Source organism: Crinia signifera, unplaced genomic scaffold, assembly GCF_055691185.1.
Source record: "Crinia signifera unplaced genomic scaffold, ASM5569118v1 HAP2_SCAFFOLD_74, whole genome shotgun sequence".
NCBI classification, from domain to species: Eukaryota; Metazoa; Chordata; class Amphibia; order Anura; family Myobatrachidae; genus Crinia; species Crinia signifera.
Window position 1 is genome coordinate 629,231 of NW_028142643.1, and position 144,179 is coordinate 773,409.

The 144,179-nt window shown below is 43.3% G+C and overlaps 13 non-coding genes across 13 annotated transcripts; 10 read left to right on the forward strand and 3 right to left on the reverse strand.

The window, feature by feature from the left end:
* Positions 1–9,312: 9,312 nt before the first annotated feature.
* Positions 9,313–9,385, reverse strand: TRNAK-CUU (transfer RNA lysine (anticodon CUU)). The gene has a single exon. It is a non-coding gene; the product is annotated as a tRNA-Lys (tRNA).
* A 2,169-nt stretch (positions 9,386–11,554) lies between these two features.
* Positions 11,555–11,627, reverse strand: TRNAK-CUU (transfer RNA lysine (anticodon CUU)). The gene has a single exon. It is a non-coding gene; the product is annotated as a tRNA-Lys (tRNA).
* Positions 11,628–29,719: 18,092 nt separating this feature from the next.
* On the forward strand, positions 29,720–29,790 carry TRNAG-ACC (transfer RNA glycine (anticodon ACC)). Its single transcript has one exon. It is a non-coding gene; the product is annotated as a tRNA-Gly (tRNA).
* Positions 29,791–34,203: 4,413 nt separating this feature from the next.
* TRNAG-GCC (transfer RNA glycine (anticodon GCC)) lies at positions 34,204–34,274 on the forward strand. Its single transcript has one exon. It is a non-coding gene; the product is annotated as a tRNA-Gly (tRNA).
* A 1,050-nt stretch (positions 34,275–35,324) lies between these two features.
* Positions 35,325–35,395, forward strand: TRNAG-GCC (transfer RNA glycine (anticodon GCC)). The gene has a single exon. It is a non-coding gene; the product is annotated as a tRNA-Gly (tRNA).
* A 1,049-nt stretch (positions 35,396–36,444) lies between these two features.
* TRNAG-GCC (transfer RNA glycine (anticodon GCC)) lies at positions 36,445–36,515 on the forward strand. Its single transcript has one exon. It is a non-coding gene; the product is annotated as a tRNA-Gly (tRNA).
* Positions 36,516–47,590: 11,075 nt separating this feature from the next.
* Positions 47,591–47,663, reverse strand: TRNAN-AUU (transfer RNA asparagine (anticodon AUU)). Its single transcript has one exon. It is a non-coding gene; the product is annotated as a tRNA-Asn (tRNA).
* A 20,246-nt stretch (positions 47,664–67,909) lies between these two features.
* Positions 67,910–67,980, forward strand: TRNAG-GCC (transfer RNA glycine (anticodon GCC)). Its single transcript has one exon. It is a non-coding gene; the product is annotated as a tRNA-Gly (tRNA).
* Positions 67,981–69,030: 1,050 nt separating this feature from the next.
* TRNAG-GCC (transfer RNA glycine (anticodon GCC)) lies at positions 69,031–69,101 on the forward strand. Its single transcript has one exon. It is a non-coding gene; the product is annotated as a tRNA-Gly (tRNA).
* A 1,050-nt stretch (positions 69,102–70,151) lies between these two features.
* On the forward strand, positions 70,152–70,222 carry TRNAG-GCC (transfer RNA glycine (anticodon GCC)). Its single transcript has one exon. It is a non-coding gene; the product is annotated as a tRNA-Gly (tRNA).
* A 9,671-nt stretch (positions 70,223–79,893) lies between these two features.
* Positions 79,894–79,964, forward strand: TRNAG-GCC (transfer RNA glycine (anticodon GCC)). The gene has a single exon. It is a non-coding gene; the product is annotated as a tRNA-Gly (tRNA).
* Positions 79,965–91,454: 11,490 nt separating this feature from the next.
* Positions 91,455–91,525, forward strand: TRNAG-GCC (transfer RNA glycine (anticodon GCC)). The gene has a single exon. It is a non-coding gene; the product is annotated as a tRNA-Gly (tRNA).
* Positions 91,526–116,237: 24,712 nt separating this feature from the next.
* Positions 116,238–116,308, forward strand: TRNAG-GCC (transfer RNA glycine (anticodon GCC)). Its single transcript has one exon. It is a non-coding gene; the product is annotated as a tRNA-Gly (tRNA).
* Positions 116,309–144,179: the final 27,871 nt, after the last annotated feature.

Genomic DNA, 144,179 nt, shown 5'->3' on the forward strand with positions numbered 1-144,179 from the left:
GGTAGAATCTTGTGGTTTAGTGGTAGAATTCTCGCCTGCCATGAGGGAGGCATGGATCTGAAAAGGGAATAAACACCACCCAATGTTGTGCTCAAAGCAAATGACTCTTAGATTTGGAGTCTTATTCGCTATTGACTCAGATAGCTAGGCTTTTTTACAGTGTTATGGCATCATGGCAAGGCAAGGATTGCCCTTCAATTTATAAAACCAAAGCAAGGTTTCCACATTTAGTAGATCCTGAGATTCCTGCTTGGTTTCACACACTGATGTACACCTCTTTTAAGTTTCAAATAAAACATGTTTGGTTGTGTAGTGACAGAGATCTCGCCTGTAGAATTCTGGGAAAAAACACCGCCCAACGTGGGGCTCGAACCCACGACCCTGAGATTAAGAGTCTCATGCTCTACCGACTGAGCTAGCCAGGCTTGGTTACTGTTGTGTGACAAAAAGGCCACTCAAGCCAAGGAGTGCCCTACAGGCTATTAAAGTAGATCTAGGCTACCACATTCAGTACACTGAGATGCATGCTTGGTTTCACAAATTGAGGAAAATGGGTAAGTAACCGTGAAGTAAAATGTGAAACATTGGTTGTTCAGTGGTAGAATTCTCGCCTGCCACGCGGGAGGCCCGGGTTCGATTCCCGGCCAATGCAGTACTCAAGTTTTACTGAAATTATGGTATATTTTGTCAAAGAGTGTCTGGCTCTTTGCTTTTTGGTGGTGCAGGTATAGAATTCCACATACAATAAATTAATGGTAGAATCTTGTGGTTTAGTGGTAGCATTCCCACCTGCCAAGAGAGAGGTCTGGATCTGAAAAGGGAATAAACACCAAACAAATGTTGTACTAAAAGCATATGACTCTTAGCTTGGGAGTTTTATTTCTATTGACTAAGCTGGCCAGGCTTTGTTACAGTGTTGTAGCATCAAGGCAAGGCAACGCTTGCTCTTCAATCTACACTACTAAACCAAAGCAAAGTTTCCACATTCAGTAGATCCTGATATTCCTGCATGGTTTCAACCACTGATGTACACCTGAAACAGCGATATATTTTGTTAAATAGTGCATGGCTCTTTGCATTTTGGTGGTGCAGGCATAGAATTCAACATACAATGATTTAGTGGTAGAATCTTGTGGTTTAGTGGTAGAATTCTCACCTGCCATGAGGGAGGCATGGATCTGAAAAGGGAATAAACACCACCCAATGTTGTGCTCAAAGCAAATGACTCTTAGATTTGGAGTCTTATTCGCTATTGACTCAGATAGCTAGGCTTTTTTACAGTGTTATGGCATCATGGCAAGGCAAGGAATGCCCTTCAATCTATAAAACCAAAGCAAGGTTTCCACATTTAGTAGATCCTGAGATTCCTGCTTGGTTTCACACACTGATGTACACCTCAATTAAGTTTCAATTAAAACACGTTTGGTTGTGTAGTGACAGAGATCTCGCCTGTAGAATTCTGGGAAAAAACACCGCCCAATGTGGGGCTCGAACCCATGACCCTGAGATTAAGAGTCTCATGCTCTACCGACTGAGCTAGCCAGGCTTGGTTACTGTGATTTGACAAAAAGGCCACTCAAGCCAAGGAGTGCAATACAAGCTATTAAATTAGATCTAGGCTACCACATTCAGTACACTGAGATGCATGCTTGGTTTCACAAATTGAGGAAAATGGGTAAGTATCCATGAAGTAAAATGTGAAGCATTGGTTGTTCAGTGGTAGAATTCTCGCCTGCCACGCGGGAGGCCCGGGTTCGATTCCCGGCCAATGCAGTACTCACGTTTTACTGAAATTATGGTATATTTTGTTGAAGAGTGTCTGGCTCTTTGCTTTTTGGTGGTGCAGGTATAGAATTCCACATACAATAAATTAATGTTAGAATCTTGTGGTTTAGTGGTAGAATTCCCACCTGCCAAGAGAGAGGTCTGGATCTGAAAAGGGAATAAACACCAAACAAATGTTGTACTAAAAGCATATGACTCTTAGCTTGGGAGTTTTATTTCTATTGACTAAGCTGACCAGGCTTTGTTACAGTGTTGTAGCATCAAGGCAAGGCAACGCTTGCTCTTCAATCTACACTATTAAACCAAAGCAAAGTTTCCACATTCAGTAGATCCTGATATTCCTGCATGGTTTCACCCACTGATGTACACCTGAAACAGCGATATATTTTGTTAAAGAGTGCCTGGCTCTTTGCATTTTGGTGGTGCAGGTATAGAATTTAACATACAATGATTTAGTGGTAGAATCTTGTGGTTTAGTGGTAGAATTCTCGCCTGCCATGAGGGAGGCATGGATCTGAAAAGGGAATAAACACCACCCAATGTTGTGCTCAAAGCAAATGACTCTTAGATTTGGAGTCTTATTCGCTATTGACTCAGATAGCTAGGCTTTTTTACAGTGTTATGGCATCATGGCAAGGCAAGGATTGCCCTTCAATTTATAAAACCAAAGCAAGGTTTCCACATTTAGTAGATCCTGAGATTCCTGCTTGGTTTCACACACTGATGTACACCTCTTTTAAGTTTCAAATAAAACATGTTTGGTTGTGTAGTGACAGAGATCTCGCCTGTAGAATTCTGGGAAAAAACACCGCCCAACGTGGGGATCGAACCCACGACCCTGAGATGAAGAGTCTCATGCTCTACCGACTGAGCTAGCCAGGCTTGGTTACTGTTGTGTGACAAAAAGGCCACTCAAGCCAAGGAGTGCCCTACAAGCTATTAAAGTAGATCTAGGCTACCACATTCAGTACACTGAGATGCATGCTTGGTTTCACAAATTGAGGAAAATGGGTAAGTAACCATGAAGTAAAATGTGAAACATTGGTTGTTCAGTGGTAGAATTCTCGCCTGCCACGCGGGAGGCCCGGGTTCGATTCCCGGCCAATGCAGTACTCAAGTTTTACTGAAATTATGGTATATTTTGTTAAAGAGTGGCTGGCTCTTTGCATTTTGGTGGTGCAGGTATAGAATTCCACATACAATAAATTAATGGTAGAATCTTGTGGTTTAGTGGTAGAATTCCCACCTGCCAAGAGAGAGGTCTGGATCTGAAAAGGGAATAAACACCAAACAAATGTTGTACTAAAAGCATATGACTCTTAGCTTGGGAGTTTTATTTCTATTGACTAAGCTGGCCAGGCTTTGTTACAGTGTTGTAGCATCAAGGCAAGGCAACGCTTGCTCTTCAATCTACACTACTAAACCAAAGCAAAGTTTCCACATTCAGTAGATCCTGATATTCCTGCATGGTTTCACCCACTGATGTACACCTGAAACAGCGATATATTTTGTTAAAGAGTGCATGGCTCTTTGCATTTTGGTGGTGCAGGCATAGAATTCAACATACAATGATTTAGTGGTAGAATCTTGTGGTTTAGTGGTAGAATTCTCACCTGCCATGAGGGAGGCATGGATCTGAAAAGGGATAAACACCACCCAATGTTGTGCTCAAAGCAAATGACTCTTAGATTTGGAGTCTTATTCGCTATTGACTCAGATAGCTAGGCTTTTTTACAGTGTTATGGCATCATGGCAAGGCAAGGATTGCCCTTCAATTTATAAAACCAAAGCAAGGTTTCCACATTTAGTAGTTCCTGAGATTCCTGCTTGGTTTCACACACTGATGTACACCTCTTTTAAGTTTCAAATAAAACACGTTTGGTTGTGTAGTGACAGAGATCTCGCCTGTAGAATTCTGGGAAAAAACACCGCCCAACGTGGGGCTCGAACCCACGACCCTGAGATTAAGAGTCTCATGCTCTACCGACTGAGCTAGCCAGGCTTGGTTACTGTTGTGTGACAAAAAGGCCACTCAAGCCAAGGAGTGCCCTACAAGCTATTAAAGTAGATCTAGGCTACCACATTCAGTACACTGAGATGCATGCTTGGTTTCACAAATTGAGGACAATGGGTAAGTATTGGTAAGTATTGAAGCATTGGTTGTTCAGTGGTAGAATTCTCGCCTGCCACGCGGGAGGCCTGGGTTCGATTCCCGGCCAATGCAGTACTCAAGTTTTACTGAAATTATGGTATATTTTGTTAAAGAGTGTCTGGCTCTTTGCTTTTTGGTGGTGCAGGTATAGAATTCCACATACAATAAATTAATTTTAGAATCTTGTGGTTTAGTGGTAGAATTCCCACCTGCCAAGAGAGAGGTCTGGATCTGAAAAGGGAATAAACACCAAACAAATGTTGTACTAAAAGCATATGACTCTTAGCTTGGGAGTTTTATTTCTATTGACTAAGCTGACCAGGCTTTGTTACATTGTTGTAGCATCAAGGCAAGGCAACGCTTGCTCTTCAATCTACACTATTAAACCAAAGCAAAGTTTCCACATTCAGTAGATCCTGATATTCCTGCATGGTTTCACCCACTGATGTACACCTGAAACAGCGATATATTTTGTTAAAGAGTGCCTGGCTCTTTGCATTTTGGTGGTGCAGGTATAGAATTTAACATACAATGATTTAGTGGTAGAATCTTGTGGTTTAGTGGTAGAATTCTCGCCTGCCATGAGGGAGGCATGGATCTGAAAAGGGAATAAACACCACCCAATGTTGTGCTCAAAGCAAATGACTCTTAGATTTGGAGTCTTATTCGCTATTGACTCAGATAGCTAGGCTTTTTTACAGTGTTATGGCATCATGGCAAGGCAAGGATTGCCCTTCAATTTATAAAACCAAAGCAAGGTTTCCACATTTAGTAGATCCTGAGATTCCTGCTTGGTTTCACACACTGATGTACACCTCTTTTAAGTTTCAAATAAAACATGTTTGGTTGTGTAGTGACAGAGATCTCGCCTGTAGAATTCTGGGAAAAAACACCGCCCAACGTGGGGCTCGAACCCACGACCCTGAGATGAAGAGTCTCATGCTCTACCGACTGAGCTAGCCAGGCTTGGTTACTGTTGTGTGACAAAAAGGCCACTCAAGCCAAGGAGTGCCCTACAAGCTATTAAAGTAGATCTAGGCTACCACATTCAGTACACTGAGATGCATGCTTGGTTTCACAAATTGAGGAAAATGGGTAAGTAACCGTGAAGTAAAATGTGAAACATTGGTTGTTCAGTGGTAGAATTCTCGCCTGCCACGCGGGAGGCCCGGGTTCGATTCCCGGCCAATGCAGTACTCAAGTTTTACTGAAATTATGGTATATTTTGTTAAAGAGTGGCTGGCTCTTTGCATTTTGGTGGTGCAGGTATAGAATTCCACATACAATAAATTAATGGTAGAATCTTGTGGTTTAGTGGTAGAATTCCCACCTGCCAAGAGAGAGGTCTGGATCTGAAAAGGGAATAAACACCAAACAAATGTTGTACTAAAAGCATATGACTCTTAGCTTGGGAGTTTTATTTCTATTGACTAAGCTGGCCAGGCTTTGTTACAGTGTTGTAGCATCAAGGCAAGGCAACGCTTGCTCCTCAATCTACACTACTAAACCAAAGCAAAGTTTCCACATTCAGTAGATCCTGATATTCCTGCATGGTTTCACCCACTGATGTACACCTGAAACAGCGATATATTTTGTTAAAGAGTGCATGGCTCTTTGCATTTTGGTGGTGCAGGCATAGAATTCAACATACAATGATTTAGTGGTAGAATCTTGTGGTTTAGTGGTAGAATTCTCACCTGCCATGAGGGAGGCATGGATCTGAAAAGGGATAAACACCACCCAATGTTGTGCTCAAAGCAAATGACTCTTAGATTTGGAGTCTTATTCGCTATTGACTCAGATAGCTAGGCTTTTTTACAGTGTTATGGCATCATGGCAAGGCAAGGATTGCCCTTCAATTTATAAAACCAAAGCAAGGTTTCCACATTTAGTAGATCCTGAGATTCCTGCTTGGTTTCACACACTGATGTACACCTCTTTTAAGTTTAAAATAAAACACGTTTGGTTGTGTAGTGACAGAGATCTCGCCTGTAGAATTCTGGGAAAAAACACCGCCCAACGTAGGGCTCAAACCCACGACCCTGAGATTAAGAGTCTCATGCTCTACCGACTGAGCTAGCCAGGCTTGGTTACTGTGATGTGATAAAAAGGCCACTCAAGCCAAGGAGTGCCCTACAAGCTATTAAAGTAGATCTAGGCTACCACATTCAGTACACTGAGATGCATGCTTGGTTTCACACATTGAGGAAAATGGGTAAGTAACCATGAAGTAAAATGTGAAGCATTGGTTGTTCAGTGGTAGAATTCTCGCCTGCCACGCGGGAGGCCCGGGTTCGATTCCCGGCCAATGCAGTACTCAAGTTTTACTGAAATTATGGTATATTTTGTTAAAAAGTGCCTGGCTCTTTGCATTTTGGTGGTGCAGGTATAGAATTCCACATACAATAAATTAATGGTAGAATCTTGTGGTTTAGTGGTAGAATTCCCACCTGCCAAGAGAGAGGTCTGGATCTGAAAAGGGAATAAACACCAAACAAATGTTGTACTAAAAGCATATGACTCTTAGCTTGGGAGTTTTATTTCTATTGACTAAGCTGGCCAGGCTTTGTTACAGTGTTGTAGCATCAAGGCAAGGCAACGCTTGCTCTTCAATCTACACTATTAAACCAAAGCAAAGTTTCCACATTCAGTAGATCCTGATATTCCTGCATGGTTTCACCCACTGATGTACACCTGAAACTGCGATATATTTTGTTAAAGAGTGCCTGGCTCTTTGCATTTTGGTGGTGCAGGTATAGAATTTAACATACAATGATTTAGTGGTAGAAACTTGTGGTTTAGTGGTAGAATTCTCGCCTGCCATGAGGGAGGCATGGATCTGAAAAGGGAATAAACACCACCCAATGTTGTGCTCAAAGCAAATGACTCTTAGATTTGGAGTCTTATTCGCTATTGACTCAGATAGCTAGGCTTTATTACAGTGTTATGGCATCATGGCAAGGCAAGGATTGCCCTTCAATTTATAAAACCAAAGCAAGGTTTCCACATTTAGTAGATCCTGAGATTCCTGCTTGGTTTCACACACTGATGTACACCTCTTTTAAGTTTCAAATAAAACACGTTTGGTTGTGTAGTGACAGAGATCTCGCCTGTAGAATTCTGGGAAAAAACACCGCCCAACGTGGGGCTCGAACCCACGACCCTGAGATTAAGAGTCTCATGCTCTACCGACTGAGCTAGCCAGGCTTGGTTACTGTTGTGTGACAAAAAGGCCACTCAAGCCAAGGAGTGCCCTACAAGCTATTAAAGTAGATCTAGGCTACCACATTCAGTACACTGAGATGCATGCTTGGTTTCACAAATTGAGGAAAATGGGTAAGTAACCGTGAAGTAAAATGTGAAGCATTGGTTGTTCAGTGGTAGAATTCTCGCCTGCCACGCGGGAGGCCCGGGTTCGATTCCCGGCCAATGCAGTACTCACGTTTTACTGAAATTATGGTATATTTTGTTGAAGAGTGTCTGGCTCTTTGCTTTTTGGTGGTGCAGGTATAGAATTCCACATACAATAAATTAATGTTAGAATCTTGTGGTTTAGTGGTAGAATTCCCACCTGCCAAGAGAGAGGTCTGGATCTGAAAAGGGAATAAACACCAAACAAATGTTGTACTAAAAGCTTATGACTCTTAGCTTGGGAGTTTTATTTCTATTGACTAAGCTGGCCAGGCTTTGTTACAGTGTTGTAGCATCAAGGCAAGGCAACGCTTGCTCTTCAATCTACACTATTAAACCAAAGCAAAGTTTCCACATTCAGTAGATCCTGATATTCCTGCATGGTTTCACCCACTGATGTACACCTGAAACAGCGATATATTTTGTTAAAGAGTGCCTGGCTCTTTGCATTTTGGTGGTGCAGGTATAGAATTTAACATACAATGATTTAGTGGTAGAATCTTGTGGTTTAGTGGTAGAATTCTCGCCTGCCATGAGGGAGGCATGGATCTGAAAAGGGAATAAACACCACCCAATGTTGTGCTCAAAGCAAATGACTCTTAGATTTGGAGTCTTATTCGCTATTGACTCAGATAGCTAGGCTTTTTTACAGTGTTATGGCATCATGGCAAGGCAAGGATTGCCCTTCAATTTATAAAACCAAAGCAAGGTTTCCACATTTAGTAGATCCTGAGATTCCTGCTTGGTTTCACACACTGATGTACACCTCTTTTAAGTTTCAAATAAAACATGTTTGGTTGTGTAGTGACAGAGATCTCGCCTGTAGAATTCTGGGAAAAAACACAGCCCAACGTGGGGCTCGAACCCACGACCCTGAGATGAAGAGTCTCATGCTCTACCGACTGAGCTAGCCAGGCTTGGTTACTGTGATGTGACAAAAAGGCCACTCAAGCCAAGGAGTGCCCTACAAGCTATTAAAGTAGATCTAGGCTACCACATTCAGTACACTGAGATGCATGCTTGGTTTCACACATTGAGGAAAATGGGTAAGTAACCTTGAAGTAAAATGTGAAGCATTGGTTGTTCAGTGGTAGAATTCTTGCCTGCCACGCGGGAGGCCCGGGTTCGATTCCCGGCCAATGCAGTACTCAAGTTTTACTGAAATTATGGTATATTTTGTTAAAGAGTGGCTGGCTCTTTGCATTTTGGTGGTGCAGGTATAGAATTCCACATACAATAAATTAATGGTAGAATCTTGTGGTTTAGTGGTAGAATTCCCACCTGCCAAGAGAGAGGTCTGGATCTGAAAAGGGAATAAACACCAAACAAATGTTGTACTAAAAGCATATGACTCTTAGCTTGGGAGTTTTATTTCTATTGACTAAGCTGGCCAGGCTTTGTTACAGTGTTGTAGCATCAAGGCAAGGCAACGCTTGCTCTTCAATCTACACTACTAAACCAAAGCAAAGTTTCCACATTCAGTAGATCCTGATATTCCTGCATGGTTTCACCCACTGATGTACACCTGAAACAGCGATATATGTTGTTAAAGAGTGCATGGCTCTTTGCATTTTGGTGGTGCAGGCATAGAATTCAACATACAATGATTTAGTGGTAGAATCTTGTGGTTTAGTGGTAGAATTCTCGCCTGCCATGAGGGAGGCATGGATCTGAAAAGGGATAAACACCACCCAATGTTGTGCTCAAAGCAAATGACTCTTAGATTTGGAGTCTTATTCGCTATTGACTCAGATAGCTAGGCTTTTTTACAGTGTTATGGCATCATGGCAAGGCAAAGATTGCCCTTCAATTTATAAAACCAAAGCAAGGTTTCCACATTTAGTAGATCCTGAGATTCCTGCTTGGTTTCACACACTGATGTACACCTCTTTTAAGTTTAAAATAAAACACGTTTGGTTGTGTAGTGACAGAGATCTCGCCTGTAGAATTCTGGGAAAAAACACCGCCCAACGTGGGGATCGAACCCACGACCCTGAGATTAAGAGTCTCATGCTCTACCGACTGAGCTAGCCAGGCTTGGTTACTGTTGTGTGACAAAAAGGCCACTCAAGCCAAGGAGTGCCCTACAAGCTATTAAAGTAGATCTAGGCTACCACATTCAGTACACTGAGATGCATGCTTGGTTTCACAAATTGAGGAAAATGGGTAAGTAACCGTGAAGTAAAATGTGAAGCATTGGTTGTTCAGTGGTAGAATTCTCGCCTGCCACGCGGGAGGCCCGGGTTCGATTCCCGGCCAATGCAGTACTCACGTTTTACTGAAATTATGGTATATTTTGTTGAAGAGTGTCTGGCTCTTTGCTTTTTGGTGGTGCAGGTATAGAATTCCACATACAATAAATTAATGTTAGAATCTTGTGGTTTAGTGGTAGAATTCCCACCTGCCAAGAGAGAGGTCTGGATCTGAAAAGGGAATAAACACCAAACAAATGTTGTACTAAAAGCTTATGACTCTTAGCTTGGGAGTTTTATTTCTATTGACTAAGCTGGCCAGGCTTTGTTACAGTGTTGTAGCATCAAGGCAAGGCAACGCTTGCTCTTCAATCTACACTATTAAACAAAAGCAAAGTTTCCACATTCAGTAGATCCTGATATTCCTGCATGGTTTCACCCACTGATGTACACCTGAAACAGCGATATATTTTGTTAAAGAGTGCCTGGCTCTTTGCATTTTGGTGGTGCAGGTATAGAATTTAACATACAATGATTTAGTGGTAGAATCTTGTGGTTTAGTGGTAGAATTCTCGCCTGCCATGAGGGAGGCATGGATCTGAAAAGGGAATAAACACCACCCAATGTTGTACTCAAAGCAAATGACTCTTAGATTTGGAGTCTTATTCGCTATTGACTCAGATAGCTAGGCTTTTTTACAGTGTTATGGCATCATGGCAAGGCAAGGATTGCCCTTCAATTTATAAAACCAAAGCAAGGTTTCCACATTTAGTAGATCCTGAGATTCCTGCTTGGTTTCACACACTGATGTACACCTCTTTTAAGTTTCAAATAAAACATGTTTGGTTGTGTAGTGACAGAGATCTCGCCTGTAGAATTCTGGGAAAAAACACCGCCCAACGTGGGGCTCGAACCCACGACCCTGAGATTAAGAGTCTCATGCTCTACAGACTGAGCTAGCCAGGCTTGGTTACTGTTGTGTGACAAAAAGGCCACTCAAGCCAAGGAGTGCCCTACAAGCTATTAAAGTAGATCTAGGCTACCACATTCAGTACACTGAGATGCATGCTTGGTTTCACAAATTGAGGAAAATGGGTAAGTAACCGTGAAGTAAAATGTGAAACATTGGTTGTTCAGTGGTAGAATTCTCGCCTTCCACGCGGGAGGCCCGGGTTCGATTCCCGGCCAATGCAGTACTCAAGTTTTACTGAAATTATGGTATATTTTGTTAAAGAGTGTCTGGCTCTTTGCTTTTTGGTGGTGCAGGTATAGAATTCCACATACAATAAATTAATGGTAGAATCTTGTGGTTTAGTGGTAGAATTCCCATCTGCCAAGAGAGAGGTCTGGATCTGAAAAGGGAATAAACACCAAACAAATGTTGTACTAAAAGCATATGACTCTTAGCTTGGGAGTTTTATTTCTATTGACTAAGCTGGCCAGGCTTTGTTACAGTGTTGTAGCATCAAGGCAAGGCAACGCTTGCTCTTCAATCTACACTACTAAACCAAAGCAAAGTTTCCACATTCAGTAGATCCTGATATTCCTGCATGGTTTCACCCACTGATGTACACCTGAAACAGCGATATATTTTGTTAAAGAGTGCCTGGCTCTTTGCATTTTGGTGGTGCAGGTATAGAATTTAACATACAATGATTTAGTGGTAGAATCTTGTGGTTTAGTGGTAGAATTCTCGCCTGCCATGAGGTAGGCATGGATCTGAAAAGGGAATAAACACCACCCAATGTTGTGTTCAAAGCAAATGACTCTTAGATTTGGAGTCTTATTCGCTATTGACTCAGATAGCTAGGCTTTTTTACAGTGTTATGGCATCATGGCAAGGCAAGGATTGCCCTTCAATTTATAAAACCAAAGCAAGGTTTCCACATTTAGTAGATCCTGAGATTCCTGCTTGGTTTCACACACTGATGTACACCTCTTTTAAGTTTCAAATAAAACACGTTTGGTTGTGTAGTGACAGAGATCTCGCCTGTAGAATTCTGGGAAAAAACACCGCCCAACGTGGGGCTCGAACCCACGACCCTGAGATTAAGAGTCTCATGCTCTACCAACTGAGCTAGCCAGGCTTGGTTACTGTGATGTGACAAAAAGGCCACTCAAGCCAAGGAGTGCCCTACAAGCTATTAAAGTAGATCTAGGCTACCACATTCAGTACACTGAGATGCATGCTTGGTTTCACACATTGAGGAAAATGGGTAAGTAACCTTGAAGTAAAATGTGAAGCATTGGTTGTTCAGTGGTAGAATTCTCGCCTGCCACGCGGGAGGCCCGGGTTCGATTCCCGGCCAATGCAGTACTCAAGTTTTACTGAAATGATGGTATATTTTGTTAAAGAGTGGCTGGCTCTTTGCATTTTGGTGGTGCAGGTATAGAATTCCACATACAATAAATTAATGGTAGAATCTTGTGGTTTAGTGGTAGAATTCCCACCTGCCAAGAGAGAGGTCTGGATCTGAAAAGGGAATAAACACCAAACAAATGTTGTACTAAAAGCATATGACTCTTAGCTTGGGAGTTTTATTTCTATTGACTAAGCTGGCCAGGCTTTGTTACAGTGTTGTAGCATCAAGGCAAGGCAACGCTTGCTCTTCAATCTACACTACTAAACCAAAGCAAAGTTTCCACATTCAGTAGATCCTGATATTCCTGCATTGTTTCACCCACTGATGTACACCTGAAACAGCGATATATTTTGTTAAAGAGTGCCTGGCTCTTTGCATTTTGGTGGTGCAGGCATAGAATTCAACATACAATGATTTAGTGGTAGAATCTTGTGGTTTAGTGGTAGAATTCTCGCCTGCCATGAGGGAGGCATGGATCTGAAAAGGGAATAAACACCACCCAATGTTGTGCTCAAAGCAAATGACTCTTAGATTTGGAGTCTTATTCGCTATTGACTCAGATAGCTAGGCTTTTTTACAGTGTTATGGCATCATGACAAGGCAAGGATTGCCCTTCAATTTATAAAACCAAAGCAAGGTTTCCACATTTAGTAGATCCTGAGATTCCTGCTTGGTTTCACACACTGATGTACACCTCTTTTAAGTTTCAAATAAAACACGTTTGGTTGTGTAGTGACAGAGATCTCGCCTGTAGAATTCTGGGAAAAAACACCGCCCAACGTGGGGCTCGAACCCACGACCCTGAGATTAAGAGTCTCATGCTCTACCGACTGAGCTAGCCAGGCTTGGTTACTGTGATGTGACAAAAAGGCCACTCAAGCCAAGGAGTGCCCTACAAGCTATTAAAGTAGATCTAGGCTACCACATTCAGTACACTGAGATGCATGCTTGGTTTCACACATTGACGAAAATGGGTAAGTAACCTTGAAGTAAAATGTGAAGCATTGGTTGTTCAGTGGTAGAATTCTCGCCTGCCACGCGGGAGGCCCGGGTTCGATTCCCGGCCAATGCAGTACTCAAGTTTTACTGAAATTATGGTATATTTTGTTCAAGAGTGGCTGGCTCTTTGCATTTTGGTGGTGCAGGTATAGAATTCCACATACAATAAATTAATGGTAGAATCTTGTGGTTTAGTGGTAGAATTCCCACCTGCCAAGAGAGAGGTCTGGATCTGAAAAGGGAATAAACACCAAACAAATGTTGTACTAAAAGCATATGACTCTTAGCTTGGGAGTTTTATTTCTATTGACTAAGCTGGCCAGGCTTTGTTACAGTGTTGTAGCATCAAGGCAAGGCAACGCTTGCTCTTCAATCTTCACTACTAAACCAAAGCAAAGTTTCCACATTCAGTAGATCCTGATATTCCTGCATGGTTTCACCCACTGATGTACACCTGAAACAGCGATATATTTTGTTAAAGAGTGCATGGCTCTTTGCATTTTGGTGGTGCAGGCATAGAATTCAACATACAATGATTTAGTGGTAGAATCTTGTGGTTTAGTGGTAGAATTCTCGCCTGCCATGAGGGAGGCATGGATCTGAAAAGGGAATAAACACCACCCAATGTTGTGCTCAAAGCCAATGACTCTTAGATTTGGAGTCTTATTCGCTATTGACTCAGATAGCTAGGCTTTTTTACAGTGTTATGGCATCATGGCAAGGCAAGGATTGCCCTTCAATTTATAAAACCAAAGCAAGGTTTCCACATTTAGTAGATCCTGAGATTCCTGCTTGGTTTCACACACTGATGTACACCTCTTTTAAGTTTCAAATAAAACACGTTTGGTTGTGTAGTGACAGAGATCTCACCTGTAGAATTCTGGGAAAAAACACCGCCCAACGTGGGGCTCGAACCCACGACCCTGAGATTAAGAGTCTCATGCTCTACCGACTGAGCTAGCCAGGCTTGGTTACTGTGATGTGACAAAAAGGCCACTCAAGCCAAGGAGTGCCCTACAAGCTATTAAAGTAGATCTAGGCTACCACATTCAGTACACTGAGATGCATGCTTGGTTTCACACATTGAGGAAAATGGGTAAGTAACCGTGAAGTAAAATGTGAAGCATTGGTTGTTCAGTGGTAGAATTCTCGCCTGCCACGCGGGAGGCCCGGGTTCGATTCCCGGCCAATGCAGTACTCAAGTTTTACTGAAATTATGGTATATTTTGTTAAAGAGTGCCTGGCTCTTTGCATTTTGGTGGTGCAGGTATAGAATTCCACATACAATAAATTAATGGTAGAATCTTGTGGTTTAGTGGTAGAATTCCCACCTGCCAAGAGAGAGGTCTGGATCTGAAAAGGGAATAAACACCAAACAAATGTTGTACTAAAAGCATATGACTCTTAGCTTGGGAGTTTTATTTCTATTGACTAAGCTGGCCAGGCTTTGTTACAGTGTTGTAGCATCAAGGCAAGGCAACGCTTGCTCTTCAATCTACACTATTAAACCAAAGCAAAGTTTCCACATTCAGTAGATCCTGATATTCCTGCATGGTTTCACCCACTGATGTACACCTGAAACAGCGATATATTTTGTTAAAGAGTGCCTGGCTCTTTGCATTTTGGTGGTGCAGGTATAGAATTTAACATACAATGATTTAGTGGTAGAATCTTGTGGTTTAGTGGTAGAATTCTCGCCTGCCATGAGGGAGGCATGGATCTGAAAAGGGAATAAACACCACCCAATGTTGTGCTCAAAGCAAATGACTCTTAGATTTGGAGTCTTATTCGCTATTGACTCAGATAGCTAGGCTTTTTTACAGTGTTATGGCATCATGGCAAGGCAAGGATTGCCCTTCAATTTATAAAACCAAAGCAAGGTTTCCACATTTAGTAGATCCTGAGATTCCTGCTTGGTTTCACACACTGATGTACACCTCTTTTAAGTTTCAAATAAAACATGTTTGGTTGTGTAGTGACAGAGATCTCGCCTGTAGAATTCTGGGAAAAAACACCGCCCAACGTGGGGCTCGAACCGACGACCCTGAGATGAAGAGTCTCATGCTCTACCGACTGAGCTAGCCAGGCTTGGTTACTGTTGTGTGACAAAAAGGCCACTCAAGCCAAGGAGTGCCCTACAAGCTATTAAAGTAGATCTAGGCTACCACATTCAGTACACTGAGATGCATGCTTGGTTTCACACATTGAGGAAAATGGGTAAGTAACCTTGAAGTAAAATGTGAAGCATTGGTTGTTCAGTGGTAGAATTCTCGCCTGCCACGCGGGAGGCCCGTGTTCGATTCCCGGCCAATGCAGTACTCAAGTTTTACTGAAATTATGGTATATTTTGTTAAAGAGTGGCTGGCTCTTTGCATTTTGGTGGTGCAGGTATAGAATTCCACATACAATAAATTAATGGTAGAATCTTGTGGTTTAGTGGTAGAATTCCCACCTGCCAAGAGAGAGGTCTGGATCTGAAAAGGGAATAAACACCAAACAAATGTTGTACTAAAAGCATATGACTCTTAGCTTGGGAGTTTTATTTCTATTGACTAAGCTGGCCAGGCTTTGTTACAGTGTTGTAGCATCAAGGCAAGGCAACGCTTGCTCTTCAATCTAGACTACTAAACCAAAGCAAAGTTTCCACATTCAGTAGATCCTGATATTCCTGCATGGTTTCACCCACTGATGTACACCTGAAACAGCGATATATTTTGTTAAAGAGTGCCTGGCTCTTTGCATTTTGGTGGTGCAGGCATAGAATTCAACATACAATGATTTAGTGGTAGAATCTTGTGGTTTAGTGGTAGAATTCTCGCCTGCCATGAGGGAGGCATGGATCTGAAAAGGGAATAAACACCACCCAATGTTGTGCTCAAAGCAAATGACTCTTAGATTTGGAGTCTTATTCGCTATTGACTCAGATAGCTAGGCTTTTTTACAGTGTTATGGCATCATGGCAAGGCAAGGATTGCCCTTCAATTTATAAAACCAAAGCAAGGTTTCCACATTTAGTAGATCCTGAGATTCCTGCTTGGTTTCACACACTGATGTACACCTCTTTTAAGTTTCAAATAAAACACGTTTGGTTGTGTAGTGACAGAGATCTCGCCTGTAGAATTCTGGGATAAAACACCGCCCAACGTGGAGCTCGAACCCACGACCCTGAGATTAAGAGTCTCATGCTCTACCGACTGAGCTAGCCAGGCTTGGTTACTGTGATGTGACAAAAAGGCCACTCAAGCCAAGGAGTGCCCTACAAGCTATTAAAGTAGATCTAGGCTACCACATTCAGTACACTGAGATGCATGCTTGGTTTCACAAATTGAGGAAAATGGGTAAGTAACCGTGAAGTAAAATGTGAAACATTGGTTGTTCAGTGGTAGAATTCTCGCCTGCCACGCGGGAGGCCCGGGTTCGATTCCCGGCCAATGCAGTACTCAAGTTTTACTGAAATTATGGTATATTTTGTTAAAGAGTGTCTGGCTCTTTGCTTTTTGGTGGTGCAGGTATAGAATTCCACATACAATAAATTAATGGTAGAATCTTGTGGTTTAGTGGTAGAATTCCCATCTGCCAAGAGAGAGTTCTGGATCTGAAAAGGGAATAAACACCAAACAAATGTTGTACTAAAAGCATATGACTCTTAGCTTGGGAGTTTTATTTCTATTGACTAAGCTGGCCAGGCTTTGTTACAGTGTTGTAGCATCAAGGCAAGGCAACGCTTGCTCTTCAATCTACACTACTAAACCAAAGCAAAGTTTCCACATTCAGTAGATCCTGATATTCCTGCATGGTTTCACCCACTGATGTACACCTGAAACAGCGATATATTTTGTTAAAGAGTGCCTGGCTCTTTGCATTTTGGTGGTGCAGGTATAGAATTTAACATACAATGATTTAGTGGTAGAATCTTGTGGTTTAGTGGTAGAATTCTCGCCTGCCATGAGGGAGGCATGGATCTGAAAAGGGAATAAACACCACCCAATGTTGTGCTCAAAGCAAATGACTCTTAGATTTGGAGTCTTATTCGCTATTGACTCAGATAGCTAGGCTTTTTTACAGTGTTATGGCATCATGGCAAGGCAAGGATTGCCCTTCAATTTATAAAACCAAAGCAAGGTTTCCACATTTAGTAGATCCTGAGATTCCTGCTTGGTTTCACACACTGATGTACACCTCTTTTAAGTTTCAAATAAAACACGTTTGGTTGTGTAGTGACAGAGATCTCGCCTGTAGAATTCTGGGAAAAAACACCGCCCAACGTGGGGCTCGAACCCACGACCCTGAGATTAAGAGTCTCATGCTCTACCGACTGAGCTAGCCAGGCTTGGTTACTGTGATGTGACAAAAAGGCCACTCAAGCCAAGGAGTGCCCTACAAGCTATTAAAGTAGATCTAGGCTACCACATTCAGTACACTGAGATGCATGCTTGGTTTCACACATTGAGGAAAATGGGTAAGTAACCTTGAAGTAAAATGTGAAGCATTGGTTGTTCAGTGGTAGAATTCTCGCCTGCCACGCGGGAGGCCCGTGTTCGATTCCCGGCCAATGCAGTACTCAAGTTTTACTGAAATTATGGTATATTTTGTTAAAGAGTGTCTGGCTCTTTGCTTTTTGGTGGTGCAGGTATAGAATTCCACATACAATAAATTAATGGTAGAATCTTGTGGTTTAGTGGTAGAATTCCCATCTGCCAAGAGAGAGGTCTGGATCTGAAAAGGGAATAAACACCAAACAAATGTTGTACTAAAAGCATATGACTCTTAGCTTGGGAGTTTTATTTCTATTGACTAAGCTGGCCAGGCTTTGTTACAGTGTTGTAGCATCAAGGCAAGGCAACGCTTGCTCTTCAATCTACACTACTAAACCAAAGCAAAGTTTCCACATTCAGTAGATCCTGATATTCCTGCATGGTTTCACCCACTGATGTACACCTGAAACAGCGATATATTTTGTTAAAGAGTGCCTGGCTCTTTGCATTTTGGTGGTGCAGGTATAGAATTTAACATACAATGATTTAGTGGTAGAATCTTGTGGTTTAGTGGTAGAATTCTCGCCTGCCATGAGGGAGGCATGGATCTGAAAAGGGAATAAACACCACCCAATGTTGTGCTCAAAGCAAATGACTCTTAGATTTGGAGTCTTATTCGCTATTGACTCAGATAGCTAGGCTTTTTTACAGTGTTATGGCATCATGGCAAGGCAAGGATTGCCCTTCAATTTATAAAACCAAAGCAAGGTTTCCACATTTAGTAGATCCTGAGATTCCTGCTTGGTTTCACACACTGATGTACACCTCTTTTAAGTTTCAAATAAAACACGTTTGGTTGTGTAGTGACAGAGATCTCGCCTGTAGAATTCTGGGAAAAAACACCGCCCAACGTGGGGCTCGAACCCACGACCCTGAGATTAAGAGTCTCATGCTCTACCGACTGAGCTAGCCAGGCTTGGTTACTGTGATGTGACAAAAAGGCCACTCAAGCCAAGGAGTGCCCTACAAGCTATTAAAGTAGATCTAGGCTACCACATTCAGTACACTGAGATGCATGCTTGGTTTCACACATTGAGGAAAATGGGTAAGTAACCTTGAAGTAAAATGTGAAGCATTGGTTGTTCAGTGGTAGAATTCTCGCCTGCCACGCGGGAGGCCCGTGTTCGATTCCCGGCCAATGCAGTACTCAAGTTTTACTGAAATTATGGTATATTTTGTTAAAGAGTGGCTGGCTCTTTGCATTTTGGTGGTGCAGGTATAGAATTCCACATACAATAAATTAATGGTAGAATCTTGTGGTTTAGTGGTAGAATTCCCACCTGCCAAGAGAGAGGTCTGGATCTGAAAAGGGAATAAACACCAAACAAATGTTGTACTAAAAGCATATGACTCTTAGCTTGGGAGTTTTATTTCTATTGACTAAGCTGGCCAGGCTTTGTTACAGTGTTGTAGCATCAAGGCAAGGCAACGCTTGCTCTTCAATCTACACTACTAAACCAAAGCAAAGTTTCCACATTCAGTAGATCCTGATATTCCTGCATGGTTTCACCCACTGATGTACACCTGAAACAGCGATATATTTTGTTAAAGAGTGCCTGGCTCTTTGCATTTTGGTGGTGCAGGCATAGAATTCAACATACAATGATTTAGTGGTAGAATCTTGTGGTTTAGTGGTAGAATTCTCGCCTGCCATGAGGGAGGCATGGATCTGAAAAGGGAATAAACACCACCCAATGTTGTGCTCAAAGCAAATGACTCTTAGATTTGGAGTCTTATTCGCTATTGACTCAGATAGCTAGGCTTTTTTACAGTGTTATGGCATCATGGCAAGGCAAGGATTGCCCTTCAATTTATAAAACCAAAGCAAGGTTTCCACATTTAGTAGATCCTGAGATTCCTGCTTGGTTTCACACACTGATGTACACCTCTTTTAAGTTTCAAATAAAACACGTTTGGTTGTGTAGTGACAGAGATCTCGCCTGTAGAATTCTGGGAAAAAACACCGCCCAACGTGGAGCTCGAACCCACGACCCTGAGATTAAGAGTCTCATGCTCTACCGACTGAGCTAGCCAGGCTTGGTTACTGTGATGTGACAAAAAGGCCACTCAAGCCAAGGAGTGCCCTACAAGCTATTAAAGTAGATCTAGGCTACCACATTCAGTACACTGAGATGCATGCTTGGTTTCACACATTGAGGAAAATGGGTAAGTAACCTTGAAGTAAAATGTGAAGCATTGGTTGTTCAGTGGTAGAATTCTTGCCTGCCACGCGGGAGGCCCGGGTTCGATTCCCGGCCAATGCAGTACTCAAGTTTTACTGAAATGATGGTATATTTTGTTAAAGAGTGGCTGGCTCTTTGCATTTTGGTGGTGCAGGTATAGAATTCCACATACAATAAATTAATGGTAGAATCTTGTGGTTTAGTGGTAGAATTCCCACCTGCCAAGAGAGAGGTCTAGATGTGAAAAGGGAATAAACACCAAACAAATGTTGTACTAAAAGCATATGACTCTTAGCTTGGGAGTTTTATTTCTATTGACTAAGCTGGCCAGGCTTTGTTACAGTGTTGTAGCATCAAGGCAAGGCAACGCTTGCTCTTCAATCTACACTACTAAACCAAAGCAAAGTTTCCACATTCAGTAGATCCTGATATTCCTGCATGGTTTCACCCACTGATGTACACCTGAAACAGCGATATATTTTGTTAAAGAGTGCCTGGCTTTTTGCATTTTGGTGGTGCAGGCATAGAATTCAACATACAATGATTTAGTGGTAGAATCTTGTGGTTTAGTGGTAGAATTCTCGCCTGCCATGAGGGAGGCATGGATCTGAAAAGGGAATAAACACCACCCAATGTTGTGCTCAAAGCAAATGACTCTTAGATTTGGAGTCTTATTCGCTATTGACTCAGATAGCTAGGCTTTTTTACAGTGTTATGGCATCATGGCAAGGCAAGGATTGCCCTTCAATTTATAAAACCAAAGCAAGGTTTCCACATTTAGTAGATCCTGAGATTCCTGCTTGGTTTCACACACTGATGTACACCTCTTTTAAGTTTCAAATAAAACACGTTTGGTTGTGTAGTGACAGAGATCTCGCCTGTAGAATTCTGGGAAAAAACACCGCCCAACGTGGGGCTTGAACCCACGACCCTGAGATTAAGAGTCTCATGCTCTACCGACTGAGCTAGCCAGGCTTGGTTACTGTGATGTGACAAAAAGGCCACTCAAGCCAAGGAGTGCCCTACAAGCTATTAAAGTAGATCTAGGCTACCACATTCAGTACACTGAGATGCATGCTTGGTTTCACAAATTGAGGAAAATGGGTAAGTAACCGTGAAGTAAAATGTGAAACATTGGTTGTTCAGTGGTAGAATTCTCGGCTGCCACGCGGGAGGCCCGGGTTCGATTCCCGGCCAATGCAGTACTCAAGTTTTACTGAAATTATGGTATATTTTGTTAAAGAGTGTCTGGCTCTTTGCTTTTTGGTGGTGCAGGTATAGAATTCCACATACAATAAATTAATGGTAGAATCTTGTGGTTTAGTGGTAGAATTCCCATCTGCCAAGAGAGAGTTCTGGATCTGAAAAGGGAATAAACACCAAACAAATGTTGTACTAAAAGCATATGACTCTTAGCTTGGGAGTTTTATTTCTATTGACTAAGCTGGCCAGGCTTTGTTACAGTGTTGTAGCATCAAGGCAAGGCAACGCTTGCTCTTCAATCTACACTACTAAACCAAAGCAAAGTTTCCACATTCAGTAGATCCTGATATTCCTGCATGGTTTCACCCACTGATGTACACCTGAAACAGCGATATATTTTGTTAAAGAGTGCCTGGCTCTTTGCATTTTGGTGGTGCAGGTATAGAATTTAACATACAATGATTTAGTGGTAGAATCTTGTGGTTTAGTGGTAGAATTCTCGCCTGCCATGAGGGAGGCATGGATCTGAAAAGGGAATAAACACCACCCAATGTTGTGCTCAAAGCAAATGACTCTTAGATTTGGAGTCTTATTCGCTATTGACTCAGATAGCTAGGCTTTTTTACAGTGTTATGGCATCATGGCAAGGCAAGGATTGCCCTTCAATTTATAAAACCAAAGCAAGGTTTCCACATTTAGTAGATCCTGAGATTCCTGCTTGGTTTCACACACTGATGTACACCTCTTTTAAGTTTCAAATAAAACACGTTTGGTTGTGTAGTGACAGAGATCTCGCCTGTAGAATTCTGGGAAAAAACACCGCCCAACGTGGGGCTCGAACCCACGACCCTGAGATTAAGAGTCTCATGCTCTACCGACTGAGCTAGCCAGGCTTGGTTACTGTGATGTGACAAAAAGGCCACTCAAGCCAAGGAGTGCCCTACAAGCTATTAAAGTAGATCTAGGCTACCACATTCAGTACACTGAGATGCATGCTTGGTTTCACACATTGAGGAAAATGGGTAAGTAACCTTGAAGTAAAATGTGAAGCATTGGTTGTTCAGTGGTAGAATTCTCGCCTGCCACGCGGGAGGCCCGGGTTCGATTCCCGGGCAATGCAGTACTCAAGTTTTACTGAAATTATGGTATATTTTGTTAAAGAGTGTCTGGCTCTTTGCTTTTTGGTGGTGCAGGTATAGAATTCCACATACAATAAATTAATGGTAGAATCTTGTGGTTTAGTGGTAGAATTCCCATCTGCCAAGAGAGAGGTCTGGATCTGAAAAGGGAATAAACACCAAACAAATGTTGTACTAAAAGCATATGACTCTTAGCTTGGGAGTTTTATTTCTATTGACTAAGCTGGCCAGGCTTTGTTACAGTGTTGTAGCATCAAGGCAAGGCAACGCTTGCTCTTCAATCTACACTACTAAACCAAAGCAAAGTTTCCACATTCAGTAGATCCTGATATTCCTGCATGGTTTCACCCACTGATGTACACCTGAAACAGCGATATATTTTGTTAAAGAGTGCCTGGCTCTTTGCATTTTGGTGGTGCAGGTATAGAATTTAACATACAATGATTTAGTGGTAGAATCTTGTGGTTTAGTGGTAGAATTCTCGCCTGCCATGAGGGAGGCATGGATCTGAAAAGGGAATAAACACCACCCAATGTTGTGCTCAAAGCAAATGACTCTTAGATTTGGAGTCTTATTCGCTATTGACTCAGATAGCTAGGCTTTTTTACAGTGTTATGGCATCATGGCAAGGCAAGGATTGCCCTTCAATTTATAAAACCAAAGCAAGGTTTCCACATTTAGTAGATCCTGAGATTCCTGCTTGGTTTCACACACTGATGTACACCTCTTTTAAGTTTCAAATAAAACACGTTTGGTTGTGTAGTGACAGAGATCTCGCCTGTAGAATTCTGGGAAAAAACACCGCCCAACGTGGGGCTCGAACCCACGACCCTGAGATTAAGAGTCTCATGCTCTACCGACTGAGCTAGCCAGGCTTGGTTACTGTTGTGTGACAAAAAGGCCACTCAAGCCAAGGAGTGCCCTACAAGCTATTAAAGTAGATCTAGGCTACCACATTCAGTACACTGAGATGCATGCTTGGTTTCACAAATTGAGGAAAATGGGTAAGTAACCGTGAAGTAAAATGTGAAGCATTGGTTGTTCAGTGGTAGAATTCTCGCCTGCCACGCGGGAGGCCCGGGTTCGATTCCCGGCCAATGCAGTACTCAAGTTTTACTGAAATGATGGTATATTTTGTTAAAGAGTGGCTGGCTCTTTGCATTTTGGTGGTGCAGGTATAGAATTCCACATACAATAAATTAATGGTAGAATCTTGTGGTTTAGTGGTAGAATTCCCATCTGCCAAGAGAGAGGTCTGGATCTGAAAAGGGAATAAACACCAAACAAATGTTGTACTAAAAGCATATGACTCTTAGCTTGGGAGTTTTATTTCTATTGACTAAGCTGGCCAGGCTTTGTTACAGTGTTGTAGCATCAAGGCAAGGCAACGCTTGCTCTTCAATCTACACTACTAAACCAAAGCAAAGTTTCCACATTCAGTAGATCCTGATATTCCTGCATGGTTTCACCCACTGATGTACACCTGAAACAGCGATATATTTTGTTAAAGAGTGCCTGGCTCTTTGCATTTTGGTGGTGCAGGTATAGAATTTAACATACAATGATTTAGTGGTAGAATCTTGTGGTTTAGTGGTAGAATTCTCGCCTGCCATGAGGGAGGCATGGATCTGAAAAGGGAATAAACACCACCCAATGTTGTGCTCAAAGCAAATGACTCTTAGATTTGGAGTCTTATTCGCTATTGACTCAGATAGCTAGGCTTTTTTACAGTGTTATGGCATCATGGCAAGGCAAGGATTGCCCTTCAATTTATAAAACCAAAGCAAGGTTTCCACATTTAGTAGATCCTGAGATTCCTGCTTGGTTTCACACACTGATGTACACCTCTTTTAAGTTTCAAATAAAACACGTTTGGTTGTGTAGTGACAGAGATCTCGCCTGTAGAATTCTGGGAAAAAACACCGCCCAACATGGGGCTCGAACCCACGACCCTGAGATTAAGAGTCTCATGCTCTACCGACTGAGCTAGCCAGGCTTGGTTACTGTGATGTGACAAAAAGGCCACTCAAGCCAAGGAGTGCCCTACAAGCTATTAAAGTAGATCTAGGCTACCACATTCAGTACACTGAGATGCATGCTTGGTTTCACACATTGAGGAAAATGGGTAAGTAACCTTGAAGTAAAATGTGAAGCATTGGTTGTTCAGTGGTAGAATTCTCGCCTGCCACGCGGGAGGCCCGGGTTCGATTCCCGGCCAATGCAGTACTCAAGTTTTACTGAAATGATGGTATATTTTGTTAAAGAGTGGCTGGCTCTTTGCATTTTGGTGGTGCAGGTATAGAATTCCACATACAATAAATTAATGGTAGAATCTTGTGGTTTAGTGGTAGAATTCCCACCTGCCAAGAGAGAGGTCTGGATCTGAAAAGGGAATAAACACCAAACAAATGTTGTACTAAAAGCATATGACTCTTAGCTTGGGAGTTTTATTTCTATTGACTAAGCTGGCCAGGCTTTGTTACAGTGTTGTAGCATCAAGGCAAGGCAACGCTTGCTCTTCAATCTACACTACTAAACCAAAGCAAAGTTTCCACATTCAGTAGATCCTGATATTCCTGCATTGTTTCACCCACTGATGTACACCTGAAACAGCGATATATTTTGTTAAAGAGTGCCTGGCTCTTTGCATTTTGGTGGTGCAGGCATAGAATTCAACATACAATGATTTAGTGGTAGAATCTTGTGGTTTAGTGGTAGAATTCTCGCCTGCCATGAGGGAGGCATGGATCTGAAAAGGGAATAAACACCACCCAATGTTGTGCTCAAAGCAAATGACTCTTAGATTTGGAGTCTTATTCGCTATTGACTCAGATAGCTAGGCTTTTTTACAGTGTTATGGCATCATGGCAAGGCAAGGATTGCCCTTCAATTTATAAAACCAAAGCAAGGTTTCCACATTTAGTAGATCCTGAGATTCCTGCTTGGTTTCACACACTGATGTACACCTCTTTTAAGTTTCAAATAAAACACGTTTGGTTGTGTAGTGACAGAGATCTCACCTGTAGAATTCTGGGAAAAAACACCGCCCAACGTGGGGCTCGAACCCACGACCCTGAGATTAAGAGTCTCATGCTCTACCGACTGAGCTAGCCAGGCTTGGTTACTGTGATGTGACAAAAAGGCCACTCAAGCCAAGGAGTGCCCTACAAGCTATTAAAGTAGATCTAGGCTACCACATTCAGTACACTGAGATGCATGCTTGGTTTTACACATTGAGGAAAATGGGTAAGTAACCGTGAAGTAAAATGTGAAGCATTGGTTGTTCAGTGGTAGAATTCTCGCCTGCCACGCGGGAGGCCCGGGTTCGATTCCCGGCCAATGCAGTACTCAAGTTTTACTGAAATTATGGTATATTTTGTTAAAGAGTGCCTGGCTCTTTGCATTTTGGTGGTGCAGGTATAGAATTCCACATACAATAAATTAATGGTAGAATCTTGTGGTTTAGTGGTAGAATTCCCACCTGCCAAGAGAGAGGTCTGGATCTGAAAAGGGAATAAACACCAAACAAATGTTGTACTAAAAGCATATGACTCTTAGCTTGGGAGTTTTATTTCTATTGACTAAGCTGGCCAGGCTTTGTTACAGTGTTGTAGCATCAAGGCAAGGCAACGCTTGCTCTTCAATCTACACTATTAAACCAAAGCAAAGTTTCCACATTCAGTAGATCCTGATATTCCTGCATGGTTTCACCCACTGATGTACACCTGAAACAGCGATATATTTTGTTAAAGAGTGCCTGGCTCTTTGCATTTTGGTGGTGCAGGTATAGAATTTAACATACAATGATTTAGTGGTAGAATCTTGTGGTTTAGTGGTAGAATTCTCGCCTGCCATGAGGGAGGCATGGATCTGAAAAGGGAATAAACACCACCCAATGTTGTGCTCAAAGCAAATGACTCTTAGATTTGGAGTCTTATTCGCTATTGACTCAGATAGCTAGGCTTTTTTACAGTGTTATGGCATCATGGCAAGGCAAGGATTGCCCTTCAATTTATAAAACCAAAGCAAGGTTTCCACATTTAGTAGATCCTGAGATTCCTGCTTGGTTTCACACACTGATGTACACCTCTTTTAAGTTTCAAATAAAACACGTTTGGTTGTGTAGTGACAGAGATCTCGCCTGTAGAATTCTGGGAAAAAACACCGCCCAACGTGGGGCTCGAACCCACGACCCTGAGATTAAGAGTCTCATGCTCTACCGACTGAGCTAGCCAGGCTTGGTTACTGTGATGTGACAAAAAGGCCACTCAAGCCAAGGAGTGCCCTACAAGCTATTAAAGTAGATCTAGGCTACCACATTCAGTACACTGAGATGCATGCTTGGTTTCACACATTGAGGAAAATGGGTAAGTAACCTTGAAGTAAAATGTGAAGCATTGGTTGTTCAGTGGTAGAATTCTTGCCTTCCACGCGGGAGGCCCGGGTTCGATTCCCGGCCAATGCAGTACTCAAGTTTTACTGAAATGATGGTATATTTTGTTAAAGAGTGGCTGGCTCTTTGCATTTTGGTGGTGCAGGTATAGAATTCCACATACAATAAATTAATGGTAGAATCTTGTGGTTTAGTGGTAGAATTCCCACCTGCCAAGAGAGAGGTCTGGATCTGAAAAGGGAATAAACACCAAACAAATGTTGTACTAAAAGCATATGACTCTTAGCTTGGGAGTTTTATTTCTATTGACTAAGCTGGCCAGGCTTTGTTACAGTGTTGTAGCATCAAGGCAAGGCAACGCTTGCTCTTCAATCTACACTACTAAACCAAAGCAAAGTTTCCACATTCAGTAGATCCTGATATTCCTGCATGGTTTCACCCACTGATGTACACCTGAAACAGCGATATATTTTGTTAAAGAGTGCCTGGCTCTTTGCATTTTGGTGGTGCAGGCATAGAATTCAACATACAATGATTTAGTGGTAGAATCTTGTGGTTTAGTGGTAGAATTCTCGCCTGCCATGAGGGAGGCATGGATCTGAAAAGGGAATAAACACCACCCAATGTTGTGCTCAAAGCAAATGACTCTTAGATTTGGAGTCTTATTCGCTATTGACTCAGATAGCTAGGCTTTTTTACAGTGTTATGGCATCATGGCAAGGCAAGGATTGCCCTTCAATTTATAAAACCAAAGCAAGGTTTCCACATTTAGTAGATCCTGAGATTCCTGCTTGGTTTCACACACTGATGTACACCTCTTTTAAGTTTCAAATAAAACACGTTTGGTTGTGTAGTGACAGAGATCTCGCCTGTAGAATTCTGGGAAAAAACACCGCCCAACGTGGGGCTTGAACCCACGACCCTGAGATTAAGAGTCTCATGCTCTACCGACTGAGCTAGCCAGGCTTGGTTACTGTGATGTGACAAAAAGGCCACTCAAGCCAAGGAGTGCCCTACAAGCTATTAAAGTAGATCTAGGCTACCACATTCAGTACACTGAGATGCATGCTTGGTTTCACACATTGAGGAAAATGGGTAAGTAACCTTGAAGTAAAATGTGAAGCATTGGTTGTTCAGTGGTAGAATTCTCGTCTGCCACGCGGGAGGCCCGGGTTCGATTCCCGGCCAATGCACTACTCAAGTTTTACTGAAATTATGGTATATTTTGTTCAAGAGTGGCTGGCTCTTTGCATTTTGGTGGTGCAGGTATAGAATTCCACATACAATAAATTAATGGTAGAATCTTGTGGTTTAGTGGTAGAATTCCCACCTGCCAAGAGAGAGGTCTGGATCTGAAAAGGGAATAAACACCAAACAAATGTTGTACTAAAAGCATATGACTCTTAGCTTGGGAGTTTTATTTCTATTGACTAAGCTGGCCAGGCTTTGTTACAGTGTTGTAGCATCAAGGCAAGGCAACGCTTGCTCTTCAATCTACACTACTAAACCAAAGCAAAGTTTCCACATTCAGTAGATCCTGATATTCCTGCATGGTTTCACCCACTGATGTACACCTGAAACAGCGATATATTTTGTTAAAGAGTGCCTGGCTCTTTGCATTTTGGTGGTGCAGGTATAGAATTTAACATACAATGATTTAGTGGTAGAATCTTGTGGTTTAGTGGTAGAATTCTCGCCTGCCATGAGGGAGGCATGGATCTGAAAAGGGAATAAACACCACCCAATGTTGTGCTCAAAGCAAATGACTCTTAGATTTGGAGTCTTATTCGCTATTGACTCAGATAGCTAGGCTTTTTTACAGTGTTATGGCATCATGGCAAGGCAAGGATTGCCCTTCAATTTATAAAACCAAAGCAAGGTTTCCACATTTAGTAGATCCTGAGATTCCTGCTTGGTTTCACACACTGATGTACACCTCTTTTAAGTTTCAAATAAAACACGTTTGGTTGTGTAGTGACAGAGATCTCGCCTGTAGAATTCTGGGAAAAAACACCGCCCAACGTGGGGCTCGAACCCACGACCCTGAGATTAAGAGTCTCATGCTCTACCGACTGAGCTAGCCAGGCTTGGTTACTGTGATGTGACAAAAAGGCCACTCAAGCCAAGGAGTGCCCTACAAGCTATTAAAGTAGATCTAGGCTACCACATTCAGTACACTGAGATGCATGCTTGGTTTCACACATTGAGGAAAATGGGTAAGTAACCTTGAAGTAAAATGTGAAGCATTGGTTGTTCAGTGGTAGAATTCTCGCCTGCCACGCGGGAGGCCCGGGTTCGATTCCCGGCCAATGCAGTACTCAAGTTTTACTGAAATTATGGTATATTTTGTTAAAGAGTGGCTGGCTCTTTGCATTTTGGTGGTGCAGGTATAGAATTCCACATACAATAAATTAATGGTAGAATCTTGTGGTTTAGTGGTAGAATTCCCACCTGCCAAGAGAGAGGTCTGGATCTGAAAAGGGAATAAACACCAAACAAATGTTGTACTAAAAGCATATGACTCTTAGCTTGGGAGTTTTATTTCTATTGACTAAGCTGGCCAGGCTTTGTTACAGTGTTGTAGCATCAAGGCAAGGCAACGCTTGCTCTTCAATCTACACTATTAAACCAAAGCAAAGTTTCCACATTCAGAAGATCCTGATATTCCTGCATGGTTTCACCCACTGATGTACACCTGAAACAGCGATATATTTTGTTAAAGAGTGCCTGGCTCTTTGCATTTTGGTGGTGCAGGTATAGAATTTAACATACAATGATTTAGTGGTAGAATCTTGTGGTTTAGTGGTAGAATTCTCGCCTGCCATGAGGGAGGCATGGATCTGAAAAGGGAATAAACACCACCCAATGTTGTGCTCAAAGCAAATGACTCTTAGATTTGGAGTCTTATTCGCTATTGACTCAGATAGCTAGGCTTTTTTACAGTGTTATGGCATCATGGCAAGGCAAGGATTGCCCTTCAATTTATAAAACCAAAGCAAGGTTTCCACATTTAGTAGATCCTGAGATTCCTGCTTGGTTTCACACACTGATGTACACCTCTTTTAAGTTTCAAATAAAACACGTTTGGTTGTGTAGTGACAGAGATCTCGCCTGTAGAATTCTGGGAAAAAACACCGCCCAACGTGGGGCTCGAACCCACGACCCTGAGATTAAGAGTCTCATGCTCTACCGACTGAGCTAGCCAGGCTTGGTTACTGTGATGTGACAAAAAGGCCACTCAAGCCAAGGAGTGCCCTACAAGCTATTAAAGTAGATCTAGGCTACCACATTCAGTACACTGAGATGCATGCTTGGTTTCACACATTGAGGAAAATGGGTAAGTAACCTTGAAGTAAAATGTGAAGCATTGGTTGTTCAGTGGTAGAATTCTCGCCTACCACGCGGGAGGCCCGGGTTCGATTCCCGGCCAATGCAGTACTCAAGTTTTACTGAAATTATGGTATATTTTGTTAAAGAGTGGCTGGCTCTTTGCATTTTGGTGGTGCAGGTATAGAATTCCACATACAATAAATTAATGGTAGAATCTTGTGGTTTAGTGGTAGAATTCCCACCTCAAAAGAGAGAGGTCTGGATCTGAAAAGGGAATAAACACCAAACAAATGTTGTACTAAAAGCATATGACTCTTAGCTTGGGAGTTTTATTTCTATTGACTAAGCTGGCCAGGCTTTGTTACAGTGTTGTAGCATCAAGGCAAGGCAACGCTTGCTCTTCAATCTACACTACTAAACCAAAGCAAAGTTTCCACATTCAGTAGATCCTGATATTCCTGCATGGTTTCACCCACTGATGTACACCTGAAACAGCGATATATTTTGTTAAAGAGTGCATGGCTCTTTGCATTTTGGTGGTGCAGGCATAGAATTCAACATACAATGATTTAGTGGTAGAATCTTGTGGTTTAGTGGTAGAATTCTCGCCTGCCATGAGGGAGGCATGGATCTGAAAAGGGAATAAACACCACCCAATGTTGTGCTCAAAGCAAATGACTCTTAGATTTGGAGTCTTATTCGCTATTGAATCAGATAGCTAGGCTTTTTTACAGTGTTATGGCATCATGGCAGGGCAAGGATTGCCCTTCAATTTATAAAACCAAAGCAAGGTTTCCACATTTAGTAGATCCTGAGATTCCTGCTTGGTTTCACACACTGATGTACACCTCTTTTAAGTTTCAAATAAAACACGTTTGGTTGTGTAGTGACAGAGATCTCGCCTGTAGAATTCTGGGAAAAAACACCGCCCAACGTGGGGCTCGAACCCACGACCCTGAGATTAAGAGTCTCATGCTCTACCGACTGAGCTAGCCAGGCTTGGTTACTGTGATGTGACAAAAAGGCCACTCAAGCCAAGGAGTGCCCTACAAGCTATTAAAGTAGATCTAGGCTACCACATTCAGTACACTGAGATGCATGCTTGGTTTCACACATTGAGGAAAATGGGTAAGTAACGTTGAAGTAAAATGTGAAGCATTGGTTGTTCAGTGGTAGAATTCTCGCCTGCCACGCGGGAGGCCCGGGTTCGATTCCCGGCCAATGCAGTACTCAAGTTTTACTGAAATTATGGTATATTTTGTTAAAGAGTGGCTGGCTCTTTGCATTTTGGTGGTGCAGGTATAGAATTCCACATACAATAAATTAATGGTAGAATCTTGTGGTTTAGTGGTAGAATTCCCACCTGCCAAGAGAGAGGTCTGGATCTGAAAAGGGAATAAACACCAAACAAATGTTGTACTAAAAGCATATGACTCTTAGCTTGGGAGTTTTATTTCTATTGACTAAGCTGGCCAGGCTTTGTTACAGTGTTGTAGCATCAAGGCAAGGCAACGCTTGCTCTTCAATCTACACTACTAAACCAAAGCAAAGTTTCCACATTCAGTAGATCCTGATATTCCTGCATGGTTTCACCCACTGATGTACACCTGAAACAGCGATATATTTTGTTAAAGAGTGCATGGCTCTTTGCATTTTGGTGGTGCAGGCATAGAATTCAACATACAATGATTTAGTGGTAGAATCTTGTGGTTTAGTGGTAGAATTCTCACCTGCCATGAGGGAGGCATGGATCTGAAAAGGGAATAAACACCACCCAATGTTGTGCTCAAAGCAAATGACTCTTAGATTTGGAGTCTTATTCGCTATTGAATCAGATAGCTAGGCTTTTTTACAGTGTTATGGCATCATGGCAGGGCAAGGATTGCCCTTCAATTTATAAAACCAAAGCAAGGTTTCCACATTTAGTAGATCCTGAGATTCCTGCTTGGTTTCACACACTGATGTACACCTCTTTTAAGTTTCAAATAAAACACGTTTGGTTGTGTAGTGACAGAGATCTCGCCTGTAGAATTCTGGGAAAAAACACCGCCCAACGTGGGGCTCGAACCCACGACCCTGAGATTAAGAGTCTCATGCTCTACCGACTGAGCTAGCCAGGCTTGGTTACTGTGATGTGACAAAAAGGCCACTCAAGCCAAGGAGTGCCCTACAAGCTATTAAAGTAGATCTAGGCTACCACATTCAGTACACTGAGATGCATGCTTGGTTTCACACATTGAGGAAAATGGGTAAGTAACCTTGAAGTAAAATGTGAAGCATTGGTTGTTCAGTGGTAGAATTCTCGCCTGCCACGCGGGAGGCCCGGGTTCGATTCCCGGCCAATGCAGTACTCAAGTTTTACTGAAATTATGGTATATTTTGTTAAAGAGTGGCTGGCTCTTTGCATTTTGGTGGTGCAGGTATAGAATTCCACATACAATAAATTAATGGTAGAATCTTGTGGTTTAGTGGTAGAATTCCCACCTGCCAAGAGAGAGGTCTGGATCTGAAAAGGGAATAAACACCAAACAAATGTTGTACTAAAAGCATATGACTCTTAGCTTGGGAGTTTTATTTCTATTGACTAAGCTGGCCAGGCTTTGTTACAGTGTTGTAGCATCAAGGCAAGGCAACGCTTGCTCTTCAATCTACACTACTAAACCAAAGCAAAGTTTCCACATTCAGTAGATCCTGATATTCCTGCATGGTTTCACCCACTGATGTACACCTGAAACAGCGATATATTTTGTTAAAGAGTGCCTGGCTCTTTGCATTTTGGTGGTGCAGACATAGAATTCAACATACAATGATTTAGTGGTAGAATCTTGTGGTTTAGTGGTAGAATTCTCGCCTGCCATGAGGGAGGCATGGATCTGAAAAGGGAATAAACACCACCCAATGTTGTGCTCAAAGCAAATGACTCTTAGATTTGGAGTCTTATTCGCTATTGACTCAGATAGCTAGGCTTTTTTACAGTGTTATGGCATCATGGCAAGGCAAGGATTGCCCTTCAATTTATAAAACCAAAGCAAGGTTTCCACATTTAGTAGATCCTGAGATTCCTGCTTGGTTTCACACACTGATGTACACCTCTTTTAAGTTTCAAATAAAACACGTTTGGTTGTGTAGTGACAGAGATCTCGCCTGTAGAATTCTGGGAAAAAACACCGCCCAACGTGGGGCTCGAACCCACGACCCTGAGATTAAGAGTCTCATGCTCTACCGACTGAGCTAGCCAGGCTTGGTTACTGCGATGTGACAAAAAGGCCACTCAAGCCAAGGAGTGCCCTACAAGCTATTGAAGTAGATCTAGGCTACCACATTCAGTACACTGAGATGCATGCTTGGTTTCACACATTGAGGAAAATGGGTAAGTAACCGTGAAGTAAAATGTGAAGCATTGGTTGTTCAGTGGTAGAATTCTCGCCTGCCACGCGGGAGGCCCTGGCTCGATTCCCGGCCGATGCAGTACTCAAGTTTTACTGAAATTATGGTATATTTTGTTAAAGAGTGCCTGGCTCTTTGCATTTTGGTGGTGCAGGTATAGAATTCCACATACAATAAATTAATGGTAGAATCTTGTGGTTTAGTGGTAGAATTCCCACCTGCCAAGAGAGAGGTCTGGATCTGAAAAGGGAATAAACACCAAACAAATGTTGTACTAAAAGCATATGACTCTTAGCTTGGGAGTTTTATTTCTATTGACTAAGCTGGCCAGGCTTTGTTACAGTGTTGTAGCATCAAGGCAAGGCAACGCTTGCTCTTCAATCTACACTATTAAACCAAAGCAAAGTTTCCACATTCAGTAGATCCTGATATTCCTGCATGGTTTCACCCACTGATGTACACCTGAAACAGCGATATATTTTGTTAAAGAGTGCCTGGCTCTTTGCATTTTGGTGGTGCAGGTATAGAATTTAACATACAATGATTTAGTGGTAGAATCTTGTGGTTTAGTGGTAGAATTCTCGCCTGCCATGAGGGAGGCATGGATCTGAAAAGGGAATAAACACCACCCAATGTTGTGCTCAAAGCAAATGACTCTTAGATTTGGAGTCTTATTCGCTATTGACTCAGATAGCTAGGCTTTTTTACAGTGTTATGGCATCATGGCAAGGCAAGGATTGCCCTTCAATTTATAAAACCAAAGCAAGGTTTCCACATTTAGTAGATCCTGAGATTCCTGCTTGGTTTCACACACTGATGTACACCTCTTTTAAGTTTCAAATAAAACACGTTTGGTTGTGTAGTGACAGAGATCTCGCCTGTAGAATTCTGGGAAAAAACACCACCCAACGTGGGGCTCGAACCCACGACCCTGAGATTAAGAGTCTCATGCTCTACCGACTGAGCTAGCCAGGCTTGGTTACTGTGATGTGACAAAAAGGCCACTCAAGCCAAGGAGTGCCCTACAAGCTATTAAAGTAGATCTAGGCTACCACATTCAGTACACTGAGATGCATGCTTGGTTTCACACATTGAGGAAAATGGGTAAGTAACCCTGAAGTAAAATGTGAAGCATTGGTTGTTCAGTGGTAGAATTCTCGCCTGCCACGCGGGAGGCCCGGGTTCGATTCCCGGCCAATGCAGTACTCAAGTTTTACTGAAATTATGGTATATTTTGTTAAAGAGTGGCTGGCTCTTTGCATTTTGGTGGTGCAGGTATAGAATTCCACATACAATAAATTAATGGTAGAATCTTGTGGTTTAGTGGTAGAATTCCCACCTGCCAAGAGAGAGGTCTGGATCTGAAAAGGGAATAAACACCAAACAAATGTTGTACTAAAAGCATATGACTCTTAGCTTGGGTGTTTTATTTCTATTGACTAAGCTGGCCAGGCTTTGTTACAGTGTTGTAGCATCAAGGCAAGGCAACGCTTGCTCTTCAATCTACACTATTAAACCAAAGCAAAGTTTCCACATTCAGTAGATCCTGATATTCCTGCATGGTTTCACCCACTGATGTACACCTGAAACAGCGATATATTTTGTTAAAGAGTGCCTGGCTCTTTGCATTTTGGTGGTGCAGGTATAGAATTTAACATACAATGATTTAGTGGTAGAATCTTGTGGTTTAGTGGTAGAATTCTCGCCTGCCATGAGGGAGGCATGGATCTGAAAAGGGAATAAACACCACCCAATGTTGTGCTCAAAGCAAATGACTCTTAGATTTGGAGTCTTATTCGCTATTGACTCAGATAGCTAGGCTTTTTTACAGTGTTATGGCATCATGGCAAGGCAAGGATTGCCCTTCAATTTATAAAACCAAAGCAAGGTTTCCACATTTAGTAGATCCTGAGATTCCTGCTTGGTTTCACACACTGATGTACACCTCTTTTAAGTTTCAAATAAAACACGTTTGGTTGTGTAGTGACAGAGATCTCGCCTGTAGAATTCTGGGAAAAAACACCGCCCAATGTGGGGCTCGAACCCACGACCCTGAGATTAAGAGTCTCATGCTCTACCGACTGAGCTAGCCAGGCTTGGTTACTGTGATGTGACAAAAAGGCCACTCAAGCCAAGGAGTGCCCTACAAGCTATTAAAGTAGATCTAGGCTACCACATTCAGTACACTGAGATGCATGCTTGGTTTCACACATTGAGGAAAATGGGTAAGTAACCTTGAAGTAAAATGTGATGCATTGGTTGTTCAGTGGTAGAATTCTCGCCTGCCACGCGGGAGGCCCGGGTTCGATTCCCGGCCAATGCAGTACTCAAGTTTTACTGAAATTATGGTATATTTTGTTAAAGAGTGGCTGGCTCTTTGCATTTTGGTGGTGCAGGTATAGAATTCCACATACAATAAATTAATGGTAGAATCTTGTGGTTTAGTGGTAGAATTCCCACCTGTAAAGAGAGAGGTCTGGATCTGAAAAGGGAATAAACACCAAACAAATGTTGTACTAAAAGCATATGACTCTTAGCTTGGGAGTTTTATTTTATTGACTAAGCTGGCCAGGCTTTGTTACAGTGTTGTAGCATCAAGGCAAGGCAACGCTTGCTCTTCAATCTACACTATTAAACCAAAGCAAAGTTTCCACATTCAGTAGATCCTGATATTCCTGCATGGTTTCACCCACTGATGTACACCTGAAACAGCGATATATTTTGTTAAAGAGTGCCTGGCTCTTTGCATTTTGGTGGTGCAGGTATAGAATTTAACATACAATGATTTAGTGGTAGAATCTTGTGGTTTAGTGGTAGAATTCTCGCCTGCCATGAGGGAGGCATGGATCTGAAAAGGGAATAAACACCCCCCAATGTTGTGCTCAAAGCAAATGACTCTTAGATTTGGAGTCTTATTCGCTATTGACTCAGATAGCTAGGCTTTTTTACAGTGTTATGGCATCATGGCAAGGCAAGGATTGCCCTTCAATTTATAAAACCAAAGCAAGGTTTCCACATTTAGTAGATCCTGAGATTCCTGCTTGGTTTCACACACTGATGTACACCTCTTTTAAGTTTCAAATAAAACACGTTTGGTTGTGTAGTGACAGAGATCTCGCCTGTAGAATTCTGGGAAAAAACACCGCCCAACGTGGGGCTCGAACCCACGACCCTGAGATTAAGAGTCTCATGCTCTACCGACTGAGCTAGCCAGGCTTGGTTACTGTGATGTGACAAAAAGGCCACTCAAGCCAAGGAGTGCCCTACAAGCTATTAAAGTAGATCTAGGCTACCACATTCAGTACACTGAGATGCATGCTTGGTTTCACACATTGAGGAAAATGGGTAAGTAACCTTGAAGTAAAATGTGATGCATTGGTTGTTCAGTGGTAGAATTCTCGCCTGCCACGCGGGAGGCCCGGGTTCGATTCCCGGCCAATGCAGTACTCAAGTTTTACTGAAATTATGGTATATTTTGTTAAAGAGTGGCTGGCTCTTTGCATTTTGGTGGTGCAGGTATAGAATTCCACATACAATAAATTAATGGTAGAATCTTGTGGTTTAGTGGTAGAATTCCCACCTGTAAAGAGAGAGGTCTGGATCTGAAAAGGGAATAAACACCAAACAAATGTTGTACTAAAAGCATATGACTCTTAGCTTGGGAGTTTTATTTTATTGACTAAGCTGGCCAGGCTTTGTTACAGTGTTGTAGCATCAAGGCAAGGCAACGCTTGCTCTTCAATCTACACTATTAAACCAAAGCAAAGTTTCCACATTCAGTAGATCCTGATATTCCTGCATGGTTTCACCCACTGATGTACACCTGAAACAGCGATATATTTTGTTAAAGAGTGCCTGGCTCTTTGCATTTTGGTGGTGCAGGTATAGAATTTAACATACAATGATTTAGTGGTAGAATCTTGTGGTTTAGTGGTAGAATTCTCGCCTGCCATGAGGGAGGCATGGATCTGAAAAGGGAATAAACACCCCCCAATGTTGTGCTCAAAGCAAATGACTCTTAGATTTGGAGTCTTATTCGCTATTGACTCAGATAGCTAGGCTTTTTTACAGTGTTATGGCATCATGGCATGGCAAGGATTGCCCTTCAATTTATAAAACCAAAGCAAGGTTTCCACATTTAGTAGATCCTGAGATTCCTGCTTGGTTTCACACACTGATGTACACCTCTTTTAAGTTTCAAATAAAACACGTTTGGTTGTGTAGTGACAGAGATCTCGCCTGTAGAATTCTGGGAAAAAACACCGCCCAACGTGGGGCTCGAACCCACGACCCTGAGATTAAGAGTCTCATGCTCTACCGACTGAGCTAGCCAGGCTTGGTTACTGTGATGTGACAAAAAGGCCACTCAAGCCAAGGAGTGCCCTACAAGCTATTAAAGTAGATCTAGGCTACCACATTCAGTACACTGAGATGCATGCTTGGTTTCACACATTGAGGAAAATGGGTAAGTAACCTTGAAGTAAAATGTGAAGCATTGGTTGTTCAGTGGTAGAATTCTCGCCTGCCACGCGGGAGGCCTGGGTTCGATTCCCGGCCAATGCAGTACTCAAGTTTTACTGAAATTATGGTATATTTTGTTAAATAGAGTGGCTGGCTCTTTGCATTTTGGTGGTGCAGGTATAGAATTCCACATACAATAAATTAATGGTAGAATCTTGTGGTTTAGTGGTAGAATTCCCACCTGCCAAGAGAGAGGTCTGGATCTGAAAAGGGAATAAACACCAAACAAATGTTGTACTAAAAGCATATGACTCTTAGCTTGGGAGTTTTATTTCTATTGACTAAGCTGGCCAGGCTTTGTTACAGTGTTGTAGCATCAAGGCAAGGCAACGCTTGCTCTTCAATCTACACTATTAAACCAAAGCAAAGTTTCCACATTCAGTAGATCCTGATATTCCTGCATGGTTTCACCCACTGATGTACACCTGAAACAGCAATATATTTTGTTAAAGAGTGCCTGGCTCTTTGCATTTTGGTGGTGCAGGTATAGAATTTAACATACAATGATTTAGTGGTAGAATCTTGTGGTTTAGTGGTAGAATTCTCGCCTGCCATGAGGGAGGCATGGATCTGAAAAGGGAATAAACACCACCCAATGTTGTGCTCAAAGCAAATGACTCTTAGATTTGGAGTCTTATTCGCTATTGACTCAGATAGCTAGGCTTTTTTACAGTGTTATGGCATCATGGCAAGGCAAGGATTGCCCTTCAATCTATAAAACCAAAGCAAGGTTTCCACATTTAGTAGATCCTGAGATTCCTGCTTGGTTTCACACACTGATGTACACCTCTTTTAAGTTTCAAATAAAACACGTTTGGTTGTGTAGTGACAGAGATCTCGCCTGTAGAATTCTGGGAAAAAACACGGCCCAATGTGGGGCTCGAACCCATGACCCTGAGATTAAGAGTCTCATGCTCTACCGACTGAGCTAGCCAGGCTTGGTTACTGTGATTTGACAAAAAGGCCACTCAAGCCAAGGAGTGCAATACAAGCTATTAAAGTAGATCTAGGCTACCACATTCAGTACACTGAGATGCATGCTTGGTTTCACACATTGAGGAAAATGGGTAAGTAACCGTGAAGTAAAATGTGAAGCATTGGTTGTTCAGTGGTAGAATTCTCGCCTGCCACGCAGGAGGCCCGGGTTCGATTACCGGCCAATGCAGTACTCAAGTTTTACTGAAATTATGGTATATTTTGTTAAAGAGTGTCTGGCTCTTTGCATTTTGGTGGTGCAGGTATAGAATTCCACATACAATAAATTAATGGTAGAATCTTGTGGTTTAGTGGTAGAATTCCCACCTGCCAAGAGAGAGGTCTGGATCTGAAAAGGGAATAAACACCAAACAAATGTTGTACTAAAAGCATATGACTCTTAGCTTGGGAGTTTTATTTCTATTGACTAAGCTGGCCAGGCTTTGTTACAGTGTTGTAGCATCAAGGCAAGGCAACGCTTGCTCTTCAATCTACACTACTAAATCAAAGCAAAGTTTCCACATTCAGTAGATCCTGATATTCCTGCATGGTTTCACCCACTGATGTACACCTGAAACAGCGATATATTTTGTTAAATAGTGCATGGCTCTTTGCATTTTGGTGGTGCAGGCATAGAATTCAACATACAATGATTTAGTTATAGAATCTTGTGGTTTAGTGGTAGAATTCTCGCCTGCCATGAGGGAGGCATGGATCTGAAAAGGGAATAAACACCACCCAATGTTGTGCTCAAAGCAAATGACTCTTAGATTTGGAGTCTTATTCGCTATTGACTCAGATAGCTAGGCTTTTTTACAGTGTTATGGCATCATGGCAAGGCAAGGATTGCCCTTCAATCTATAAAACCAAAGCAAGGTTTCCACATTTAGTAGATCCTGAGATTCCTGCTTGGTTTCACACACTGATGTACACCTCTTTTAAGTTTCAAATAAAACACGTTTGGTTGTGTAGTGACAGAGATCTCGCCTGTAGAATTCTGGGAAAAAACACCGCCCAATGTGGGGCTCGAACCCATGACCCTGAGATTAAGAGTCTCATGCTCTACCGACTGAGCTAGCCAGGCTTGGTTACTGTGATTTGACAAAAAGGCCACTCAAGCCAAGGAGTGCAATACAAGCGATTAAAGTAGATATAGGCTACCACATTCAGTACACTGAGATGCATGCTTGGTTTCACACATTGAGGAAAATGGGTAAGTAACCGTGAAGTAAAATGTGAAGCATTGGTTGTTCAGTGGTAGAATACTCGCCTGCCACGCAGGAGGCCCGGGTTCGATTCCCGGCCAATGCAGTACTCAAGTTTTACTGAAATTATGGTATATTTTGTTAAAGAGTGTCTGGCTCTTTGCATTTTGGTGGTGCAGGTATAGAATTCCACATACAATCTATTAATGGTAGAATCTTGTGGATTAGTGGTAGAATTCCCACCTGCCAAGAGAGAGGTCTGGATCTGAAAAGGGAATAAACACCAAACAAATGTTGTACTAAAAGCATATGACTCTTAGCTTGGGAGTTTTATTTCTATTAACTAAGCTGGTCAGGCTTTGTTACAGTGTTGTAGCATCAAGGCAAGGCAATGCTTGCTCTTCAATCTACACTATTAAACCAAAGCAAAGTTTCCACATTCAGTAGATCCTGATATTCCTGCATGGTTTCACCCACTGATGTACACCTGAAACAGCGATATATTTTGTTAAAGAGTGCCTGGCTCTTTGCATTTTGGTGGTGCAGGTATAGAATTTAACATACAATGATTTAGTGGTAGAATCTTGTGGTTTAGTGGTAGAATTCTCGCCTGCCATGAGGGAGGCATGGATCTGAAAAGGGAATAAACACCACCCAATGTTGTGCTCAAAGCAAATGACTCTTAGATTTGGAGTCTTATTCGCTATTGACTCAGATAGCTAGGCTTTTTTACAGTGTTATGGCATCATGGCAAGGCAAGGATTGCCCTTCAATCTATAAAACCAAAGCAAGGTTTCCACATTTAGTAGATCCTGAGATTCCTGCTTGGTTTCACACACTGATGTACACCTCTTTTAAGTTTCAAATAAAACACGTTTGGTTGTGTAGTGACAGAGATCTCGCCTGTAGAATTCTGGGAAAAAACACCGCCCAATGTGGGGCTCGAACCCATGACCCTGAGATTAAGAGTCTCATGCTCTACCGACTGAGCTAGCCAGGCTTGGTTACTGTGATTTGACAAAAAGGCCACTCAAGCCAAGGAGTGCAATACAAGCTATTAAAGTAGATCTAGGCTACCACATTCAGTACACTGAGATGCATGCTTGGTTTCACACATTAAGGAAAATGGGTAAGTAACCGTGAAGTAAAATGTGAAGCATTGGTTGTTCAGTGGTAGAATACTCGCCTGCCACGCAGGAGGCCCGGGTTCGATTCCCGGCCAATGCATTACTCAAGTTTTACTGAAATTATGGTATATTTTGTTAAAGAGTGTCTGGCTCTTTGCATTTTGGTGGTGCAGGTATAGAATTCCACATACAATCTATTAATGGTAGAATCTTGTGGATTAGTGGTAGAATTCCCACATGCCAAGAGAGAGGTCTGGATCTGAAAAGGGAATAAACACCAAACAAATGTTGTACTAAAAGCATATGACTCTTAGCTTGGGAGTTTTATTTCTATTAACTAAGCTGGTCAGGCTTTGTTACAGTGTTGTAGCATCAAGGCAAGGCAACGCTTGCTCTTCAATCTACACTATTAAACCAAAGCAAAGTTTCCACATTCAGTAGATCCTGATTTTCCTGCATGGTTTCACCCACTGATGTACACCTGAAACAGCGATATATTTTGTTAAAGAGTGCCTGGCTCTTTGCATTTTGGTGGTGCAGGTATAGAATTTAACATACAATGATTTAGTGGTAGAATCTTGTGGTTTAGTGGTAGAATTCTCGCCTGCCATGAGGGAGGCATGGATCTGAAAAGGGAATAAAAACCACCCAATGTTGTGCTCAAAGCAAATGACTCTTAGATTTGGAGTCTTATTCGCTATTGACTCAGATAGCTAGGCTTTTTTACAGTGTTATGGCATCATGGCAAGGCAAGGATTGCCCTTCAATCTATAAAACCAAAGCAAGGTTTCCACATTTAGTAGATCCTGAGATTCCTGCTTGTTTTCACACACTGATGTACACCTCTTTTAAGTTTTAAATAAAACACGTTTGGTTGTGTAGTGACAGAGATCTCGCCTGTAGAATTCTGGGAAAAAACACCGCCCAATGTGGGGCTCGAACCCATGACCCTGAGATTAAGAGTCTCATGCTCTACCGACTGAGCTAGCCAGGCTTGGTTACTGTGATTTGACAAAAAGGCCACTTAAGCCAAGGAGTGCAATACAAGCTATTAAAGTAGATCTAGGCTACCACATTCAGTACACTGAGATGCATGCTTGGTTTTCACACATTGAGGAAAATGGGTAAGTAACCGGGAAGTAAAATGTGAAGCATTGGTTGTTCAGTGGTAGAATTATCGCCTGCCACGCGGGAGGCCCGGGTTCGATTCCCGGCCAATGCAGTACTCAAGTTTTACTGAAATTATGGTATATTTTGTTAAAGAGTGTCTGGCTCTTTGCATTTTGGTGGTGCAGGTATAGAATTCCACATACAATAAATTAATGGTAGAATCTTGTGGTTTAGTGGTAGAATTCCCACATGCCAAGAGAGAGGTCTGGATCTGAAAAGGGAATAAACACCAAACAAATGTTGTACTAAAAGCATATGACTCTTAGCTTGGGAGTTTTATTTCTATTAACTAAGCTGGCCAGGCTTTGTTACAGTGTTGTAGAATCAAGGCAAGGCAACGCTTGCTCTTCAATCTACACTATTGAACCAAAGCAAAGTTTCCACATTCAGTAGATCCTGATATTCCTGCTTGGTTTCACACACTGATGTACACCTCTTTTAAGTTTCAAATAAAACACGTTTGGTTGTGTAGTGACAGAGATCTCGCCTGTAGAATTCTGGGAAAAAACACCTCCCAACGTGGGGCTCGAACCCACGACCCTGAGATTAAGAGTCTCATGCTCTACCGACTGAGCTAGCCAGGCTTGGTTACTGTTGTGTGACAAAAAGGCCACTCAAGCCAAGGAGTGCCCTACAAGCTATTAAAGTAGATCTAGGCTACCACATTCAGTACACTGAGATGCATGCTTGGTTTCACAAATTGAGGAAAATGGGTAAGTAACCGTGAAGTAAAATGTGAAGCATTGGTTGTTCAGTGGTAGAATTCTCGCATGCCACGCGGGAGGCCCGGGTTCGATTCCCGGCCAATGCAGTATTCAAGTTTTACTGAAATTATGGTATATTTTGTTAAAGAGTGTCTGGCTCTTTGCTTTTTGGTGGTGCAGGTATAGAATTCCACATACAATAAATTAATGTTAGAATCTTATGGTTTAGTGGTAGAATTCCCACCTGCCAAGAGAGAGGTCTGGATCTGAAAAGGGAATAAACACCAAACAAATGTTGTACTAAAAGCATATGACTCTTAGCTTGGGAGTTTTATTTCTATTGACTAAGCTGGCCAGGCTTTGTTACAGTGTTGTAGCATCAAGGCAAGGCAACGCTTGCTCTTCAATCTACACTATTAAACCAAAGCAAAGTTTCCACATTCAGTAGATCCTGATATTCCTGCATGGTTTCACCCACTGATGTACACCTGAAACAGCGATATATTTTGTTAAAGAGTGCCTGGCTCTTTGCATTTTGGTGGTGCAGGTATAGAATTTAACATACAATGATTTAGTGGTAGAATCTTGTGGTTTAGTGGTAGAATTCTCGCCTGCCATGAGGGAGGCATGGATCTGAAAAGGGAATAAACACCACCCAATGTTGTGCTCAAAGCAAATGACTCTTAGATTTGGAGTCTTATTCGCTATTGACTCAGATAGCTAGGCTTTTTTACAGTGTTATGGCATCATGGCAAGGCAAGGATTGCCCTTCAATCTATAAAACCAAAGCAAGGTTTCCACATTTAGTAGATCCTGAGATTCCTGCTTGGTTTCACACCTCTTTTAAGTTTCAAATAAAACACGTTTGGTTGTGTAGTGACAGAGATCTCGCCTGTAGAATTCTGGGAAAAAACACCGCCCAATGTGGGGCTCGAATCCACGACCCTGAGATTAAGAGTCTCATGCTCTACCGACTGAGCTAGCCAGGCTTGGTTACTGTGATTTGACAAAAAGGCCACTCAAGCCAAGGAGTGCAATACAAGCTATTAAAGTAGATCTAGGCTACCACATTCAGTACACTGAGATGCATGCTTGGTTTCACACATTGAGGAAAATGGGTAAGTAACCGTGAAGTAAAATGTGAAGCATTGGTTGTTCAGTGGTAGAATTCTCGCCTGCCACGCAGGAGGCCCGGGTTCGATTACCGGCCAATGCAGTACTCAAGTTTTACTGAAATTATGGTATATTTTGTTAAAGAGTGTCTGGCTCTTTGCATTTTGGTGGTGCAGGTATAGAATTCCACATACAATAAATTAATGGTAGAATCTTGTGGTTTAGTGGTGGAATTCCCACCTGCCAAGAGAGAGGTCTGGATCTGAAAAGGGAATAAACACCAAACAAATGTTGTACTAAAAGCATATGACTCTTAGCTTGGGAGTTTTATTTCTATTGACTAAGCTGGCCAGGCTTTGTTACAGTGTTGTAGCATCAAGGCAAGGCAACGCTTGCTCTTCAATCTACACTACTAAATCAAAGCAAAGTTTCCACATTCAGTAGATCCTGATATTCCTGCATGGTTTCACCCACTGATGTACACCTGAAACAGCGATATATTTTGTTAAATAGTGCATGGCTCTTTGCATTTTGGTGGTGCAGGCATAGAATTCAACATACAATGATTTAGTGGTAGAATCTTGTGGTTTAGTGGTAGAATTCTCGCCTGCCATGAGGGAGGCATGGATCTGAAAAGGGAATAAACACCACCCAATGTTGTGCTCAAAGCAAATGACTCTTAGATTTGGAGTCTTATTCGCTATTGACTCAGATAGCTAGGCTTTTTTACAGTGTTATGGCATCATGGCAAGGCAAGGATTGCCCTTCAATCTATAAAACCAAAGCAAGGTTTCCACATTTAGTAGATCCTGAGATTCCTGCTTGGTTTCACACACTGATGTACACCTCTTTTAAGTTTCAAATAAAACACGTTTGGTTGTGTAGTGACAGAGATCTCGCCTGTAGAATTCTGGGAAAAAACACCGCCCAATGTGGGGCTCGAACCCATGACCCTGAGATTAAGAGTCTCATGCTCTACCGACTGAGCTAGCCAGGCTTGGTTACTGTGATTTGACAAAAAGGCCACTCAAGCCAAGGAGTGCAATACAAGCTATTAAAGTAGATCTAGGCTACCACATTCAGTACACTGAGATGAATGCTTGGTTTCACACATTGAGGAAAATGGGTAAGTAACCGTGAAGTAAAATGTGAAGCATTGGTTGTTCAGTGGTAGAATACTCGCCTGCCACGCAGGAGGCCCGGGTTCGATTCCCGGCCAATGCAGTACTCAAGTTTTACTGAAATTATGGTATATTTTGTTAAAGAGTGTCTGGCTCTTTGCATTTTGGTGGTGCAGGTATAGAATTCCACATACAATCTATTAATGGTAGAATCTTGTGGATTAGTGGTAGAATTCCCACCTGCCAAGAGAGAGGTCTGGATCTGAAAAGGGAATAAACACCAAACAAATGTTGTACTAAAAGCATATGACTCTTAGCTTGGGAGTTTTATTTCTATTAACTAAGCTGGTCAGGCTTTGTTACAGTGTTGTAGCATCAAGGCAAGGCAACGCTTGCTCTTCAATCAGCCAGGCTTGGTTACTGTGATTTGACAAAAAGGCCACTCAAGCCAAGGAGTGCAATACAAGCTATTAAAGTAGATCTAGGCTACCACATTCAGTACACTGAGATGCATGCTTGGTTTCACACATTGAGGAAAATGGGTAAGTAACCGTGAAGTAAAATGTGAAGCATTGGTTGTTCAGTGGTAGAATTCTCGCCTGCCACGCAGGAGGCCCGGGTTCGATTCCTGGCCAATGCAGTACTCAAGTTTTACTGAAATTATGGTATATTTTGTTAAAGAGTGTCTGGCTCTTTGCATTTTGGTGGTGCAGGTATAGAATTCCACATACAATAAATTAATGGTAGAATCTTGTGGTTTAGTGGTAGAATTCCCACCTGCCAAGAGAGAGGTCTGGATCTGAAAAGGGAATAAACACCAAACAAATGTTGTACTAAAAGCATATGACTCTTAGCTTGGGAGTTTTATTTCTATTAACTAAGCTGGCCAGGCTTTGTTACAGTGTTGTAGCATCAAGGCAAGGCAACGCTTGCTCTTCAATCTACACTATTAAACCAAAGCAAAGTTTCCACATTCAGTAGATCCTGATATTCCTGCATGGTTTCACCCACTGATGTACACCTGAAACAGCGATATATTTTGTTAAAGAGTGCATGGCTCTTTGCATTTTGGTGGTGCAGGTATAGAATTTAACATACAATGATTTAGTGGTAGAATCTTGTGGTTTAGTGGTAGAATTCTCGCCTGCCATGAGGGAGGCATGGATCTGAAAAGGGAATAAACACCACCCAATGTTGTGCTCAAAGCAAATGACTCTTAGATTTGGAGTCTTATTCGCTATTGACTCAGATAGCTAGGCTTTTTTACAGTGTTATGGCATCATGGCAAGGCAAGGATTGCCCTTCAATCTATAAAACCAAAGCAAGGTTTCCACATTTAGTAGATCCTGAGATTCCTGCTTGGTTTGACAAACTGATGTACACCTCTTTTAAGTTTCAAATAAAACACGTTTGGTTGTGTAGTGACAGAGATCTCGCCTGTAGAATTCTGGGAAAAAACACCGCCCAACGTGGGGCTCGAACCCACGACCCTGAGATTAAGAGTCTCATGCTCTACCGACTGAGCTAGCCAGGCTTGGTTACTGTTGTGTGACAAAAAGGCCACTCAAGCCAAGGAGTGCCCTACAAGCTATTAAAGTAGATCTAGGCTACCACATTCAGTACACTGAGATGCATTCTTGGTTTCACAAATTGAGGAAAATGGGTAAGTAACCGTGAAGTAAAATGTGAAGCATTGGTTGTTCAGTGGTAGAATTCTCGCATGCCACGCGGGAGGCCCGGGTTCGATTCCCGGCCAATGCAGTATTCAAGTTTTACTGAAATTATGGTATATTTTGTTAAAGAGTGCCTGGCTCTTTGCTTTTTGGTGGTGCAGGTATAGAATTCCACATACAATAAATTAATGTTAGAATCTTGTGGTTTAGTGGTAGAATTCCCACCTGCCAAGAGAGAGGTCTGGATCTGAAAAGGGAATAAACACCAAACAAATGTTGTACTAAAAGCATATGACTCTTAGCTTGGGAGTTTTATTTCTATTGACTAAGCTGGCCAGGCTTTGTTACAGTGTTGTAGCATCAAGGCAAGGCAACGCTTGCTCTTCAATCTACACTATTAAACCAAAGCAAAGTTTCCACATTCAGTAGATCCTGATATTCCTGCATGGTTTCACCCACTGATGTACACCTGAAACAGCGATATATTTTGTTAAAGAGTGCCTGGCTCTTTGCATTTTGGTGGTGCAGGTATAGAATTTAACATACAATGATTTAGTGGTAGAATCTTGTGGTTTAGTGGTAGAATTCTCGCCTGCCATGAGGGAGGCATGGATCTGAAAAGGGAATAAACACCACCCAATGTTGTGCTCAAAGCAAATGACTCTTAGATTTGGAGTCTTATTCGCTATTGACTCAGATAGCTAGGCTTTTTTACAGTGTTATGGCATCATGGCAAGGCAAGGATTGCCCTTCAATCTATAAAACCAAAGCAAGGTTTCCACATTTAGTAGATCCTGAGATTCCTGCTTGGTTTCACACACTGATGTACACCTCTTTTAAGTTTCAAATAAAACACGTTTGGTTGTGTAGTGACAGAGATCTCGCCTGTAGAATTCTGGGAAAAAACACCGCCCAATGTGGGGCGCGAACCCATGACCCTGAGATTAATAGTCTCATGCTCTACCGACTGAGCTAGCCAGGCTTGGTTACTGTGATTTGACGAAAAGGCCACTCAAGCCAAGGAGTGCAATACAAGCTATTAAAGTAGATCTAGGCTACCACATTCAGTACACTGAGATGCATGCTTGGTTTCACACATTGAGGAAAATGGGTAAGTAACCGTGAAGTAAAATGTGAAGCATTGGTTGTTCAGTGGTAGAATTCTCGCCTGCCACGCGGGAGGCCCGGGTTCGATCCCCGGCCAATGCAGTACTCAAGTTTTACTGAAATTATGGTATATTTTGTTAAAGAGTGTCTGGCTCTTTGCATTTTGGTGGTGCAGGTATAGAATTCCACATACAATAAATTAATGGTAGAATCTTGTGGTTTAGTGGTAGAATTCCCACCTGCCAAGAGAGAGGTCTGGATCTGAAAAGGGAATAAACACCAAACAAATGTTGTACTAAAAGCATATGACTCTTAGCTTGGGAGTTTTATTTCTATTGACTAAGCTGGCCAGGCTTTGTTACAGTGTTGTAGCATCAAGGCAAGGCAACGCTTGCTCTTCAATCTACACTATTAAACCAAAGCAAAGTTTCCACATTCAGTAGATCCTGATATTCCTGCATGGTTTCACCCACTGATGTACACCTGAAACAGCGATATATTTTGTTAAAGAGTGCCTGGCTCTTTGCATTTTGGTGGTGCAGGTATAGAATTTAACATACAATGATTTAGTGGTAGAATCTTGTGGTTTAGTGGTAGAATTCTCGCCTGCCATGAGGGAGGCATGGATCTGAAAAGGGAATAAACACCACCCAATGTTGTGCTCAAAGCAAATGACTCTTAGATTTGGAGTCTTATTCGCTATTGACTCAGATAGCTAGGCTTTTTTACAGTGTTATGGCATCATGGCAAGGCAAGGATTGCCCTTCAATTTATAAAACCAAAGCAAGGTTTCCACATTTAGTAGATCCTGAGATTCCTGCTTGGTTTCACACACTGATGTACACCTCTTTTAAGTTTCAAATAAAACACGTTTGGTTGTGTAGTGACAGAGATCTCGCCTGTAGAATTCTGGGAAAAAACACCGCCCAACGTGGGGCTCGAACCCACGACCCTGAGATTAAGAGTCTCATGCTCTACCGACTGAGCTAGCCAGGCTTGGTTACTGTTGTGTGACAAAAAGGCCACTCAAGCCAAGGAGTGCCCTACAAGCTATTAAAGTAGATCTAGGCTACCACATTCAGTACACTGAGATGCATGCTTGGTTTCACACATTGAGGAAAATGGGTAAGTAACCTAGAAGTAAAATGTGAAGCATTAGTTGTTCAGTGGTAGAATTCTCGCCTGCCACGCGAGAGGCCCGGGTTCGATTCCCGGCCAATGCAGTACTCAAGTTTTACTGAAATTATGGTATATTTTGTTAAAGAGTGTCTGGCTCTTTGCTTTTTGGTGGTGCAGGTATAGAATTTCACATACAATAAATTAATGTTAGAATCTTGTGGTTTAGTGGTAGAATTCCCACCTGCCAAGAGAGAGGTCTGGATCTGAAAAGGGAATAAACACCAAACAAATGTTGTACTAAAAGCATATGACTCTTAGCTTGGGAGTTTTATTTCTATTGACTAAGCTGGCCAGGCTTTGTTACAGTGTTGTAGCATCAAGGCAAGGCAACGCTTGCTCTTCAATCTACACTACTAAACCAAAGCAAAGTTTCCACATTCAGTAGATCCTGATATTCCTGCATGGTTTCACCCACTGATGTACACCTGAAACAGCGATATATTTTGTTAAAGAGTGCATGGCTCTTTGCATTTTGGTGGTGCAGGCATAGAATTCAACATACAATAATTTAGTGGTAGAATCTTGTGGTTTAGTGGTAGAATTCTCGCCTGCCATGAGGGAGGCATGGATCTGAAAAGGGAATAAACACCACCCAATGTTGTGCTCAAAGCAAATGACTCTTAGATTTGGAGTTGTTAATGGCGATTAAATATGACCAGAGAGACAATAAGTGAGAAGCGCTGGTTACGTAATAAGTCCGCAACCAACGTACCCTTTATACCTAACTACGTGCGTACAAAGCGTAGCGCAGCGTAGTGTACCTTTTATTGTATTATGTACACAGAGAACCAGTACCTTAATCAGAGATTCCTTCGCAGTATTTTTGTCTCTAATCTGCGAATATACCTTATCGGACAGTGTCCGTAATATACCTTGTCGCTATTATGCGAATAAACAGACACGACCACTGTATAGAAATAAGGAGATAAGAACTCCGTAAAAGGTTGTATTTAAGTCCCTAATGGACAAAAGGGGGTTACAGAAATAAGAATAAACAGGTATAACAAGTAATACAATATACTAACAATGAATACTAAACAGACTCTGCTAAGGGGAAAGAAAAACAGATACAAGACACAATCAGCCAATCAATACAATAAGGATAAATACCGTTAATGCAACCGTTACCGTTCTCATCAAATATGCGAAGTGTAGTCCGGTCAGAGCTCACTATCGTTCAGGGATGAACTATAGTCCGGTGGTCAGGTCAGGGAAAGGTAGATGTGCCGAAGAGACTTTGGCTGCTCTGGGTCGCCTATCTTATAGGGTCAGAAAGGGGAGGTCAAAGGCCGTTCTCATTGGTCAGGGGTCGAATGTCAGGTCAGCTGTGATTGGGGGTTAAGCTGATACACCTGGTTTGGCTAGGTCCAGGGGAGTGAACTTTAAGAGTCCTTTGTTCGGTGGTTTCGGCGTCAGCAGTGATAAGAACTGGTTTCATCTGGATTTCTTTGTTACATTCTTTTAACAGAAACTGTCCCTGGATTATGGATTATGTCCATAACTATCGAGCCGTGTATATTGCGGAATATTCGCAATGACCGGAATACTTCGCACAATGAATGGAACGGAACGATACTAAACACGATACAGACAGATGTATGCAGGGCTAACTAAGCTATGTGTGGCGTTCTAAACCTTTAACTATATTTTACTTAGTGTCAGTGTGTATTTTATGAATTTATGTGTGATAGTATGGCTACTCTTTTGGTCCACTTTGTCACACATACTCGGGTATGGAAACTTTATTTGCACAACTCTGCGAACCAAAATGGCGGCCATACTATCCTAAAATGGCGTGTGTGTAACTCGACTTCCATAGTCCACCCTTTAACAGTAAATATAAAACTGTTACAATACAAAACATTTCACACGATAATACAGAAATTCATAATCCTAACAAAGAAATTGGGATACATGAATTAAACATATAAGGGGAGTAAACCATCTGCTCTCGGCCGATCCAGGATCATGGATAAACGATGGGCCGCATTTATCGAACAATCTACTCAGGGTCACGAAGGATAATGTACAATTTTGGGATAAAAATAAAAACAGGGGTGGTTACAACATATACACGTTCACAAATATGGTTTCTTTAAAGGGAGGTGGTTTCGATTTTAGGGTCATATACCAAACCCTGGTCTTCCTCTGTATCTCTCGTTCTTACACTCATGATTTCGGTACGTTTTGTCTTTCCCCGGGTCACCACCTTTAAACATTTGAACAATAGCACAAAGACTATGATGGCACCACCGATACAGAGAAGGAGTTTTCCTATGCTAGCTATGATCCCTTGCGCCCATTCTCCTAAACCAGAGAACCAGTGCATTGGATTCAACCAGGAGGTCCATTCACTAACTTTGTTACCTATTTCTGCCAGACTGATATTATGTTCCCTTCTAAATTCCCATTTAAGCTGAAGAATCTCATCCATCCGATGATCGATGATTTCTTCTGGGTCTTCAGTATTGTTGGTGATATATGTACAACACTTCACCCCAAACTGTGTAGAGAGGGTGACACAATATCCTCCTGTCATAGCTGTCAGATAGTTCAGCACCATCCAATGTTGGACTAGCTCTCTTTTATATGCTTGCAACTCCTTCCCAGTGTATCTAAAGGTGTCATCATAAATCTCTGTGATGTTATCTACCAAGCTAGCTAATGCTTGTATATATTTAAAATTTATGACTCCTCTGGCTGTATGGGTGATATCTAAAGCAATGAGGAGTTGGATACCGAACGACTCGTGTATCATTTCAGATGCTAGGGGTTCTTTCTTGATTGTTAAATCCCTTTTATGGATTTGGTCATAATGGGTATGAGTGTAAGGAGGAGGTATACCTCTGTGTATGCTCACCATCTCATCATGTGTGAGGGTCATCACTTCAGGTAACACTCTGCCTAGGTAACAAATTCCAACGTAGTTCATGGAGAGCCATTTGTACGCCCTCCTACCACAAATATAATAAACATCGTCAGGGAGAAAATAGGGGACAGAGTATTTCATGATCTTGTCACACATTATCCATAAGAACATCCCCGTCCCCTGCTCCCTGACTCGTTCCTCACATGTTTCTGGCTGTAGGGTTACATTACAGTAGCCGGCTGATACTCTGCCGGCCATCATCTTACTTTTCTTCACCGTGTAAACATATTTATAATGTCTCCCACTGGTTCGGATCTTTAACAACAATTCTTTATCAATAGGCTCTCCATCTGGACGCTGGGAGTAAGTTATTGTCTGGTTATGCCATGTCACTTCCCAAGTACCAATCGCTCTGGAACTCGAGAAGTTCATACATACCAGGGACTTATCCACTTGGTATGGGTGTAATCTAAGACTAGGGGACCTGGTATACAGGTATCTTTTATCCAATGGCCTCCCCTTGTTTAATACGCTTATCTCTGAAATATTAAGCGGGTATGGGACTAGGCCTACACTACTCCTTTTATGTAACACTTGTGAACACACCCAGCATTCTGTTTGGTTTAAGACCTTACCCACTAGTGAGTGGTAATCACTCAAAGGATGTCGGCCTGTAGTTGCCTTACTTGTCGACTGACATCGCTGGATGCATTCTTCTTCCATTTTAGGTTGACAATATCTACAGACACAGTACTCACCAGACAATAACTCATCACATAGCCCTTGAACTACGTTTCCCTCATACCTTTTACCTTCTCCTGTCATGGGCAAAGTTTCAAGCTGGTTTAGGGATTCTACCTCACCCATATCTGGGTCCATTATTACACTGTCAGAACTCCGCTCCGATCGCTCTAGACTGTGGCAGCCACCGAGTATCTTGGGTTGAAGAAAAGAACACAGAAAGAAAACAAAGAAATATATGCATAACTGTGAACCTGTTGCTTGGAGTCCTTCCATCATCTCTACCCAGGAGACTTTTATTTTGCTCTGCTCTGGGACCTTTGTTCGCTCAGGTTGCTCGACCTTGGCTGCTTCTCAGTGTTCCCGAAACAATGCTTCTAGCGACACTTCTTCTCTTTCGCTCTCTGCACACTGGGATTCTGGGTTACTGGCTTTCTTGCAGTGGGACGAATGTATCCAAGTCTCTCTCTCTGCGACTTTAATTGATGTAGTGCTGGTCAACAAAACTTGGTACGGTCCTTCCCAACGGTCTATCAAACAACCTGAGCGTAAAAAATTTCGGATCATAACAAAGTCTCCTGGTTTAAGATTATGACAATTTTCGGTAGGCATATCAGGGTTCAGTAAATTCAGCTGCTTTTGTTGCTCCCTTAGCTGTTTGTTTAGCTTTAGGATATATTGTACAGTTAGCTCATTGTTACATTTGAGATCATCCTGTGGGTCTATCATAATGTGTGGCTGCCGACCAAACAATATCTCGAAGGGGGACAAGTTGAGCGGAGTCCTGGGAGTGGTCCTAATGCTATACAACACAATAGGCAGTGCCTCTGGCCATAACAACCCTGTTTCAGCCATAACTTTACCCAATTTGTTCTTAATAGTACCATTCATTCTCTCAACTTTGGCGCTCGCCTGGGGACGATATGGAGTATGAAGTTTACTATTAATCCCCAGGAGTTTACACATGATTTGGAAGACCTCTCCTGTGAAATGAGTGCCTCTGTCACTCTCAATGACCTTTGGGATACCATACCTACAGACAAACTCCTGACATATTTTCTTTGCTGTAAAGGTAGCAGTGTTGGAGGCAGCGGGGAAAGCCTCCACCCAGCTGGAAAACATGTCAACACAAACTAATACATATTTCAAATTTCTACAGGGTGGCAACTGTATGAAGTCGATTTGTATTACCTGGAAAGGGCCTTCTGTAGGAGGGATGTGGGATGGCTCTGTTGGGATGGCTTTTCCAACGTTCTTCCTCAAACAGGTGAGGCATGACATTGCCACTCTACCTGCTTGAGAAGCGAACCCTGGTGCACACCAGTAGGCCTTTACCAGCTTGCACATACCTTCCTTCCCAAGATGCGTCAGCCCATGGGCCGCCTCGGCTAGACTAGGAAGGTATGCCCTGGGGGCCACTGGTTTCCCGTGTCCATCTCTCCAAAGTCCGGTAGACTCTTGGCCACATCCCTTCGACTTCCATACTGCTCTTTCCTGTGGGGAACACAAATTCTGCATGTCTATCAGTTTGGATGTGGATACCATGTTCAGTGTACAAAGGTTGGTGGGATGGGTGAAAATATTTACAGGGCATGCGGCCCTTTTCGCTGCCTCATCAGCGCGGCTGTTACCAAGTGACACCGGGTCCTTCTCTGATGTGTGAGCTTTGCACTTGATAACAGCCACTCTGTCTGGAAGCTGAATAGCTCCCAGAAGTCTCCTAATATATGTCGCATGCGCCACTGGTGTGCCAGCCGCCGTCATGAAATTTCGGAGGCGCCATAGGGCTCCAAAATCATGGACTACTCCGAAAGCATATCTGGAGTCGGTATATATGTTGACTGATTTTCCTTGGGCCAGTTCACATGCTCTGGTCAGTGCCACCAGTTCCGCTACTTGTGCTGAGTGAGGTGGTCCCAAGGGTTCAGCTTCCACAATACCTTCTCCATCTACTACTGCGTAGCCTGTGCACAGCTCTCCCGTGTCCGTCTGTCTATGACAGCTACCATCTGTGAATAAGGTTATGTCTACCTCACTTAATGGGCTGTCGCTTATGTCAGGACGTGCTGTGAAGGTCTGATTCAGGTAGGTCATGCAATCATGTTTGTCCTCACCCTCACTAAACTCTGCTTTACCATATTCAGCAACATTCCCATCACCCTCCACCCTTTGTGCCTTGGATGGCACATGAGGAAGGAATGTGGCTGGGTTTAGTGTGTTGCATCTTTTGATGGTAATATTTACTGGGGCCATCAGCGCCAGTTCCCACTTAGTGAACCGTGCTGAGGACACATGACGTGTTTGGGCAGAGTTTAGGAGGGCAGAGACAGCATGGGGAGCATGAACAGTTAAATCGTGTCCCAACACTACGTCCTCACTCTTACTTACTAGTTGTGCTATTGCAGCCACACTTCGTAAGCAAGTTGGGAGTGAGCGTGCTACTGTGTCCAGCTGGCCACTGTAGTACGCTATTGGTCGGTTGGCATCACCATGTTTTTGTACAAGTACTCCTGCCGCACACCCACCTGATAAAGTTCCGTATAGTTCAAAGGGTTTCCCATAATCTGGCATTCCCAGTGCTGGGGCCTTTGTTAGGCTCACCTTTAGTTCCTCGAAAGCCAGCTCAGATTCCTCAGTATGAGAGACCCGATCTGGCTTAGTTGAGGAAACCATCTCTTGTAGTGGTAATGCCAGAATAGAGAATCCTGGGATCCAATTGCGACAGTATCCACACATGCCTAGGAACGTACGGATCTGATGCTGGGTCTGTGGCAGTACCATGTTCTGAATCGCTTGGATTCTGTCGTCGGTGAGGTGTCTCAGCCCTTGGGTAAGGCAGTGGCCCAGATACTTAACCCTGGTCTGGCATAATTGCAGCTTATCCTTTGATACTTTATGTCCTGTCCCTGAGAGATGCATCAGCAGCTGTCTAGTGTCATCCACTGATGACTCCAGTGACTCAGAACACAACAATAAATCATCGACATATTGTATCAGTATCGAACCACTCATGGGTTGAAAGGATTGTAAACAATCATGCAAGGCCTGGGAGAAGATGCTGGGGCTGTCTATGAATCCCTGGGGAAGTCGTGTCCAGGTATACTGTACTCCTCTGTAAGTAAAGGCGAATAGATACTGGCTGTCAGGGTGCAATGGGACGGAGAAGAACGCTGAACACAAATCAATGACTATGAAATGAGTACAGTGAGGTGGGATTTGCATTAGGATGACAGCTGGGTTTGGCACTACGGGGAATTGGCTCTCAACTACTTTGTTTACCCCTCTTAAATCCTGCACTAGTCTGTAGCCCCTCCCCCCGCTCTTTTTCACAGGAAAGATGGGACTATTGGCCGTGCTGGAAGTTCTAACTAGGATTTCCTGTTGGAGCAATCGTTGGATCACTGGGAATACTCCTAGCTCAACTTCAGGTTTTAAAGGGTACTGCGGTATTTTTGGGGCTATCCTGCCTTCTTTTAAGCGGATTTCTACTGGAGCTACATTTGCCATTAGCCCAGCATCCTGTCCATCTTTAGTCCAAAGGGAACCCGGTATTTGTGCTGTAATTTCAGCTACCCTAGATGGATTTGATTCTACAACAGTGGAACACAACATTAGCCTCTGAGGACTGTCCAGCATATCTTGCACTTCTTGTGTAAGATTTTTAGGAGTGTCCAGGAATACCCCATCGGGGGTGCAATAGATGACACATCCCATTTTGCATAGTAAATCTCTACCCAGAAGGTTAGTCGGGGCCGCTGCAGCCAACAGGAAAGAATGTTTGGTATGCAAAGGCCCGATTGTAACCTCTGCTGGTTTCGTCAGTGGGTAATGTTGTATTTTTCCTGTTACCCCAATTCCCGCTACTGATTGGTTAGTGAAACCCAAGTGGAGAGGAGTGTTGAGAACAGATCTGGCCGCCCCTGTATCAACCAAAAAGGTTTGCCTTACTCCAGCTATATCAACCTTCACCTGAGGTTCCTCTCTAAGGTGTTGAGTTAATCTAACTGGCTGTAGGATACAGGTATGACCTGTTTCCTATTGTCTGACCTGGGTTGCCCTTAGCACAGTGTCAGCCATCAGATGGGGAGGAGGCATGTTGCATGACCTGTCTGTCTCCTCCCATTGTCTAGGGGCTGGGTATCTCCGTGTCTCACCTTTGTGAGATTCCCATTCTCGCTTATGTGTCTGATAACTCCTGTGGTTTCCTAACCTACAATGAGCTGCAATGTGTCCCTCCTTATTGCAGTTGTAACAGATAATTGGCTTTCTACCTGTGTCCCTGGTGTTTCGTTGGTATGCAGCTTTGTTTGGGGCATTAGTAAGGGCTTGGATGCTAACCATCATCAGTTTGTCAGTTTGCAGTTCCCTGCGTTTCTTGATGTTACGGTCGTGGTCTACAGCAGATTCCCGTAGGGCATCCACTGTCATTCCACGCCAATTTGGAAAAGAAGTTTGGACTCTGGCTCTCAGGTTTTCGCTAAGCCCTTCCACCAGCACAGAGACAATCAGCTCCCTCAGGTGGGGGTCGTCCTTAGGCTCGGAGACACCAGTGTACTTTGATACCGCCATCAGACCCCGGTTGAAATATTCGCTAGCTACTTCACCATCTTTTTGTTTGATAGTGAATATCTTGCTATATTCCACTGCTGCAGGAAAATACACTCCCAACTGTAAGTTGATTAGGCGTATATTCTCCTGGTTGATCTCATCATTTATCTCCTTGTCCACTTTCAATCCACTATCCTGAATGAATTTCGGGATGTCAATGTGAGTGGGGAGACAGGCCCTCAACATGATTCTCCAATCCTTGTTGGTGGGCTCATCAGAGTTTCCCAGATCCCTTACAAATTTCCGGCACGATGCTAGATCTTTCCTAGGATCAGGGAAATCTGAAATGATGGACCGCAGCTCTAACCGTGTCCATGGGTTTAGCATGTTCATCTTTCTGGTAGGTATCACACCCTCTCTGTCTGCCTTACCATAGGGAACCTCCAGTGTGCGCATAGGATATGTTTGTACCACATTCGCATTACTGGGACCTGCTTGGGAGTCATTTGTGTCTGTGCTGTGTGGTGCATCATTACCTGAGTCCAATACTATGCTGTTGGCATCAGCCGTCTCCTCCTCCTGTGCTGGGGCCTCAACAGCGGGTTGAGCTTTTCCCTCAATCATATTAATTGCATGAGAGACGGCCAGTGCCAACAGCTGCTCGTTTTCCTCTCGGGTTTCCTTGTAAGGGGATAAGACAGGGTACAGGTTAGCAACGGATACATTATTACTTATACTTTTCTTATGAGTCATTATCCCCTTCGGCACATATGGGGGTGGGGGAGCTGTTTCTATTGTGGCAGCGGTTGCATTTATATTGTGGCTGATTGCGTCAGGTATTGCCAAACCTCTGCTTCCCCATTGTTCCTGCCCTTCCTTCTGCCACAATTTAAGAATATCTATATGCTTCACTCTCTCCTTGCGACTGGAGAGTAGGCATATTTCATCTTTTACTGCCGATAAGATTTCCGGATCGAAGCTACCAACACTGGGAAATTCTAACTTGCTGCCTTGTGTCATTTTTCTCCATTTATTTTGGTAAACAACTGCGAGTTCACCGTGCTTCCTGCACATAATAAAAGCAGCCGATCCTTTTGGCCGGCTTGCTTCCTCCCTAACATGCACGTTATCACAGCGTGACCCATTATTACCCATAGTTACAGGAATAAACGTTCACAGCTTAATAGATATCGGTGGGTTATTACTTATCTGAGAGCTCCCCAACCACTCACTTCTCCACACAGCGACACTATTCCGCAATCAAGCGTGAAGCCCACAATGCGAGGTAATGTACTCAATCACCAAGTCTTTCAACTAGCAGCGAACTTCTAGCCAACTTGCTTGGTGCGGCACAATTTTTCCAGGGTATAACAAACTTGTTTTCCTATACCCCCAAAAATTGGATTTCTAAAGTAGCTAATCGGAAACAAGTGCGTTCCGATGTATCTTCTTGTACCCTCCTAGCGGAATCAATTCCACTGAAGGGGCAGTTCCTATGGGCACGTCGTCACGTGAACCCTAACCTTGTCCTACCTGGACTGTCCTACACTGGACTACACTGCGCTTGAGTCGTGTCGTCACACACCCGTTCGCCTCAGTTATTTTTCACACTGGGCGCTGGTTACACCTTGGTCTTATGCATATATTTGAAATATTTCTGTACAGAAAATCTTCCCAAGTTGGTAGCTTTTCACTGGATACTTATGCAGGTATAAATCCCTTATAACACTCTATAGGAATCTATTAAAATAATGCTTGAGAGACTTCCGGTGAGCGGACCTAGGAGCAGGCTGCTTTTACACAGAGCTCTCCGCTCCCGTCCGTCCCATTCCACAGCCAGGGACCGAGACGGTCGAGAAAAACCCCCCAAGTCACCCAGGAGGGCAACAAGAGACAGCGGTGGGCAAGAGGAGAAGTTTCCCGGCTCCCCACCAGACTTACAAAGCCGGAATCCCCGCAGAAGAGAGAGCCGCCGGAGGACAGGACGCCATCTTCCCCGTCACGCGGCCAGAGACGGAACGGGCACGAGCGCTGGGACCAACGGCGAGAAGACAGGAGCGCACCGGAGAGTGAGGACGGGTGAGACGCTCCCTTAACCATCCCCCCCGACACCCGCGACTGCCACATAGCGCACACTTGCGCCGGACGGCCGCCATCTTCCCCCAGCTCCCGGGTCTCCCTGCATAATTCACCCACCCGCAAATCCCCTTACAAGACCTGCAGAGAAGGAGGGGGTGCTCCTAGCGACACACTGTGCCCTCTCTCTCCCCCACTTCCACAGACACCAGGCAGGTGAAAACTGTCTGACCCTGTAATAAAACACCACTAATCACCTGCCCCAGAGTCAGCACAAACAAAGGCAGTGAGATTGGACACCATACAGGCTACTGCAGATCACCCTGTCCACTAACGCATTGCACAGCTGAACAATGGTATTAACCCTGAGCTGTGTGCAGGAGGCACCTATGAATCCTTCCCAATAACTCTGCAATCACATTGAGGGAGGTCAACACCTGTGGGACTCTGATACCCTGTTACACTGATCCTATAACAGTGACTGGGATTATATAGCAAGACGTCTACCCACCTCAACTTGCACTACAAGGAGCACAGAAGACTGAATACTTTATACTCTATCGCCCCCTAACGACCATTGCATACTGCTGAAAAGGATCAGAAGGAACCTAAAACTTGGATCAAAGCACACATCACTACTTTGCCACGCTTAAGACTGCCTTTATCTAACACTCCCATTCATATCTACTGAAACCTCATCACTGCACTAATTGGCTACAATGGAAAAGTACGTGGCAAAGTCATCTCGAAGTGGCAAGGGTGGAGCCACGAGTAAAGGCAAAGACAACAAGCCCCTCCCAACCCCCAACAACAGCCCTACCGCCTCGCCCACTGCTTCTGAGGCCTCCCAAAGTACCATCCCTTCCACGTTCAGCACATCAGCCATTAACCATGCTAAAGAGATCTCGGCCATAATATCCCCTCTTCTGGATGAGAAGCTGGCAGGTCTCAAGGAGGCCATTGAGTCAGCCATCACACAGATACGTGATCAGGACTCCAGAATCGAAGAAGCCGAGCAACGCATATCCTCAGTCGAGGACGATCTACTTACCGCCAAGGCTACAATTGCCTCCCACGAGGCCACTATTACAGCTGTTCAAGACAAGCTAGAAGATCTTGAAAATAGAAACCGCAGAAACAATCTGCGCCTGATAGGTCTGCCGGAAACAATCAAGCAACGTGAGTTGATGGAGCTGGTCTCCAGATGGCTTCCACAAGAGCTACATTGTTTACCAGCCTCGGGCGCCATGACGATAGAACGAGTTCACCGAATTGGCCCAGACAACCAATCAGAGCGGCGTAGACCCAGACCAGTCATCTTCAAATTCCTCAATTACCTAGATAAAGTGACTATTCTAAACGCCTACAGGAAGGCGGGAGAAGTACATTACCAAGGAGAGAAACTGCTTCTGTTCCAGGACTTCTCCTTCCAAGTAGCACAGAAACGCAAAGAGTTCTCGTCTATCTGTAAGACCCTCTTTGATGCTAACATAAGGTTCGCACTTTTGTATCCAGCGAAACTTAGAATTCAGATAGATGGCAAGCAACATTTCTTCGACTCTGTCGCTGCAGCCAAAACATTTGCGGATTCGATCACCAGTGGCCCGCCAATGCTAAATAGCATGGAGAACTAACATTATTACCGTCCTGCAAGTATAAAATCGTTAGACCGTATTTTGTTATGCAAGTTTCAGTACATTTAATGCTGTTTCCAACAGAAGTAGATAGATATAGTTTGTTTTATATGTTACTATCTACCACTGCGCAGCGACGCAGAGCCGTAATCTTCTTTACGTACTATCTAATCGTTACTTTTGTTAACTGGAATAACAGGCCCTGTTGGCCTACAATTTGGGTTCACAAAATTCAAAAATTTCTTAGAACTGCACAAGTTGTTTTCAGTAAAAACATATTGCATAGGATTGTGATTTGTCACAGCATACATATGGCTATACCCCTGCTCGCTGGGACAGGGGTCGCCACTACTAAAAAGCACCCTTTGATAACTACGTTTCCACAAATAGGTATAGGCTAATATGGCAACATCTATAACACACCCAATGATCACCCGTAAAAGCATAAAATTCCTAACATGGAACGTGGAGGGCTTAAATTCTCCACTGAAAAGGAGGAAAATATTGCAACACCTAAAACGTCTCAAACCAGATGTTGCGGTCTTGCAAGAAACACACTGGAAAATAGGAGATCCCAATACTCTGAAAGACTCCTGGTTTACGGAGATCTATACTGCATCCTTTACAACTAAAAAGCGTGGGGTCCTTGTCATTGTAAACAAGTCACTACGTTATGAGGTCACTGATATATTGCAAGACGTAGAAGGTAGATATCTATTTCTAAAAATTAATATAGAAGACGAACTATACACAGTAGCCACAATTTATGCCCCAACGGGCCCCAACACTGTGTTCTACACAGATTTGTTTGTTCGGTTGCAGGATTGGGCGGAGGGACACATCATTTTGGGAGGAGACTTTAATGCCACGTTACAACAATCCTTAGACAAATCAAATAATGCTACCAGAGACAAACCACCCCCCGCTCTAGATTTGTTAAAACGTTCACTGGAACTTACAGACCCTTGGCGGCATCAGCACCCCGTAGACAGAGACTACACCTTCTATTCACACCCTCATCATACATCTACGAGGATTGACTTTTAGCTCATACCCACCGCTTTATTACCTAGAGTATATAATTCTAAGATTGAACCGATCGTGGTCTCAGATCACGCACCGACCTGGTTCGAATTACTACTACCCTCCCCTACCGCCCACTCCTGCAATTGGAGGTTCCCGTCATATCTTACCGACTCTCCTGACTTCAAACAATCTCTAAAACAGAATTTCCTAAACTACGTAGATGACAACATACAACACATAGATAACATAAATCTTTTCTGGTCAGCATCCAAACCCGTTATACGAGGCCACATAATAGCATATATTGCAGCCAAACGAAAGTCAATACGTACACGGTTCACGGAGCTTAGCTCAGCAGTATCTGCCTCATATGCGGCAATGCTACAAAATGACACCCCAAGTAATCGCCAACACTACCTAGACACAAAAGCCCTATATGACACACTTTGCACCGAGAGAGCGCAATACTCCCTAGACATCCAAAAACACCGATACTATAGATGGGGAAATAAATCAGGCAAGCTACTGGCCACCATAACTCGCGGTCAAAGACCATTGACTAGAATTTCACATATCATCTCAGACCAAGGTCATAACAAATCCACCACAGACATTGCCAATGCTTTTTTAGACTATTATAAAGGTTTATACTCTTCTCCCCCTGACCACCCCGCTCTTGGCATGGAGTTTCTAAAGAAAGCCACGTTACCAACCCTATCACAGACAGAGGGAGAAGCCCTGATAGAACCCATAACTGAACAAGAACTTAAATTAGCTATAAGCAACCTACCTAAAGGAAAAACTCCTGGACCTGACGGGCTAAACGCAGACTATTACAAGTTACTGTCCCCGCACATCATACCACACCTCCTGACCCTGTTTAACTCCATCCTATCTGGCAATAACCCCCCTCAAGACTTTAACTCTGCCAGGATCATAGTGTTACCAAAACCTGGCAAAGATCCACAATTTGTTACTTCATATCGCCCTATTTCCTTACTCAATCAAGACCTGAAATTGCTAACTACTATAATGGCAAATAGATTACAGCTAGTCTTACCAAAATTGCTTCACCCCTCACAGACTGGCTTTGTCCGGGGCAGATCTTCGGTACACAATTTGAGGCAAGTGATAGCGGCCCTGACGAGCTCCTTGTCGACCCCGCAAGGTAGCTCCATTCTGGTGAGTTGCGACGCCGACAAGGCATTCGATAGAGTGTCTTGGTCGCATTTACTACGTGTCTTCCACCACCAGAGGCTGGGAGTGGGATTTATCACCTTTTTCCGTAAAATATATGCCCAACCCTCAGCTTTCTTAACCATAAATGGTCAGAACACCCCTAGGTTTAATTTGACTCGAGGCACCAGACAGGGATGCCCATTATCCCCATTACTATTTGACTTGGCCATAGACCCACTAATCAGAATATTCTACTCACAAACGGAATGGAAAGGCATAAGGATAGGCTCAGTGGAATTGAAGGTTTCTGCCTATGCGGACGACCTCCTCTTATATTTCACAAATCCACACGAGGCATTTCCCGTCTTTCTAAACACGCTGAAAGAATTTGAACAGATCTCAGGATTTACAATTAACAAAACAAAAACTAAGGCGCTGGCACTACATGACAAGGCAAAACTAGACTGGCCCTCTGGGTTCCCTTTCTTATGGGCAGAAAACTCACTATCATACTTAGGCCTAAATATACCGGTCAACCCAGCAGACCTATACTCCACCAATTACCCTCCCCTAATATCGAAAACATTATCAGATTTTCGTTCATGGAAGTCCCTTCCCCTCTCTTACATAGGTAGATGCCATCTGTTCAAGATGATCTCGTTCCCCCGTCTACTATACACTATTCAAATGTTGCCACTACTGATTAAAGACTCTGACCTGAGTATTATAAATGCAGCTATTAGTAAGTTCATATGGGACGGGAGGAAACCCAGGATTTCATTGTTTAAATTGTCGCAGAGTATAGCCCTGGGAGGCATTAACTTACCATGCATCAGAAGCTACATGCTGGCGGCAAACCTTAGATACGCACTTGACTGGGTACATTCGACCACCAATTACGTGAACCTATCAATAGAACAGGCATTCTGCCCTGGGATACCTCTATCAAGCTTATTACATATAAAACCATCAAATTACCCTCCGGGAGTCTCCGACAATCTACTATTGTTCTCGACCTGCAGGGCATGGCGTCTCTCCCGTTCCAGATTGGGCCTTTCACCCCACAACACAATATACCAATCACTATTTTATAACTCTAATCTGGAAATGCCTACAATCCAAGATTTACGATTGGTTAAAAGGTGGGATGAGAAGGGAGTACGTCTAATACACCATTTTCTAGATGAGGACTGTACACAAGTATTATCACACCAACAACTGAAAGAAAAATATAATGATATAGAGATACCCGTGTATGTATATTTCCAACTAAGGAGCTACGTCTCCAGTGCCTTGAAACAGACCCCAACAACTGACATCGCAAAAGGTTTAGATATCCTAATCAGATACGCTAAAAATGGGCCATGCAAGACATCTCAATTATATCCCCACCTTAAAAGACAACTAAACATAGATAATATGACCACAGGCATGGCAAAATGGTCTGCAGACCTTCCAAATGTCACCTTGCCTGCTCTCCTCGGCGCCTTCACTCGATTAAATAAAAACCTAGTCTCGGCTTCTTACCTAGAGATGCAGTATAAATTACTACACCGAGCATATTACACGCCAAAACTCAGGATGATAACGGGCGCAGCAGATAACTCCAAGTGCTTTAAGTGCGCAGCTCAGGGAGCCGATCTGCTTCATTGCATGTGGGGCTGTCCAGAGGTCAACGCATATTGGCAAACAGTGTGCAGATATATACAATCCCAATATGGCATTACGGTCACTCCTACACCGGAATGGGCCTTGTGGGATATCTATCCCACTAATAGCACCCCCCGTCTGCATTCAGGGCAGAGAATTTTCTTATCAAAAGTAGCTGCCGCAACACGCAAAACTATTCTCTCCCAATGGACTGCATCCAATACACTAACTCTGACCCTACTTCTACCGAGGATCTCCTTCTTATTCCATATGGATTGGTTGGAGATGTCACTTGATAAAGAGTTAAAGGCAAAGAAATTCTTTGCGGTGTGGTTAACATATGTTAAATCGCTGCCCCCTCATGTGAAGGACCCGCTTCGGAAAGCTGTACAATTAACATCTTGGTTTAACTTTATAACACTTCAATCGAATGCTCCACCATTCTAACTCTAATCAAACCTCTCGAGCTCCCCTTTCCATCCTAATTCAAACCTACATTTATGTTGTAATTTGCCTTATTACTGTAAGATAACAGAGAAACGCCAATGTGGAAACGTCCATACATCGTTCATTTAATTGTGTTCTTTACTCTTAATGTTTGTAACATGTTTTAGACTTTTAATTCATGTATCACACAATGCAATCATGTACACTGTTGCAGTTCTTCAATAAAATGTTATAAAAAAAAAAATAATGCTTGAGTTGCTTGTTTAAAAAAAAACGAACAAAAAGAAAAAACTTATTTTCTTTTATTAATCACCGCCTCATTCGCAGTATATTGCTATACTGTTTAAATAAAGCTAGTGGTTAAATACTGTTCACCTTTGAGTTCCTATGTGTGCTGCATGTGCAGTACCAATGAACAGCCACGTGTGTACATGCACTGTTCACAGGCCGCCGATGAATCGGCCACCCACGTGTTCTATAGTGTATTTGCAAGGCTGTGCTCGGGTTTCGCTATACGCAGTAATTGCGCCTAAATGTGGAATAAATCCCTTAACTCCGTCCGAAAGTTACGTATCAAGATGCGAAATAAATCCCGCACTTAATCCGTAAATCGCGTACAAAGATGCGAAAATTTCCCGATATGGGCCCGTGCGCGCGCACCTTGCGTAATACACAATAGACGCTTTACGTTACTGCAAAAGGCCCAGGGCTTGTCGCCACGTGGCTGAGTCCCTGGTTTTGCAGTAACTGACAAAAAGTTATAGTTTTTCACAGAGGGGATCCTCTATGTACTATAATAAACACAGACTCCACGTGTGCGAACCTTATCGCACGTGGTACATATACTATAATAAACAAGCAGCCCAAGACACTATACCCCGTTAAACTACTTGTGGCAGGCAGAAGTACAGTTTACTAAACACTTAGGTATGATATGCTTTAAAACACGTGGCTTTCACTTATTGTACTCCGGGTTCAGCGCTAGCACTTCCCGAACCCCGCACCGCCGCGGACCTGGCCTATCCAGCAATGGATAATACTTCCACCCTTTTGCTGGTATAGGTCGGGTCGCACGCCTGGTACTGAGTTCTGGAATGTGGAGCGGACGGACGTGCCCCCAATTGTTAATGGCGATTAAATATGACCAGAGAGACAATAAGTGAGAAGCGCTGGTTACGTAATAAGTCCGCAACCAACGTACCCTTTATACCTAACTACGTGCGTACAAAGCGTAGCGCAGCGTAGTTTACCTTTTATTGTATTATGTACACAGAGAACCAGTACCTTAATCAGAGATTCCTTCACAGTATTTTTGTCTCTAATCTGCGAATATACCTTATCGGACAGTGTCCGTAATATACCTTGTCGCTATTATGCGAATAAACAGACACGACCACTGTATAGAAATAAGGAGATAAGAACTCCGTAAAAGGTTGTATTTAAGTCCCTAATGGACAAAAGGGGGTTACAGAAATAAGAATAAACAGGTATAACAAGTAATACAATATACTAACAATGAATACTAAACAGACTCTGCTAAGGGGAAAGAAAAACAGATACAAGACACAATCAGCCAATCAATACAAGAAGGATAAATACCGTTAATGCAACCGTTACCGTTCTCATCAAATATGCGAAGTGTAGTCCGGTCAGAGCTCACTATCGTTCAGGGATGAACTATAGTCCGGTGGTCAGGTCAGGGAAAGGTAGATGTGCCGAAGAGACTTTGGCTGCACTGGGTCGCCTATCTTATAGGGTCAGAAAGGGGAGGTCAAAGGCCGTTCTCATTGGTCAGGGGTCGAATGTCAGGTCAGCTGTGATTGGGGGTTAAGCTGATACACCTGGTTTGGCTAGGTCGAGGGGAGTGAACTTTAAGAGTCCTTTGTTCGGTGGTTTCGGCGTCAGCAGTGATAAGAACTGGTTTCATCTGGATTTCTTTGTTACATTCTTTTAACAGAAACTGTCCCTGGATTATGGATTATGTCCATAACTATCGAGCCGTGTATATTGCGGAATATTCGCAATGACCGGAATACTTCGCACAATGAATGGAACGGAACGATACTAAACACGATACAGACAGATGTATGCAGGGCTAACTAAGCTATGTGTGGCGTTCTAAACCTTTAACTATATTTTACTTAGTGTCAGTGTGTATTTTATGAATTTATGTGTGATAGTATGGCTACTCTATTGGTCCACTTTGTCACACATACTCGGGTATGGAAACTTTATTTGCGCAACTCTGTGAACCAAAATGGCGGCCATACTATCCTAAAATGGCGTGTGTGTAACTCGACTTCCATAGAGTCTTATTCGCTATTGACTCAGATAGCTAGGCTTTTTTACAGTGTTATGGCATCATGGCAAGGCAAGGATTGCCCTTCAATCTATAAAACCAAAGCAAGGTTTCCACATTTAGTAGATCCTGAGATTCCTGCTTGGTTTCACACACTGATGTACACCTCTTTTAAGTTTCAAATAAAACACGTTTGGTTGTGTAGTGACAGAGATCTCGCCTGTAGAATTCTGGGAAAAAACACCGCCCAACGTGGGGCTCGAACCCACGACCCTGAGATTAAGAGTCTCATGCTCTACCGACTGAGCTAACCAGGCTTGGTTACTGTGATGTGACAAAAAGGCCATTCAAGCCAAGGAGTGCCCTACAAGCTATTAAAGTAGATCTAGGCTACCACATTCAGTACACTGAGATGCATGCTTGGTTTCACACATTGAGGAAAATGGGTAAGTAACCTTGAAGTAAAATGTGAAGCATTGGTTGTTCAGTGGTAGAATTCTCGCCTGCCACGCGGGAGGCCCGGGTTCGATTCCCGGCCAATGCAGTACTCAAGTTTTACTGAAATTATGGTTTATTTTGTTAAAGAGTGGCTGGCTCTTTGCATTTTGGTGGTGCAGGTATAGAATTCCACATACAATAAATTAATGTTAGAATCTTGTGGTTTAGTGGTAGAATTCCCACCTGCCAAGAGAGAGGTCTGGATCTGAAAAGGGAATAAACACCAAACAAATGTTGTACTAAAAGCATATGACTCTTAGCTTGGGAGTTTTATTTCTATTGACTAAGCTGGCCAGGCTTTGTTACAGTGTTGTAGCATCAAGGCAAGGCAACGCTTGCTCTTCAATCTACACTATTAAACCAAAGCAAAGTTTCCACATTCAGTAGATCCTGATATTCCTGCATGGTTTCACCCACTGATGTACACCTGAAACAGCGATATATTTTGTTAAAGAGTGCCTGGCTCTTTGCATTTTGGTGGTGCAGGTATAGAATTTAACATACAATGATTTAGTGGTAGAATCTTGTGGTTTAGTGGTAGAATTCTCGCCTGCCATGAGGGAGGCATGGATCTGAAAAGGGAATAAACACCACCCAATGTTGTGCTCAAAGCAAATGACTCTTAGATTTGGAGTCTTATTCGCTATTGACTCAGATAGCTAGGCTTTTTTACAGTGTTATGGCATCATGGCAAGGCAAGGATTGCCCTTCAATTTATAAAACCAAAGCAAGGTTTCCACATTTAGTAGATCCTGAGATTCCTGCTTGGTTTCACACACTGATGTACACCTCTTTTAAGTTTCAAATAAAACAGGTTTGGTTGTGTAGTGACAGAGATCTCGCCTGTAGAATTCTGGGAAAAAACACCGCCCAACGTGGGGCTCGAACCCACGACCCTGAGATTAAGAGTCTCATGCTCTACCGACTGAGCTAGCCAGGCTTGGTTACTGTGATGTGTCAAAAAGGCCACTCAAGCCAAGGAGTGCCCTACAAGCTATTAAAGTAGATCTAGGCTACCACATTCAGTACACTGAGATGCATGCTTGGTTTCACACATTGAGGAAAATGGGTAAGTAACCTTGAAGTAAAATGTGAAGCATTGGTTGTTCAGTGGTAGAATTCTCGCCTGCCACGCGGGAGGCCCGGGTTCGATTCCCGGCCAATGCAGTACTCAAGTTTTACTGAAATTATGGTATATTTTGTTAAAGAGTGTCTGGCTCTTTGCATTTTGGTGGTGCAGGTATAGAATTCCACATACAATAAATTAATGGTAGAATCTTGTGGTTTAGTGGTAGAATTCCCACCTGCCAATAGAGAGGTCTGGATCTGAAAAGGGAATAAACACCAAACAAATGTTGTACTAAAAGCATATGACTCTTAGCTTGGGAGTTTTATTTCTATTGACTAAGCTGGCCAGGCTTTGTTACAGTGTTGTAGCATCAAGGCAAGGCAACGCTTGCTCTTCAATCTACACTATTAAACCAAAGCAAAGTTTCCACATTCAGTAGATCCTGATATTCCTGCATGGTTTCACCCACTGATGTACACCTGAAACAGCGATATATTTTGTTAAAGAGTGCCTGGCTCTTTGCATTTTGGTGGTGCAGGTATAGAATTTAACATACAATGATTTAGTGGTAGAATCTTGTGGTTTAGTGGTAGAATTCTCGCCTGCCATGAGGGAGGCATGGATCTGAAAAGGGAATAAACACCACCCAATGTTGTGCTCAAAGCAAATGACTCTTAGATTTGGAGTCTTATTCGCTATTGACTCAGATAGCTAGGCTTTTTTACAGTGTTATGGCATCATGGCAAGGCAAGGATTGCCCTTCAATTTATAAAACCAAAGCATGGTTTCCACATTTAGTAGATCCTGAGATTCCTGCTTGGTTTCACACACTGATGTACACCTCTTTTAAGTTTCAAATAAAACACGTTTGGTTGTGTAGTGACAGAGATCTCGCCTGTAGAATTCTGGAAAAAAACACAGCCCAACGTGGGGCTCGAACCCACGACCCTAAGATTAAGAGTCTCATGCTCTACCGACTGAGATAGCCAGGCTTGGTTACTGTGATGTGACAAAAAGGCCACTCAAGCCAAGGAGTGCTCTACAAGCTATTAAAGTAGATCTAGGCTACCACATTCAGTACACTGAGATGCATGCTTGGTTTCACACATTGAGGAAAATGGGTAAGTAACTGTAAAGTAAAATGTGAAGCATTGGTTGTTCAGTGGTAGAATTCTCGCCTGCCACGCGGGAGGCCCGGGTTCGATTCCCGGCCAATGCATTACTCAAGTTTTACTGAAATTATGGTATATTTTGTTAAAGAGTGCCTGGCTCTTTGCATTTTGGTGGTGCAGGTATAGAATTCCACATACAATAAATTAATGGTAGAATCTTGTGGTTTAGTGGTAGAATTCCCACCTGCCAAGAGAGAGGTCTGGATCTGAAAAGGGAATAAACACCAAACAAATGTTGTACTAAAAGCATATGACTCTTAGCTTGGGAGATTTATTTCTATTGACTAAGCTGGCCAGGCTTTGTTACAGTGTTGTAGCATCAAGGCAAGGCAACGCTTGGTCTTCAATCTACACTATTAAACCAAAGCAAAGATTCCACATTCAGTAGATCCTGATATTCCTGCATGGTTTCACCCATTGATGTACACCTGAAACAGCGATATATTTTGTTAAAGAGTGCCTGGCTCTTTGCATTTTGGTGGTGCAGGTATAGAATTCAACATACAATGATTTAGTGGTAGAATCTTGTGGTTTAGTGGTAGAATTCTCGCCTGCCATGAGGGAGGCATGGATTTGAAAAGGGAATAAACACCACCCAATGTTGTGCTCAAAGCAAATGACTCTTAGATTTGGAGTCTTATTCGCTATTGACTCAGATAGCTAGGCTTTTTTACAGTGTTATGGCATCATGGCAAGGCAAGGATTGCCCTTCAATCTATAAGACCAAAGCAAGGTTTCCACATTTTTCGTAGATCCTGAGATTCCTGCTTGGTTTCACACACTGATGTACACCTCTTTTAAGTTTCAAATAAAACACGTTTGGTTGTGTAGTGACAGAGACCTCACCTATAGAATTCTGGGATTAAACACCGCCCAACGTGGGGCTCGAACCCACGACCCTGAGATTAAGAGTCTCATGCTCTACCGACTAAGCTAGCCAGGCTTGGTTACTGTGGTGTGACAAAAAGGCCACTCAATCCAAGGAGTGCCCTACAAGCTATTAAAGTAGATCTAGGCTACCACATTCAGTACACTGAGATTCATGCTTGGTTTCACACATTGATAAAAATGTGTAAGTAACCATGGTGTAAAATGTGAAGCATTGGTTGTTCAGTGGTAGAATTCTCGCCTGCCTCGCGGGAGGCCCGGGGTTTGATTCCCGGCCAATGCAGTATTCAAGTTTTACTGAAATTATGGTATATTTTGTTAAAGAGTGGCTGGCTCTTTGCATTTTGGTGGTGCGGGTATAGAATTCCACATACAATAAATTAGTCTTAGAATCTTGTGGTTTAGTGGTAGAATTCCCACCTGCCAAGAGAGAGGTCTGGATCTGAAAAGGGAATAAACACCAAATAAATGTTGTACTAAAAGCATATGACTCTTAGCTTGGGAGTTTTATTTCTATTGACTAAGCTGGCCAGGCTTTGTTACAGTGTTGTAGCATCAAGGCAAGGCAACGCTTGCTCTTCAATCTACACTATTAAACCAAAGCAAAGTTTCCACATTCAGTAGATCCTGATATTCCTGCATGGTTTCACCCACTGATGTACACCTGAAACAGCGATATATTTTGTTAAAGAGTGCCTGGCTCTTTGCATTTTGGTGGTGCAGGTATAGAATTCAACATACAATGATTTAGTGGTAGAATCTTGTGGTTTAGTGGTAGAATTCTCGCCTGCCATGAGGGAGACATGGATTTGAAAAGGGAATAAACACCACCCAATGTTGTGCTCAAAGCAAATGACTCTTAGATTTGGAATCTTATTCGCTATTGACTCAGATAGCTAGGCTTTTTTACAGTGTTATGGCATCATGGCTAGGCAAGGATTGCCCTTCAATCTATAAGACCAAAGCAAGGTTTCCACATTTAGTAGATCCTGAGATTCCTGCTTGGTTTCACACACTGATGTACACCTCTTTTTTTTTTTTTAATTGAGTTTTATTTATACAAAAATTTTATACATACAAACATACATATATGAAACCAGTGCAATTCTCCCCGCATATTAACATATTTCAATATATCTTCCTTTTGTACTGCTTCCTAACATCTACACATACACTAACAAACAACATTTACAAGCTGATTCAGGTCACATATCCCAATTCCTCTTAAAATCAACATCATGGCATATGAACAATTCTATACTATCATGGTTTTTCCTTTTAGTAGGGGCAATGGAATTAAATACTGCATTTCGTTACTGAGGATCATCAGACAGATTTAACTTTTTTATCTGAACATCAGCATAAATTCTGTATAGGCGAAACATACAAAAATCAGGTATAGTAAGGAAAAAAAAAAAAAAAAAAAAAAAAAAAAAAACGTTGGTGGGTACAAAATTATTGATATAAATAGAAATAAATAGATACCCTCTTCGAGCCACCACCTCTTTATCCATCTTAATATCTCAAATTGCTTACTATAATCGTGAATTTTCCCTATCAACTCCCATCTTTAAGCACTACTCAATGTGCAATAATTCTGCAAAACTTAATATCAGTATTTAACACTTCTACAATATATTTCATGTGCATTTCTATACTATATTTAAAAAAAAAAAAAAAAAAAAAAAAGAAATACAAAACTTGGTGTCTTATTCAGTGTGTGTAATATCTTATAACACAATTTTATCTCTTACCAGTCAATATTTAACATCGTGTCAACTAAATTTTAGTGAAATACTCTTTATCCCAACTGTTTATCCGACTTAATATCAAATAGTAGTCCCATACCGGATCCTTTCCACGTACAATGGTCAATATTACATATACTATCTACCTAACTAATACAAAATTATTACCAGTGTTAATATCTACATTCTACATTATCTAATATATCCATTAGAAAACACGTGCCTTCCAACTTCCAAAAAAAAAAAAAAAAAAAAAAAAAATTTTCTCCTTTTCCTTTTTTTCTCTACCCAGCCTTCCAATCAATAACTTCAAAGAAACAAGATTGTTTCCATTGACCCCATATATTTAAGAATTTAGCCCCATTACCCCTTGTTGCATACACATATCTCTCATGGGCACACGTTGTATTCATCAAATTTATCCATTCTTGTTTATCAGGTGCGACCAATGATAACCAATGTCTAGCAATAATCACTTTAGCAATTGCTCCGAACGCCCGCAATGATTGCTCCCACTCCCTACCATTCATACTCACGGGCCAGACCCCCAAAATGAGATTAGTAACAGAGAGCAATTCAGAGGGGGCTCCCACCATCCGCAATGTTCTTATTATGTCTGCCCAAAATCCCTTTATCACTACACACTCCCACAGGAGATGCTTAAAAGACCCAGTCCCAACCTTACATTTCGGACACTTATCAGAGTTGGTATTAACCATTTTTTTTAAGTTAACGGGAGTAATATAACTACGATGTAAAATATTAAACTGTGCCTGCTGTATACGTATTGATGTTGTGGCCCTACTTGGGGCTGCAAGTATCTCCCTCCACTCAAGATCACCCATCTGTGGGATATCTTCCAGCCATCTCCTTTTCAGGAGTGGCAACTCCGTATCTTGGGTAAGTGTTTTGAGATATTTATGTATTTTCGAGAGTCTTTTTCCTGGGCTCACCAACCTAATAAATCTCTTAACAGGAGACTCCCTAATCTTAATCTTATCTCCAACTCCGGCTTCAGTTAAGGCACTCCTGACTTGCAGAAATCTATAAAACATATGCTTAGGTATATCAAATTCCACTTGCAAATCAGAGAAGGATTTAATAATTTGCTCCTGATACAGCTGACCAATAACCTCTATGCCCAATCCACTCCAAATAACCCTGCCCTGATATGTTCTGATTGTTTTAAGCGTCTCAATAGAGAACAAAGACAACTCTGGATCAATACCTTCGTACTTAGCCATTTTTCCCACCCATTTCCATATTAACAAAGCTTGCTTAATAATTGGGGGAAAGTGCCGCCTCAGTTCACCCACCAATAACAGTTGTAGTGGAGTTAAGTTCAAGTTAGTAGAGCTCACTAGCGCACGCAGGTCTAGAGAGACTTCCTCTTCCCGAACCCAAGAACAAATATGAACCAATTGTGCGGATACGTAATATTCTTTAAAATTAGGGATTGCAAGTCCTCCTCTATCCCGATCTCTGTACAGTGTCTCCATCCTAATTCTTGCCTTCTTATTTCTCCACACAAATGTTGAGATAATGCTTTTAATTTTCCGAAAATATGCATCATTAATATATACAGGAGACTGCTGAAAAATGTACAATAGTCTAGGAAGGATGGCCATCTTAATAAGATTAACCCTTCCAATTTGAGTTAGCGGCAATTTGCTCCAACATCTGCACTTGCTCTTAATATCTTTTAACAATGGCAGTAGATTATCCCCAATAAACTCATTCGCATCTTTAGATACAATAATACCCAAATATTTAAATTTGGAGGTGGACTGAATAGGGATATTTTCCAAGCCCATAGGAGATTGATCAGCCGTATGGAGCAAACACGATTTTCCCCAATTCATACTTAGACCAGAGTGCAGCCCAAATACCTGTATCTTCTCTATTATTCTAAGAATATCCCTCCCTGGGTTCGAGACCCCCACCAATAGGTCGTCCGCGTATAATGATATCATATTATGGGCGGTATCTGAGTCCTGTAGAGTATCTCGGAGCACACAGGCCAGGGGCTCCACTGCCACCGCAAAGAGTAGCGGAGAAAGCGGACACCCCTGCCTTGTACCCCGAAATAGTGAAAATAGGGGGGAAGAATATCCATTTATGGTCATCCTAGCCTTCGGGTCTTTATACAAAAGTTTTATCCACCCTATGTACTGGTCCCCAAAACCGAATCTTTTTAAGGTAGCCCAAAGATAAGGCCACTCAATAGAGTCAAACGCTTTATTTGCGTCAAATGAGGCCACTGTAACACTTTCCTCTCTATTTGCTGCCGTTTGCAGGTATGAGAAGAGCCTTCTCAGGTTAGTCAAAGTAGATTTACCAGACATAAAGCCCGTCTGGTCGGGATGTACGATATCATTGATCACCTTGCCAAGACGTACTGCCAGAATTTTTGCAAAGATCTTGGCATCTGAAGTGATCAATGATATCGGGCGGTACGACTCTACCCGGGAGGGGTCCTTCCCACTCTTGGGAATTACAATAATTGAGGCCTCAGTCATGGAAGTGGGGGTATTTTCTTCCCTTTCCATTGACTGAAAAAGGTCCAAGAGGTGTGGAGCAATAAATGGAGCAAACTCACGATACAACTCCCCAGGGAGTCCATCTAATCCGGGAGCTTTATTTGCCGGCATTGATTTAATCGCCTCACTTATTTCCTCCAATTGTAATGGAGCCTCCAGAAGTTCGACATGCTCCTGCGATATCTGGGGTAGCTGAATCTGGCCCAGATATTCCTCCACATCTCCACTACTCATAGTAAGTTGGGATTTATACAGAGAGCTAAAGTGATCAACAAATGCCTGAACTATCCGTGGGGTCTCACTAATCACTTCCCCAGTTCCTAGTTGTATTTTAGATATCACATTCGAGGGCTGATCTTGCTTTGCCAAGTAGGCCATCCACTTCCCTGCTCTGTCTGCCACCGAGTACCAACGATGGGAGTTAGCAATCAGTCTTCTCGACGTGATATCTTGTAGATAGTCTACCCATTCCCTTTGTGCTAGTTGCCATGCTTCTCTATCCAGCTCACTTTTACTCCCAAGGTAACATCTTTCACGGTCCCCCGCCCTACTTTCCAGTTCAGAGGACTTAACCCTATGTTCTTTCTTCAAAGTGGCGATTTTCTTGATTAGAACTCCCCGAATAAATGCCTTAAAGGCATCCCACACAATAATACTACTTGAGGTCCCAGAGTTCAAAGACAAAAACTCAGCCATTGTGTCCTCCAGCACCTTTTTTTCACCCATTTGAGAGATCCAGAATGGCTGTAATTTCCAATATCTAAATCCCTGATCCCCCTCTAATTCCAAATGCATTATAACCGGGGAGTGGTCAGAAATTCCACGAGCTTTATACTCGATCCGAGTGATATCGTTAAGAAGGCCTTCAGAGACTAATATCAAGTCAATACGAGAAAAAACTTTATGTACAGGGGAGTAAAAAGAAAATTGTTGAGAATCAGGGTATTTAAGTCTCCAAGGGTCCCACCACCCAATCTCTCTAATAAACTCTGCAAAGTTACTACCTTGCTTTGATACATCCCCAATAATACTTTTCCATCTATCAAGTCGTGAGTCGATTACGTTGTTAAAATCGCCTAAACAGACTACCTGGCTATCTTGATGATTGACTGAAAATTCGACGGCAGCTTTAATAACCTCATAAGAGAAGGGAGGGGGAACATAAACTGTAAGGATGCAAATTTTAACATGACTTATAACACCCTGAATAAAAATAAAGCGCCCCCGTGGGTCAATCTTAACCTCTCCTGGAACAAAATGAGCAGTTTTTTTAATCAACACAGACACCCCTCGCGATGAAGATGTAAAGCAGGAATGATAATTGTGCCCAATCCATGGACGTTTGAGAGAAAGTATCCTGTCTTTACATAGGTGTGTCTCTTGAAGACATATAATTTCTGCGTCGGATTCTTTGCATTGTTTTAGAACTAAAGCTCTTTTAAAGCGGTTATTTAACCCCCTGACATTCCAGGTAATAATTTTAACCATTATCAAATTGATGGAAACACAGAGCTACTACCATTTTCCCATTAACCATAATTAACCAGCCTGAAACAAACAGTACTACAAACGAACACATGACAAAACACATACTCCCCGCCCCCCTCCCCCACCCTGTATTACCTACCCCTCTAGGCATACCTGTTTAACCCACCTACGCACCACTTTCTTCACAACTCTTCTCCCAAGGGCAAACTTCTAATAGCCACCAAGAAAAAAACCCATCCCGCCCCCCCCATGCCCAGACTGTATCAACACGGATATCTTAACGTTACTCTTCCCACTTCCCCCCCACCCCCCCCCCATGCAGATCAACTACACAAAAATGACATTTTTTCTTCAAATTATTATAACAACAACTGCTTTTTTGCTGGGTACGTTGCATCAAGCCACCTGGCTGCTTCTACCGGAGAAGAGAAGAACTTGGTATTGTCCCCTTCAATGATGCGCAATTTAGAAGGAAAAATCATTGAGTAACTGAAGCCAAGTTCCCTCAAGCGGCTTTTAATATCTTTAAATTTGGCACGTTCTTTACGGACCTCAATTGGAAAGTCCGGAAACAAGGCAATTTTCTGACCATTAAATATTAAATCAGTTTTGCTTCTTGACAATCTCAGGATACAGTCTCTGTCTTTGAAATTAAGGATTCTGGCGATTATCGTACGGGGAGGGAGACCAGGAGCAAGGGGCCGACCTGGAACTCTATGTGCCCGTTCTATTGCGAATTGAGGTGAGAGTGAGTCCCTTCCAAATTTCTGGACTAACCAATCCTCCAGAAATTTTTCTGGCTGAGTCCCTTCCACCCTCTCCTCAAACCCCACAAAACGAATGTTGTTCCTTCTAAGTCTCCCTTCCATATCTGAAAATCTATGCCTCATATCAGCAAGTTGGCCTGACATAGCCTCCACTTTTGCTTGCACAGGATTAAGCATATCTTCCAGCGAAGAGACCCTATTCTCCATCTCTGTAACCCTTTCTCTGATCTTTTGTGCATCGTTCCGTAATAACATAATATCAGATTGAACCTTCTGCATCTGCTCCATAAGCCGAGATTCACAATTATTAATAGCTTCCAGCACTTGCTGCAAAGACACCTCAGGAGCTACGGGAGTGGTATTTGCTTTTACAGGAGTGGTTGAAGGGGTACTTAGCTGAGAACTGCTCCCAGACTGCGTCTGTCCGCGGGCATATTTCTCGAGCCTGGCGGCAGCCGAGCTTTGCCCAGTTTTACCCATTTTCTCCTGTGTTGTGGTTAATCGCCACCAGGCAGTAAAACCACAGCCCACTTCACTAGCACAAATTGGGCCAATACTCCACTGCACACCGCTTGTGCCAAATAGTCACAAAATAAGACTGATATGTCCGCAGGTGACCGGCTATCACACTTCAGTTAATACCACCGCAATCAAAAGCACCGTGTAAGCAGTTCGATATATTATTCTCCAAATGCCACTCAGCAGGGCTGTCAATAGATCTGTCCTCGACCTTGTATATACTGCAGCAAGCAGCAGCTTGGTCAAAATGACATAAGTGTAGTATTAATTGCGTGCTCCGGGCACCACTCACCGGTACCGGGCTGCCAGATAACTGTCCCCAGCCGTGTGTCCCAGGCTGCGCAGGCCACTGGGATAGTACGCTGTCTGTGCTGGACCGCGCTGCTACCACCTTCCTCCGCAAGCGCTTGTCGGTCCCCGTTCACAGCACGTGCAGCCGGCCGCGTCTCCACTTGATGACGTCAGACGCTGTATTCCACGAACGCGTTCAGCCGCCTCTGTGCACCAGGCCTCCCCACACAGCGCTGTAACAAAGAATCATCTGCCGCACACACCGCTCGCCTGGGGGACAGTTTTCTCTTTCTCCCTGCATGGGGGTAAGACGGGAGCAAGTTTTAATCAGCCGGCATGGAGGAGGTCAGGACACGCTTCCTCACGCACGCACAGCCGTGGCCCCGCCAGACAAAACTTTTCGATGTACACCTCTTTTAAGTTTCAAATAAAACACGTTTGGTTGTGTAGTGACAGAGACCTCACCTATAGAATTCTGGGAAAAAACACCGCCCAATGTGGGGCTCGAACCCACGACCCTGAGATTAAGAGTCTCATGCTCTACCGACTGAGCTAGCCAGGCTTGGTTACTGTGGTGTGACAAATAGGCCACTCAAGCCAAGGAGTGCCCTACAGGCTATTAAAGTAGATCTAGGCTACCACATTCAGTACACTGAGATTCATGCTTGGTTTCACACATTGATACAAATGGGTAAGTAACCATGGTGTAAAATGTGAAGCATTGGTTGTTCAGTGGTAGAATTCTCGCCTGCCACGCTGGAGGCCCGGGGTTCGATTCCCGGCCAATGCAGTACTCAAGTTTTACTGAAATTATGGTATATTTTTTTAAAGAGTGTCTGGCTCTTTGCATTTTGGTGGTGCAGGTATAGAATTCCACATACAATAAATTAGTCTTAGAATCTTGTGGTTTAGTGGTAGAATTCCCACCTGCCAAGAGAGAGGTCGGGATCTGAAAAGGGAATAAACACCAAACAAATATTGTACTAAAAGCATATGACTCTTAGCTTGGGAGTTTTATTTCTATTGACTAAGCTGGCCAGGCTTTGTTACAGTGTTGTAGCATCAAGGCAAGGCAACGCTTGCTCTTCAATCTACACTATTAAACCAAAGCAAGGTTTCCACATTTAGTAGATCCTGAATTCCTGCTTGGTTTCACACACTGATGTACATCTCTTTTAAGTTTCAAATAAAACACGTTTGGTTGTGTAGTGACAAAGATCTCGCCTGTAGAATTCTGGGAAAAAACACCGCCCAACGTGGGGCTCGAACCCATGACCCTGAGATTAAGAGTCTCATGCTCTACCGACTGAGCTAGCCAGGCTTGGTTACTGTGATTTGACAAAAAGGCCACTCAAGCCAAGGAGTGCAATACAAGCTATTAAAGTAGATCTAGGCTACCACATTCAGTACACTGAGATGCATGATTGGTTTCACACATTGAGGAAAATGGGTAAGTAACCGTGAAGTAAAATGTGAAGCATTGGTTGTTCAGTGGTAGAATTCTCGCCTGCCACGCGGGAGGCCCGGGTTCGATTCCCGGCCAATGCAGTACTCAAATTTTACTAAAATTATGGTATATTTTGTTAAAGAGTGTCTGGCTCTTTGCATTTTGGTGGTGCAGGTATAGAATTCCACATACAATAAATTAATGGTAGAATCTTGTGGTTTAGTGGTAGAATTCCCACCTGCCAAGAGAGAGGTCTGGATCTGAAAAAGGAATAAACACCAAACAAATGTTGTACTAAAAGCATATGACTCTTAGCTTGGGAGTTTTATTTCTATTGACTAAGCTGGCCAGGCTTTGTTACAGTGTTGTGGCATCAAGGCAAGGCAAGGCTTGTCCTTCAATCTACACTATTAAACCAAAGCAAGGTTCCACATTTAGTAGATCCTGATATTCCTGCATGGTTTCACCCACTGATGTACACCTGAAACAGCAATATATTTTGTTAAAGAATGCCTGGCTCTTTGCATTTTGGTGGTGTAGGTATAGAATTCAACATACAATGATTTAGTGGTAGAATCTTGTGGTTTAGTGGTAGAATTCTCGCCTGCCATGAGGGAGGCATGGATCTGAAAAGGGAATAAACACCACCCAATGTTGTGCTCAAAGCAAATGACTCTTAGATTTGGAGTCTTATTCGCTATTGACTCAGCTAGCTATGCTTTTTTACAGTGTTATGGCATCATGGCAAGGCAAGGATTGCCCTTCAACCTATAAAACCAATGCAAGATTTCCACATTCAGTAGATCGTGAGATTCCTGCTTGGTTTCACACACTGATGTACACCTCTTTTAAGTTTCAAATAAAACATGTTTGGTTGTGTAGTGATAGAGACCTCGCCTGTAGAATTCTGGTAAAAAACACCACCCAACGTGGGGCTCGAAGCCACGACCCTGAGATTAAGAGTCTCATGCTCTACTGACTGAGCTAGCCAGGCTTGGTTACTGTGGTGTGACAAAAAGGCCACTCAAGCCAAGGAGTGCCCTACAAGCTATCAAAGTAGATCTAGGCTACCACATTCAGTACACTGAGATTCATGCTTGGTTTCACACATTGATAAAAATGTGTAAGTAACCATGAAGTAAAATGTGAAGCATTGGTTGTTCAGTGGTAGAATTCTCGCCTTCCACGCGGGATGCCTGGGTTTGATTCCCGGCCAATGCAGTATTCAAGTTTTACTGAAATTATGGTATATTTTGTTAAAGAGTGGCTGGCTTTTTGCATTTTGGTGGTGCAGGTATAGATTTCCACATACAATAAATTAGTGGTAGAATCTTGTGGTTTAGTGGTAGAATTCCCACCTGCCAATAGAGACTTCTGGTTCTAAAAAGGGAATAAACACCAAACAAATGTTGTACTGAAAGCATATGACTCTTAGCTTGGGAGTTTTATTTCTATTGACTAAGCTGGCCAGGCTTTGTTACAGTGTTGTAGCATCAAGGCAAGGCAATGCTTGCTCTTCAATCTACACTATTAAACCAAAGCAAAGTTTCCACATTCAGTAGATCCTGATATTCCTGCATGGTATCACCCACTGATGTACACCTGAAACAGCGATATATTTTGTCCAAGAGTGCCTGGCTCTTTGCATTTTGGTGGTGCAGGTATAGAATTCAACATACAATGATTTAGTGGTAGAATCTTGTGGTTTAGTGGTAGAATTCTCGCCTGCCATGAGGGAGGCATGGATCTGAAAAGGGAAAAAACACCACCCAATGTTGTGCTCAAAGCAAATGATTTAGATTTGGAGTCTTATTCGCTATTGACTCAGCTAGCTAGGCTTTTTTACAGTGTTATGGCATCATGGCAAGGCAAGGATTGCCCTTAAACCTATAAAACCAATGCAAGATTTCCACATTCAGTAGATCGTGAGATTCCTGCTTGGTTTCACACACTGATGTACACCTCTTTTAAGTTTCAAATAAAACATGTTTGGTTGTGTAGTGACAGAGACCTCGCCTGTAGAATTCTGGTAAAAAACACCACCCAATGTGGGGCTCGAACCCACGACACTGAGATGAAGAGTCTCATGCTCTACCGACTGAGCTAGCCAGGCTTGGTTACTGTGGTGTGACATAAAGGCCACTCAAGCCAAGGAGTGCCCTACAAGCTATTAAAGTAGATCTAGGCTATCACATTCAGTACACTGAGATTCATGCTTGGTTTCACACATTGATGAAGATGTGGTAGTAACCATGAAGTAAAATGTGAAGCATTGGTTGTTCAGTGGTAGAATTCTCGCCTGCCATGCGGGAGGCCCGGGTTCGATTCCCGGCCAATGCAATACTCAAATTATGGTATATTTTGTTAAAGAGTGGCTGGCTCTTTGCATTTTGGTGGTGCAGGTATAGATTTCCACATACAATAAATTAGTGGTAGAATCTTGTGGTTTAGTGGTAGAATTCCCACCTGCCAAGAGAGAGGTCTGGATCTGAAAAGGGAATAAACACCAAAAAAATGTTGTACTGAAAGCATATGACTCTTAGCTTGGGAGTTTTATTTCTATTGACTAAGCTGGCCAGGCTTTGTTACAGTGTTGTGGCATCAAGGCAAGGCTTGTCCTTCAATCTACACTATTTAACCAAAGCAAAGTTTCCACATTCAGAAGATCCTGATATTCCTGCATGGTTTCACCCACTGATGTACACCTGAAACAGCGATATATTTTGTTAAAGAGTGCCTGGCTCTTTGCATTTTGGTGGTGCAGGTATAGAATTCAACATACAATGATTTAGTGGTAGAATCTTGTGGTTTAGTGGTAGAATTCTCGCCTGCCATGAGGGAGGCATGGATCTGAAAAGGGAAAAAACACCACCCAATGTTGTGCTCAAAGCAAATGACTCAGATTTGGAGTCTTATTCGCTATTGACTCAGCTAGCTAGGCTTTTTTACAGTGTTATGGCATCATGGCAAGGCAAGGATTGCCCTTAAACCTATAAAACCAATGCAAGATTTCCACATTCAGTAGATCGTGAGATTCCTGCTTGGTTTCACACACTGATGTACACCTCTTTTAAGTTTCAAATAAAACATGTTTGGTTGTGTAGTGACAGAGACCTCGCCTGTAGAATTCTGGTAAAAAACACCACCCAACGTGGGGCTCGAACCCACGACCCTGAGATTAAGAGTCTCATGCTCTACCGACTGAGCTAGCCAGGCTTGGTTACTGTGGTGTGACATAAAGGCCACTCAAGCCAAGGAGTGCCCTACAAGCTATTAAAGTAGATCTAGGCTACCACATTCAGTACACTGAGATTCATGCTTGGTTTCACACATTGATGAAGATGTGGTAGTAACCATGAAGTAAAATGTGAAGCATTGGTTGTTCAGTGGTAGAATTCTCGCCTGCCATGCGGGAGGCCCGGGTTCGATTCCCGGCCAATACAGTGCTCAAGTTTTACTGAAATTATGGTATATTTTGTTAAAGAGTGGCTGGCTCTTTGCATTTTGGTGGTGCAGGTATAGATTTCCACATACAATAAATTAGTGGTAGAATCTTGTGGTTTAGTGGTAGATTTCCCACCTGCCAAGAGAGAGGTCTGGATCTGAAAAGGGAATAAACACCAAAAAAATGTTGTACTGAAAGCATATGACTCTTAGCTTGGGAGTTTTATTTCTATTGACTAAGCTGGCCAGGCTTTGTTACAGTGTTGTGGCATCAAGGCAAGGCAAGGCTTGTCCTTCAATCTACACTATTAAACCAAAGCAAAGTTTCCACATTCAGAAGATCCTGATATTCCTGCATGGATTTACCCATTGATGTACACCTGAAACAGCGATATATTTTGTTAAAGAGTGCCTGGCTCTTTGCATTTTGGTGATGCAGGTATAGAATTCAACATACAATGATTTAGTGGTAGAATCTTGTGGTTTAGTGGTAGAATTCTCGCCTGCCATGAGGGAGGCATGGATCTGAAAAGGGAATAAACACCACCCAATGTTGTGCTCAAAGCAAATGACTCTTAGATTTGGAGTCTTATTCGCTATTGACTCAGCTAGCTAGGCTTTTTTACAGTGTTATGGCATCATGGCAAGGCAAGAATTGCCCTTCAACCTATATTCCTGAGATTCCTGCTTGGTTTCACACACTGATGTACACCTCTTTTAAGTTTCAAATAAAACATGTTTGGTTGTGTAGTGACAGAGAACTCGCCTGTAGAATTCTGGTAAAAAACACCACCCAACGTGGGGCTCAAACCCACGACCCTGAGATTAAGAGTCTCATGCTCTACCGACTTAGCTAGCCAGGCTTGGTTACTATGTTGTGACAAAAAGGCCACTTAAGCCAAGGAGTGCCCTACAAGCTATCAAAGTAGATTTAGGCTACCACATTCAGTACATTGAGATTAATGCTTGGTTTCACACATTGATGAAAATGTGTAAGTAACCCTGAAGTAAAATGTGAAGCATTGGTAGAATTCTTGCCTGCCACGCGGGAGGCCCGGGTTCGATTCCCGGCCAATGCAGTACTCAAGTTTTACTGAAATTATGGTATATTTTATTAAAGAGTGGCTGGCTTTTTGCATTTTGGTGGTGCAGGTATAGATTTCCACATACAATAAATTAGTGGTAGAATCTTGTGGTTTAGTGGTAGAATTCCCACCTGCCAAGGGAGAGGTCTGGATCTGAAAAGGGAATAAACACCAAACAAATGTTGTACTGAAAGCATATGATTCTTAGCTTGGGAGTTTTATTTCTATTGACTAAGCTGGTGTCACAACTGAAGGGCTGGATGAAGTTGTGTGGTGTATAGCAACGGGAGACGGACCAGAGGAGAAAGGATTAAATCGTGCAGGTTTAATAATAGAATTCATAAATGAAATAATACACACTTGAATACTTTCTTAAAGTGGCAGTTAGTGGTAATAAGAATTGAGCCAGCACGGCACTTTGAAAGAAGAAAAAGTTCATTGAAACAATAACAGTTCACGTACTGCGGACAGCAGGCTGGGGTCTTGAGAAATGAAGAAATCCGGAAAGAGAATGTACTTGATGGTAATGAGGGATCCTTGAAGACTGAAAGAAGCTGGATGATGACAGAAGAATGGGAAGTTGCTTGGAAGCAGACGGCTTGAAGGGCTTATGCCAGGAAGCTCAGGGATGCAGGCAGAGACCAGACTGTGGAGAGAACAGCGATGGGGTTAAGCTGAATCGAGTCCAACACAGAGCACTGAAGCAAGGCACCAAGTCAGGAGAGGTGAGTCAGAGAGCCGGAGTCAGCTGGCAGCTGTGAACGCCTCTGGAGACTCTTTGTACTGACACTGAACAGGCCTAGGCAGATCCCCTATATCCCTTGAGGGCGGCTGCCATTGGCTGTCTGGTCAGTATGGGCGGAAACCTCAGACAAGGACCAATCTGCTATTTGCCCTTAACCAAGATGGCGGCGCCGGCCTCCCGGCGCCCCTACAGCACATACCGCTACACTTGCCGGCGTCCCACGCTGCCTGCTGCCCACCAGACTGCCGCTGCCTGCTGCCGCTGAACTGGAGACCACTACACGCTAGCCGACGGCGGGCGCGAACAGGTGAGTAGTAAGCCCGCCGCGCACCGCCGTGGCTGAGTGTGACAGTACCCCCCCCTTTCTGGGTTACCCCAGGGCACCTACGCACCTTGTGTGGATTCCTTTGAAAGAATTGTCTCACCAGACGGGGAGCATGGAGATCTGCAGAATCAACCCAGGAATTCTCTTCAGGACCGAATCCAAGCCACTCTACCAGATACTGAAGATGGGTATTGTGGCAACGTGAGTCGATAATGCGCTTCACCTCGAACTCTGTCTCTCTCTCTGAGCCAATCTTGGGCGGTTTAGGCACCTTTTTCTGATATAAGTTCAGTCGTAAAGGTTTCAAAAGAGACACGTGAAAAGAGTTTGATATCTTTAAGGAAGAAGGGAGCTGTAGTCTGTAGGCCACCGGATTAATTACCTGAGTGATTGGGTACGGCCCTATGAACCGAGGAGCCAGCTTCATGGATGGTAACTTAAGGCGTATATGGCGGGTAGACAGCCATACTCGATCTCCAACCTTCAACTTAGGAGCCGCTCTTCTTTTCCTGTCTGCCATCCTTTTATATCGAGCGGATGCTTTGAGGAGAGCGGTATGGACGTCTGACCAGATCTTTGCAAACCGTTGTAGCGAAGAAGCAGCTGCAGGGACATTGGGCAATGATAGATCTGAAGTGCACCATCTTTGAAAACCGGTCAACCACCACCCAAATTACTGTATGCCCTTTGGAGGGAGGAAGTTTGCAGATAAAGTCCATAGACAGGTGGGACCATGGTTCTGTTGGTATGGCTAGAGGTAGAAGAGGACCGACAGGAGACGTTCTGGAGGACTTATGCTGAGCGCACTTTACACAGGAGGCGACAAAGGTGGTTACATCGCGACGAATGGTAGGCCACCAGTATGAACGCAACAGGAACATTAAGGTCTTCTGTGCCCCGGTATGCCCTGCGAAACGGGAAGCGTGTGCCCAGGACAGCACTCTCTTTCGGAGACTGAGGGGAACGAAGGTCTTGCCTGGTGGAGGTGAAGGCTGGACTGTTACTTGAGCAAAGACCAGAGGATCGAGGATGGGTCGAGGGGGAGTGTCAAGATCAGCTGAAGTTTCAAAAGTTTCAAAAGTTTCAAAATGTCCTTTGGAGGGAGGAAGTTTGCAGATAAAGTCCATAGACAGGTGGGACCATGGTTCTGTTGGTATGGCTAGAGATAGAAGAGGACCGACAGGAGACGTTCTGGAGGACTTATGCTGAGCGCACTTTACACAGGAGGCGACAAAGGTGGTTACATCGCGACGAATGGTAGGCCACCAGTATGAACGCAACAGGAACATTAAGGTCTTCTGTGCCCCGGTATGCCCTGCGAAACGGGAAGCGTGTGCCCAGGACAGCACTCTCTTTCGGAGACTGAGGGGAACGAAGGTCTTGCCTGGTGGAGGTGAAGGCTGGACTGTTACTTGAGCAAAGACCAGAGGATCGAGGATGGGTCGAGGGGGAGTGTCAAGATCAGCTGAAGTTTCAAAAGAGCGTGAAAGAGCATCGGCCTTGGCATTCATCGTCCCGGGTCTGAATCTGATTTGGAAATCGAAGCGTTTGAAGAACATGGCCCAGCGGGCTTGACGAGCTGTAAGACATTGGGCGTGCTTGAGGAATGAGAGATTCTTATGGTCGGAGTACACAGTAATTTTATGTCGTGCCCCCTCCAGGAGGTACCGCCACTCCTCCAACGCAGATTTGACTGCCAGTAACTCCTGCTCTCCAATGGGGTAATTCTTTTCTGCTGGAAGAAACTTCTTGGAGAAGAAGGCACAGGGATGAAGCACCTGATCCTCCCCTCTCTGCGACAAGATTGTCCCCACCCCCTCTGAGGATGCGTCCACCTCAAGAATAAAGGGTTTGTCGAGGTTTGGCTGAAGAAGGATTGGGGCGGAGACAAAAGCATCCTTTAGTTGTTGGAAGGCTTGGGAGGCCTCAGGTGACCACTGACTCGGATCAGAACCCTTGCGGGTTAGAGCTGTAAGAGGTGCAGCAAGGGTGGAGAAGTTCCGGATGAAACGACGATAGTAATTTGAAAAGCCCAGGAACCTCTGGATGCCTTTGAGCGTTGTGGGCGCTGTCCAGTCTAAGATGGCTCTTACTTTTTCTGGATCCATCTCTATCCCAGTGCTGGAGAGGATGTGGCCAAGGAATGGAATGGAAGTGACCTCAAAGACGCACTTGTCTAGCTTGCAGAATAATTTATTTTGGCGAAGGCGCCGCAAGACCTCAGCTACTGTTTGCCGATGGAGATGGAGGTTAGACGAGAAGATGAGGATGTCATCGAGATACACCACGATGGAATGATATAGTAAATCTCGAAATATGTCATTTACAAATTGTTGGAAGACAGCTGGAGCATTGCAAAGACCAAATGGCATCACCAGGTATTCGTAGTGGCCATCTCGGGTGTTGAAAGCCGTCTTCCACTCATCTCCAGATCGGATACGGATCAAGTTATATGCCCCTCTTAAATCCAGTTTAGTAAAGATAAAGCCCCTCGGATTTTGTCGAATAATTCGGTGATAAGAGGTAAAGGATAGCGGTTCTTGATCGTGATATCGTTCAGGCCCCTGTAATCGATACACGGCCGGAGGGTTCCATCTTTTTTTTCACAAAGAAAAAGCCCGCTCCGGCTGGCGAAGTGGACGGGCGAATGAACCCCTTATCCAAGTTTTCTCGAATGTAGTCAGACATGACTTTGGTCTCCGGCAGAGACAAGGGGTAGATGCGGCCCCACGGTGGAAACTTCCCAGGTATCAACTCTATCGGACAGTCCCAGGAACGATGAGGTGGCAGGGTATCGGCACCTCCCTTGCTGAAGACGTCAGAAAAAGAAAGATATGGTGTGGGTAACGACAAGGGTGGAGCTGATGAAGACGAAAGACTGGGACCTCCTACTTCTTGAGGATTAGTTTGATGGAGTGGAATGACACGAGGCATGCAAGTAGTTAGGCAGTTCGTACCCCAGGCTGTGATCTCCATACTGGTCCAATCAATGTGAGGGTTGTGCTAAGTAAGCCATGGTAGGCCCAGGACTACCTGGTGTGAGGACTGAGGAAGGACAAAAAATTCAAGAGTCTCTTGATGTAAGGCACCGATGAGAACTGTCACTGGATCGGTTTGAAGGGTGATTTGCCCACTGCTGATGCGACTCCCATCTACTGCAGTGAGGGCCAACGGATGGGCCAAAGGTTGCACCGTCAGGGAATGTTGCTGGACGAAAGAAGAAGAAAGGAAGTTCCCGGCTGCTCCGGAATCTAGTAGAGCCTGGATCTTGATTTTTCCCTGAGGGCACACAAGGGTAACAGGAATGGTGGGCACAGTTGAAGAGGGAGATGAAAGCAGGACTCCTAACCTGACCTCCCTCGGGGAGGTTAGGAGCGGTCGTTTCCCGGACGCAGTGGACAGGAAGCCAACAGATGAGCGGAAGAACCGCAGTACATGCAAAGATTCTCACGACGTCTACGGGACTTTTCCTCCACGGAAAGCCGAGAGCGGTTGATCTGCATGGGTTCGTCTGGTGGTGTGGTTGTGGAAGGCCCAGATCTAGGAACAGGAACAGCGTTGGTGGTGAGATGAGGGCGGAGACGATCGGAGCGATTTCTCTCTAGTTGACGCTCCTGCATCCGTAGATCTACTTTGTTGCACAAGGAGATGAGTTCAGCCAAAGTAGCAGGAGAGTCATGGGTAGTTAATTCGTCCTTGATACGACCTGCCAGCCCATTCCAGAAGGCGGAGACGAGAGCCTCTTCGTTCCACTTTAATTCCGAAGCCAGAGTCTGGAACTGCACAGCATATTGTCCCACTGAACGACTACCCTGGCGAATCCTCAGGATCTCAGTAGCGGCAGACGACACTCTGCCAGGTTCGTCGAAGATGAGACGGAAAGAGGTAATAAAAGCTTCATAGTCATTGAGCAGGGGATCAGCACGTTCCCAGAGAGGGGACACCCAGTCCAAAGCCGACCCTGCCAGGAGAGACACAATATAAGCCACCTTTGCCTTGGAAGTAGGAAAGTGAGAAGACTGTAAGGTGAAATGCACATCGCATTGGTTCAGAAACCAACGGCATCCTTTCGGAGAACCATCATATTTGCTGGGGGTTGGTAATTGCATGTGATGAGGAACTATTGGTCCAGGTGTAGAAACAGGGACTGGAACCTCTGGAGCTGAAGCCACAGAAACTGAGGGAGCTGTCTGGGGCGGAGCCAAGACCTGAAGGAATTGAGCCACTTGACGTTGGGTAGCCTCCACTTGCTCCAGACGAGCCATGATGCTGTGAAGTGCGTCCGCCATGGAAGCCTGTTCTTCACCCGACTCCATCGGGTCAGTACAAACTGTCACAACTGAAGGGCTGGATGAAGTCGTGTGGTGTGTAGCAACCGGAGACGGACCAGAGGAGGAAGGATTAAATCGTGCAGGTTTAATAATAGAATTCATAAATGAAATAATACACACTTGAATACTTTCTTAAAGTGGCAGTTAGTGGTAATAAGAATTGAGCCAGCACGGCACTTTGAAAGAAGAAAAAGTTCATTGAAACAATAACAGTTCACGTACTGCGGACAGCAGGCTGGGGTCTTGAGAAATGAAGAAATCCGGAAAGAGAATGTACTTGATGGTAATGAGGGATCCTTGAAGACTGAAAGAAGCTGGATGATGACAGAAGAATGGGAAGTTGCTTGGAAGCAGACGGCTTGAAGGGCTTATGCCAGGAAGCTCAGGGATGCAGGCAGAGACCAGACTGTGGAGAGAACAGCGATGGGGTTAAGCTGAATCGAGTCCAACACAGAGCACTGAAGCAAGGCACCAAGTCAGGAGAGGTGAGTCAGAGAGCCGGAGTCAGCTGGCAGCTGTGAACGCCTCTGGAGACTCTTTGTACTGACACTGAACAGGCCTAGGCAGAACCCTTATATCCCTAGAGGGCGGCTGCCATTGGCTGTCAGGTCAGTATGGGCGGAAACCTCAGACAAGGACCAATCTGCTATTTGCCCTTAACCAAGATGGCGGCGCCGGCCTCCCGGCACCCCTACAGCACATACCGCTACACTTGCCGGCGTCCCACGCTGCCTGCTGCCCACCAGACTGCCGCTGCCTGCTGCCGCTGAACTGGAGACCACTACACGCTAGCCGACGGCGGGCGCGAACGGGTGAGTAGTAAGCCCGCCGCGCACCGCCGCGGCTGAGTGTGACAGCTGGCCAGGCTTTGTTACAGTATTGTGGCAACAAGGCAAGGCAAGGCTTGTCTTTCAATCTACACTATTAAACCAAAGCAAAGTTTCCACATTCAGTAGATCCTGATATTCCTGCATGGTTTCACCCACTGATGTACACCTGAAACAGCGATATATTTTGTTAAAGAGTGCCTGGCTCTTTGCATTTTGGTGGTGCAGGTATAGAATTCAACATACAATGATTTAGTGGTAGAATCTTGTGGTTTAGTGGTAGAATTCTCGCCTGCCATGAGGGAGGCATGGATCTGAAAAGCGAATAAACACCACCCAATGTTGTGCTCAAAGCAAATGACTCAGATTTGGAGTCTTATTCGCTATTGACTCAGCTAGCTAGGCTTTTTTACAGTGTTATGGCATAATGGCAGGCAAGGATTGCCCTTCAATCTATAAAACCAAAGCAAGGTTCCACATTTAGTAGATCCTGAGATTCCTGCTTGGTTTCATACACTGATGTACACTTTTTTAAAGTTTCAAATAAAACACGTTTGGTTGTGTAGTGACAGAGATCTCGCCTGTAGAATTCTGGGAAAAAACATCGCCCAACGTGGGGCTCGAACCCAAGACCCTGAGATTAAGGGTCTCATGCTCTACCGACTGAGCTAGCCAGGCTTGGTTACTGTGATTTGACAAAAAGGCCACTCAAGCCAAGGAGTGCCCTACAAGCTATTAAAGTAGATCTAGGCTACCACATTTAGTACACTGAGATGCATGCTTGGTTTCACACATTGAGGAAAATGGGTAAGCAACCGTGAAGTAAAATGTGAAGCATTGGTTGTTCAGTGGTAGAATTCTCGCCTGCCACGCGGGAGGCCCGGGTTCGATTCCCGGCCAATGCAGTACTCAAGTTTTACTGAAATTATGGTATATTTTGTTAAAGAGTGGCTGGCTCTTTGCATTTTGGTGGTGCAGGTATAGAATTCCACATACAATAAATTAATGGTAGAATCTTGTGGTTTAGTGGTAGAATTCACACCTGCCAAGAGAGAGGTCTGGATCTGAAAAGGGAATAAACACCAAACAAATGTTGTACTAAAAGCATATGACTCTTAGCTTGGGAGTTTTATTTCTATTGACTAAGCTGGCCAGGCTTTGTTACAGTGTTGTAGCTTTAAGCCAAGGCAACGCTTGCTCTTCAATCTACACTATTAAACCAAAGCAAAGTTTCCACATTCAGTAGATCCTGATATTCCTGCATGGTTTCACCCACTGATGTACACCTGAAACAACGATATATTTTGTTAAAGAGTGCCTGGCTCTTTGCATTTTGGTGGTGCAGGTATAGAATTCAACATACAATGATTTAGTGGTAGAATCTTGTGGTTTAGTGGTAGAATTCTCGCCTGCCATGAGGGAGGCATGGATCTGAAAAGGGAATATACACCACCCGATGTTGTGCTCAAAGCAAATGACTCTTAGATTTGGAGTCTTATTCGCTATTGACTCAGATAGCTAGGCTTTTTTACAGTGTTATGGCATTATGGCAAGGCAAGGATTGCCCTTCAATCTATAAAACCAAAGCAAGGTTTCCACATTTAGTAGATCCTGAGATTCCTGCTTGGTTTCACACACTGATGTACACCTCTTTTAAGTTTCAAATAAAACACGTTTGGTTGTGTAGTGACAGAGATCTCGCTGTAGAATTCTGGGAAAAAACATCGCCCAACGTGGGGCTCCAACCCATGACCCTGAGATTAAGAGTCTCATGCTCTACCGACTGAGCTAGCCAGGCTTGGTTACTGTGATTTGACAAAAAGGCCACTCGAGCCAAGGAGTGCAATACAAGCTATTAAAGTAGATCTAGGCTACCACATTCAGTACACTGAGATTCATGCTTGGTTTCACACATTGATAAAGATGTGTAAGTAACATGGTGTAAAATGTGAAGCATTGGTTGTTCAGTGTAGAGTTCTTGCCTGCCACGCGGGAGGCCCGGGTTCGATTCCCGGCCAATGCAGTACTCAAGTTTTACTGAAATTATGGTATATTTTGTTAAAGAGTGGCTGGCTCTTTGCATTTTGGTGGTGCAGGTATAGAATTCCACATACAATAAATTAATGGTAGAATCTTGTGGTTTAGTGGTAGAATTCACACCTGCCAAGAGAGAGGTCTGGATCTGAAAAGGGAATAAACACCAAACAAATGTTGTACTAAAAGCATATGACTCTTAGCTTGGGAGTTTTATTTCTATTGACTTAGCTGGCCAGGCTTTGTTACAGTGTTGTAGCATCAAGGCAAGGCAACGCTTGCTCTTCAATCTACACTATTAAACCAAAGCAAAGTTTCCACATTCAGTAGATCCTGATATTCCTGCATGGTTTCACCCACTGATGTACACCTGAAACAGCGATATATTTTGTTATAGAATGTCTGGCTCTTTACATTTTGGTGGTGCAGGTATAGAATTCAACATACAATGATTTAGTGGTAGAATCTTGTGGTTTTGTGGTAGAATTCTCACCTGCCATGAGGGAGGCATGGATCTGAAAAGGGAATAAACACCACCCAATGTTGTGCTCAAAGCAAATGACTCTTAGATTTGGAGTCTTATTTGCTATTGACTCAGATAGCTAGGCTTTTTTACAGTGTTATGGCATCATGGCAAGGCAAGGATTGCCCTTGAATCTATAAAACCAAAGCAAGGTTTCCACATTTAGTAGATCCTGAGATTCCTGCTTGGTTTCACACACTGATGTACACCTCTTTTAAGTTTCAAATAAAACACGTTTGGTTGTGTAGTGACAGAGATCTCGCCTATAGAATTCTGGGAAAAAACACTGCACAACGTGGGGCTCGAAGCCACGACCCTGAGATTAAGAGTCTCATGCTCTACCGACTGAGCTAGCCAGGCTTGGTTACTGTGATTTGACAAAAAGGCCACTCAAGCCAAGGAGTGCAATACAAGCTATTAAAGTAGATCTAGGCTACCACATTCAGTACACTGAGATGCATGCTTGGTTTCACACATTGAGGAAAATGTGTAAGTAACCATGAAGTAAAATGTGAAGCTTTGGTTGTTCAGTGGTAGAATTCTCGCCTGCCATGCGGGAGGCCTGGGTTCAATTCCCGGCCAATGCAATACTCAAGTTTTACTAAAATTATGGTATATTTTGTTAAAGAGTGGCTGGCTCTTTGCATTTTGGTGGTGCAGGTATAGAATTCCACATACAATAAATTAATGGTAGAATCTTGTGGTTTAGTGGTAGAATTCCCACCTGCCAAGAGAGAGGTCTGGATCTGAAAAGGGAATAAACACCAAACAAATGTTGTACTAAAAGCATATGACTCTTAGCTTGGGAGTTTTATTTCTATTGACTAAGCTGGCCAGGCTTTGTTACAGTGTTGTAGCATCAAGGCAAGGCAACGCTTGCTCTTCAATCTACACTATTAAACCAAAGCAAAGTTTCCACATTCAGTAGATCCTGATATTCCTGCATGGTTTCACCCACTGATGTACACCTGAAACAGCGATATATTTTGTTAAAGAGTGCCTGGCTATTTGCATTTTGGTGGTGCAGGTATAGAATTCAACATACAATGATTTAGTGGTAGAATCTTGTGGTTTTGTGGTAGAATTCTCGCCTGCCATGAGGGAGGCATGGATCTGAAAAGGGAATAAACACCACCCAATGTTGTGTGTCAATGTAGATCTAGGCTACCACATTCAGTACACTGAGATGCATGCTTGGTTTCACACATTGAGGAAAATGTGTAAGTAACCGTGAAGTAAAATGTGAAGCATTGGTTGTTCAGTGGTAGAATTCTTGCCTGCCACGCGGGAGGCCCGGGGTTCGATTCCCGGCCAATGCAGTACTCAAGTTTTACTGAAATTATGGTATATTTTGTTAAAGGGTGGCTGGCTCTTTGCATTTTGGTGGTGCAGGTATAGAATTCCACATACAATAAATTAATGGTAGAATCTTGTGGTTTAGTGGTAGAATTCCCACCTGCCAAGAGAGAGGTCTGGATCTGAAAAGGGAATAAACACCAAACAAATGTTGTACTAAAAGCATATGACTCTTAGCTTGGGAGTTTTATTTCTATTGACTAAGCTGGCCAGGCTTTGTTACAGTGTTGTAGCATCAAGGCAAGGCAACGCTTGCTCTTCAATCTACACTATTAAACCAAAGCAAAGTTTCCACATTCAGTAGATCCTGATATTCCTGCATGGTTTCACCCACTGATGTACACCTGAAACAGCGATATATTTTGTTAAAGAGTGCCTGGCTCTTTGCATTTTGGTGGTGCAGGTATAGAATTCAACATACAATGATTTAGTGGTAGTATCTTGTGGTTTTGTGGTAGAATTCTCGCCTGCCATGAGGGAGGCATGGATCTGAAAAGGGAATAAACACCACCCAATGTTGTGCTCAAAGCAAATGACTCTTAGATTTGGAGTCTTATTCGCTATTGACTCAGATAGCTAGGCTTTTTTACAGTGTTGTGGCATCATGGCAAGGCAAGGATTGCCCTTGAATCTATAAAATCAAAGCAAGGTTTCCACATTTAGTAGATCCTGAGATTCCTGCTTGGTTTCACACACTGATGTACACCTCTTTTAAGTTTCAAATAAAACACGTTTGGTTGTGTAGTGACAGAGACCTCACCTCTAGAATTCTGGGAAAAAACACTGCCCAACGTGGGGCTCGAACCCACGACCCTGAGATTAAGAGTCTCATGCTCTACTGACTGAGCTAGCCAGGGTTGGTTACTTTGATTTGACAAAAAGGCCACTCAAGCCAAGGAGTGCAATACAAGCTATTAAAGTAGATATAGGCTACCACATTCAGTACACTGAGATGCATGCTTGGTTTCACACATTGAGGAAAATGTGTAAGTAACCGTGAAGTAAAATGTGAAGCATTGGTCGTTCAGTGGTAGAATTCTCGCCTGCCATGCGGGAGGCCCGGGTTCGATTCCCGGACAATGCAATTCTCAAGTTTTAATGAAATTATGGTATATTTTGTTAAAGAGTGGCTGGCTCTTTGCATTTTGGTGGTGCAGGTATAGAATTCCACATACAATAAATTAATGTTAGAATCTTGTGGTTTAGTGGTAGAATTCCCACCTGCCAAGAGAGAGGTCTGGATCTGAAAAGGGAATAATCACCAAACAAATGTTGTACTAAAAGCATATGACTATTAGCTTGGGAGTTTTATTTCTATTGACTAAGCTGGCCAGGCTTTGTTCCCGGCCAATGCAATACTCAAGTTTTACTGAAATTATGGTATATTTTGTTAAAGAGTGGCTGGCTCTTTGCATTTTGGTGGTGCAGGTATAGAATTCCACATACAATAAATTAATGGTAGAATCTTGTGGTTTAGTGGTAGAATTCCCACCTGCCAAGAGAGAGGTCTGGATCTGAAAAGGGAATAAACACCAAACAAATGTTGTACTAAAAGCATATGACTCTGAGCTTGGGAGTTTTATTTCTATTGACTAAGCTGGCCAGGCTTTGTTACAGTGTTGTAGCTTCAAGGCAAGGCAACGCTTGCTCTTCAATCTACACTATTAAACCAAAGCAAAGTTTCCACATTCAGTAGATCCTGATATTCCTGCATGGTTTCACCCACTGATGTACACCTGAAACTGCGATATATTTTGTTAAAGAGTGCCTGGCTCTTTGCATTTTGGTGGTGCAGGTATAGAATTCAACATACAATGATTTAGTGGTAGAATCTTGTGGTTTAGTGGTAGAATTCTCGCCTGCCATGAGGGAGGCATGGATCTGAAAAGGGAATAAACACCACCCAATGTTGTGCTCAAAGCAAATGACTCTTAGATTTGGAGTCTTATTCGCTATTGACTCAGCTAGCTAGGCTTTTTTACAGTGTTATGGCATAATGGCAAGGCAAGGATTGCCCTTCAATCTATAAAACTAAAGCAAGGTTTCCACATTTAGTAGATCCTAAGATTCCTGCTTGGTTTCACACACTGATGTACACTTTTAAGTTTCAAATAAAACATGTTTGGTTGTGTAGTGACAGAGATCTCGCCTGTAGAATTCTGGGAAAAAACACCGCTCAACGTGGGGCTCGAACCCACGACCCTGAGATTAAGAGTCTCATGCTCTACCGACTGAGCTAGCCAGGCTTGGTTACTGTGATTTGACAAAAAGGCCACTCAAGCCAAGGAGTGCAATACAAGCTATTAAAGTAGATCTAGGCTACCACATTCAGTACACTGAGATGCATGCTTGGTTTCACAGATTGAGGAAAATGGGTAAGTAACCGTGAAGTAAAATGAGAAGCATTGGCTGTTCAGTGGTAGAATTCTCGCCTGCCACGCGGGAGGCCCGGGTTCGATTCCCGGCCAATGCAGTACTCAAGCTTTACTGAAATTATGGTATATTTTGTTAAAGAGTGTCTGGCTCTTTGCATTTTGGTGGTGCAGGTATAGAATTCCACATACAATAAATTAATGTTAGAATCTTGTGGTTTAGTGGTAGAATTCCCACCTGCCAAGAGAGAGGTCTGGATCTGAAAAGGGAATAATCACCAAACAAATGTTGTACTAAAAGCATATGACTCTTAGCTTGGGAGTTTTATTTCTATTGACTAAGCTGGCCAGGCTTTGTTCCCGGCCAATGCAATACTCAAGTTTTACTGAAATTATGGTATATTTTGTTAAAGAGTGGCTGGCTCTTTGCATTTTGGTGGTGCAGGTATAGAATTCCACATACAATAAATTAATGGTAGAATCTTGTGGTTTAGTGGTAGAATTCCCACCTGCCAAGAGAGAGGTCTGGATCTGAAAAGGGAATAAACACCAAACAAATGTTGTACTAAAAGCATATGACTCTTAGCTTGGGAGTTTTATTTCTATTGACTAAGCTGGCCAGGCTTTGTTACAGTGTTGTAGCTTCAAGGCAAGGCAACGCTTGCTCTTCAATCTACACTATTAAACCAAAGCAAAGTTTCCACATTCAGTAGATCCTGATATTCCTGCATGGTTTCACCCACTGATGTACACCTGAAACAGCGATATATTTTGTTAAAGAGTGCCTGGCTCTTTGCATTTTGGTGGTGCAGGTATAGAATTCAACATACAATGATTTAGTGGTAGAATCTTGTGGTTTAGTGGTAGAATTCTCGCCTGCCATGAGGGAGGCATGGATCTGAAAAGGGAATAAACACCACCCAATGTTGTGCTCAAAGCAAATGACTCTTAGATTTGGAGTCTTATTCGCTATTGACTCAGCTAGCTAGGCTTTTTTACAGTGTTATGGCATAATGGCAGGCAAGGATTGCCCTTCAATCTATAAAACCAAAGCAATGTTCCACATTTAGTAAATCCTGAGATTCCTGCTTGGTTTCACACACTGATGTACACCTCTTTTAAGTTTCAAATAAAACACGTTTGGTTGTGTAGTGACAGAGATCTCGCCTGTAGAATTCTGGGAAAAAACACCGCTCAACGTGGGGCTCGAACCCACGACCCTGAGATGAAGAGTCTCATGCTCTACCGACTGAGCTAGCCAGGCTTGGTTACTGTGATTTGACAAAAAGGCCACTCAAGCCAAGGAGTGCAATACAAGCTATTAAAGTAGATCTAGGCTACCACATTCAGTACACTGAGATGCATGCTTGGTTTCACACATTGAGGAAAATGGGTAAGTAACCGTGAAGTAAAATGTGAAGCATTGGTTGTTCAGTGGTAGAATTCTCGCCTGCCATGCGGGAGGCCCGGGTTCGATTCCCGGCCAATGCAGTACTCAAGTTTTACTGAAATTATGGTATATTTTGTTAAAGAGTGTCTGGCTCTTTGCATTTTGGTGATGCAGGTATAGAATTTCACATACATTAAATTAATGTTAGAATCTTGTGGTTTAGTGGTAGAATTCCCACCTGCCAAGAGAGAGGTCTGGATCTGAAAAGGGAATAAACACCAAACAAATGTTGTACTAAAAGCATATGACTCTTAGCTTGGGAGTTTTATTTCTATTGACTAAGCTGGCCAGGCTTTGTTACAGTGTTGTAGCATCAAGGCAAGGCAACGCTTGCTCTTCAATCTACACTATTAAACCAAAGCAAAGTTTCCACATTCAGTAGATCCTGATATTCCTGCATGGTTTCACCCACTGATGTACACCTGAAACAGCGATATATTTTGTTAAAGAGTGCCTGGCTCTTTGCATTTTTGTGGTGCAGGTATAGAATTCAACATACAATGATTTAGTGGTAGAATCTTGTGGTTTAATGGTAGAATTCTCGCCTGCCATGAGGGAGGCATGGATCTGAAAAGGGAATAAACACCACCCAATGTTGTGCTCAAAGCAAATGACTCTTAGATTTGGAGTCTTATTCGCTATTGACTCAGATAGCTAGGCTTTTTTACAGTGTTATGGCATCATGGCAAGGCAAGGATTGCCCTTCAATCTATAAAACCAAAGCAAGGTTTCCACATTTAGTAGATCCTGAGATTCCTGCTTGGTTTCACACACTGATATACACCTCTTTTAAGTTTCAAATAAAACACGTTTGGTTGTGTAGTGACAGAGATCTCGCCTGTAGAATTCTGGGAAAAAACACCGCTCAACGTGGGGCTCAAACCCACGACCCTGAGATTAAGAGTCTCATGCTCTACCGACTGAGCTAGCCAGGCTTGGTTACTGTGATTTAACAAAAAGGCCACTCAAGCCAAGGAGTGCAATACAAGCTATTAAAGTAGATCTAGGCTACCACATTCAGTACACTGAGATGCATGCTTGGTTTCACACATTGAGGAAAATGGGTAAGTAACCGTGAAGTAAAATGTGAAGCATTGGTTGTTCAGTGGTAGAATTCTCGCCTGCCACGCGGGAGGCCCAGGTTCGATTCCCGGCCAATGCAGTACTCAAGTTTTACTGAAATTATGGTATATTTTGTTAAAGAGTGTCTGGCTCTTTGCATTTTGGTGATGCAGGTATAGAATTCCACATACAATAAATTAATGTTAGAATCTTGTGGTTTAGTGGTAGAATTCCCACCTGCCAAGAGAGAGGTCTGGATCTGAAAAGGGAATAAACACCAAACAAATGTTGTACTAAAAGCATATGACTCTTAGCTTGGGAGTTTTATTTCTATTGACTAAGCTGGCCAGGCTTTGTTACAGTGTTGTAGCATCAAGGCAAGGCAACGCTTGCTCTTCAATCTACACTATTAAACCAAAGCAAAGTTTCCACATTCAGTAGATCCTGATATTCCTGCATGGTTTCACCTACTGATGTACACCTGAAACAGCGATATATTTTGTTAAAGAGTGCCTGGCTCTTTGCATTTTTGTGGTGCAGGTATAGAATTCAACATACAATGATTTAGTGGTAGAATCTTGTGGTTTAATGGTAGAATTCTCGCCTGCCATGAGGGAGGAATGGATCTGAAAAGGGAATAAACACCACCCAATGTTGTGCTCAAAGCAAATGACTCTTAGATTTGGAGTCTTATTCGCTATTGACTCAGATAGCTAGGCTTTTTTACAGTGTTATGGCATCATGGCAAGGCAAGGATTGCCCTTCAATCTATAAAACCAAAGCAAGGTTTCCACATTTAGTAGATCCTGAGATTCCTGCTTTGTTTCACACACTGATGTACACCTCTTTTAAGTTTCAAATAAAACACGTTTGGTTGTGTAGTGACAGAGATCTCGCCTATAGAATTCTGGGAAAAAACACCGTCCAACGTGGGGATCGAACCCACGACCCTGAGATTAAGAGTCTCATGCTCTACCGACTGAGCTAGCCAGGCTTGGTTACTGTGGTGTGACAAAAAGGCCACTCAAGCCAAGGAGTGCCCTACAAGCTATTAAAGTAGATCTAGGCTACCACATTCAGTACACTGAGATGCATGCTTGGTTTCACACATTGAGGAAAATGGGTAAGTAACCGTGAAGTAAAATGTGAAGCATTGGTTGTTCAGTGGTAGAATTCTCGCCTGCCAAGTTTCCACATTTAGTAGATCCTGATATTCCTGCATGGTTTCACCCACTGATGTACACCTAAAACAGCAATATATTTTGTTAAAGAGTGCCTGGCTCTTTGCATTTTGGTGGTGCAGGTATAGAATTCAACATACAATGATTTAGTGGTAGAATCTTGTGGTTTAGTGGTAGAATTCTCACCTGCCATGAGGGAGGCATGGATCTGAAAAGGGAATAAACACCACCCAATGTTGTGCTCAAAGCAAATGACTCTTAGATTTGGAGTCTTATTCGCTATTGACTCAGATAGCTAGGCTTTTTTACAGTGTTATGGCATCATGGCAAGGCAAGGATTGCCCTTCAATCTATAAAACCAAAGCAAGGTTTCCACATTTAGTAGATCCTGAGATTCCTGCTTGGTTTCACACACTGATGTACACCTCTTTTAAGTTTCAAATAAAACACGTTTGGTTGTGTAGTGACAGAGATCTCGCCTATAGAATTCTGGGAAAAAACACCGTCCAACGTGGGGCTCGAACCCACGACCCTGAGATTAAGAGTTTCATGCTCTACCGACTGAATTAGCCAGGCTTGGTTACTATGGTGTGACAAAAAGGCCACTCAAGCCAAGGAGTGCCCTACAAGCTATTAAAGTAGATCTAGGCTACCACATTCAGTACACTGAGATGCATGCTTGGTTTCACACATTGAGGAAAATGGGTAAGTAACCGTGAAGTAAAATGTGAAGCATTGCTTGTTCAGTGGTGGAATTCTCGCCGACTGAGCTAGCCAGGCTTGGTTACTGTGGTGTGACAAAAAGGCCACTCAAGCCAAGGAGTGCCCTACAAGCTATTAAAGTAGATCTAGGCTACCACATTGAGTACACTGAGATTCATGCTTGGTTTCACACATTGATAAAGATGTGTAAGTAACCATGGTGTAAAATGTGAAGCATTGGTTGTTCAGTGGTAGAATTCTCGCCTGCCACGCGGGAGGCCCGGGGTTCGATTCCCGGCCAATGCAGTACTCAAGTTTTACTGAAATTATGGTATATTTTGTTAAAGAGTGGCTGGCTCTTTGCATTTTGGTGGTGCAGGTATAGAATTCCACATACAATAAATTAATGGTAGAATCTTGTGGTTTAGTGGTAGAATTCCCACCTGCCAAGAGAGAGGTCTGGATCTGAAAAGGGAATAAACACCAAACAAATGTTGTACTAAAAGCATATGACTCTTAGCTTGGGAGTTTTATGTCTATTGACTAAGCTGGCCAGGCTTTGTTACAGTGTTGTAGCATCAAGGCAAGGCAACGCTTGCTCTTCAATCTACACTATTAAACCAAAGCAAAGTTTCCACATTCAGTAGATCCTGATATTCCTGCATGGTTTCACCCACTGATGTACACCTGAAACAGCGATATATTTTGTTAAAGAGTGCCTGGCTCTTTGCATTTTGGTGGTGCAGGTATAGAATTCAACATACAATGATTTAGTGGTAGAATCTTGTGGTTTTGTGGTAGAATTCTCGCCTGCCATGAGGGAGGCATGGATCTGAAAAGTGAATAAACACCACCCAATGTTGTGTGTCAATGTAGGTCTAGGCTACCACATTCAGTACACTGAGAAGCATGCTTGGTTTCACACATTGAGGAAAATGTGTAAGTAACCATGAAGTAAAAGTGAAGCATTGGTTGTTCAGTGGTAGAATTCTCGCCTGCCACGTGGGAGTTCCGGGTTCGATTCCCAGCCAATGCAGTACTCAAGTATTACTGAAATTATGGTATATTTTGTTAAAGAGTGGCTGGCTCTTTGCATTTTGGTGGTGCAGGTATAGAATTCCACATACAATAAATTAATGGTAGAATCTTGTGGTTTAGTGGTAGAATTCCCACCTGCCAAGAGAGAGGTCTGGATCTGAAAAGAGAATAAACACCAAACAAATGTTGTACTAAAAGCATATGACTCTTAGCTTGGGAGTTTGATTTCTATTGACTAAGCTGGCCAGGCTTTGTTACAGTGTTGTAGCTTCAAGGCAAGGCAACGCTTGCTCTTCAATCTACACTATTAAACCAAAGCAAAGTTTCCACATTCAGTAGATCCTGATATTCCTGCATGGTTTCACCCACTGATGTACACCTGAAACAGCGATATATTAAGTTAAAGAGTACCTGGCTCTTTGCATTTTGGTGGTGCAGGTATAGAATTCAACATACAATGATTTAGTGGTAGAATCTTGTGGTTTAGTGGTAGAATTCTCACCTGCCATGAGGGAGGCATGGATCTGAAAAGGGAATAAACACCACCCAATGTTGTGCTCAAAGCAAATGACTCTTAGATTTGGAGTCTTATTCGCTATTGACTCAGATAGCTAGGCTTTTTTACAGTGTTATGGCATCATGGCAAGGCAAGGATTGCCCTTGAATCTATAAAACCAAAGCAAGGTTTCCACATTTAGTAGATCCTGAGATTCCTGCTTGGTTTCACACACTGATGTACACCTCTTTTAAGTTTCAAATAAAACACGTTTGGTTGTGTAGTGACAGAGACCTCACCTCTAGAATTCTGGGAAAAAACACCGCCCAACGTGGGGCTCGAACCCACGACCCTGAGATTAAGAGTCTCATGCTCTACCGACTGAGCTAGCCAGGCTTGGTTACTGTGGTGTGACAAAAAGGCCACTCAAGCCAAGGAGTGCATTACAAGCAATTAAAGTAGATCTAGGCTACCACATTCAGTACACTAAGATTCATGCTTGGTTTCACACATTGATAAAGATGTGTAAGTAACCATGGTGTAAAATGTGAAGCATTGGTTGTTCAGTGGTAGAATTCTCGCCTGCCACGCGGGAGGCCCGTGGTTCGATTCCCGGCCAATGCAGTACTCAAGTTTTACTGAAATTATGGTATATTTTGTTAAAGAGTGGCTGGCTCTTTGCATTTTGGTGGTGCAGGTATAGAATTCCACATACAATAAATTAATGGTAGAATCTTGTGGTTTAGTGGTAGAATTCCCACCTGCCAAGAGAGAGGTCTGGATCTGAAAATGGAATAAACACCAAACAAATGTTGTACTAAAAGCATATGACTCTTAGCTTGGGAGTTTTATTTCTATTGACTAAGCTGGCCAGGCTTTGTTACAGTGTTGTAGCTTCAAGGCAAGGCAACGCTTGCTTTTCAATCTACACTATTAAACCAAAGCAAAGTTTCCACATTCAGTAGATCCTGATATTCCTGCATGGTTTCACCCACTGATGTACACCTGAAACAGCGATATATTTGTTATAGAGTGCCTGGCTCTTTGTGTTTTGGTGGTGCAGGTATAGAATTCAACATACAATGATTTAGTGGTAGAATCTTGTGGTTTAGTGGTAGAATTCTCACCTGCCATGAGGGAGGCATAGATCTGAAAAGGGAATAAACACCACCCAATGTTGTGCTCAAAGCAAATGACTCTTAGATTTGGAGTCTTATTCGCTATTGACTCAGCTATCTAGGCTTTTTTACAGTGTTATGGCATAATGGCAAGGCAAGGATTGCCCTTCAATCTATAAAACCAAAGCAAGGTTCCACATTTAGTAGATCCTGAGATTCCTGCTTGTTTTCACACACTGATGTACACCTCTTTTAAGTTTCAAATAAAACACGTTTGGTTGTTTAGTGACAGAGACCTCACCTCTAGAATTCTGGGAAAAAAACACCGCCCAACGTGGGGCTCGAACCCACGACCCTGAGATTAAGAGTCTCATGCTCTACCGACTGAGCTAGCCAGGCTTGGTTACTGTGATATGACAAAAAGGCCACTCAAGCCAAGGAGTGCCCTACAAGCTATTAAAGTAGATCTAGGCTACCACATTCAGTACACTGAGATTCATGCTTGGTTTCACACATTGATAAAGATGTGTAAGTAACCATGATGTAAAATGTGAAGCATTGGTTGTTCAGTGGTAGAATTCTCGCCTGCCACGCGGGAGGCCCGGGGTTCGATTCCCGGCCAATGCAGTACTCAAGTTTTACTGAAATTATGGTATATTTTGTTAAAGAGTGGCTGGCTCTTTGCATTTTGGTGGTGCAGGTATAGAATTCCACATACAATAAATTAATGGTAGAATCTTGTGGTTTAGTGGTAGAATTCCCACCTGCCAAGAGAGAGGTCTGGATCTGAAAATGGAATAAACACCAAACAAATGTTGTACTAAAAGCATATGACTCTTAGCTTGGGAGTTTTATTTCTATTGACTAAGCTGGCCAGGCTTTGTTACAGTGTAGTAGCTTCAAGGCAAGGCAACGCTTGCTTTTCAATCTACACCATTAAACCAAAGCAAAGTTTCCACATTCAGTAGATCCTGATATTCCTGCATGGTTTCACCCACTGATGTACACCTGAAACAGCGATATATTTGTTATAGAGTGCCTGGCTCTTTGTATTTTGGTGGTGCAGGTATAGAATTCAACATACAATGATTTAGTGGTAGAATCTTGTGGTTTAGTGGTAGAATTCTCACCTGCCATGAGGGAGGCATAGATCTGAAAAGGGAATAAACACCACCCAATGTTGTGCTCAAAGCAAATGACTCTTAGATTTGGAGTCTTATTCGCTATTGACTCAGCTATCTAGGCTTTTTTACAGTGTTATGGCATAATGGCAAGGCAAGGCTTGCCCTTCAATCTATAAAACCAAAGCAAGGTTCCACATTTAGTAGATCCTGAGATTCCTGCTTGTTTTCACACACTGATGTACACCTCTTTTAAGTTTCAAATAAAACACGTTTGGTTGTGTAGTGACAGAGACCTCACCTCTAGAATTCTGGGAAAAAAACACCGCCCAACGTGGGGCTCGAACCCACGACCCTGAGATTAAGAGTCTCATGCTCTACCGACTGAGCTAGCCAGGCTTGGTTACTGTGATATGACAAAAATGCCACTCAAGCCAAGGAGTGCCCTACAAGCTATTAAAGTAGATCTAGGCTACCACATTCAGTACACTGAGATTCATGCTTGGTTTCACACATTGATAAAGATGTGTAAGTAACCATGGTGTAAAATGTGAAGCATTGGTTGTTCAGTCGTAGAATTCTCGCCTGCCACGCGGGAGGCCCGGGGTTCGATTCCCGGCCAATGCAGTACTCAAGTTTTACTGAAATTATGGTATATTTTGTTAAAGAGTGGCTGGCTCTTTGCATTTTGGTGGTGCAGGTATAGAATTCCACATACAATAAATTAATGGTAGAATCTTGTGGTTTAGTGGTAGAATTCCCACCTGCCAAGAGAGAGGTCTGGATCTGAAAAGAGAATAAACACCAAACAATTGTTGTACTAAAAGCATATGACTCTTAGCTTGGGAGTTTTATTTCTATTGACTAAGCTGGCCAGGCTTTGTTACAGTGTTGTAGCTTCAAGGCAAGGCAACGCTTGCTCTTCAATCTACACTATTAAACCAAAGCAAAGTTTCCACATTCAGTAGATCCTGATATTCCTGCATGGTTTCACCCACTGATGTACACCTGAAACAGCGATATATTTTGTTAAAGAGTGCTTGGCTCTTTGCATTTTGGTGGTGCAGGTATAGAATTTAACATACAATGATTTAGTGGTAGAATCTTGTGGTTTAGTGGTAGAATTCTCGCCTGCCATGAGGGAGGCATGGATCTGAAAAGGGAATGAACACCACCCAATGTTGTGCTCAAAGCAAATGACTCTTAGATTTGGAGTCTTATTCGCTATTGACTCAGATAGCTAGGCTTTTTTACAGTGTTATGGCATCATGGCAAGGCAAGGATTGCCCTTGAATCTATAAAACCAAAGCAAGGTTTCCACATTTAGTAGATCCTGAGATTCCTGCTTGGTTTCACACACTGATGTACACCTCTTTTAAGTTTCAAATAAAACACGTTTGGTTGTGTAGTGACAGAGACCTCACCTCTAGAATTCTGGGAAAAAACACCGCCCAACGTGGGGCTCGAACCCACGACCCAGAGATTAAGAGTCTCATGCTCTACCGACTGAGCTAGCCAGGCTTGGTTACTGTGGTGTGACAAAAAGGCCACTCAAGCCAAGGAGTGCCCTACAAGCTAGTAAAGTAGATCTAGGCTACCACATTGAGTACACTGAGATTCATGCTTGGTTTCACACATTGATAAAGATGTGTAAGTAACCATGGTGTAAAATGTGAAGCATTGGTTGTTCAGTGGTAGAATTCTCGCCTGCCATGCGGGAGGCCCGGGGTTCGATTCCCGGCCAATGCAGTACTCAAGTTTTACTGAAATTATGGTATATTTTGTTAAAGAGTGGCTGGCTCTTTGCATTTTGGTGGTGCAGGTATAGAATTCCACATACAATAAATTAATGGTAGAATCTTGTGGTTTAGTGGTAGAATTCCCACCTGCCAAGAGAGAGGTCTGGATCTGAAAAGGGAATAAACACCAAACAAATGTTGTACTAAAAGCATATGACTCTTAGCTTGGGAGTTTTATTTCTATTGACTAAGCTGGCCAGGCTTTGTTACAGTGTTGTAGCATCAAGGCAAGGCAACGCTTGCTCTTCAATCTACACTATTAAACCAAAGCAAAGTTTCCACATTCAGTAGATCCTGATATTCCTGCATGGTTTCACCCACTGATGTACACCTGAAACAGCGATATATTTTGTTAAAGAGTACCTGGCTCTTTGCATTTTGGTGGTGCAGGTATAGAATTCAACATACAATGATTTAGTGGTAGAATCTTGTGGTTTTGTGGTAGAATTCTCGCCTGCCATGAGGGAGGCATGGATCTGAAAAGGGAATAAACACCACCCAATGTTGTGTGTCAATGTAGATCTAGGCTACCACATTCAGTACACTGAGATGCATGCTTGGTTTCACACATTGAGGAAAATGTGTAAGTAACCATGAAGTAAAATGTGAAGCATTGGTTGTTCAGTGGTAGAATTTTCGCCTGCCACGTGGGAGGCCCGGGTTCGTTTCCAGCCAATGCAGTACTCAAGTTTTACTGAAATTATGGTATATTTTGTTAAAGAGTGGCTGGCTCTTTGCATTTTGGTGGTGCAGGTATAGAATTCCACATACAATAAATTAATGGTAGAATCTTGTGGTTTAGTGGTAGAATTCCCACCTGCCAAGAGAGAGGTCTGGATCTGAAAAGAGAATAAACACCAAACAAATGTTGTACTAAAAGCATATGACTCTTAGCTTGGGAGTTTTATTTCTATTGACTAAGCTGGCCAGGCTTTGTTACAGTGTCTTAGCTTCAAGGCAAGGCAACGCTTGCTCTTCAATCTACACTATTAAACCAAAGCAAAGTTTCCACATTCAGTAGATCCTGATATTCCTGCATGGTTTCACCCACTGATGTACACCTGAAACAGCGATATATTTTGTTAAAGAGTGCCTGGCTCTTTGCATTTTGGTGGTGCAGGTATAGAATTCAACATACAATGATTTAGTGGTAGAATCTTGTGGTTTAGTGGTAGAATTCTCGCCTGCCATGAGGGAGGCATGGATCTGAAAAGGGAATAAACACCACCCAATGTTGTGCTCAAAGCAAATGACTCTTAGATTTGGAGTCTTATTCGCTATTGACTCAGCTAGCTAGGCTTTTTTACAGTGTTATGGCATAATGGCAAGGCAAGGATTGCCCTTCAATCTTTAAAACCAAAGCAAGGTTCCAAATTTAGTAGATCCTGAGATTCCTGCTTGGTTTCACACACTGATGTACACCTCTTTTAAGTTTCAAATAAAACACGTTTGGTTGTGTAGTGACAGAGACCTCGCCTGTAGAATTCTTGGAAAAAACACTGCCTAACGTGGGGCTCGAACCCACGACCCCGAGATTAAGAGTCTTATGCTCTACCGACTGAGCTAGCCAGGCTTGGTTACTGTGGTGTGACAAAAAGGCCACTCAAGCCAAGGAGTGCCCTACAAGCAATTAAAGTAGATCTAGGCTACCACATTCAGTACACTGAGATTCATGCTTGGTTTCACACATTGATGAAAATGTGTAAGTAACCCTGAAGAAAAATGTGAAGCATTGGTTGTTCAGTGGTAGAATTCTCGTCTGCCACGCGGGAGGCCCGGGTTCGATTTCCGTCCAATGCACTACTCAAGTTTTACTGAAAACATGGTATATTTTGTTAAAGAGTGGCTGGCTCTTTGCATTTTGGTGGTGCAGGTATAGAATTCCACATACAATAAATTAGTGGTAGAATCTTGTGGTTTAGTGGTAGAATTCCCACCTGCCAAGAGAGAGGTCTGGATCTGAAAAGGGAATAAACACCAAACAAATGTTGTACTGAAAGCATATGACTCTTAGCTTGGGAGTTTTATTTCTATTGACTAAGCTGGCCAGGCTTTGTTACAGTGTTGTGGCATCGAGGCAAGGCAAGGCTTGATCTTCAATCTACACTATTAAACCAAAGCAAAGTTTCCACATTCAGTAGATCCTGATATTCCTGCATGATTTCACCCACTGATTTACACCTGAAACAGCAATATATTTTGGTAAAGAGTGCCTGGCTCTTTGCATTTTGGTGGTGCAGGTATAGAATTCAACATACAATGATTTAGTGGTAGAATCTTGTGGTTTAGTGGTAGAATTCTCGCCTGCAATGAGGGAGGCATGGATCTGAAAAGGGAATAAACACCACCCAATGTTGTGCTCAAAGCAAATGACTCTTAGATTTGGAGTCTTATTCGCTATTGACTCAGATAGCTAGGCTTTTTTACAGTGTTATGGCATCATGGCAAGGCAAGGATTGCCCTTCAATCTATAAAACCAAAGAAAGGTTTCCACATTTAGTAGATCCTGAGATTCCTGCTTGGTTTCACACACTGATGTACACCTCTTTTAAGTTTCAAATAAAACACGTTTGGTTGTGTAGTGACAGAGATCTCGCCTGTAGAATTCTGGGAAAAAACACTGCCCAACATGGGGCTCGAACCCACGACCCTGAGATTAAGAGTCTCATGCTCTACCGACTGAGCTAGCCAGGCTTGGTTACTGTGGTGTGACAAAAAGGCCACTCAAGCCAAGGAGTGCCCTACAAGCTATTAAAGTAGATCTAGGCTACCACATTCAGTACACTGAGATGCATGCTTGGTTTCACACATTGAGGAAAATGGGTAAGTAACCGTGAAATAAAATGTGAAGCATTGGTTGTTCAGTGGTAGAATTCTCGCCTGCCACGCGGGAGGCCCGGGTTCGATTCCTGGCCAATGCAGTTCTCAAGTTTTACTGAAATTATGGTATATTTTGTTAAAGAGTGGCTGGCTCTTTGCATTTTGGTGGTGCAGCTATAGAATTCCACATACAATAAATTAGTCTTAGAATCTTGTGGTTTAGTGGTAGAATTCCCACCTGCCAAGAGAGAGGTCTGGATCTGAAAAGGGAATAAACACCAAACAAATCTTGTACTGAAAGCATATGACTCTTAGCTTGGGAGTTTTATTTCTATTGACTAAGCTGGCCAGGCTATGTTACAGTGTTGTGGCATCGAGGCAAGGCAACGCTTGATCTTCAATCTACACTATTAAACCAAAGCAAAGTTTCCACATTCAGTAGATCCTGATATTCCTGCATGATTTCACCCACTGATGTACACCTGAAACAGCGATATATTTTGTTAAATAGTGCATGGCTCTTTGCATTTTGGTGGTGCAGGCATAGAATTCAACATACAATGATTTAGTGGTAGAATCTTGTGGTTTAGTGGTAGAATTCTCGCCTGCCATGAGGGAGGCATGGATCTGAAAATGGAATAAACACTACCCAATGTTGTGCTCAAAGCAAATGACTCTTAGATTTGGAGTCTTATTTGCTATTGACTCAGATAGCTAGGCTTTTTTACAGTGTTATGGCATCATGGCAAGGCAAGGATTGCCCTTCAATTTATAAAACCAAAGCAAGGTTTCCACATTTAGTAGATCCTGAGATTCCTGCTTGGTTTCACACACTGATGTACACCTCTTTTAAGTTTCAAATAAAACACGTTTGGTTGTGTAGTGACAGAGATCTCGCCTGTAGAATTCTGGGAAAAAACACCGCCCAACGTGGGGCTCGAACCCACGACCCTGAGATCAAGAGTCTCATGCTCTACCGACTGAGCTAGCCAGGCTTGGTTACTGTGGTGTGACAAAAAGGCCACTCAAGCCAAGGAGTGCCCTACAAGCTATTAAAGTAGATCTAGGCTACCACATTCAGTACACTGAGATTCATGCTTGGTTTCACACATTGATGAAAATGTGTAAGTAACCATGAAGAAAAATGTGAAGCATTGGTTGTTCAGTGGTAGAATTCTCGTCTGCCACGTGGGAGGCCCGTGTTCGATTTCCGTCCAATGCACTACTCAAGTTTTACTGAAATCATGGTATATTTTGTTAAAGAGAGGCTGGCTCTTTGCTCTTTGGTGGTGCAGGTATAGAATTCCACATACAATAAATTAGTGGTAGAATCTTGTGGTTTAGTGGTAGAATTCCCACCTGCCAAGAGAGAGGTCTGGATCTGAAAAGGGAATAAACACCAAACAAATGTTGTACTGAAAGCATATGACTCTTAGCTTGGGAGTTTTATTTCTATTGACTAAGCTGGCCAGGCTTTGTTACAGAATCTAGAATCTTGTGGTTTAGTGGTAGAATTCTCACCTGCCATGAGGGAGGCATGGATCTGAAAAGGTAATAAACACCACCCAATGTTGTGCTCAAAGCAAATGACTCAGATTTGGAGTCTTATTCGCTATTGACTCAGCTAGCTAGGCTTTTTACAGTGTTATGGCATAATGGCAAGGCAAGGATTGCCCTTCATTCTATAAAACCAAAGCAAGGTTCCACATTTAGTAGATCCTGAGATTCCTGCTTGGTTTCACACACTGATGTACACCTCTTTTAAGTTTCAAATAAAACACGTTTGGTTGTGTAGTGACAGAGATCTCGCCTGTAGAATTCTGGGAAAAAACACCGCCCAACCTGGGGCTCGAACCCACGACCCTGAGATTAAGAGTCTCATGCTCTACCGACTGAGCTAGCCAGGCTTTGTTACTGTGGTGTGACAAAAAGGCCACTCAAGCCAAGGAGTGCCCTACAAGCTATTAAAGTAGATCTAGGCTACCACATTCAGTACACTGAGATTCATGCTTGGTTTCACACATTGATAAAAATGTGTAAGTAACCATGAAGTAAAATGTGAAGCATTAGTTGTTCAGTGGTAGAATTCTCACCTGCCACGCGGGAGGCCCGGGTTCGATTCCCGGCCGATGCAGTACTCAAGTTTTACTGAAATTATGGTATATTTTGTTAAAGAGTGGCTGGCTCTTTGCATTTTGGTGGTGCAGGTATAGAATTCCACATACAATAAATTAGTCTTAGAATCTTGTGGTTTAGTGGTAGAATTCCCACCTGCCAAGAGAGAGGTCTGGATCTGAAAAGGGAATAAACACCAAACAAATCTTGTACTGAAAGCATATGACTCTTAGCTTGGGAGTTTTATTTCTATTGACTAAGCTGGCCAGGCTATTTTACAGTGTTGTGGCATCGAGGCAAGGCAAGGCTTGATCTTCAATCTACACTATTAAACCAAAGCAAAGTTTCCACATTCAGTAGATCCTGATATTCCTGCATGATTTCACCCACTGATGTACACCTGAAACAGCGATATATTTTGTTAAAGAGTGCCTGGCTCTTTGCATTTTGGTGGTGCAGGTATAGAATTCAACATACAATGATTTAGTGGTAGAATCTTGTGGTTTAGTGGTAGAATTCTCGCCTGCCATGAGGGAGGCATGGATCTGAAAAGGGAATAAACACCACCCAATGTTGTGCTCAAAGCAAATGACTCTTAGATTTGGAGTCTTATTCGCTATTGACTCAGATAGCTAGGCTTTTTTACAGTGTTATGGCATCATGGCAAGGCAAGGATTGCCCTTGAATCTATAAAACCAAAGCAAGGTTTCCACATTTAGTAGATCCTGAGATTCCTGCTTGGTTTCACACACTGATGTACACCTCTTTTAAGTTTCAAATAAAACACGTTTGGTTGTGTAGTGACAGAGACCTCACCTCTAGAATTCTGGGAAAAAACACCACCCAACGTGGGGCTCGAACCCACGACCATGAGATTAAGAGTCTCATGCTCTACCGACTGAGCTAGCCAGGCTTGGTTACTGTGGTGTGACAAAAAGGCCACTCAAGCCAAGGAGTGCCCTACAAGCTATTAAAGTAGATCTAGGCTACCACATTGAGTACACTGAGATTCATGCTTGGTTTCACACATTGATAAAGATGTGTAAGTAACCATGGTGTAAAATGTGAAGCATTGGTTGTTCAGTGGTAGAATTCTCGCCTGCCACGCGGTAGGCCCGGGTTCGATTCCCGGCCAATGCAGTACTCAAGTTTTACTGAAATTATGGTATATTTTGTTAAAGAGTGGCTGGCTCTTTGCATTTTGGTGGTGCAGGTATAGAATTCCACATACAATAAATTAATGGTAGAATCTTGTGGTTTAGTGGTAGAATTCCCACCTGCCAAGAGAGAGGTCTGGATCTGAAAAGGGAATAAACACCAAACAAATGTTGTACTAAAAGCATATGACTCTTAGCTTGCGAGTTTTATGTCTGTTGACTAAGCTGGCCAGGCTTTGTTACAGTGTTGTAGCATCAAGGCAAGGCAACGCTTGCTCTTCAATCTACACTATTAAACCAAAGCAAAGTTTCCACATTCAGTAGATCCTGATATTCCTGCATGGTTTCACCCACTGATGTACACCTGAAACAGCGATATATTTTGTTAAAGAGTGCCTGGCTCTTTGCATTTTGGTGGTGCAGGTATAGAATTCAACATACAATGATTTAGTGGTAGAATCTTGTGGTTTAGTGGTAGAATTCTCGCCTGCCATGAGGGAGGCATGGATCTGAAAAGGGAATAAACACCACCCAATGTTGTGCTCAAAGCAAATGACTCTTAGATTTGGAGTCTTATTCGCTATTGACTCAGCTAGCTAGGCTTTTTTATAGTGTTATGGCATAATGGCAAGGCAAGGATTGCCCTTCAATCTTTAAAACCAAAGCAAGGTTCCAAATTTAGTAGATCCTGAGATTCCTGCTTGGTTTCACACACTGATGTACACCTCTTTTAAGTTTCAAATAAAACACGTTTGGTTGTGTAGTGACAGAGATCTCGCCTGTAGAATTCTGGGAAAAAACACCGACCAACGTGGGGCTCGAACCCACGACGCTGAGATTAAGAGTCTCATGCTCTACCGACTGAGCTAGCCAGGCTTGGTTACAGTGGTGTGACAAAAAGGCCACTCAAGCCAAGGAGTGCCCTACAAGCTATTAAAGTAGATCTAGGCTACCACATTCAGTACACTGAGATTCATGCTTGGTTTCACACATTGATGAAAATGTGTAAGTAAAAATGAAGAAAAATGTGAAGCATTGGTTGTTCAGTGGTAGAATTCTCGTCTGCCACGCGGGAGGCCCGGGTTCGATTCCCGGCCAATGCAGTACTCAAGTTTTACTGAAATTATGGTATATTTTGTTAAAGAGTGGCTGGCTCTTTGCATTTTGGTGGTGCAGGTATAGAATTCCACATACAATAAATTAGTCTTAGAATCTTGTGGTTTAGTGGTAGAATTCCCACCTGCCAAGAGAGAGGTCTGGATCTGAAAAGGGAATAAACACCAAACAAATCTTGTACTGAAAGCATATGACTCTTAGCTTGGGAGTTTTATTTCTATTGACTAAGCTGGCCAGGCTTTGTTACAGTGTTGTGGCATCGAGGCAAGGCAAGGCTTGATCTTCAATCTACACTATTAAACCAAAGCAAAGTTTCCACATTCAGTAGATCCTGATATTCCTGCATGATTTCACCCACTGATGTACACCTGAAACAGCGATATATTTTGTTAAAGAGTGCCTGGCTCTTTGCATTTTGGTGGTGCAGGTATAGAATTCAACATACAATGATTTAGTGGTAGAATCTTGTGGTTTAGTGGTAGAATTCTCGCCTGCTATAAGGGAGGCATGGATCTGAAAAGGGAATAAACACCACCCAATGTTGTGCTCAAAGCAAATGACTCTTAGATTTGGAGTCTTATTCGCTATTGACTCAGATAGCTAGGCTTTTTTACAGTGTTATGGCATCATGGCAAGGCAAGGATTGCCCTATAATCTATAAAATCAAAGAATGGTTTCCACATTTAGTAGATCCTGAGATTCCTGCTTGGTTTCACACACTGATGTACACCTCTTTTAAGTTTCAAATAAAACACGTTTGGTTGTGTAGTGACAGAGATCTCGCCTGTAGAATTCTGGGAAAAAACATCACCCAACGTGGGGCTCAAACCCACGACCCGAGATTAAGAGTCTCATGCTCTACCGACTGAGCTAGCCAGGCTTGGTTACTGTTATGTGACAAAAAGGCCACTCAAGCCAAGGAGTGCCCTACAAGCTATTAAAGTAGATCTAGGCTACCACATTCAGTACACTGAGATGCATGCTTGGTTTCACACATTGAGGAAAATGGGTAAGTAACCGTGAAGTAAAATGTGAAGCATTGGTTGTTCAGTGGTAGAATTCTCGCCTGCCACGCGGGCGGCCCGGGTTCGATTCCCGGCCAATGCAGTACTCAAGTTTTACTGAAATTATGGTATATTTTGTTAAAGAGTGGCTGGCTCTTTGCATTTTGGTGGTGCAGGTATAGAATTCCACATACAATAAATTAGTGGTAGAATCTTGTGGTTTAGTGGTAGAATTCCCACCTGCCAAGAGAGAGGTCTGAATCTAAAAAGGGAATAAACACCAAACAAATGTTGTACTGAAAGCATATGACTCTTAGCTTGGGAGTTTTATTTCTATTGACTAAGCTGGCCAGGCTTTGTTACAGTGTTGTGGCATCAAGGCAAGGCAAGGCTTGTCCTTCAATCTACACTATTAAACCAAAGCAAAGTTTCCACATTCAGTAGATCCTGATATTCCTGCATGGTTTCACCCACTGATGTACACATGAAACAGCGATATATTTTGTTAAAGAGTGCCTGGCTCTTTGCATTTTGGTGGTGCAGGTATAGAATTCAACATACAATGATTTAGTGGTAGAATCTTGTGGTTTAGTGGTAGAATTCTCGCCTGCAATGAGGGAGGCATGGATCTGAAAAGGGAATAAACACCACCCAATGTTGTGCTCAAAGCAAATGACTCTTAGATTTGGAGTCTTATTCTCTATTGACTCAGATAGCTAGGCTTTTTTACAGTGTTATGGCATCATGGCAAGGCAAGGATTGCCCTTCAATCTATAAAACCAAAGAAAGGTTTCCACATTTAGCAGATCCTGAGATTCCTGCTTTGTTTCACACACTGATGTACACCTCTTTTAAGTTTCAAATAAAACACGTTTGGTTGTGTAGTGACAGAGATCTCGCCTGTAGAATTCTGGGAAAAAACAACGCCCAACATGGGGCTCGAACCCACAACCCTGAGATTAAGAGTCTCAGGCTCTACCGACTGAGCTAGCCAGGCTTGGTTACTGTGGTGTGACAAAAAGGCCACTCAAGCCAAGGAGTGCCCTACAAGCTATTTAAGTAGATCTAGGCTACCACATTCAGTACACTGAGATTCATGCTTGGTTTCACACATTGATAAAAATGTGTAAGTAACCATGAAGCAAAATGTGAAGCATTGGTTGTTCAGTGGTAGAATTCTCGCCTGCCACGCGGGAGGCCCGGGTTCGATTCCCGGCCAATGCAGTTCTCAAGTTTTACTGAAATTATGGTATATTTTGTTAAAGAGTGGCTGGCTCTTTGCATTTTGGTGGTGCAGGTATAGAATTCCACATACAATAAATTAGTCTTAGAATCTTGTGGTTTAGTGGTAGAATTCCCACCTGCCAAGAGAGAGGTCTGGATCTGAAAAGGGAATAAACACCAAACAAATCTTGTACTGAAAGCATATGACTCTTAGCTTGGGAGTTTTATTTCTATTGACTAAGCTGGCCAGGCTATGTTACAGTGTTGTGGCATCGAGGCAAGGCAAGGCTTGATCTTCAATCTACACTATTAAACCAAAGCAAAGTTTCCACATTCAGTAGATCCTGATATTCCTGCATGATTTCACCCACTGATGTACACCTGAAACAGCGATATATTTTGTTAAAGAGTGCCTGGCTCTTTGCATTTTGGTGGTGCAGGTATAGAATTCAACATACAATGATTTAGTGGTAGAATCTTGTGGTTTAGTGGTAGAATTCTCGCCTGCCATGAGGGAGGCATGGATCTGAAAAGGGAATAAACACCACCCAATGTTGTGCTCAAAGCAAATGACTCTTAGATTTGGAGTCTTATTCGCTATTGACTCAGATAGCTAGGCTTTTTTACAGTGTTATGGCATCATGGCAAGGCAAGGATTGCCCTTCAATCTATAAAACCAAAGAAAGGTTTCCACATTTAGTAGATCCTGAGATTCCTGCTTGGTTTCACACACTGATGTACACCTCTTTTAAGTTTCAAATAAAACATGTTTGGTTGTGTAGTGACAGAGATCTCGCCTGTAGAATTCTGGGAAAAAAAATCACCCAACGTGGGGCTCGAACCCACGACCCCGAGATTAAGAGTCTCATGCTCTACCGACTGAGCTAGCCAGGCTTGGTTACTGTTATGTGACAAAAAGGCCACTCAAGCCAAGGAGTGCCCTACAAGCTATTAAAGTAGATCTAGGCTACCACATTCAGTACACTGAGATGCATGCTTGGTTTCACACATTGAGGAAAATGGGTAAGTAACCGTGAAGTTAAATGTGAAGCATTGGTTGTTCAGTGGTAGAATTCTCACCTGCCACGCGGGAGGCCCGGGTTCGATTCCCGGCCAATGCAGTACTCAAGTTTTACTGAAATTATGGTACTGTATATTTTGTTAAAGAGTGGCTGGCTCTTTGCATTTTGGTGGTGCAGGTATAGAATTCCACATACAATAAATTAATGGTAGAATCTTGTGGTTTAGTGGTAGAATTCCCACCTGCTAAGAGAGAGGTCTGGATCTAAAAAGGGAATAAACACCAAACAAATGTTGTACTAAAAGCATATGACTCTTAGCTTGGGAGTTTTATTTCTATTGACTAAGCTGGCCAGGCTTTGTTAAAGTGTTGTAGCATCAAGGCAAGGCAACGCTTGCTCTTCAATCTACACTATTAAACCAAAGCAAAGATTCCACAATCAGTAGATCCTGATATTCCTGCATGGTTTCACCCACTGATGTACACATGAAACAGCGATATATTTTGTTAAAGAGTGCCTGGCTCTTTGCATTTTGGTGGTGCAGGTATAGAATTCAACATACAATGATTTAGTGGTAGAATCTTGTGGTTTAGTGGTAGAATTCTCGCCTGCAATGAGGGAGGCATGGATCTGAAAAGGGAATAAACACCACCCAATGTTGTGCTCAAAGCAAATGACTCTTAGATTTGGAGTCTTATTCGCTATTGACTCAGATAGCTAGGCTTTTTTACAGTGTTATGGCATCATGGCAAGGCAAGGATTGCCCTTCAATCTATAAAACCAAAGAAAGGTTTCCACATTTAGTAGATCCTGAGATTCCTGCTTGGTTTCACACACTGATGTACACCTCTTTTAAGTTTCAAATAAAACACTTTTGGTTGTGTAGTGACAGAGATCTCGCCTGTAGAATTCTGGGAAAAAACACCGCCCAACGTGGGGCTCGAACCCACGACCCTGAGAATAAGAGTCTCATGCTCTACCGACTGAGCTAGACATGCTTGGATACTGTGGTGTGACAAAAAGGCCACTCAAGCCAAGGAGTGCCCTACAAGCTATTAAAGTAGATCTAGGCTACAACATTCAGTACACTGAGATTCATTCTTGGTTTCACACATTGATAAAAATGTGTAAGTAACCATGGTGTAAAATGTGAAGCATTGGTTGTTCAGATAGTAGAATTCTCGCCTGCCACGCGGGAGGCCCGGGTTCGATTCCCGGCCAATGCAGTACTCAAGTTTTACTGAAATTATGGTATATTTTGTTAAAGAGTGTCTGGCTCTTTGCTTTTTGGTGGTGAAGGTATAGAATTTCACATACAATAAATTAATGGTAGAATCTTGTGGTTTAGTGGTAGAATTCCCACCTGCCAAGAGAGAGGTCTGGATCTGAAAAGGGAATAAACACCAAACAATTGTTGTACTAAAAGCATATGACTCTAAGCTTGGGAGTTTTATTTCTATTGACTAAGCTGGCCAGGCTTTGTTACAGTGTTGTAGCATCAAGGCAAGGCAACGCTTGCTCTTCAATCTACACTATTAAACCAAAGCAAAGTTTCCACATTCAGTAGATCCTGATATTCCTGCATGGTTTCACCCACTGATGTACACCTGAAACAGCGATATATTTTGTTAAAGAGTGCCTGGCTCTTTGCATTTTGGTGGTGCAGGTATAGAATTCAACATACAATGATTTAGTGGTAGAATCTTGTGGTTTAGTGGTAGAATTCTCGCCTGCCATGAGGGAGGCATGGATCTGAAAAGGGAATAAACACCACCCAATGTTGTGCTCAAAGCAAATGACTCTTAGATTTGGAGTCTTATTCGCTATTGACTCAGCTAGCTAGGCTTTTTTACAGTGTTATGGCATAATGGCAAGGCAAGGATTGCCCTTGAATCTATAAAACTAACGCAAGGTTCCACATTTAGTAGATCCTGAGATTCCTGCTTGGTTTCACACACTGATGTACACCTCTTTTAAATTTCAAATAAAACACGTTTGGTTGTGTAGTGACAGAGATCTCGCCTGTAGAATTCTGGGAAAAAACACCGCCCAACGTGGGGCTCGAACCCACGACGCTGAGATTAAGAGTCTCATGCTCTACCGACTGAGCTAGCCAGGCTTGGTTACAGTGGTGTGACAAAAAGGCCACTCAAGCCAAGGAGTGCCCTACAAGCTATTAAAGTAGATCTAGGCTACCACATTCAGTACACTAAGATTCATGCTTGGTTTCACACATTGATAAAAATGTGTAAGTAACCATGGTGTAAAATGTGAAGCATTGGTTGTACAGTGGTAGAATTCTCGCCTGCCACGTGGGAGGCCCGGGGTTCGATTCCAGGCTAATGCAGTACTCAAGTTTTACTGAAATTATGGTATATTTTGTTAGTGTCTGGCTCTTTGCATTTTGGTGGTGCAGGTATAGATTTCCACATACAATAAATTAATGGTAGAATCTTGTGGTTTAGTGGTAGAATTCCCACCTGCCAAGAGAGAGGTCTGGATCTGAAAAGGGAATAAACACCAAACAAATGTTGTACTGAAAGCATATGACTCTTAGCTTGGGAGTTTTATTTCTATTGACTAAGCTGGCCAGGCTTTGTTACAGTGTTGTGGCATCAAGGCAAGGCAAGGCTTGTCCTTCAATCTACACTATTAAACCAAAGCAAAGTTTCCACATTCAGTAGATCCTGATATTCCTGCATGGTTTCACCCACTGATGTACACCTGAAACAGCGATATGTTTTGTTAAAGAGTGCCTGGCTCTTTGCATTTTGGTGGTGCAGGTATAGAATTAAACATACAATGATTTAGTGGTAGAATCTTGTGGTTTAGTGGTAGAATTCTCGCCTGCCATGAGGGAGGCATGGATCTGAAAAGGGAATAAACACCACCCAATGTTGTGCACAAAGCAAATGACTCTTAGATTTGGAGTCTTATTCGCTATTGACTCAGCTAGCTAGGCTTTTTTACAGTGTTATGGCATCATGGCAAGGCAAGGATTGCCCTTCAATCTATAAAACCAAAGCAAGGTTTCCACATTTAGTAGATCCTGAGATTCCTGCTTGGTTTCACACACTGATGTACACCTCTTCTAAGTTTCAAATAAAACACGTTTGGTTGTGTAGTGACAGAGATCTCGCCTGTAGAATTCTGGGAAAAAACACCGCCCAACGTGGGGCTCGAACCCACGACCCTGAGATTAAGAGTCTCATGCTCTTCCGACTGAGCTAGCCAGGCTTGGTTACTGTGATGTGACAAAAAGGCCACTCAAGCCAAAGAGTGCCCTACAAGCTATTAAAGTAGATCTAGGCTACCACATTCAGTACACTGAGATGCATGCTTGGTTTCACACATTGAGGAAAATGGGTAAGTAACCGTGAAATAAAATGTGAAGCATTGGTTGTTCAGTGGTAGAATTCTCGCCTGCCACGCGGGAGGCCCCGGTTCGATTCCCGGCCAATGCAGTACTCAAGTTTTACTGAAATTATGGTATATTTTGTTAAAGAGTGGCTGGCTCTTTGCATTTTGGTGGTGCAGGTATAGAATTCCACATACAATAAATTAGTGGTAGAATCTTGTGGTTTAGTGGTAGAATTCCCACCTGCCAAGAGAGAGGTCTGGATCTGAAAAGGGAAAAAACACCAAACAAATGTTGAACTGAAAGCATATGACTCTTAGCTTGGGAGTTTTATTTCTATTGACTAAGCTGGCCAGGCTTTGTTACAGTGTTGTGGCATCAAGGCAAGGCAAGGCTTGTCCTTCAATCTACACTATTATACCAAAGCAAAGTTTCCACATTCCGTAGATCCTGATATTCCTGCATGGTTTTACCCACTGATGTACACCTGAAACAGCAATATATTTTGTTAAAGAGTGCCTGGCTCTTTGCATTTTGGTGGTGCAGGTATAGAATTCAACATACAATGATTTAGTGGTAGAATCTTGTGATTTAGTGGTAGAATTCTCGCCTGCCATGAGGGAGGCATGGATCTGAAAAGGGAAAAAACACCACCCAATGTTGTGCTCAAAGCAAATGACTCAGATTTGGAGTCTTATTCGCTATTGACTCAGCTAGCTAGGCTTTTTTACAGTGTTATGGCATCATGGCAAGGCAAGGATTGCCCTTCAACCTATAAAACCAATGTAAGATTTCCACATTCAGTAGATCGTGAGATTCCTGCTTGGTTTCACACACTGATGTACACCTCTTTTAAGTTTCAAATAAAACATGTTTGGTTGTGTAGTGACAGAGACCTCACCTGTAGAATTCTGGTAAAAAACACCACCCAACATGGGGCTCGAACCCATGACCCTGAGATTAAGAGTCTCATGCTCTACCGACTTAGCTAGCCAGGCTTGGTTACTGTGGTGTGACAAAAAGGCCACTCAAGCCAAGGAGTGCCCTACAAGCTATCAAAGTAGATCTAGGCTACCACATTCAGTACACTGAGATTCATGCTTGGTTTCACACATTGATGAAAATGTGTAAGTAACCATGAAGTAAAATGTGAAGCATTGGTTGTTCAGTGGTAGAATTCTCGCCTGCCACGCGGGAGGCCTGGGTTCGATTCCCGGCCAATGCAGTCATCAAGTTTTACTGAAATTATGGTATATTTTGTTAAAGAGTGGCTGACTTTTTGCTTTTTGGTGGTGCAGGTATAGAATTCCACATACAATAAATTAGTGGTAGAATCTTGTGGTTTAGTGGTAGAATTCCCACTTGCCAAGAGAGAGGTCTGGATCTGAAAAGGGAATAAACACCAAACAAATGTTGTACTGAAAGCATATGACTCTTAGCTTGGGAGTTTTATTTCTATTGACTAAGCTGGCCAGGCTTTGTTACAGTGTTGTGGCATCAAGGCAAGGCAAGGCTTGTCCTTCAATCTACACTATTAACCCCTTCCCGACATTTGACGTACATTTACGTCATGGTCGGGAAGCACTTCCCGACACATGGCGTAAATGTACGTCATGGATTTAAACTGTCACCGCGTCTATAGACGCGGTGACAGTTTCAACATGTCTGCTGTCCCTGACAGCAGACATGTCCGTGCATGCCCCGGGGGGGCTGCGATGCCGCCCCCCCGTCGGCGATCGCTGTGATTGGCTGTTCAGTGTGAACAGCCATTCACAGCGTTTTCCTGTGTCACCGGCGAATAACGTTCGCCGGTGACACGGGATCAGAGGTGATTGGTGCTGTAAAGTACAGCACCAATCACCGCGGGGTGTAAGGGTGACACTGGTGTCACCCCACCTCACCCCGCCCGCCCCCAAAGGCCGTGATTGGTCCGTCGGACCGACGGACCAATCACAGCCAAGGAGGGAGATTTAAACTAACGGTGACTGCACTGCAGACGCCATTCCGGTCTGGAAAGCGTGCAGTGCGGTCACCGTACCCCCCTGCCGCCATACTGACCAGAAATACTTGCTGCAATACTTACCTGATCGCTGCTGATTGCTTCCTGGATCCTGTGCAATAATTGTGCCATACTGTGATATTGTGCTGCTGCACTGTATTAGTATTAGCTAGATAGATAGAGAGATAGATAGAGATAGATAGAGAGAGATAGATAGAGATAGATAGAGAGAGATAGAGAGAGATAGAGAGAGAGAGATAGAGAGAGATAGAGAGAGATAGAGAGAGATAGAGAGAGAGATAGTGTCAGAGAGTGCTATATTTTGTGCTGCTGCAGTGTGATATAGTTATAGATAGAGAGAGAGAGATAGAGAGAGAGATAGAGAGAGAGGCCTACTGACAGAGTGCTATTTTTTGTGCTGCTGCAGTGTGATAGTTATAGAGAGATAGAGAGAGATAGAGAGAGAGAGATAGAGAGAGATAGAGAGAGATAGTGACAGATTGTGCTACTATTTTTTATATAACTGACTGCTGCCCCCTCCTTTTGTGCTGATCAGTATAAATTAACTGATCAGTAACTTTTTGGGGGCGCAGGTTTTTTTTTATATATAGATATACCTGTGAGTGCTGCTGCTGCAGTGTCATAGAGTGTTAGATAGTGTTAGATAGTGAGAGATAGAGAGATAGAGAGAGATAGTGATAGAGAGTGCTAAATTTTGTGTCTGCTGTCCCCGCCTTTTGTGCTGATCACTATATCTGAGGTGATCAGCAACTTTTTTGGGGGTACAGAGGTTTTTTTTTTTTATATATACCTGTCAGTTGCACCAAAGGTTGTGCACCTGCTGCACCTCACTGGTAATCAGTGTCGCATCACTGATCACCTTTTTTTTTTGTGTGTGTGCTGTGGGGTATTTTTTTAATTTTTTTTTTTACACACACTGTGATTTTGTGGGTGTCCTGTGGCCGCTGTGCGCTGATCAGTGACGTACATCACTGATCATCTCTTTCGGCACAGGGTTGATCTATTTTTTTTTTTTTTGATCAAATTCCTGTTGCCTTTGAGCGCTGTTCAGTGACAGACGTTACTGACCAACATCTGTGCTCAATTTTTGGCGCAGGACCTTTTTTTTTTTTAACCCCTTCCTTTTTTTTTTTTTAACCCCTTCATTTTTTTTTTTTTTTAACCCCTTCATTTTTTTTTTTTTTATTGGGATAAAGCATTTTTTTTTTTTTCTGCACCACATACACACTACACACTACATACCCCCCGGATTGAAATAAAGTTTGTGCCCCCCCCTACACTATACACGTGTTGAAACATTTCACTACCGGTAACACAAAAATAAAAATGGCATCCCAAATGTCCTCCCAAATGTCCTCCCAAATGTCCTCCCAATCATCCAGGAGAATGTATTCAGTGGAGGAGGCATATGCCATGCTTGCTTCTGACTCTGACACAGGCAGTGATGCAAGCGGGGAATTTGAAGGATTTGCCTTAAGCTCCTCTTCCTCCTCTGCTGATGAGGGACCCCCTCAAAGACGCCCCCGTAGATCAGCTGAGATTCCCCCCCCAATAATTGATCTAGTATGGACCCCACCACCAGACAATTTTGAGCCCCAGGTTCCTGAGTTTTTGGGCATGCCAGGAATCCAATTTGATTCCACAGGTCTCAGAGAAATTGACTTTTTCAAATTATTTTTCTCTGATGATTTTATAAATTTAATGGTGGACCAAACTAATTTATATGCCCAGCAGTTTATTGCTCAAAACCCCACGTCATCATTTGCTAGGTGGACCCCTGTAGATGCAGTAGAGATGATGACGTTTTGGGGTCTGGTGTTTCATATGGGCATAGTAAAAAAGCCAGAAATTAGGCAATATTGGAGTACAGATGTTCTGTACAGTACTCCATTTTACCGTATGGCCATGCCCCGGACTCGATTTGAGACAATTCTTAAATTCATACATTACACCGATAATGCACAGTGCCCACCCAGAGATGATCCCACCTTTGACCGGCTATTCAAAGTCAGGCCGGTCATTGATCATTTCAGTGCCAAATTTGAAGAGGTGTACATCCCTGAAAAATTTATTTGTATCGACGAGTCCCTTATACATTTTAAAGGAAGGGTTAAATTCCGCCAGTACCTTCCCAGTAAGAGGGCAAGGTATGGCATAAAAATGTATAAGCTGTGTGAAAGCACCTCAGGGTACACCCACAGGTTTAGGGTTTATGAAGGGAAGGATTCAAGAATTCAACCGCCAGAATGCCCCCCCTCCCTCGTAGGTGTTAGTGGGAAAATTGTCTGGGATTTAGTGCACCCCTTCCTGGATAAAGGTTATCACCTCTATGTGGATAACTTTTACACTAGCATCCCCCTGTTTAAGGCCCTTGGTTCAAGAGGTACAGCAGCTTGCGGTACTGTGCGCAAGAACCAAAGAGGCCTCCCAAAAACGCACATTGCCCAAGTAATGAGAAGGGGTGAAAGCAGGGGAATATGCACCGAAAATATGTTGTTGGTCAAATATAAGGACAAGAGGGATGTCCTTATACTGACAACAATTCACGGAGACAGTACCACCTCCGTCCCTGTACGAGGTACCAGTACCCACACCTCAAAACCTAATTGTATCCTGGATTACAATAGGTACATGGGCGGAGTGGATCTTTCAGATCAGGTACTGAAGCCGTACAGTGCCCTGCGGAAAACAAAAATCTGGTACAAGAAGGTGGCCGTGTATATCATCCAGATGGCACTGTATAACGCTTACGTGCTATTCCGTTCTACCGGCCAGAGGGGGACATTTATGCACTTTCAAGAGGAAGTCATAAAGGGCCTAATATTTGGGAACCAGCAGGCAGAGGGCCCCAGTACTTCTAGTACTGGCCCCCGTATTGTACCAGGGCAGCATTTTCCTGATGAAATCCCCTCCACTGGAAAAAAGGGCAGGACACAAAAAAGGTGCAAAGTTTGCTATAAAAAGGGAATAAGAAAGCAAACTATTTTCCAGTGTGACACTTGCCCCGACAAACCCGGCCTATGTATAAAGGAGTGTTTTAAATTATACCACACATCTATGGAATATTAGGTTCATAATTTCACCGTGCTTCGGGGGTCTTGCTAATGCCACATAGCACCCACCATTCATTCCACCAGAATCTGAGCCGCAAAATCCAAAAATCACTCCTTCCCTTCTGAGTCCTGCCATGCACCCAACTGGTATTTTTTGGTCACATGTGAGGCATTGCCGTACTCGGGAGATATTGGGGCACAGATTTTGGGGTGCTTTTTCTCCTTCATACCTTCTGAAAATGAAAAATTTTGAGCCAGAACTGCATTTTTGTGTAAAAAATGTAATTTTTCTTTTTCACTGCCCACTTGTATCAAAATTGGTGAAACCCCTGGGGGTTTTAAATGTACACTATACCCCTAGATGAATTCCCTGAGGGGTGTAGTTTTCAAAATGGGGTGACTTGTGGGGGGGTTCCACTGTATTGGTGCTTGGGGGGTCTTGCTAATGCGACATAGCACCCACCAAAATTCCACCAGAATTTGTGCTGCAAACTCCAAATATCACTCCTTCCCTTCTGAGTCCTGCCACTTTTTGGTCACACATGAGGCATTGCCGTACTCGGGAGAAATTGGGGCACAGATTTTGGGGTGCTTTGTCTCCTTCATTCCTTGTGAAAATGAAATATTTTGAGCCAGAACTGCATTTTTGTGTAAAAAAAATGTAATTTTTCATTTTCACTGCCCACTTGTATCAAAATTGGTGAAACCCCTGGGGGTTTGAAATGTACACTATACCCCTAGATGAATTCCCTGAGGGGTGTAGTTTGCAAAATGGGGTGACTTGTGGGGGGGTTCCACTGTATTGGTGCAACATAGCACCCACCATTCATTCCACCAGAATCTGTGCTGCAAAATCCAAAAATCACTCCTTCCCTTCTGAGTCCTGCCATGCACCCAACTGGTATTTTTTGGTCACATGTGAGGCATTGCCGTACTCGGGAGAAATTGGGGCACAGATTTTGGGGTGCTTTTTCTCCTTCATACCTTCTGAAAATGAAAAATTTTGAGCCAGAACTGCATTTTTGTGTAAAAAATGTAATTTTTCTTTTTCACTGCCCACTTGTATCAAAATTGGTGAAACCCCTGGGGGTTTTAAATGTACACTATACCCCTAGATGAATTCCCTGAGGGGTGTAGTTTGCAAAATGGGGTCACTTGTGGGGGGGTTCTACTGTATTGGTGCTTGGGGGGTCTTGCTAATGCGACATAGCACCCACCAAAATTCCACCAGAATCTGAGCTGCAAAATCCAAAAATCACTCCTTCCCTTTTGAGTCCTGCCATGCACCCAACTGGTATTTTTTGGTCACATGTGAGGCATTGCCGTACTCGGGAGAAATTGGGGCACAGATTTTGGGGTGCTTTTTCTCCTTCATATCTTCTGAAAATGAAAAATTTTGAGCCAGAACTGCATTTTTGTGTAAAAAATGTAATTTTTCATGTTCACTGCCCACTTGTATCAAAATTGGTGAAACCCCTGGGGGTTTGAAATGTACACTATACCCCTAGATGAATTCCCTGAGGGGTGTAGTTTGCAAAATGGGGTGACTTGTGGGGGGGTTCCACTGTATTGGTGCTTGGGGGGTCTTGCTAATGCGACATAGCACCCACCAAAATTCCACCAGAATCTGAGCCACAAAATCCAAAAATCACTCCTTCCGTTCTGAGTCCTGCCATGCACCCAACTGGTATTTTTTGGTCACATGTGAGGCATTGCCGTACTCGGAAGAAATTGGGGCACATATTTTGGGGTGCTTTTTCTCCTTCATACCTTCTGAAAATGAAAAATTGTGAGCCAGAACTGCATTTTTGTGTAAAAAAATGTAATTTTTCATTTTCACTGCCCACTTGTATCAAAATTGGTGAAACCCCTGGGGGTTTGAAATGTACACTATACCCCTAGATGAATTCCCTGAGGGGTGTACTTTGCAAAATGGGGTGACTTGTGGGGGGGTTCCACTGTATTGGTGCAACATAGCACCCACCATTCATTCCACCAGAATGTGTGCTGCAAAATCCAAAAATCACTCCTTCCGTTCTGAGTCCTGCCATGCACCCAACTGGTATTTTTTGGTCACATGTGAGGCATTGCCGTACTCGGGAGATATTGGGGCACAGATTTTGGGGTGCTTTTTCTCCTTCATACCTTCTGAAAATGAAAAATTTTGAGCCAGAACTGCATTTTTGTGTAAAAAAATGTAATTTTTCATTTTCACTGCCCACTTGTATCAAAATTGGTGAAACCCCTGGGGGTTTGAAATGTACACTATACCCCTAGATGAATTCCCTGAGGGGTGTAGTTTTCAAAATGGGGTGACTTGTGGGGGGGTTCCACTGTATTGGTGCTTGGGGGGTCTTGCTAATGCGACATAGCACCCACCAAAATTCCACCAGAATCTGAGCTGCAAAATCCAAAAATCACTCCTTCCCTTCTGAGTCCTGCCATGCACCCAACTGGTATTTTTTGGTCACATGTGAGGCATTGCCGTACTCGGGAGAAATTGGGGCACAGATTTTGGGGTGCTTTTTCTCCTTCATACCTTCTGAAAATGAAAAATTTTGAGCCAGAACTGCATTTTTGTGTAAAAAATGTAATTTTTCTTTTTCACTGCCCACTTGTATCAAAATTGGTGAAACCCCTGGGGGTTTTAAATGTACACTATACCCCTAGATGAATTCCCTGAGGGGTGTAGTTTTCAAAATGGGGTGACTTGTGGGGGGGTTCCACTGTATTGGTGCTTGGGGGGTCTTGCTAATGCGACATAGCACCCACCAAAATTCCACCAGAATCTGAGCCGCAAAATCCAAAAATCACTCCTTCCGTTCTGAGTCCTGCCATGCACCCAACTGGTATTTTTTGGTCACATGTGAGGCATTGCCGTACTCGGAAGAAATTGGGGCACATATTTTGGGGTGCTTTTTCTCCTTCATACCTTCTGAAAATGAAAAATTGTGAGCCAGAACTGCATTTTTGTGTAAAAAAATGTAATTTTTCATTTTCACTGCCCACTTGTATCAAAATTGGTGAAACCCCTGGGGGTTTGAAATGTACACTATACCCCTAGATGAATTCCCTGAGGGGTGTACTTTGCAAAATGGGGTGACTTGTGGGGGGGTTCCACTGTATTGGTGCAACATAGCACCCACCATTCATTCCACCAGAATCTGAGCTGCAAAATCCAAAAATCACTCCTTCCCTTCTGAGTCCTGCCATGCACCCAACTGGTATTTTTTGGTCACATGTGAGGCATTGCCGTACTCGGGAGAAATTGGGGCACAGATTTTGGGGTGCTTTTTCTCCTTCATACCTTCTGAAAATGAAAAATTTTGAGCCAGAACTGCATTTTTGTGTAAAAAAATGTAATTTTTCATTTTCACTGCCCACTTGTATCAAAATTGGTGAAACCCCTGGGGGTTTGAAATGTACACTATACCCCTAGATGAATTCCCTGAGGGGTGTAGTTTGCAAAATGGGGTGACTTGTGGGGGGGTTCCACTGTATTGGTGCTTGGGGGGTCTTGCTAATGCGACATAGCACCCACCAAAATTCCACCAGAATCTGAGCTGCAAAATCCAAAAATCACTCCTTCCCTTTTGAGTCCTGCCATGCACCCAACTGGTATTTTTTGGTCACATGTGAGGCATTGCTGTACTCGGGAGAAATTGGGGCACAGATTTTGGGGTGCTTTTTCTCCTTCATACCTTCTGAAAATGACAAATTTGGAGCCAGAACTGCATTTTTGTGTAAAAAAAATAATTTTTCATTTTCACTGCCCAGTTGTACCACAATTGGTGAAACCCCTGCGGGTTTGAAATGTACACTATACCCCTAGCTGAATTCCCTGAGGGGTGTAGTTTGCAAAATGGGGTCACTTGTGGGGGGGTTCCTAACTTTTAGCATGTTATGGTGCCTAGAAACCTACATGGTGCCTAAAAAATAATCTCATAAAAAGGAGGCTCCAAAATCAAGTAGGTGCTCCTTCTATTATGAAGCCTGTGGTTTGGTCACCGTGCACACTAGGGCCACATATAGGATATTTATGAAAACAAAAGAATTGGGGGAATCAATTTTTAGTCACATTTCTCTAGTAAAATGTACTGTGTTCCTTAGAAAAATGTATTAAAATTGCAAATCTGCAAAAAAAAAGAAATTTTGAAATTTCACCTACACTTTGTTTTAATTCCTGTGAAACACCTAAAGGGTTAACAAACTTCCAAAATGCTGTTTTGAATACTGTGAGGGGTGCAGTTTTTGAAATGGCATCATTTATGGGGGTGTCTCACATACAAGTCCCTCAAAGTCACATCAGAACTGAACTGGTCCCTAAAAAAATCAGTGTTTGAAATTTTCTTGAAAATTTGAGAATTTGCTATTCATATTGTAAGCCTCCTAGTGTCCCAAAAAATTAAAAGGAAGTTGAAATAATGATGTCAACATAAAGTAGACATATGGTCTATGTTAGTTATTCACTATTTTGAGTGGTAAGATTATTTGTCTCACAAGCAGAAAATTTAACATTTTGCAAATCGCTAAATTTTCCATTTTTTCACGATATTTTGGTATTTTTCACAAAAAAACACAGACTGTATCGACGAAAATTTACCACTAACTTGAAGTACAATGTGTCACGAAAAAACAATCTCAAAATCACTGGGATAAGTAAAAGCAAAAAAAAGTTATCCCCACTTAAGTGAGACATGTCAGAATTGAAAAAAAGGGCTCTGTCAGGAAGGCAAAAACAGGCTCTGTCAGGAAGGGGTTAAACCAAAGCAAAGTTTCCACATTCAGTAGATCCTGATATTCCTGCATGGTTTCACCCACTGATGTACACCTGAAACAGCGATATATTTTGTTAAAGAGTGCCTGGCTCTTTGCATTTTGGTGGTGCAGGTATAGAATTCAACATACAATGATTTAGTGGTAGAATCTTGTGGTTTAGTGGTAGAATTCTCGCCTGCCATGAGGGAGGCATGGATCTGAAAAGCGAATAAACACCACCCAATGTTGTGCTCAAAGCAAATGACTCAGATTTGGAGTCTTATTCGCTATTGACTCAGCTAGCTAGGCTTTTTTACAGTGTTATGGCATCATGGCAAGGCAAGGATTGCCCTTCAACCTATAAAACCAAAGCAATGTTTCCACATTCAGTAGATCCTGAGATTCCTGGTTGGTTTCACACACTGATGTACACCTCTTTTAAGTTTCAATTAAAACACATTTGGTTGTGTAGTGACAGAGACCTCACCTGTAGAATTCTGGGAAAAAACACCGCCCAATGTGGGGCTCGAACCCAAGACCCTGAGATTAAGAGTCTCATGCTCTACCGACTGAGCTAGCCAGGCTTGGTTACTGTGGTGTGACAAAAATGCCACTCAAGCCAAGGAGTGCCCTACAAGCTATTAAAGTAGATCTAGGCTACCACATTCAGTACACTGAGATTCATGCTTGGTTTCACACATTGATGAAAATGGGTAAGTAACGATGCAGTAAAATGTGAAGCATTGGTTGTTCAGTGGTAGAATTCTCGCCTGCCGCGCGGGAGGCCCGGGTTCGATTCCCGGCCAATGCAGTACTCACATTTTACTGAAATTATGGTATATTTTGTTAAAGAGTGTCTGGCTCTTTGCATTTTGGTGGTGCAGGTATAGAATTCCACATATAATAAATTAATGGTAGAATCTTGTGGTTTAGTGGTAGAATTCCCACCTGCCAAGAGAGAGGTCTGGATCTGAAAAGGGAATAAACACCAAACAAATGTTGTACTAAAAGCATATGACTCTTAGCTTGGGAGTTTTATTTCTATTGACTAAGCTGGCCAGGCTTTGTTACAGTGTTGTAGCATCAAGGCAAGGCAACACTTGCTCTTCAATCTACACTATTAAACCAAAGCAAAGTTTCCACATTCAGTAGATCCTGATATTCCTGCATGGTTTTACCCACTGATGTACACCTGAAACAGCGATATAATTTGTTAAAGAGTGCCTGGCTCTTTGCATTTTGGTGGTGCAGGTATAGAATTCAACATACAATGATTTAGTGGTAGAATCTTGTGGTTTAGTGTTAGAATTCTCGCCTGCCATGAGGGAGGCATGGATCTGAAAAGGGAATAAACACCACCCAATGTTGTGCTCAAAGCAAATGACTCTTAGCTTGGGAGTTTTATTTCTATTGACTAAGTTGGCCAGGCTTTGTTACAGTGTTGTGGCATCAAGGCAAGGCAAGGCTTGCCCTTCAATCTACAGAATTAAACCAAAGCAAAGTTTCCACATTCAGTAGATCCTGATATTCCTGCATGGTTTCACCCACTGATGTACACCTGAAACAACAATATATTTTGTTAAAGAGTGCTTTGCTCTTTGCATTTTGGTGGTGCAGGTATAGAATTTAACATACAATGATTTAGTGGCAGAATCTTGTGGTTTAGTGGTAGAATTCTCGCCTGCCATGAGGGAGGCATGGATCTGAAAAGGGAATAAACATCACCCAATGTTGTGCTCAAAGCAAATGACTCTTAGATTTGGAGTCTTATTCGCTATTAACTCAGCTAGCTAGGCTTTTTTACAGTGTTATGGCATCATGGCAAGGCAAGTATTGCCCTTCAATCTATAAAACCAAAGCAAGGTTTTCACATTCACTAGATCCTGAGATTCCTGCTTGGTTTCACACACTGATGTACACCTCTTTTAAGTTTCAAATAAAACACGTTTGGTTGTGTAGTGACAGAGATCTCGCCTATAGAATTCTGGGAAAAAACACCGCCCAACGTGGGGCTCGAACCAACGACCCTGAGATTAAGAGTCTCATGCTCTAATGCCTGAGCTAGCCAGGCTTGGTTACTGTGGTGTGACAAAAAGGCCACTCAAGCCAAGGAGTGCCCTACAAGCTATTAAAGAAGATCTAGGCTACCACTTTCAGTACACTGAGATTCATGCTTGGTTTCACACATTGATGAAAATGGGTAAGTAACAACGAAGTAACATGTGAAGCATTGGTTGTTCAGTGGTAGAATTCTCGCCTGCCAAACGGGAGGCCCGGGTTTGATTACCGGCCAATACAGTACTCAAGTTTTACTGAAATTATGGTATATATTTTTAAAGAGAGGCGGGCTCTTTGTATTTTGGTGGTGCAGGTATAGAATTCCACATACAATGATTTAGAGGTAGAATCTTGTGGTTTAGTGGTAGAATTCCCACCTGCCAAGAGAGAGGTCTGGATCTGAAAAGGGAATAAACACCAAACAAATGTTGTAATGAAAGCATATGACTCTTAGCTTGGGAGTTTTATTTCTATTGACTAAGCTGTCCAGGCTTTGTTACAGTGTTGTGGCATCAAGGCAAGGCAAGGATGGCCCTTCAATCTACAGTATTAAACCAAAGCAAGGTTTCCACATTCAGTAGATCCTGATATTCCTGCATGGTTTCACCCACTGATGTACACCTGAAACAGCGATATATTTTGTTAAAAAGTGCCTGGCTCTTTGCATTTTGGTGGTGCAGGTATAGAATTCAACATACAATGATTTAGTGGTAGAATCTTGTGGTTTAGTGGTAGAATTCTCGCCTGCCATGAGGGAGGCATGGATCTGAAAAGGGAATAAACACCACCCAATGTTGTGCTCAAAGCAAATGACTCTTAGATTTGGAGTCTTATTCGCTATTGACTCAGCTAGCTAGGCTTTTTTACAATGTTATGGCATCATGGCAAGGCAAGGATTGCCCTTCAATCTATAAAACCAAAGCAAGGTTTCCACATTCAGTAGATCCTGAGATTCCTGCTTGGTTTCACACACTGATGTACACCTCTTTTAAGTTTCAAATAAAACACGTTTGGTTGTGTAATGACAGAGACCTCGCCTGTAGAATTCTGGGAAAAAACACCACCCAATGTGGGGCTCGAACCTAAGAATTTAAACCCCCAATGCTATTTCAATGGATTTAGGGGCCTCTAGGCAAAAGGGGCGTGGCCAAATGTATCTCAACTCTCAGCTATGTTGAGGTCTATACTATGAATGGTATTCTGGGCTTCTGGACCCAAAAGGGCGGGGCCTAACGAATTTAAACCCCCAATGCTATTTCAATGGGTTTAGGGGCTTCTAGGCAAAAGGGGCGTGTCCAAAAGAATCTCAACCCTCAGCCATGTCGAGGTCCATACTATGAATGGTATTCTGGGCTTCTGGACCCAAAGGGGCGGGTCCTAACAAATTTAAACCCCCAATGCTATTTCAATGGGTTTAGGGGCTTTTAGGCAAAAGGAGCGTGGCCAAAAGTATGTCAACCCTCAGCCATGTCGAGGTCTATACTATGAATGGTATTCTGGGATTCTGGACCCAAAGGGGCGGGGCCTAATGAATTTAAACCCCCAATGCTATTTCAATAGGTTTAGGGGATTCTAGACAAAAGGGGCATAGACAAAAGTATCCCAACCCTCAGCCATGTCAAGGTCTATACTATGAATGGTATTCTGGGCTTCTGGACCCAAAGGGGCGGGGCCTAACGAATTTAAACCCCCAATGCTATTTCAATGGGTTTAGGGGCTTCTAGGCAAAAGGGGCGTTTCCAAAAGTATGTCAACCCTCAGCCATGTCGAGGTCTATACTATGAATGGTATTATGGGCTTCTGGACCAAAAGGGGCGGGGCCTAACGATTTTAAACCCCCAATGCTATTTCATTGGGTTAAGGGGCTTCTAGGCAAAATGGGCGTGGCCAAAAGTATGTCAACCCTCAGCCATTTCGAGGTCTATACTATGAATGGTATTCTGGTCTTCTGGACCCAAAGGGGCGGGGCCTAACGAATTTAAACCCCCAATGCTATTTCAATGGGTTTAGGGGCTTCTAGGCAAAAGGGGCATGGCCAAAAGTATGTCAAACCTCAGCCATGTCGAGTTCTATACTATGAATGGTATTCTGGGCTTCTGGACCCAAAGGAGCGGGGCCTAACGAATTTAAACCACCAATGCTATTTCAATGGGTTTAAAGGCTTCTAGGAAAAAGGGGCGTGGCCAAAAGAATCTCAACCCTCAGCCATGTCGAGGTCTATACTATGAATAGTATTCTGGGCTTCTGGACCCAAAGGGGCGGGGCCTAACGAATTTAAACCCCCCAATGCTATTTCAACGGGTTTAGGGGCTTCTAGGCAAAACGGGCGTGGCCAAAAGTATGTCAACCCTCAGCCATGTCGAGGTCTATACTATGAATGGTATTCTGGGCTTCTGGACCCAAAGGGGCGGGGCCTAACGAATTTAAACCCCCAATGCTATTTCAATGGGTTTAGGGGCTTTTAGGCAAAAGGGGCATGGCCAAAAGAATCTCAACCCTCAGCCATGTCGAGGTCTATACTATGAATGGTATTCTGGGCTTCTGGACCCAAAGGTGCGGGGCCTAACGAATTTAAACCCCCAATGCTATTTCAATGGGTTTAGGGGCTTCTAGGCAAAAGGGGCGTGGCCAAAAGTAGGTCAACCCTCAGCCATTTCGAGGTCTATACTATGAATGGTATTCTGGGCTTCTGGAACCAAAGGGGCGGGGCCTAACAAATTTAAACCCCCAATGCTATTTCAATGGGTTTAGGGGCTTCTAGGAAAAAGGGGCGTGGCCAAAAGTATCTCAACCCTCAGCCATGTCGAGTTCTATACTATGAATGGTATTCTGGGCTTCTGGACCCAAAGGGGCGGGGCCTAACGATTTTAAACCACCAATGCTATTTCAATGGGTTTAGGGGCTTCTAGGCAAAAGGGGCGTGGCCAAAAGTATGTCAACCCTCAGCCATGTCGAGATCTATACTATGAATGGTATTCTGGGCTTCTGGACCCAAAGGGGCGGGGCCTAACGATTTTAAACCCCCAATGCTATTTCAATGGGTTTAGGGGCTTCTAGGCAAAAGGGGCGTGGCCAAAAGTATGTCAACCCTCAGCCATGTCGAGATCTATACTATGAATGGTATTCTGGGCTTCTGGAAACAAAGGGGCGGGGCCTAACGAATTTAAACCCCCAATGCTATTTCAATGGGTTTAGGGGCTTCTTGCCAAAAGGGGCGTGGCCAAAAGTATCTCAACCCTCAGCCATGTCGAGTTCTATACTATGAATGGTATTCTGGGCTTCTGGACCCAAAGGGGCGGGGCCTAACGAATTTAAACCACCAATGCTATTTCAATGGGTTTAGGGGCTTTTAGGCAAAAAGGGGCGTGGTCAAAAGTATCTCAGCCCTCAGCCATGTCGAGGTCTATACTATGAATGGTATTCTGGGCTTCTGGACCCAAAGGGGCGGGGCCTAACGAATTTAAACCACCAATGCTATTTCAATGGGTTTAGGGGCTTCTAGGAAAAAGGGGCGTGGCCAAAAGTATCTCAACCCTCAGCCATGTCCAGTTCTATACTATGAATGGTATTCTGGGCTTCTGGACCCAAAGGGGCGGGGCCTAACGAATTTAAACCCCCAATGCTATTTCAATGGGTTAAGGGGCTTCTAGGCAAAAGGGGCGTGGCCAAAAGAAGGTCAACCCTCAGCCATGTCGAGGTCTATACTATGAATGGTATTCTGGGCTTCTGGAAACAAAGGGGCGGGGCCTAACGAATTTAAACCCCCAATGCTATTTCAATGGGTTTAGGGGCTTTTAGGCAAAAGGGGCGTGGCCAAAAGTATGTCAACCCTCAGCCATGTCGAGCTCTATACTATGAATGGTATTCTGGGCTTCTGGACCCAAAGGGGCGGGGCCTAACGATCTTAAACCTCCAATGCTATTTCAATGGGTTTAGGGGCTTCTTGGCAAAAGGGGCGTGGCCAAAAGTATGTCAACCCTCAGCCATGTCGAGGTCTATACTATGAATGGTATTCTGGGCTTCTGGACCCAAAGGGGTGGGGCCTAACGAATTTAAACCCCCAATGCTATTTCAATGGGTTTAGGGGCTTCTTGGCAAAAGGGGCGTGGCCAAAAGTATGTCAACCCTCAGCCATGTCGAGGTCTATACTATGAATGGTATTCTGGGCTTCTGGACCCAAAGGGGCGGGGCCTAACGAATTTAAACCCCCAATGCTATTTCAATAGGTTTAGGGATATCTAGGCAAAAGGGGCGTGGCCAAAAGTAGCTCAACCCTCAGCCATGTCGAGGTCTATACTATGAATGGTATTCTGGGCTTCTGGACCCAAAGGGGCGGGGCCTAACGAATTTAAACCCCCAATGCTATTTCAATAGGTTTAGGGGCTTCTAGGCAAAAGGGGCGTGGCCAAAAGTAGTTCAACCCTCAGCCATGTCGAAGTCTATACTATGAATGATATTATGGGCTTCTGGACCCAAAGGGGCGGGGCCTAACGAATTTAAACCCCCAATGCTATTTCAATGGGTTTAGGGGCTTCTAGGCAAAAGGGGCGTGGCCAAAAGTATCTCAACCCTCAGCCATGTCGAGGTCTATACTATGAATGGTATTCTGGGCTTCTGGACCCAAAGGGGCGGGGCCTAACGAATTTAAACCACCAATGCTATTTCAATGGGTTTAGGGGCTTCTAGGAAAAAGGGGCGTGGCCAAAAGTATCTCAACCCTCAGCCATGTCCAGTTCTATACTATGAATGGTATTCTGGGCTTCTGGACCCAAAGGGGCGGGGCCTAACTAATTTAAACCCCCAATGCTATTTCAATGGGTTAAGGGGCTTCTAGGCAAAAGGGGCGTGGCCAAAAGTAGGTCAACCCTCAGCCATGTCGAGGTCTATACTATGAATGGTATTCTGGGCTTCTGGAAACAAAGGGGCGGGGCCTAACGAATTTAAACCCCCAATGCTATTTCAATGGGTTTAGGGGCTTTTAGGCAAAAGGGGCGTGGCCAAAAGTATGTCAACCCTCAGCCATGTCGAGCTCTATACTATGAATGGTATTCTGGGCTTCTGGACCCAAAGGGGCGGGGCCTAACGAATTTAAACCCCCAATGCTATTTCAATGGGTTTAGGGGCTTTTAGGCAAAAAGGGGCGTGGCCAAAAGAATCTCAACCCTCAGCCATGTCGAGCTCTATACTATGAATGGTATTCTGGGCTTCTGGACCCAAAGGGGCGGGGCCTAACGAATTTAAACCCCCAATGCTATTTCAATGGGTTTAGGGGCTTTTAGGCAAAAGGGGCGTGGCCAAAAGAATCTCAACCCTCAGCCATGTCGAGGTCTATACTATGAATGGTATTCTGGGCTTCTGGACCCAAAGGGGCGGGGCCTAATGAATTTAAACCCCCAATGCTATTTCAATGGGTTTAGGGGCTTTTAGGCAAAAGGGGCGTGGCCAAAAGAATCTCAACCCTCAGCCATGTCGAGGTCTATACTATGAATGGTATTCTGGGCTTCTGGACCCAAAGGGGCGGGGCCTAACGATCTTAAACCTCCAATGCTATTTCAATGGGTTTAGGGGCTTCTTGGCAAAAGGGGCGTGGTCAAAAGTATGTCAACCCTCAGCCATGTCGAGGTCTATACTATGAATGGTATTCTGGGCTTCTGGACCCAAAGGGGTGGGGCCTAACGATTTTAAACCCCCAATGCTATTTCAATGGGTTTAGGGGCTTCTTGGCAAAATGGGCGTGGCCAAAAGTATGTCAACCCTCAGCCATGTCGAGGTCTATACTATGAATGGTATTCTGGGCTTCTGGACCCAAAGGGGCGGGGCCTAACGAATTTATTACCCCAATGCTATTTCAATAGGTTTAGGGATATCTAGGCAAAAGGGGCGTGGCCAATAGTAGCTCAACCGTCAGCCATGTCGAGGTCTATACTATGAATGGTATTCTGGGCTTCTGGACCCAAAGGGGCGGGGCCTAACGAATTTAAACCACCAATGCTATTTCAATGGGTTTAGGGGCTTTTAGGCAAAAGGGGGCGTGGTCAAAAGTATCTCAACCCTCAGCAATGTCGAGGTCTATACTATGAATTGTATTCTGGGCTTCTGGACTCAAAGGGGCGGGGCCTAACGAATTTAAACCACCAATGCTATTTCAATGGGTTTAGGGGCTTCTAGGAAAAAGGGGCGTGGCCAAAAGTATCTCAACCCTCAGCCATGTCCAGTTCTATACTATGAATGGTATTCTGGGCTTCTGGACCCAAAGGGGTGGGGCCTAACTAATTTAAACCCCCAATGCTATTTCAATGGGTTAAGGGGCTTCTAGGCAAAAGGGGCGTGGCAAAAAGTAGGTCAACCCTCAGCCATGTCGAGCTCTATACTCTGAATGGTATTCTGGGCTTCTGGACCCAAAGGGGCGGGGTTAACGAATTTAAACCCCCAATGCTATTTCAATGGGTTTAGGGGCTTTTAGGCAAAAGGGGCGTGGCCAAAAGAATCTCAACCCTCAGCCATGTCGAGCTCTATACTATGAATGGTATTCTGGGCTTCTGGACCCAAAGGGGCGGGGCCTAACTAATTTAAACCACCAATGCTATTTCAATGGGTTTAGGGGCTTCTTGGCAAAAGGGGCGTGGCCAAAAGTATGTCAACCCTCAGCCATGTCGAGGTCTATACTATGAATGGTATTCTGGGCTTCTGGACCCAAAGGGGCGGGGCCTAACGAATTTAAACCCCCAATGCTATTTCAATAGGTTTAGGGATATCTAGGCAAAAGGGGCGTGGCCAAAAGTAGCTCAACCCTCAGCCATGTCGAGGTCTATACGATGAATGGTATTCTGGGCTTCTGGACCCAAAGGGGCGGGGCCTAACGAATTTAAACCCCCAATGCTATTTCAATAGGTTTAGGGATATCTAGGCAAAAGGGGCGTGGCCAAAAGTATCTCAACCCTCAGCCATGTCGAGGTCTATACTATGAATGGTATTCTGGGCTTCTGGACCCAAAGAGGCGGGGCCTAACGAATTTAAACCACCAATGCTATTTCAATGGGTTTAGGGGCTTCTAGGAAAAAGGGGCGTGGCCAAAAGTATCTCAACCCTCAGCCATGTCCAGTTCTATACTATGAATGGTATTCTGGGCTTCTGGATCCAAAGGGGCGGGGCCTAACGAATTTAAACCCCCAATGCTATTTCAATGGGTTAAGGGGCTTCTAGGCAAAAGGGGCGTGGCCAAAAGTAGGTCAACCCTCAGCCATGTCGAGGTCTATACTATGAATGGTAATCTGGGCTTCTGGACCCAAAGGGGCGGGGCCTAACGAATTTAAACCCCCAATGCTATTTCAATGGGTTTAGGGGCTTCTTGCCAAAAGGGGCGTGGCCAAAAGTATGTCAACCCTCAGCCATGTCGAGGTCTATACTATGAATGGTATTATGGGCTTCTGGACCCAAAGGGGCGGGGCCTAACGAATTTAAACCCCCAATGCTATTTCAATGGGTTTAGGGGCTTCTAGGCAAAAGGGGCGTGGCCAAAAGTATCTCAACCCTCAGCCATGTCGAGGTCTATACTATGAATGGTATTCTGGGCTTCTGGACCCAAAGGGGCGGGGCCTAACGAATTTAAACCACCAATGCTATTTCAATGGGTTTAGGGGCTTTTAGGCAAAAAGGGGCGTGGTCAAAAGTATCTCAACCCTCAGCCATGTCGAGGTCTATACTATGAATGGTATTCTGGGCTTCTGGACCCAAAGAGGCGGGGCCTAACGAATTTAAACCACCAATGCTATTTCAATGGGTTTAGGGGCTTCTAGGAAAAAGGGGCGTGGCCAAAAGTATCTCAACCCTCAGCCATGTCCAGTTCTATACTATGAATGGTATTCTGGGCTTCTGGACCCAAAGGGGCGGGGCCTAACGAATTTAAACCCCCAATGCTATTTCAATGGGTTAAGGGGCTTCTAGGCAAAAGGGGCGTGGCCAAAATTAGGTCAACCCTCAGCCATGTCGAGGTCTATACTATGAATGGTATTCTGGGCTTCTGGACCCAAAGGGGCGGGGCCTAACGAATTTAAACCCCCAATGCTATTTCAATAGGTTTAGGGGCTTCTAGGCAAAAGGGGCGTGGCCAAAAGTAGTTCAACCCTCAGCCATGTCGAAGTCTATACTATGAATGATATTATGGGCTTCTGGACCCAAAGGGGCGGGGCCTAACGAATTTAAACCCCCAATGCTATTTCAATGGGTTTAGGGGCTTCTAGGCAAAAGGGGCGTGGCCAAAAGTATCTCAACCCTCAGCCATGTCGAGGTCTATACTATGAATGGTATTCTGGGCTTCTGGACCCAAAGGGGCGGGGCCTAACGAATTTAAACCACCAATGCTATTTCAATGGGTTTAGGGGCTTCTAGGAAAAAGGGGCGTGGCCAAAAGTATCTCAACCCTCAGCCATGTCCAGTTCTATACTATGAATGGTATTCTGGGCTTCTGGACCCAAAGGGGCGGGGCCTAACTAATTTAAACCCCCAATGCTATTTCAATGGGTTAAGGGGCTTCTAGGCAAAAGGGGCGTGGCCAAAAGTAGGTCAACCCTCAGCCATGTCGAGGTCTATACTATGAATGGTATTCTGGGCTTCTGGAAACAAAGGGGCGGGGCCTAACGATTTTAAACCCCCAATGCTATTTCAATGGGTTTAGGGGCTTTTAGGCAAAAGGGGCGTGGCCAAAAGTATGTCAACCCTCAGCCATGTCGAGCTCTATACTATGAATGGTATTCTGGGCTTCTGGACCCAAAGGGGCGGGGCCTAACGAATTTAAACCCCCAATGCTATTTCAATGGGTTTAGGGGCTTTTAGGCAAAAAGGGGCGTGGCCAAAATAATCTCAACCCTCAGCCATGTCGAGCTCTATACTATGAATGGAATTCTGGGCTTCTGGACCCAAAGGGGCGGGGCCTAATGAATTTAAACCCCCAATGCTATTTCAATGGGTTTAGGGGCTTTTAGGCAAAAGGGGCGTGGCCAAAAGAATCTCAACCCTCAGCCATGTCGAGGTCTATACTATGAATGGTATTCTGGGCTTCTGGACCCAAAGGGGCGGGGCCTAACGATCTTAAACCTCCAATGCTATTTCAATGGGTTTAGGGGCTTCTTGGCAAAAGGGGCGTGGTCAAAAGTATGTCAACCCTCAGCCATGTCGAGGTCTATACTATGAATGGTATTCTGGGCTTCTGGACCCAAAGGGGTGGGGCCTAACGATTTTAAACCCCCAATGCTATTTCAATGGGTTTAGGGGCTTCTTGGCAAAAGGGGCGTGGCCAAAAGTATGTCAACCCTCAGCCATGTCGAGGTCTATACTATGAATGGTATTCTGGGCTTCTGGACCCAAAGGGGCGGGGCCTAACGAATTTATTACCCCAATGCTATTTCAATAGGTTTAGGGATATCTAGGCAAAAGGGGCGTGGCCAATAGTAGCTCAACCGTCAGCCATGTCGAGGTCTATACTATGAATGGTATTCTGGGCTTCTGGACCCAAAGGGGCGGGGCCTAACGAATTTAAACCACCAATGCTATTTCAATGGGTTTAGGGGCTTTTAGGCAAAAGGGGGCGTGGTCAAAAGTATCTCAACCCTCAGCAATGTCGAGGTCTATACTATGAATTGTATTCTGGGCTTCTGGACTCAAAGGGGCGGGGCCTAACGAATTTAAACCACCAATGCTATTTCAATGGGTTTAGGGGCTTCTAGGAAAAAGGGGCGTGGCCAAAAGTATCTCAACCCTCAGCCATGTCCAGTTCTATACTATGAATGGTATTCTGGGCTTCTGGACCCAAAGGGGTGGGGCCTAACTAATTTAAACCCCCAATGCTATTTCAATGGGTTAAGGGGCTTCTAGGCAAAAGGGGCGTGGCCAAAAGTAGGTCAACCCTCAGCCATGTCGAGCTCTATACTCTGAATGGTATTCTGGGCTTCTGGACCCAAAGGGGCGGGGTTAACGAATTTAAACCCCCAATGCTATTTCAATGGGTTTAGGGGCTTTTAGGCAAAAGGGGCGTGGCCAAAAGAATCTCAACCCTCAGCCATGTCGAGCTCTATACTATGAATGGTATTCTGGGCTTCTGGACCCAAAGGGGCGGGCCTAACGAATTTAAACCACCAATGCTATTTCAATGGGTTTAGGAGCTTCTTGGCAAAAGGGGCGTGGCCAAAAGTATGTCAACCCTCAGCCATGTCGAGGTCTATACTATGAATGGTATTCTGGGCTTCTGGACCCAAAGGGGCGGGGCCTAACGAATTTAAACCCCCAATGCTATTTCAATAGGTTTAGGGATATCTAGGCAAAAGGGGCGTGGCCAAAAGTAGCTCAACCCTCAGCCATGTCGAGGTCTATACGATGAATGGTATTCTGGGCTTCTGGACCCAAAGGGGCGGGGCCTAACGAATTTAAACCCCCAATGCTATTTCAATGGGTTTAGGGGCTTCTAGGCAAAAGGGGCGTGGCCAAAAGTATCTCAACCCTCAGCCATGTCGAGGTCTATACTATGAATGGTATTCTGGGCTTCTGGACCCAAAGGGGCGGGGCCTAACGAATTTAAACCCCCAATGCTATTTCAATAGGTTTAGGGATATCTAGGCAAAAGGGGCGTGGCCAAAAGTATCTCAACCCTCAGCCATGTCGAGGTCTATACTATGAATGGTATTCTGGGCTTCTGGACCCAAAGAGGCGGGGCCTAACGAATTTAAACCACCAATGCTATTTCAATGGGTTTAGGGGCTTCTAGGAAAAAGGGGCGTGGCCAAAAGTATCTCAACCCTCAGCCATGTCCAGTTCTATACTATGAATGGTATTCTGGGCTTCTGGATCCAAAGGGGCGGGGCCTAACGAATTTAAACCCCCAATGCTATTTCAATGGGTTAAGGGGCTTCTAGGCAAAAGGGGCGTGGCCAAAAGTAGGTCAACCCTCAGCCATGTCGAGGTCTATACTATGAATGGTAATCTGGGCTTCTGGACCCAAAGGGGCGGGGCCTAACGAATTTAAACCCCCAATGCTATTTCAATGGGTTTAGGGGCTTCTTGCCAAAAGGGGCGTGGCCAAAAGTATGTCAACCCTCAGCCATGTCGAGGTCTATACTATGAATGGTATTATGGGCTTCTGGACCCAAAGGGGCGGGGCCTAACGAATTTAAACCCCCAATGCTATTTCAATGGGTTTAGGGGCTTCTAGGCAAAAGGGGCGTGGCCAAAAGTATCTCAACCCTCAGCCATGTCGAGGTCTATACTATGAATGGTATTCTGGGCTTCTGGACCCAAAGGGGCGGGGCCTAACGAATTTAAACCACCAATGCTATTTCAATGGGTTTAGGGGCTTTTAGGCAAAAAGGGGCGTGGTCAAAAGTATCTCAACCCTCAGCCATGTCGAGGTCTATACTATGAATGGTATTCTGGGCTTCTGGACCCAAAGAGGCGGGGCCTAACGAATTTAAACCACCAATGCTATTTCAATGGGTTTAGGGGCTTCTAGGAAAAAGGGGCGTGGCCAAAAGTATCTCAACCCTCAGCCATGTCCAGTTCTATACTATGAATGGTATTCTGGGCTTCTGGACCCAAAGGGGCGGGGCCTAACGAA